The 144,179-nt window shown below is 41.1% G+C and overlaps 2 protein-coding genes and 1 long non-coding RNA gene across 5 annotated transcripts; 1 reads left to right on the forward strand and 2 right to left on the reverse strand.

Annotated features, from left to right (window-relative positions):
* Window positions 1-26,081: 26,081 nt before the first annotated feature.
* On the reverse strand, window positions 26,082-91,086 carry EFHC2 (EF-hand domain containing 2). Its single transcript, XM_020783855.3, has 15 exons — window positions 90,884-91,086; window positions 83,891-84,079; window positions 79,368-79,518; window positions 69,677-69,900; window positions 62,705-62,956; window positions 58,652-58,762; window positions 57,103-57,241; window positions 47,425-47,590; window positions 45,447-45,589; window positions 41,336-41,532; window positions 39,155-39,288; window positions 34,816-35,013; window positions 33,916-34,008; window positions 28,370-28,475; window positions 26,082-26,413 (listed from the first exon to the last, which is right to left on the reverse strand). Exons 1-15 carry the CDS (start codon window positions 90,923-90,925, stop codon window positions 26,318-26,320), a joined length of 2,241 nt encoding a protein of 746 aa, XP_020639514.3. The 5' UTR covers window positions 90,926-91,086; the 3' UTR covers window positions 26,082-26,317.
* On the forward strand, window positions 90,944-121,531 carry LOC140705685 (uncharacterized). Its single transcript, XR_012085150.2, has 3 exons — window positions 90,944-91,078; window positions 121,270-121,346; window positions 121,473-121,531. It is a non-coding gene; the product is annotated as an uncharacterized LOC140705685 (long non-coding RNA).
* Window positions 121,532-132,389: 10,858 nt separating this feature from the next.
* On the reverse strand, window positions 132,390-144,057 carry FUNDC1 (FUN14 domain containing 1). Of its 3 annotated transcripts, none has more exons than XM_020783953.3 (5): window positions 143,818-144,057; window positions 141,645-141,801; window positions 140,267-140,342; window positions 134,658-134,786; window positions 132,390-133,006 (listed from the first exon to the last, which is right to left on the reverse strand). In XM_020783953.3, the coding sequence occupies exons 1-5, from the start codon at window positions 143,846-143,848 to the stop codon at window positions 132,929-132,931; spliced, it is 471 nt and encodes a 156-aa protein (XP_020639612.1). In that variant the 5' UTR covers window positions 143,849-144,057; the 3' UTR covers window positions 132,390-132,928. The 3 variants fall into 3 exon arrangements, with proteins under 3 accessions (XP_020639612.1, XP_078246629.1, XP_072850302.1); XM_078390503.1 differs by having other exon boundaries at window positions 134,652-134,786; XM_072994201.2 differs by lacking the exon at window positions 143,818-144,057 and adding an exon at window positions 142,943-143,175.
* Window positions 144,058-144,179: the final 122 nt, after the last annotated feature.

Below are 144,179 nucleotides of genomic sequence, written 5' to 3' on the forward strand. Positions count from 1 at the left end.
AGAAACAATTTCATAGGACATAACAACAAATTGACTTACATTTTTCATAATAGCTATTACACAATCATAATCCAGCCTCTGTTTTCCAGATTACTCTGCAAACCGGTGCAATTGATTGCAGCAGTTTAGACCCTGGGCCACATTCTAACTCAATATTAAGGACAATTAGTCACAGAGTATGCCAACTATTATGCTACTTGTTATGACTTTTTATCTATAATCACCAATCTGAGTAAGTTGTTATGATGAGCCAAATTGAGAAAGTCCAGTAGGACCCGCTGCTTCAGTTATCTGTGGTTTACTACAGCCCTATATACAATATACAAGGGTGTGGGCCTTGTTACCTTTGTCCTGCCTCCTTGTATGTTATAAATGGGGTTTGCTACTATCCACGGTTTCAGTCATTCATAGCAGATCATGGAAAAGATATTCTGTGAATAGAGGGGGTTCTACTATACTCCTTTGTCCATTCATTGCTCTATGTTTGTCCCTGTCTTATCCAAAGTGTGGGATCACCATTATAGGATGGAAAAATTTCCACAAGCTAGGCTTTCAAGGAGATATTGCAGTGGGGGTATAATGCTTCAGATGAACCCCACAACATGCCAAAGTCTGAGAAATGTGGATTGGGTCTTTAATCTTTGTATCCATTTGTATTTACTGTCTCCTACTAGTACCAAATGAAAATTACTAGGACAAAAATAATTGTAGAAGATTCTCCAGTTTGATTGCATTTTCAAGACACATCAATTAGAAAGAAGAAAGGACACCACCAGGCAACAACGGTATCATCTCCCTTCTAACATCTCGGGATTTTATAATGTCTACGAATAGGATCTATTCTGATTTACGACTTCTAACCTTTCTGTGTAGTACAACTGTTTACCACCGTTTAATGTGTATAACAGGAATTACTCCTATATGCCTACAAGGTTTCTGCAGGTGTTGGGTTTTTTTAAGTTCATATGTCAGGGGTTTATCATCTCCAGTTATTTATCAGGAAAGCAATATTTTTCTAAGGTGGGTGGGTAGTTTTCATTCTCTGCTTTCAATTAGCTGGGAATTTATTAAGTTCAGCCAAATATCCATTCATCAAATTCCCAATTCTTGGCAATCTGGACAAATTCTCCATTTACATTTTTATGGTTAAAACAAACAAGGATACTAATGTCTCATGCTAAATCACAGTTGAAGCCTGAAACTCCTGGATGCTAGTGAGATGTGATTACTGGTGCTCTTTATGTGTATTTAATGGATATTGAAGGAAACTCCTCTTTCTCTTCAGGAGATAAATTCACCTGCTTGCACGAGGGTGGCATTCTTATTTAGAACATAAGCACACGAGAATAGCACTGCTAGATCAAACCAAACACCCATTTTGTCAGGGCTGGCACTAGATACTCTACTGTTTCAGGAAAAGGACAAGATGGCATTCCACTCCACCAATAGAGGTAAACTAGTTTAGGAGGTCCAGCACAGGTTGTGATACATACACAGCTCTCTCCTCCCAAGGAAGGGGAACAGAGAGGTCATAATGAACAGTCCTAAGGCTGCTAATGCTACCCATCAGCATGTGAGCATGGTATGGTCTAATGAGAAAGGTGATCTTGCCTTGAGTTCAACATCTTGTTTGTCACAGAGGCCATCAAGATAGGTTTGGGAAGTTCAGAAGCTATGACGAAGGCTATAGTCATACTGTTTTGCTGCCCCCAAGTAGCAATTATGGCTCAGAAAATGAAACAGCTATCTTTGGCTGTAACTGCTTATTATAATGCTGTCCTCCATTAATTTTCTCTTCTCCTTTAAATTCTTATAAGTCAATGGTCATTATTATATATTAGGCGTCCTTCGGTCTCGAGAGACTATGGTAACATGCTCTGTATGGCGGTCATGTTGTGGCAATTAATACCAGGTACTAACAATGGACTGTGTGCAGCAATGCTTTCTCATGTCTGTGATGATTCTGAATGTACTGTCAGGTTCATTTGGTGACCCAATGTTCTAATGATAATAGAAAATGATGGGAAACATATATTTTTCTGTTCTACTTTCATCATGCCATTTGTGATTTTATAAATCTCTATCATGTCGTCATTCATCAATGTTTGTCTTTCCTTTCATCAATACAAATACATTAGCTTTCCCTCATGAGGTGTTCAAGTCCCTCATACCTTTGTTTGCAATTTTCACCACCTTTCTTGATTGGTATTATTAGCTTTCTTTCAGATGGCATAATTAGCAGTGTACAAATATTCCAGGAAGATCACAAGAGGTTGTCAGTTGTAGTGATGTGTTTTTCAGTCTAAAACCAGACTAGTACAGCAGTAGACAGAAAGAAGATTGGTATCCTGCCTGCCTTCTCCTTTGAGCTCTGCTTCCCCAATTTCTGAGTCTTCTCAAAGCTGCCTTCTTCAAACATTTCCATCCACTTCTGCAAAGTGTTTTTTAAGTACCCTGAAGTCCAACAGTGCAGGATCATGCTGATCTTGGAAGAGTATCCCTTATTCCTTCATATTATCCCATCCCCAGCTGGAATAATAATCCTTATTATTACATGTTGTTATTCCTTGAGGTTGCTCTCTCAGGTCTTTCCCAGTGCAGAAAATATATAGCCCTAAAAGCCAACCCACAGCCCATGAATCTGTCCAGGTTTCCACACTATCACCAAACCATGCAGAAAGTTCTTCTGTAGCTCCATTTGACAATCAGCCAGGAATCTCTCCTACACAAGCTGAGACTTTTTGAATCTCCCCCATCCCCACTTCCAACTTCCACTGCCTGGTTTCCTCCCTCTCCATTGTGTCCTATGAGATGATACTGAACCACATCTTTGATTTAAGCCATAGCTACCACAAAATTATTTCTTGTCAGCACAAAAGCCTATAACTTCAGTAAAAGAGTCCAGTAATGGATCTCCTCAATATCATGTTACGCAGTTTTTCTTCACAAGCCTAAGTGTTTTCTAAGCCAAATAGAAAAATGAGTTCATGTTTTATATTTCTTATTCTAATTGCTGGTTTATTTCTTAGTGAATAGTGTTGACACATCGAAATAATTCATTTTCAAGCATCAGGGTAATGTAATATTGCTATGCTATCTTTGCTCTTTCTTATGTCCTTCTCTTGAACAAGAAAGAGGTCTTTTTCATTGTGGTGGTTATTTTTGTTGTTGTTGCTAATGATGATCTGTTACTACTTTATATCTGACAATAATAAACTGGATTTTGGAGCAGGAAGCCCGGCCCCTCCCTGTGGATCAGGAAGGAACAGCAGTGGTTAGTAGGGTTGCCAGTATTTTTTACCATTTTTCTTTTACGTGACTCTGCTAGGAAAGCAAGTGTGAAGTAGTGGACAGAGTGTTGAACTAGGAGTCAGAAGACCTGGGTTCAAATGCTTGCTTGACCATGGAAACTCATAGAGGGGTGACAATGGCAAAATCACTCCTTCAACATCTCTGATACCACAAAAGCCCTGTTGGGGTCAGAACCAACGTGACCTCATGGAACACACATACATGCTGTTAAAACCTTCACTGGCTGAGTTCTGAGAAGACCAAGCCATTTCCCCGACTCCATCTCACACCTTGCTGGTGAGTTATCAAGCGTAGAAACTTAGCTGTCAGTGTGACTGCTTTTTGAAGCCAGTTTGTATCAAGAGTTTGGGTTTTGTGTGACTCCTGTAAGGTAAGGAGTTTTGAGTAGATACCTGTAGGAACAAGTGTTGCGAAGTGGCTAAAAACAAGCAAAGCATCCAAGGGCTGTGCCTAAACCAGATCCCCTGATCCCTAGAACCCCTGGCCGCTCTATGGAAAGATGCTCCATATCACATTTGTGTTTGTTTTAATCACAACAATAATGCTAATGTGGTTTTTATTAATTTTGTCTTTTGCAGTTACTGCAGCAATACAATTTGTATTCAAACATATTCTAAAATTTTCAACTAATAATGGAATTATTATTTTTCTTTCTTTCTGTTTCGTCGTCGTTTAGTTGTTTAGTCATGTCCGACTCTTTGTGACCCCATGGACCAGAGCACGCCAGGCCCTCCTGTCTTCCACTGTCCTGGAGTCTGGTCAAATTCATGTTGGTTGCTTTGATGACACTGTCCAACCCTTCTTGTCCTCTGTTGTCTCCTTCTCCTCTTGCCTTCACACGTTCCCAACATCAAGGTCTTTTCCAAGGAGTCTTCTCTTCTCATGAGATGGCCAAAGTATTGGAACCTCAACTTCAGGATCTGTCCTTCCAGTGAGCACTCAGGGTTGATTTCCTTTAGAATTGATAGGTTTGTTCTCCTTGCAGTCCAGGGGATTCTCAAGAGCCTCCTCCAGCACCACAATTCAAAGGCATCAATTCTTCGGCTGTCTGCTTTCTTTATGGTCCAGCTCTCACTTCCATACGTCACGACAGGAAAAACCATAGCTTTGACTATTCGGACTTTTGTTGGCAAGGTGATGTCTCTGCTTTTTAAGATGCTGTCTAGGTTTTATCATCGCTTTCCTCCCAAGAAGCAGTTGTCTTTTAATTTTATAGCTGCTGTCACCATCTGCAGTGATCATGGAGCCCAAGAAAGTATAATATGTCACTGCCTCCATATCTTCTCCTTCTATTTGCCAGGAGGTGATGGGACCAGTGGCCATGATCTTAGTTTTTTTGATGTTGAGTTTCAGACCGTTTTTTGCACTCTCCTCTTTCACCTTCATTAAGAGGTTCTTTAATTCCTCCTTACTTTCTGCTATCAGAGTGGTATCATCTGCATATCGGAGGTTGCTGATATTTCTTCCGGCAATCTTAATTCCGTCTTGGGATTCCTCCAGTCCAGCCTTCCGCATGATGTATTCTGCATATAAGTTGAATAAGCTGGGGGACAATATACAGCCTTGTTGTACTCCTTTCCCAATTTTAAACCAATCAGTTGTTTCATATCCAGCTCTAACTGTTGCTTTCTGTCCCATGTATAGGTTTCTCGGGAGATAGATAAGGTGGTCAGGCACTACCATTTCTTTAAGAACTTGCCATAGTTTGCTGTGGTCCACACAGTCAAAGGCTTTTGCGTAGTCAATGAAGCAGAAGTAGATGTTTTTCTGGAACTCTCTGGCTTTCTCCATAATCCAGCAGAAGTTAGCAATTTGATCTCTAGTTCCTCTGCCCCTTCAGAGTCCAGATTGTACTTCTGGGAGTTCTGGGAGTTCTGGGTCCACATACTGCTGAAGCCTACCTTGGAGGATTTTGAGCATAACCTTGCTAGCGTGTGAAATGAGTGCAATTGTCCGGTAGTTGGAGCATTCTTTGGCACTGCCTTTCTTTGGGATTGGGATGTAGACTGATCTTTTCCAATCCTCTGGCCACTGCTGAGTTTTCCAAACTTGCTGGCATATTGAATGTAGCACCTTAACAGCATCATCTTTCAAGATTTTAAATAATTCAACTGGAATGCCATCACCTCCACTGGCCTTGTTGTTAGCCAGGCTTTCTAAGGGCCACTTGACTTCACTGTCCAGGATGTCTGGCTCAAGGTCAGCAACACGTTATCTGGGTTGTCTGGGATAACCAAATCTTTCTGGTATAATTCCTCTCTGTAATCTTGCCACCTCTTCTTGATGTGTTCTGCTTCTGTTAGGTCTTTACCATTTTTGTCCTTACTATATTCATATTTGCACAAAATGTTCCTCTAATATCTCCAATTTTCCTGAACGGATCTCTGGTTTTTCCTTTTCTCTTATTTTCCTCTATTTCTTTGCATTGTTCATTTAAGAAGGCCCTCTTGTCTCTCATTGCTATTCTTTGGAAGTCTGCATTCAATTTTCTGTAACTTTCCCTATCTCCCTTGCATTTTGTTTCCCTTCTCTTCTCTGCTATTTCTAAGGCCTTGTTGGACAGCCACTTTGCTTTCTTGCATTTCCTTTTCTTTGGGATGGTTTTTGTTACTGCCTCCTGTACAATGTTACGAGCCTCTGTCCAAAGTTCTTCAGGCACTCTGTCCACCAAATCGAGTTCCTTAAATCTGTTCTTCACTTCCATTGTGTATTCATAAGGGATTTGGTTTAGATTATACCTGACTAGCCCAGTGGTTTTTCCTACTCTCTTCAGTTTAAGCTTGAATATTGCTATGAGAAGCTGATGATCAGAGCCACAGTCAGCTCCAGGTCTTGTTTTTGCTGACGGTATAGAGCTTCTCCATCTTTGGCTGCAGAGAATATAATCAATCTGATTTCGATATTGCCCATCTGGTGATTTCCATGTATAGAGTCTCCTCTTGTGTTGTTGGAAAAGAGTGTTTGTTATGACCAGCTTGTTCTCTTGACAAAACTCTATTAGCCTTAGCCCTGCTTCCTTTTGAACTCCAAGGCCAAACTGACCTCTTGTTCCTTTTATCTCTTGACTCCCTACTTTAGCATTCTAATCCCCTAGAATGAGAAGAACATCTTTCTTTGGTGTCAGTTCTAGAAGGTGTTGTAAATCTTCATAAAATTGTTCAGTTTCAGTCTCCTCAGCATTGGTGGTTGGTGCATAAACTTGGATGACTGTGATGTTGAAAGGTCTGCCTTGGATTCGTATTGACATCATTCTATCATTTTTGAGATTATATCCCATTACAGATTTTCCCACTCTTTTGTTGACTATGAGGGCTACTCCATTCCTTCTATGGGATTCTTGCCCACAATAGTAAATATGATAATCATCTGAGTTGAATTTGCCCATTCCTGTCCATTTTAGTTCACTAATGCCCAGGATGTCAATGTTTATTCTTGCCTTCTTCTGTTTGACCAACTCCAGCTTCCCAAGGTTCATAGATCTTACATTCCAGGTTCCTATGTAGTATTTTTCTTTGCAGCATTGGACTTTCCTTTTCTTTCTGTTTACATCCACAGATTTGACTATTATGTTTGTGTTCTTAACTCTTAGCCGAATGATAAATGCAGTAACAGACTACACATAAACTTATAAATATCCTTATTGAAAAAATAAGATTTTTGTTTCTATCATGGTATTGCCTAGGTTCATTGACAGACTAATTGGTGGAATGTAAGATGCAGAGGTGAAAACTCTGTTGCATAGCTACATGTGCATAACAGAAACCTATAGAAGCAGCAGGGGGGAAATGTGGCAGGGTGGAAGTAATAGACACGAAGAATTTTTGCAGGCATGTTACACAACCATTCTGATGTAAACCACAGAACCAGGTCATGAACTGGATTATCAAGATCTGCACAATGACATCTACAACCTCCACATGAACAGTGCAACCATGACATCAATTGTGCAATGCTGAGTGCCTAGGCATAAGGCCTGGCACACTTCTGCACGCATAACTTAACTTTATTCCAGCTTGGACAGGGTTTCAGCCCATAGGGTGACAAGGGCCGGATTAAGACCTTTAGTGGCCTAAGAAATGAAATCCACATGGTGCCTCCTATGGATATAACATGTGGCAGGTCCCTCAACTTGAAAAAAATATATAATGCACCAAAAAACCATGGGTAGTGGAGGCTAACTTTGGTTCCCTTTTTAGTGCAATGAACCACATTTCTTTATGCTAGGGAAAAGTTGAAACCCTAGCCCCCAATCCAGGTTAAACAATTGATCACTCTTGTTTCCAGATCTGTAATGTTTCATGAATGCTGCCAAACCCAAGACTTCATACAACTGTCCCAAAGCACCACCTCCATTTTGCATAAGCAGGGTGGATGGTGCCTGTTCCTTCCTCTACACGACTGAAGCTTTTTTTTTTTTTACATTGGAGCTTTCTTTAGCATCTGTCTAATGTTCTACAAGCTGAACAATTGTGAACTGGTGTTTATTTTACTGGTAGAATACACCTGCAACCTAAATATTGTATGATAAGCAGATGTTCCTGTCTATAAATTGAACCAAGCACAATGATTTATAGACCCATGAGATTCAGAATTTGCAAGTGAGAGCCAAGGTCACTGTTGGGCTTTTCATATTTAATAAATCTTGACATTGTTTGGGAGATGGGTGGGGGAAAATAAAGTTATTACAACATGTAACAGTTTGAGAGAGATTCCAGTGACGATCTGTGAAGCAAATGTAAGACAGGTTGATGTTGATGCATGAAGTTGACCTTGTAGAGTAGATTAAACAAATGAAACATTGGATTTAGAATTACTTGTGAGATGGAGAGTGAATCATAACTGAGAACAGTAAGAAGCCACTGTGTGGCTATGTTTCACTATGATGTATACTTGGCCCTTTTGAACTCAACAAGACATACTTATCTCACTAAACCTGCACAGGCAAAGTGGGTGCCACTTAGAAAAGGAAATGTAATTTGGAACTGGCATGGGTTTTTGATATACATTGCATTTCAGGATTTGCATGGCCTGATCCTATGCATGTTTAATTAGAAGTCAGACTCACTTTGTTCCATCAAACATTTTCTTTGATTAGTGTTTCTACAATGAACTAAATGCCAGAAATAATTCTGGTGCCATTTCTAGATTCTGCAGCAAATCTATCTAGTTTTGGAAGAGCCAGCAGTTGCCATTTTGATTCCCATCCCTACTATAAAGAGTGTTCAGAATTTGGAAGTAGTTACAGCAATATAGTTTCTAGTAACTATATTCTTTTTACTTCCCAAGACTGGATGTCCACCTCGACTCGTTAACATCATCAGGTCCTTTCATGAGAAAATGAAGGGCACTGTAGTTTTTGACAGCTCAACATCAGATCCCTTTGACATCCGAAGTGGAGTAAAACAGGGCTGTGTCCTAGCGCCAACCCTGTTTGGGATCTTTTTTGCTGTCATGCTGAAGCACGCCTTTGGAACTACAACAGAAGGTGTCTATCTCTGGACTAGATCAGATGGAAAGCTCTTTAATCTCTCTAAATTGAGAGTGAAAACCAAAGTCCAGCTGAAATGCATGCGGGACTTCCTCTTTGCCGATGATGCAGCAGTTGTTGCCCACTCTGCTGAAGACCTCCAACAACTCATTAATCGCTTTAGCAAAGCCTGCCAAGACTTTGGATTGATAATAAGCCTGAAGAAAACACAAATCATGGGCCAGGGCATGGACTCACTTCCTTCTATTACCATCTCCACACAAGAATTCAAGGTTGTTCATGACTTTGTGTACCTTGTGGCTCAACAATCTCTGATACTCTCTCTCTAGATGTTGAGCTGGATAAACACACTGGCAAAGCAGCTACCATGTTCTCTAGACTCACAAAGAGAGTATGGCTCAATGAGAAGCTGATGACATATACCAAGATCCAGGTCTATAGAGCCTGCGTCCTGAGCACACTCCTGTACTGCAGTGAGTCCTGGACCCTTTGTGCACAGCTGGAGAGGAGGCTGAACACGTTCCATATGCATTGTCTCCAACACATTTTTGGTATCACCTGACAGGACAAAGTTCCAAATAGAGTAGTCCTAGAATGAGCTGGAATTGTTAGCATGTATACATTACTGAAACAGCAATGTCTACATTGGCTCAGGCATGTTGTGAGAATGGCTGATCGTCGGATTACAAAAGATCTCCTGTATGGAGAAATAATGCAAGGAAATCTCCCCAAAGGGAGACCACAGCTGCGATACAAGGATATCTGCAAGCGGGATCTGAAGGCCTTAGGAATGGACCTCAACAGATGGGAAACCTTGACATCTGAGCATTCAGCCTGGAGGCAGGCAGTACAGCATGGCCTCTCCCAAATTGAACAGACACTTGTCCAGCAGGCCGAGGCAAAGAGGCAGTCCCAAAAGCAGCAAAAAAAGAGCAGCTGGACAGGGGACAGATTATATTTGTCTCCAGTGTGGAAGGGATTGTCACTGTCGAATTGGCCTTCTCAGCTACACTAGACGCTGTTCCAAGTCCTCCATGCAGAGCATGTTACCATAGTCTCTCGAGACTGAAGGATGCCTAATCTAATACTTTTTGTGTAACAAGCAATGTAACTACTGTACTTGTAATTATGATAATAGCAGCAGCACCAACAAAAATAAAACAAAAACTAATGTATTGAGGCACTTTTAAGAGGCATTTTTAAAACCAAAAAAGCCATTTCCTTGTGAGCTTTCTTGGATTTCAAACAACTTCTTCATACATGTCATGTGTGTCTGAAAAAAATGGATTGGAACATATTTATTTATTTATTTATTCATTCATTCATTCATTCATTCATTCATTCATTCATTCTGTTTTATTTACATTATATGCCACCCATCTGGCATCAAAACACTAACATGTTTTATTAGCTGCAAAGGTGCCACAATAGTTTTCTTTCACCTGGGAATGAAATGTTATGTAAGTGGAAAATATCACTCCACTGACCCCCAACCCCTGGCTTCTGGAGGCACGATTTGTCATGGGGGGATTTGAAGGCCATGTGGCCTGAGGTGTGAACTCTGCACACATCTTTCAGGTAATTTTGTCCAACACACAGACATACACCAATAAGAAAGCTGATGAGCTTACAAAAATGTATCCAGGAACTCTCTGAAATACTGTTTAAACACAGTTTCTTTATTTTTATATCCTTTTCTGCCCTACTGTTGCCTCTGCTCAAACACATTTCACAGGTTTTCGAGATACTGTAATATAAAAGCCTGCAAATCTTCTTTACTGGAGGAGCAGCAGAATGAGCGTACATACCATCCTAGCAGCCCTTCTTTCGTATTGTTAAACCTCTAATCTGTATGTAACCTTAGGGCCAAATCACTTGTTCAAAGAAATTTGTTGCTAGAAGAAGTGCTCCCTCAAGTGATGAAAAAACTGTAACTGTAAAAACATTAAAAGATAAGACGAAAGTATGTCATTAAATATTATCTTCAGAATGGAAAATATTGCTTCCTCCTGCATGTAAAATTCTGAGGGCAAAATATAACAAGGCATCTTACATTGCTAGGGAGAAGATGTAAGATCAGGAAAGACACTTTTGTATTCGTGAAGACTTTCATGGCCGGGATCTAATGGTTGTTGTGGGTTTTTCAGGCTCTTTGGCCGTGTTCTGAAGGTTGTTCTTCCTGACGTTTCGCCAGTCTCTGTGGCCGGCATCTTCAGAGGACTGGAGAAGGAACTATGTCCAGATGCCGGCCACAGAGATTGGTGAAACGTCAGGAAGAACAACCTTCAGAACACAGTCAAAGAGCCTGAAAAACCCACAACAACCAAAAGACACTTTTCTCTGGGAATTTTTTTTGGCACTTAAATTGCTTTGTTATGGATACCCTTTTCACTTTGATTTGTATTACATATTGAATGATCACGCAGTGTTGAGAACAGCAACATCCCCATTGTCTCTTCCCTCAGTGTTCTATGAGCACACTGAAACCAATGAACACAGGGTAGTCAGAGGGCAGATGGCATGATCCTGCTCATCCATAATGGGTTTTACTTCTGAGTCAATAAGCATGAGATTGCATTGTTCTTCTACCAGGGATGTGAACCGTGAACAGGTTAAATGTGACGGAGAAGCCACCAACGCTGACAGTGAAAAAATAATGTTGGATAAATCATTATCTCTGCCTTTTGCCATCCCATGTGAATATGTAAATTAGTGAGTGTGTGTTTAGTGTTTCCTGATCATGACAAGCTGATCGCTCGTCCAATTTCTCATTGCTGAAATAAGGCATTAGGAATCAAAAGGGTGGTTTGCTCCATGGGAGGCAGTATCTGACAGCTGTTTCCTTCAAAGGCTTTAGCCCTTCTTCCCCCTCCCCTCCACGGCCTCCTTGAGAAGTCTGGGGGGGTGCACTGCTGTGTAGGTTGCTGACTGTGAACAATTCATCATGGTCCTGCTCTCCAAGGAGTCATCTACCTTGAATCATTTATCATATGGCAGTGTGTGTGTTGCTACAGAAATAAATCAGTAATGGGGAACACCAGATGCATCACATAGTTTCGCATTAATTTATTAAACGGTGCTAGGAATTTAGTAGTGGGAGAGATTTGGTGTACATGAAACTGCATGATTGAACTGTGACTAAATGTTTTAAAATAATGGGATAAAAAGTTGTTCTAGGCATTCTGTTGTTCAACAACGTCCCCTTTGATTCCTAGAAAAGTACAGGAGGAGTAGAGACTGCATTGAAGACTGAAATCCCATATTCCAGAATTAGGCCATTTGCATCCTTCTAGTTATTACTAGATTCCAACTATCATCATCCTTCATCACTAGCTGTGCTAACTAAGGTTGCAGGGAATTGGAGTCTAGCAACACTAGATCGCTTCATACCACCCATCCTTGCTAAACATACTTCCTTGGGAGTAAAAGAAATACAATTCTTTGAACACAATGGATCTTCTATCTGAATAAACATATATAGGACTGTATTCCTAGAAGGGGGAAAAGCTAACCATGTGTGTGCTTAATGATGAATAGACCAAGAGGGACACAATCCTTATATCTTTTTTTTTAACCCACTGTATATCTTAATTAAAGCAAGAAGCAAGATTTCCCAGAAAATTCAATTATACCAGATGCATACTTTTGTGAGTTTGGAGCTTGGATACTAATTTTCAGAAATGTCCATATGATTCTTTTACAGTCCCCAGAAATCAAGTTTTCCTTTCTTATTAAGGTAAGGTTACATATTATATCATTTTTAAAGCCTGCCAAACAAATAAGCTGCCAACACAAAAAAACTGTTAGCAGCAAAGTGTGCTGCTAATATACCACCCCATAGTACTTAAAGCACTCTTTGGACAGTTTACAATTTAATTATGCAGGCTACACATTGCCCCCACCAGCAAGTTGGGTTCTCAGTTTATCAACTTCAGAAGGATGGAAGGCTGAGTGAACCTCAAGCTGGCTACCTGGGATTGAACCTGTGTCTGGAGCAGTGTTTAGGCTATAGTGCAGCAGCTTTACCACTGCTCCACAAAGCACACAACTGCTTCATTCAACTGAAATTTATTCAGTTTGAACTCACAGAACCTCTGCTGACTTTGTATGATTGCTCTTCAAGTGGCCACTAAATTATAAGGAAGCAGTGGAACACAGGTAGGTTTGATTTTCTGTGCAAGTGGCAGCTTTAAAGCACAGACATCCATTTCCACCTACTTCCAGCAAGCACCTGGGCTCATTGGCTCAGTGTGAAGGTGCTTTTCTTTGTGTTGTGCTTGTGTAACATTAGCCACCCAAAAAGCAAAACATGAAGGGAGGGAACTCAGGAAAAATCCAGTGGGTTCAAATGCTTTCTGGCATCTGGAGCAAAACAGAGATGGGAGTGTAAGGCTCCTTGTTATCTAAACTCTGATACCAGCAGTGCAGGGCCGTGTGTGTGTGTGTGGTCTCCTTGGGTTGGGTGGTGGTGGCAAGCCTTCCAGAAGCCTCAGCAGCACTACAAGGCCTTAAAAATAATTCCCGAAGTATCATGAGCTCCCTAGGCAAGGCTATAAGGATGTGAAACCCTATGGGAATGACAGAAACAAACACATCTGATTACTTTCCAATGAACCCTCACCCAAATCCAGGTTGCCATTTCACCTGAATGCCTGGGTTTCACCACAATGTTGAGCCCATTTGCTAGGATTTCTCTTGTACTCATTTCCACAATAAGCTGGTCCAGAAGCAGTTCCCTTCTAGCTCTCCTCCAATCTTACAGAAATCTCAGGGAATAAATGGAATGACACAGACCTTTCCAGAATGAGAAAGAACACCTGTTCCCTCCAATCAGTTCCTTCTACAGCCAGCTGAGTTCTTTTTGCTGTGTAAAGCAAAGGACAAGATGGTGTCCCCTCCATTCTATGTTTAGAAGCTCACTGGCCTGGCAACTAAAGCTGCTTATGCCCTGTAGAACTGTCATTCTGTCTTTGGCCCTCCATCAGTGCTACAGTTTAGCTCCTTGAAACTCCAAGTCACGCACGGCCAATGGCATGAGGTAAATAGAGACTTAACTCCAAACATCTGGGCAAAGGCTGACATTTGCCAGTGAAGTAGAATACACAGCTTTGTCCTCCAAGAAGAAAGAATGTCAAGAAGGATCAGACAGTTTGCTACCACAGCTACCCACCCACCCCACTTCTTCCACCTGAGGAACCTGGCTTATTATGTCTAACAGCAAGACCTTTTCCCACTGTCGCCTTTGAGGGTAGCAGAGCCTAGACCCACATGATACCAACAATAGCACCTAGTGTTCCAAACCTGTTACTATGAGGGCGAATGGAGCAAGATCATCTGCCTGTAAATCCAATCTGATGATTGTGAACCACTTTGAGAAGCTTTAGGGCTGAAAAGTAGTGGCTGAAATCCACTAGTAAGTTACAACAAAAATCAGTGGGGATTTGGTTAAGTCAGCTTCTCCCCAAACCCAGTGTGTCAATGGGCCTGTGCTAGCTGCAGCTTACTTTTCTGGATTTCAGCCAGTATATGCAAATAAGATGGAATCAATCACTGTATCACTTTGCAGCTCAAATGCTGCAGTGTTCTAAATATATCGGCACAATCTACTAATGTAAAGTGTAAGTTACTTTACTCTTTGTAAATGCTGGCAAAAAATTGAATATATATATAAATTATATTATATTTATTATACATATATATGAAATAAAAAAATTGAATATATATATTCAAGGGGTATCTCTTCTCAGAGTAGCAATATTTTCTGGATGTGGGTCTTCTGGTGGTCATGGCCTAACATGTCTGGAGGGCACAAGGGTAACTATTCCTGATTGAGATCAGAAGATAGGGTTTAAGGAATTGTGGAATGCACTTCCTTCCAAGTTGAGAACAGTTCCCTCTCTTATTGTTTTTAAGAGGGTTGTGGAGAGACATCTTTTTAAACTGGCTTATGAGAGGGATGATTGTGAATTATGTTAATAAATGTATTGATTTAATTGTTGTTATGGTTCAATCTGCCTTTCCTATTGTTTCTATTATGTTTTATGATTGTGAGCTACCTTGGACCCTACTTTGTAGTAGTGGAAAGGCAGGGCACACATGTGATAACATATGCTACAGATACCTTGTGATCTGAAGACAGAATTCCTTAAATGCTGAGAATATCTGATTGTCACAGCATCGTCATAATTTTCAAACTGACTTGCTTTGTTTTGTGATAGGTCTTTAGATGTAATCATGGGCTTTTGTTTGCAAATATGATTGCTCGGTCACTGCCATCTCCACGACACCGATGAATTTCCAAATCCAAGTAACAGACTGCTTGTAACTTATAATTTGGCCATCTATAATGGCATACTGAGTACATATCCTGCAAGATGCTGTAAAAATTTCACTGGCTGAAGCATCCTCACAAAGAACTCAACACCTCTCACTACCATGTTTGAAATGAAAGCTACGATTCTTATACACACTTTCTTTGGAAGAAGTCCTCCCAGAAATCTGTAGCACATCCTTCTGAGTTAACATGCTTAGAATTGAGCTGCATGGATATTAGGAAAGCCTGCCTGGTCATGGAGGAGGTTTGTTTATTCTTCTCATCGGACCCAGCTTCCAGTAGAGCGCCGACTATTCTCTCCTGAGAGGCAAGCAAATAGTTGAGAAATGCCATAAATTGCAAGAATTCAACTTAAGAGCACAAGAAAACATGATCTGCATTATAACTACCTTGCTGTCATGCACGGCTTTCTTTGAGGAAAGTTCTCAGTGGGAGCTCAATCTTTTATCTCTGACTAAAGAAAACGTATGGGGGGGAAAGGCTTGAATAAAGCAATTTCAGCTGGTTTTAATTTGCCCAGAAGGGGAAAGTATATATTTCCCCAGTATAAACATGAATTGTTAAGAAAAGGTTGAAAAATAACATGTTATTTGGAGTTTTATTTAGAATTATGTTTTACACATTGGTACAGGAGGGTTTCTCCTACCCAACCCCCCTAAATATTTTTCTCCAGGCTAAGAAGGAATATGCTTCCAATGGAAACTTGGTAAACCTAGTTTGCGGGGGAGGGAGACCAATTAGAATTAGCTGCTTCTATGCCTGTCCCTCAAACCTTTTGCCAACATACCCCTTTTTCCATTTTGTAGGGCCCTCCTAAGCAGAATATTTTAGGTTTGTCTCTAGAAAGTCAATGTTGTTATCAAACCCAATCTCTCTCTTTTTAACAAACAGATGAAGTTTGAGCACAGCAGAAATTATGCCTCATATTAAAGCTGCTATTTAGCATCTGACCATTCTTATCCTTTAGTTTCTAACTGACCAAAACATCATGCTTAGCCCTTCTTGCACCCTTGATAACTGATTTACCAGCAGAAAAACTTTCAGCAGTATTGCCTATTTATAATCAGCTGCTGTTAAAAACACAGAAGGAACAGTAACTACAAAGTTCAGAATTTGGTGTAATTCTTGTTTTTCCCATTTTCCCCTTCATCTAGTGGAGCTAGTTGCCGGTGAATAAAAATCAAGATATAGATATAGATAAATCAAAGTTTTAAAACTTTAAGTCAACTTTTTCATTTAAATCACATTTTTATTGTTCTTGTTAAAATGCCTTTTGATTTTGTAATTTTAAAATATTCTACAGTTTCAACTTAAGGTTTGGGAACTCACTTTACAGGGTCCCATTAGCTTTTGTATAGATTATTTAATATTTTTATCTCCCCAAGAACTCAGTCTATGAAATACCATGGGGGAATTAGCTCTTAAATTGGACTTTTGTTACTGGACTGCTCCACAAGTGGTCCAAAATGTGATCTATTGCGCCCTTACAATGGGGGAAAAATGGAATTTTGTCACAGATTCAATTGATTTGTATCAGCCAAAAATACTTCAAATTCCACACAGGACATTTCATATATGGATATACATTAGGACTATACCAAAGAGTGCATTTTTGAGAGGGGTGTGATCGGGTCTGTAACTAGCCATAGTTGCACATCTGACAATTGGCAGTCTTTTCAACCCACTCAGTTGGGAGACATGGGTGTGAGCCCACCCCAATACAAAAGAAGAAGAGTGTGGTGTTCCCTGAAAAAGTTTATACTTCCTCAAAAATGAGCAGGATTCGGAGATATCGTGGTTTTTTCAACCCCATTTTAACTGCTCGTTTATGTGCTGGCATGGCCCAGGGCCACTTCATACCACAGCCCTGTTCTCAGTGATTTAAAAAAAAAAACTGAAATTTCCAGCAAGCCTAGCCACTATCCTGTCGGTTAAATATTCCGTCATATAAACTTTGGGAAGGCGCATAATCTCAACTAGGTGCCTATGTGTGCTTTTGTGTGTTTATGATATACATAATCTTATATATAATGTATAGCCTCAAACCTTTCATCCTAACAGCAGAGAAACAAGATAGATTCCAAATGCCTCAGTCTGTTGCCTGAGGTAACTGCCTCATTCTGCCTAACAGTAGGGCAGTTAAGCATAGTCCCCATTTTGGCATTTTCCCCTGTACGATGTGTACTGCAGACACAGAACAGCAATATATATGCACGTACTTCTGTGGTACTGATTTATTTTAAAAGCCAGAATGACTTTTGCTGTGTATGACATTTCACCAAAACAAAACAAGCCTCAATACGCTTTTTAGAGCAAACTGTTGCCTTGCAGCCTTGCTACATAATAGCAGTGTCATTTCATGTTCACTTTTATACAGTATCTAATGAAGGAGCCTTTCTTTAGAATGTGTTTCTGAAATAAAAGTTAATGCCCCCCTACCCCATACTGTTATTTTATATGTAAAAGCCTTGAATTTAGAAAATATTAGAATTTTATAATGAAGCAATCTGATATATGAACAAATTTGGTGTCTTTGAACTTACAGTCAAAAGTTTAAAGGAGCATTTTAGTGTGACATTTCTACCTGTTAAAGGTAGTCCATGGGTGCTTGTATACTATGCTGTCAGTGCAAACATCTGTGTTCCCTTCATCAAAGGAGAGCAACTTTCCCGAGAAGGCTAACCTAATACCTATTTAACTGTGTTTCCTTTTGGGGAGGCAGAAAGTTGGCAACGAAATGGCCAAAGCATCACTTCATCTCCTAGCTTTCGGAGTGGGTGGGTTTTAGTACTATAAAACTGATGAAAAAAATTATTGCTTGGCTTAAACCCAACTACTAGTCCCACATAGAGCAGACCCACTGAAACAAACAGATTGCTTTAGTGTTGAGTTACTAGGAAGCCACTAGGTAATAATGCTTGGAGGAGGCAGCAAGGTGTAGGAGGAAAGAGATGAGTGTTACTCAACTGGTCCTGAGCTCCCCAAGCTAGTCTATTACTTTCAGGCGCAGTGGAAGATATTGTGTAATCAGGGTTGGACCACCCTGGATTGAGCAGTTGATTCAAAGACTCTATTCCAGTTGGGAGTGACAACTGGATTTTGGGCTATAGTCTTTTTTCTATTTTTCATGCTGCCCATATCAAGATATCCCTCCTCCACACCCAAAATAGAGTGATGAGAGAGGAAACATTTTCCCTTTTGTTGGGCAAGCTTCTCCTAGTTCTTGAATGTATCATAAAAATGGAATCTGATTTAGCTTGACAATGTCCATAACAATAGATTTTTATCAGTTTGTAGGAAGACGTCTGTTGGCATCCAAAGAGAATTCACACTGGATAATGTTGTGCCTATATTAGCTTGGTTTAATTAAATAGATGTTAAATTTAAGCAACAATCATTAGAAGAAATTCTCTGCATGCCTCAAGATAAAACTTGAATCCATAAAGTCTAGTTTTTAGAGGCAAATGCTTTATCTGCTAGTGTAGTCTCAAGTCTTGTAATTTCTAAGCATTGGCCATGCTGGCTGGGGCTCTTGGGAGCTGAATCCAAATGTTGGGAACCATTGAGTTAGGTTACTAAAAACGGCAGCAAATTAGGAAAAAGACTGACTGGATCCCAAGTAGGTTTCCAAAATTGGAAGGAAATTCCAATATGACACTAAGGTCCAAACGTTCATCCTCTTGCAGGAAGTGGGGGAGACAATTGTTATGAACTGCCCTATCTTTGCAGCTTCTCCACCATCACTCTTCCAAATGTCCCACAGATCTCCAGAGGGGTTTTGGGTGACTCAATGGCAGGGTGACCTGCAGGAAGGAAGAGGGATAGTGAAAAGTGTGTCTTCCCCAGCTCCCTGGATGCTGTGGGACCAAATTCCGGATTCATATCAATACTTGCCACAGTCTGCGAAAAATGTGCATTCTTATACTTTGGTTGATATTTTTAGAGATATTTCAGCCCTCTTGAAAACAATGTGAAAGAAATGAAATGAGCAAACATTCAGTACAACCTTCCTGGGATGATGGCAATGATCACAAAACTGACAATAACGACAGTGGTAGCAGTGGTGGTGATTCAATAGTAACCAGACTGGTAGATTTGGCAGACACTTGGTTAAATATTTCTCAACTTATTAAACTCATTATTAGATGGTCTTTAGAAGTCACTGTCTCTTAAGAACTCTTTTTACAACTCTGGACATTAATCCTAGTTAATATCCAGTCATATGCCCATCAAGTGGCACAAATGGCAGCTTTGGGAGGGCATTATACACATTGCAAAAATGGGGCTAAGAGTTGTTTGCTAAGCATGTAATTTTGTAGGTTGCTACAACTTCTTAACCAAATAATGTCTTCAGCTGGAAATCTGCAGAACTTCATTTGTTTCTTCTAATTTCCACAGGTTTGCACAGTTGTGGACTATAGACCTTACCTGTGAGATCAAAAGGCAAGAGATGTATAAAACACTCTGTTCTTCAAAAATTCAAGAAATTACAACGATAGAAAGCACCTGTCTGAAGTCTGTGTCTATGCCTGCCTGTGGTACCTCACTTCTACAAGAATTAGAAGAACATTGGATAGTGTGACAATTCTCAAGTGCTAAGAAGAGTGAGAGAGGATATTGTCAATGCAACTCACATTGGACATCTCTGAGACTTGGCTGCTTGCTCAGTTTTGCACGAGCAGGTCAATTACTAATTCCATCCACATAGAAGGAGGATGAATGAGGCTGACTTCAGGGTCAGCCATAAAAAGGACTTTGCAACCTTAGCTCCCTTTTCAAGGGCATTTTCTTCGGGGTCAAGGAGGAACAACGTGTCAATAGCTCTTGCCACCATTTCACCCTCTGCTACCCAGACAACCTCTCACAGTTCAGAGCCTCTTTATAGTAAAATAACAAACTGCTCAGCTGGCTTCAAAGGTCACCATAATATTAATACAAGGGCTATCAACCTTCTGAAGCACCGGGGCTGTCTGTGAAGCACAGCTGGTGGTATTTATACCATGAGGAACATAAACTAGAGAATAGCTTTTGTTCTTTTCTTCATTCATTTTCACTGGAATTGTCTCTATGGTCCTTCTCCATCACCTGAAGAAATATCTCCCATTGCTCTATGCATTCCCTAGAGATATATTTAGCCAATGTCAACAATTCCTTGAAGAACATTTGCATGAGGCCAATTCCCACATTGACAGAGCTGGTACACCAGAAGCATTAACAGACCAGATTTATGAGTTCCACATGAAAACTCTGCGCACAAAGACAGATGCACTCCATCCCATCAACTGCTGGTGTTGTAGACAACTCCCGGACAGGCAGGTGAAAGACTCCATCTTCTGGCAGGGTTGTTCAGTAAGCAGTGGGAAAAAATGTTTGTTATTAGTTTGTTTTTGCTAAGACAAAGTACAGAGAGAGGTCCATATCGTTTTAGAAGAGACTTGAACTCTCTGCAGGCAGAACCCATCCATTTTGCAAATGTTTCGGCAGACAACGGGGGGGGGGTTCTAGAAGAAGCCTCTGGAGCTGCATGATTTCCATCCTTGACTTAGAACCTTCTTTGTGTAATAGTCAGTTTTATTGCCTGTTTTTCATTGAAAAGATAGGGTTTAACCATATTTTATTAGGTAAGCTGCAAGTTGCTCAACTTTTGCAGACTCAAGCCTGTGGCCTCCTTTAGGGAGTCAATTCATCACATATTCAGCCTTCCTCTTTTCCTGCTGCCTTCTAACTTTCCCAGCATTCTTGCCTTTTCCAGGAAATCTTTCTTTCTCATGATGTGCTCAAAATAGGACAGCTCCAGTTTATTATTTTGCCTCTAAAGATATTTGAGCCTTAATTTGATCTAGAAGCTCTCTTCCAGCACTATGTTTAAAATGAATCAATTTTTTTTTTCTGTCGGCTTTCTTTACTGTCCAGCTTTAACACCCGTAGATATTAATCGGGAATACAGTAGTGTGGGTAAGCTTGGTCCTGATGTTCTATAAGACATCCTTAAACTTAATGATCTTTCCTTATTCCTTCATTGCTGTCCTTCTTGATTTCTTGACTGCAGTCTCCATTTAGATCAGGCTTGTCCAACCTGCGGCCTGAGGGCCGCATGCGGCCCAGGTCAGCTCATAATGCGGCCCAGTGCAATTTTATATTTTAAAAGAAATTCCAAAGTTTCAAGTTACACTGCCGGTGCTTGCGGCTGGAATATGGCTGGGGCACGTCACAACAGTAGAGGGGGAGAGAGGGAAGGAAGGAGTGGGAGGGAAGGGGACAGGGGGGCTGTGTGATTGCATTGTGCCATCCCTGTCAATAGGTGGACCCCCTCCCGGCCCCATAAAGCCACCGGAGTCAAAGCTGGCAGCCTCTGCTGTCTGAGATCACAGCTGCCGGTAAGCGCGCTTGGAGTGGGGCTGCGGAGGACGGCTAGGGCTGCCCCCCCATGTGGCCAAAACCAAATGTATGTGCGGCCCAAACGAACTTTTCATCGTCTAATGGGGCCCAGGGAAGGTGAAAGGTTGGACACCCCTGATTTAGACTGATGATTGAACCAACGTATACAAAATCTCTATTTCAGTTTCTGAATTTTGATTTCACTGAAGCAGTGAATGCTCTTAAATCACACTTCCATCTACTGGTGATGAGCAAGGGCCATGAAAAATTGATAGTCCTGGGTGGCTTGAAGGAGTTAATCCTTTGGCTGCTAGGCGAGTAATCTCCATGATAAAAGTAATACTCTAAAGGCCATGAAGCCCCCAGAGGTCAAAAACAATTTCTTAGAAACAAGTTTAGCCCAAACAGCAAAACTAATGAGAAAGAGTGTTGTTAAATAACACACAGTATTTGTAGGTGAAGAAGACTGAGGGAGGGGAAAGTATGTTGATAAAGCCTTTTTAATGCAAATTAAGTTAAGACAATTGGTAAAGTTCTCAGCTATTGAGAAGAGTAGAAAATCAAGCATAGCAATGTTATGAATGAATTTCTGCAAGATAATTTTGGTACCATTACTGATTAACTGTTTGCTTGAAAAAATAAAGTCATGGTGCATGATTATACATTATGCTTTGACATCTGGATTATTATGGCTCATTTTTTAAAAAAGATCTATCAGAAAAATATTATCTTCTCACTTATTTTCATTGATTGCCTTTCCTGCCCCAAACAAAAAGGAGTTTTGTCTTTCCTACAAAAGATTCATCCGCAAAGGTTTTCTAGATGTCAAAGATGGTGATACTTTAACCATGGGTGTTCATTGCTCCGTGAAAAGGGGTGGGGGACTGGAAGGAAAAAATTAAATAATTAAAAAAGACTGGTCATTTCATTTCAGTTGTTTAAAAGCAATAATCTAATTATGTTGTGTATTGGCAACGAAAAGGAATTTGATGCTCTAGATCTGTCACTCTCAAGGGGGGCATATGGCCCCTTGGGGGCCCTGGCCCATTTGAAGGGGACCACAGATTCATCTATTTGTGTTATATCCTTTTTTGCATACAGCCAAAGGCTTTCCATGTCTGAGAGGGGGCCTGGAACTTGAGGACAGCCCTAAAAGGACCATAGCAAAAACAAAAAGCAACAACAAAAAATTGAGAATTGCTGCTCTAGATTACCAATGGGAGAAGAATAGGTGACTATGTCACCCACACATGGCATAAAGAATGATGGTTTTTCCAGGGGAAGGTTTGGGGGGGGGGTTGCATCAGATTTTTATGTGTATATGTCTATACTGTAAACAGTCAAAATCAGAACATTTCACTGTTATGAGACCACCTTGGTTATAGGCCAGATAGGAAATCTCTCAGCTGGTCTGAATAATTCATTGTTATTTATATAGCCCATCTTTCTGATATTTTGAAGGAGATAACATTTATCCTTAGTAAACTGAGACCACCAGCAAAAGGAGGAGGGACTGAAATCTTGCTGTTTTAATAGGGTTGGTGTTTATAGCTCTGGCATTTTTTAACTTGTGGGAGCTGTTTATTGAGTCATAAAGTCTACTAATGGGAGATACTGTCTCTAAATTATGTACTTCCTATACCATTGGGTTTAGTGGGGTAATTACAGTTTATCACCATTACCAGTCTAAATCTTCTAATGGGAATTTAATTGCTAATTTGTTTGTTCATTCTGTGAATAAACCAGGGTAATAATGTACATTATGTTGCACCTGCACATATTCTATATATTATATCCATTCGCATCCCTGAATATATATTTTTGTATGCTGAGGTAATTAAAGTCAACATGGATCTTAATAATGCAAGAAAACCTGAATCCATGGAAGTTAATCCATTATTTCAGGGCACTATAAAATGTAAGCAGATGTTTTCCGTAGTTGCAGTGTATGGGCTATACTGGCCAAATTCAAAGACCTCTAGAGAAAATTATAGCTTATATTCCCCACCCACCCCCCAAGAAAGTTTTGGAACGATATGTAGTAAAAATCTAACTGTTGTGTAATAAGAATTAAGAATGAAAAGAAATATGGCAAGTTCACACTGTCCTAAAAAAATTTCAATTTCACACCTCACAAGACTGGCAGTAGAATGACATTCAGTTTTCCTTGGAAATTTGTACATTTCTGACAATTATACTGCATTTCAACAAAGAAGAAATGAACACATAGCCATGCATACCATTGAAAACATGTTACTGAAAACATTGTATTTGAAAATGTACAGAAAACTGTATGAGTCACTTGGAACAATGCATTAAAATGTGTACATTAGGAAAAATGCATATCAAAATATGCACATATCTCTGTGTGAGAATTTTAAATTTCTTGCAACTCAATATGTATCTGGAACTGGAGGAATGCAATAGATTTTCGTTTCTACAAAAGGGATATAATTTACTCAATCCCACAAAAAATGCAGAACTAGAATTGGGATATTGTGCCTTCAAGACTGTCCACATAATCTGGATTTGTGCATACTGTGGCAGACCATCAGGGTCAGGAATTCCATCTCTAAGCATTCAGCCAACAACCCAGTTGTTCCTGAAGTGGATGAGGCCAGGAGTGTCAAATGGGGTCATGGCTAGGGAACGTGCCTCGTCCTGGTAACTCCCAACATTCCACTCTATCCTTCAATTGAGTAGTACCTTCAGGGAGTTCCAAAAATCCACAAGGTGAAGTACTTAACACTGTTATGCCAACCCTGCAGGGTAGAAAGGCTACCACACCTGCAAAATACCAAACACTCCCGATAACTGGTCAAGGCAAGGACCAGTTTTTAAGTACTACAGACCCTTTCAGTGAAAAATCTAGACAACTAGATGGAGAATGTTTATTTTATTAAAGACAGTGAAAAGGATAAAAAGTTGAAAGCTTCAAAAGACATCAGCATTTGGAGCAAACAAAGACTAAAATTGAAAGAATACAGAAAAAGACGCAGGAAAATAAAAAAGCTATCTAAGCCACCTAATACTCTCACACTAACGTAGAATCATCATTGTCTTAGAGCATGCACAGAGTGCATCCCTCCCAGCATGGCATAACGGGACAGCAACTGAGCATAGTATCTCCCAAGAGATAGGCTAAGTCAGCTAAATTCCTTTATATATTTTAAGCTTCGCATTCTGAACCCTTCAAGATGGCCTATTGATCAGGCTTCAAGTTCCCCTGAATGTTCAAAAAGACAAGAGTAATTTTTGTCCCCCTCCCTTCACATAGCTGAATTCATTCTCTAAATAGCATAGTACCATGGAACAAGCCAACTTGGCCTTAGAGTCTTTGCTGAGAGAAGATAAGCTGCTGGTGTTACTCCTTTTCTTTTCTTTTCTTTTCTTTTTTCTTTTCTTTTCTTTTTCTTTCTTTCTTTCCTTTTCTTTCTTTTTTCTTGTTTGTTTTTGGTTATTGGCAAAGACTGCCCTTCTCTTCTCCTAGCCTGAGATTCCCAGGCATGGAGAGAAAAGCCTGAATTTTCTAGATGTGCCCATAACTCATGCTTCCCTAATTTCTCAGTTTCTTCACACATACATGCATCCCTACATCCCTACATATATCCCTACATCCGTCCCTACATCCATACCTTAGCCACCTCAAAACTCTCTCTCTCTCTCTCTCTCTCTCTCTCACACACACACACACACACACACACACACAGAGAGAGAGACAGACAGACAGACAGACAGACACAGACATAGACACACACACACATCCCTCCCTCTTTCCCCACACCAATACACCTGCTCTCTCCAGCACTTTTATAAACTAAATCTGTTACAATCAACAGTCAGAAGTGTATCAATATATCTATTTGGTGGGATGCTGTTTGAAAACTTCCAGAGTCTGGGTGATGCTATACAAAAAGGAAGTTTTCCTCTGTCTGATTGTGCACAAGTTATAGCATCCACCAGGCTTAAAGATTTAGGATCGTGATGGCCAAGCCGTTCTTCCCAACAAACAGGTACAGCAGATTTATCTTGTAAACTACTTAATCCTGCAAAGGTTACAGAGTAGTATAGATGGTAGAATTCCCACAGGTGTATCTTTTCTCAGCGAAAGACTACTGTGATGGGAGAAGTTGGTCAAATTTTCCTTAATGTGCAACTTTTAAAGTAAAGCAAAACAAAGCATGCTGCTTATACACCACCCCATAGCGCTTCAAGTACTCTCTGGGGGGTTTACAAGTTAATTATGCAGGCTACACACTGCCCCTCAATGACCTGGGTACTCATTTTACCAACTTTGAAAGGATGGAAGGCTGAGTGAGCCTTGAGTTAGCTAACTGGGTCATGACCACAGCTTGGCTTCAGTACAGCAATTTAACCATTGCGCCATGAGGCTCTTTAAGGGCACAAACGTTGTCACTAAAGACTACAATGGTCCTAAGCTATAGAAAACAGAAGGGCAATTACAGCAAAATGGCCAGCGGTGGAGTTGCCAGTAGAGTTCTAAGCTAAAACAGTTGGAGCCTTCCAAGAAACAGTGTTCATTCTTCATAAAATAACTGAGAATAAAGGTGTATTTAAATTATTTTAATTGTGATATTAAATATACAGTACAATTTGTTAGAATCTGAAACAATTACAAAAGTATATGAATCATATTTCTACAGTAAAGTAAAAAAAATACAACTTACATTCCCCCAAAAAATCTATGACTATGATTATTTTATTTTGTTTAAATAAAAATGTACAGTTACATTTCTAGAGAAAGTTGCAACGTTTATCCGTAACAGGTTGAGTGGATGGGCTATCTAATCTTTGATGCCAAATACATCCTCTATTAGTGGTAAGTACTTGATTTTTTTCACTGGAAGGGTTGGTGGCTGCCCGCTCCATTCATCTTCATACTGGAAACAATGAATAAGAGGTGAAAGCAAGTTTAGAACTATACATAGAAATAGAAAGTGGCCAGAAATGGCATTCAACAGAATGAAGGGGTGAGCATTTCTGTTAGTAAATTGTCCTGCAAGTGCAACTATGATAGGACAGAAAATGGACAATAACCCATTTTGGTTAAAAGGCAGATCAACATTTCTCCAAATTGTTTTTCTAAAACAAAGGTGGAATTATGAATTGCAGGAAGGCTTGCGCTCAACTCCTCATGGCCTATTGTATCATGAACACTGAACATCTCTGATGCTGAATTTACTACCTGTAACTAGGTGGGGGTTTTCTTCCTAGACTCTTGCAAATGAAATACTACATTATTCTTAATTTGCTATTGGTAGTAAGCATGACCAGTGTCATTTTCATATGTCATCATCACCTTTATGTTTGATTTCATCTTGTTTTTGAATTAGCCCACCCAGATTTTTTCTAAAAGCGAGAAAAGAATGCATTCAAATATGCAGTTCATCTCACAAGACATGCTGTATTTTTATTAGAAACTTGGGCAAGTTATTTATTTGGACTACAGTTCTCAGAAACTCCTGGCCAAATGTGGACTGTAAAATGCATGTTATTCTTTTTGAAGCAAGAATTGAATTAGAACGTTTTGGTAGCCAAGAAGAAAAGAAAGTCAGATAACCAAGTTCTGATGCATGCAATGGTGTGGCAGATGTGTATCTGGTCATTTCATTGGAATCCACAAAGATCAAATTCCTACAGCATCCCTAATGGGGACCACAGGCAGGGTTTGTGATCCCATTGGTGGGCCCAAAACCAGCAGCTGGGGATCAGTGCTATAAAGACAAAATGAGCTGTTTTAATGTAGATTATACTATAATCCTGTCCAGACTTGTATCAATTTGGAAGCTGTTTGGGATGGAAAAAAACCCTTCATATTTAAGACTGGCCTTTGGAATTTAGGGACATTAATTGCTTAGTTTTTTGCTACAGATTAATTCAGCTTGGGAAAAGTGATCTCGGACACAGAGTTATTGGATACAATATTAAGGGAATAAACTGCATCTACCAAGTCACAGACTGAATGTGAGAATATTTATTTTCAAGCATTTATTAGCTTAGAAACTGGCAGAAGGATTAAACAAAACTCAGTGGATTCAGTCATAAACGAGAATGCAGATTGAAATTTCTGTGTGTCAAATATAATCATCAAACACTCCAAAAATACTCTCATTTTAAATCGCCACTGAGATGATCTAACTGATATTATTCAAAGAACCAATAGGGGATTTAAATCCCATTCCTTCTTTAACATCATCATATCACTTATTTTCCCTCAGCCCCCTTTTTTCATTAAAATGTACTCACAGAGATGATCTTCAGCAGTTGAAACAATTAAAGTAAGTGATTCATAGACTAAAGCTTTTGTGCAAACGGAATACTTTTTAAAAAAGAATAATCCAAAAATCATGCAGCAGGAAGTATGTTATAGATGCACTTAGCAGTCTAACCTGGGGTCACTTGTTTGATATATGTTGTAATAAGGGCTCATAACATGTAGTTTGCATAGAATATGAGTAACAAGCTTATACTTAAACCTCCTTTCACAATAAAACAAACAGGGTAAACACAGAAATGTCCTGGATGCCTCCAACAGCAGGTAAAGCAGTTCTTATTCTTTAAGCATAGTTTATCCATAGTGCTCCATGGAGTACTGGGGGGCTCCAGGGGGGGCACAGAGTTGCCCTTTGCCCACATTTCAGCTTCAACAATGATTTTCCCTCCCTCTGAGAACTTGAGAAGCCTGCTTTGTGCTTATATGACACAAAAATTAACTCCTGCATTGTCACAGCACTTTACAACAGCCAGCATAAATTGCTTTTAAAACTATTAAATAAAAATTAAGTTTTGGGAGATTCTGTTTAAGTACTTTAATCAGTTTTTTTGTATTTGTTTACCTGTAGAGGAATCAAGATGGTCTGGAAAGCTGGAATTGGATGCTCTCTCCAGTCCAGCCCGTCAACCAGCTTTTTGTAATTTACTTGTTCTTTGCAGTCTTCACACCTATGCACAGATTGGGCATGCATATATTCAGTATATGGCTTATTATTATTTTGCTCAACAGAGTAATGGCTCTCCTTTATATCTGAACCATTTTGAAAGCTAAGCATGAATTCACAGGTGAATACGGTTTCTTCTTCTTTAATACACAGCTGATGATGTAAAATTCTTGTTGTGGTAATGAACTATTTACACAGTTAAATAGACGTCTGTGCTTTAACCTCCAACAGCAATGATTTACAGCTTTTCTATATTAAAAGTTCAGATGGGATGGAACAAGCTTGCAGCTGACACCTTACAGGTGCAGATTTAGCAGAATCTTTCTCAGCAAAGAACAACCAGATATTGTTGCTAATGGAGCAAGGTCCTCCCTTTATTCAAAGGAAGGAAAAATAGCATACACTCTATTTATAAGATAGGATACTGAAAAGCCAACACAATTAAGCAGAAGTAAAGTATGCTTTTGGCCTCTGAGCCAAATCAGCACTACACTAGCAATGTTCCTGCTTTTGCTTGCTGATGGGGAAGCTGGAGAGTTGCCACAAATGTGCTTTGAATTATTACATGTATTATTCGGGTTTGGGATACGCAATCACTTATCACAGAAAAATACTGAACCAGTAAATTGCCAAAAATTTTGGAGATTAAATCAAAATCCTAGATAATAATTATTCCCAGTCCTTTATATTTAAATAGCAAGCAAAGCCAATAAATGTCAATGAATATTAAACCTGATTGCACATGGGTCTTAGGATAAAGCAGTGGTTCCCAACCTTTGTTACTCAGATGTTTTCGAACTGCAGCTCCCAGAAACCCCAGCCAGCACAGCTGGTGGTGAAGGCTTCTGGGAGTTGCAGTCCAAAACTCCTGAGTAACCCAAGGTTAAGAACCAGTGGGATAAAGCACTGGTTCTCAACCTTGGCTTACTCAGGAGTTGTGGACTGCAACTCCCAGAAGCCTTCACCACCAACTGTGCTGGCTGGGGTTTCTGGGAGTTGCAGTTCAAAAACATCCAAGTAACAAAGGTTGGGAACCTAGGGGATAAAGTGTGCTCCTTCATTAAACTCTGTAGGTCTTTTTTGTGTATGTATATATGCACAAAAAGCTCAAAAGCTCTCTTCGTAGACACCATTTCAGAAGACAGTGACACCAGGATATGCATCTCCAGTGAAGAGTGTTTGGAAACCATTTGGCAGCCAAATGAGGTTGTTTCTGCACTGGTACGGTGTATGCCTTCAAAACAATCTGGCTCTTTTTATTATGAATTGCAGTTTTTAATCACTGTTCAAAGTTAGCCTATGTATGACAAACTACAGTGGCCTAGGCTCTCTCTGTTGTTGCAAGTGACATACTGGTCTTAGCTGCTGGCATGTGCTTGTGCACCATGGCAAATCAACTGGCCCTTCCAGTGATGGTTCAAACACCACCTCTAAACTATGAGCCTAGTCCTTCTGGGGGAGCACTGCCTCACCCAGAATAAGTTGGAACGTATGTCTACCTATCTTTTCATTGTTCCTTTTCAAGGTTTTTTTTTTTCCAGGTTCACATTCTGTTAATGTGTTCAGGGCATATTTATTTCATCCTATATAACTCTGGAAATAATTGGGAACATATTCCAATTTTCAGAACTGTTGGATGAACAGATGTTTTTAAAGAATATTCCAAAAATGTGGAACAGTATTATGGGAGCCTGGTCTGGCCCTTAGTCTCAATTCTTGTCAAATAACCATGGCAAATTCAATTATTACCTATATTTTAGAGAGGCAATGCATTCCTTCTGCTGTCCTAGAATTTCTTTTCCAATCAATGCTCTGATTCTAAACATACTAGTTATCATTCAGAAAAGACAGGACTATGGCTTAACTTTTGTATAACTAGTGAAATTCAGACAGAGGCAAACTCCCACTTCATCAAATAAAATTTAAGATTAGGGTATATGTCTCCAGTTTCATGTTCCCCCATGGTTTATAGAAAGAAAGGGACTTTTTAAATACTTGATACATTTATCACTGAGGAATACTATATCATTCTCTTATCTATCTGCATTTATTTTATTACTGTTTAACAGAAGCAGGGAGAAAAAGTCTTCATTCTCTTTCTGGATTCTCGCAGTCCCAAAACACCCCTTGGCACTTCAAGTTAGTGGGAGTTCTAAAAATGAATTATTTTACTCCTTTTAATCAATGCTCATGACCAGGTGTTGAAAATGATGAATGTGCAGCAAATTTCAAAAGCCATCCATCTGACTTACCACAGAGAACTCCCTAAAATACTTCTTTTTTTTAATGTAGGGATGAGATTTTTTGAGTAACAGTATCTTATTCTCATTAGGCATTTCAAATAAAGACTAGATCGTCTACCACTGCCTTAGGGGGAGGGAGCTCAAATGACTGAAAAATGGGCGAAGGTGGCCTTCTGGTTCTAAGATGCCTCACTTCAAGTCCTGCATTCTGTCATTTTCTGATATAATAGCAAAGGATCGACTTGAAGGGATCTATTTTGGCAGGAAGAAGTGATCTAAGGGAGATGTCCTGTGGCTCCTAGGAGCCCAAGAAAGGGGCTTGTCAGTTAATCTTACCAAGGCCATGAGCCAAATGTTGCCTTCCTATACCCCACTGAATTCATGTCATAAATCTGCAGTCATATGACACATGGCCATTAGCAAATCATTTGCCCAGTGAGCATGCTAACTGCGGATCATTTCTTGCTCGGCTAGTGGCTTTTAATTTTTGTTGTTGAAGGCCTTTTAAAAAAAACTTGCATTACTACATGTCTGAATGATCTTATCACAACTTTTTTGACCTACTGCCACTGTGCATGTCCTTTTAATATGTCTTTTCCCCCACGGCATTTGTATCAATGAATTGGTTCACTTCTGTCAAACCGTCTCAACAAGAAGGCCTAAGCACTTATTGAATTGGAAGAAAATGACTCGGTAACCCAAAACCACATGGCAATGCACATCGTAGAATAAATACATGATCACAAAGCACGACAGGAACACTATTAAAAGTCATGTAACCACAGGAGGACATTTTGCTGGCATGACTGTGGCCCAAGACTCATGGGGACAGCAGCGGGGGGGGGGGGGAGAGACTGCCACTTCCCTGCCAATGAATTGTTTTGGCCCATTCTGCCAAGCCCTTTACACATGTGTGTAAAGAATCCCAAGGCTAAAACACAGCAAAGCTGGAGGCTTCTTGGTTTTTACCAAGCCATTATCCTACACCAGAACTATAACACTTGCTATATTTCTAAAGGAGCACAATGTCTCACTTAGTAAGAGACAAGAAACAATTTAGTACTGCAGTATTGCAACAGCAGATATGCAGCAGAGCCCTAAGACCTGCACCACGTTGTTTCAACCAAAAGAGGTGCCAAAGCAGTTCCAATGATGCCCCTTTTCCTTGAGATTTGTCACATTCAGACCCTCCCTGACTGAATCTTTTCAGATGCCACATTTAATTTTTAATGAGGCAGTTCTGAAACAGATGTCTGAACAGCATGTTTTCTAAATAATATTCTTGTCTATTTCAACATCTCTAATAAATTAAATCAGAGTGTAATGTACATGTGTACAGCTCTGTCCACGTAATTCATCTGATTCATAAGAACAGTATGCAATGAAGACAAGCATAAACATGAGAAATATGGAAAGAGATCAACATTGGTATATACCGAATTATGCAAGCTGTAGAATTGCTTGCACTCTGACTTGTTTTTCATAGAATTGAAAGTGGTTTGGAAGACAGTTTGCTGCTCTGAGTGTGTTTGCTTATGCCACTTTCATCTACAGTTACCTGGCTTTCTATTGTCTCAAAAGAAACAACACAACAACAACCTACTGGCAGGATGGGAATAAATCAAAGTTCACTTTATATTCCCCCAAAGCCTTGGCCACATCATATATGTTCTACATTTTCAAGGGCCAAAGGAACACACCCACCCACACGCCCGCTCACACAGGCTGAAATGAACAGACCTGAACATGCCTAAGCCTGCTACATTCGCCGGGTTGAATAAAAAGGCAAGGCAGGCCAGATGTGACCCACGGGCCGTAGTTTGGAGATCCCTGGTCTACAGCAATGACTGGTTAAACCCTCACATCTGCTATTTCAGTCCTCCCCTTCGAAAGAGATCAGCAAGCTTTCTGGGTACATAAAGACTCCTTAGCCTCTCTCAAGGCCTCACTTGTCTGGGGCCTTGCAAGCAAAGAATTGGATGATTCATCTTCTCACTCATAAGCACTGCATGAATTCTTCTACCTTCTCAGTTCTGTCCTTGTGTTTATGAGTATGATATTCTTTAGCAAAATATGCACAGAACTGTATGTTTTGCTCCTTAGGTTAAAGAAGTTTAAACAATGTTAAGCTTGGACAGGCTGTTTGCCTCTTTCTTACTAACAGACCAGTAGAAAAGCTTGCAAAACCAGTGCTTGTTAAAAAAAAAAAAAAAAAAGCAAAGTGCGCTGCTTATATACAGCCCCATAGTGCTTCAAGCACTCTCTGGGCAGTTTACAAGTTAATTATGCAGGCTACACATTGCCCCCCCCCAGCCAGCTGGGTACTCATTTTACCGACCTCGGAAGAATAGAATGCTGAGTCAACCTTGAGCCGGCTACCTGGGATTGAACCCCGCCGGGTCATGAGCACAGTTTTGCCTGCAGTACAGCAGTTTAACCACTGTGCCACGAGGCTCTTATGTGTGTATGTTCTGCTTTTCAAAGGAAAAAGACACTCATTTCGTGAATAACTCGAAAAAGAGAGATCATAATGGGAGACGGCATCTCTTTGTTTCAGTCTTGGCAGAAGCTAAGGCATCTTGCAGGGCTTCCAAACTCCTTCTCAATATGTCTGTTGAGGCAAGTCAGCCATAGGAATCAATGTCTCTTTCAATCTTTTTTCAAATTTTCTTTAAAAATTATATTTAGGTTCAAACTAAAATATATGCTAAGTATGCCGTAAGAAATATTGTTTCCTCGAGTGATGAAATATGCCTGATTGTCATAACACATGCTTTTCGTGGACAATGTATCTAGCATTTAGCATGTTTTGTCTTGTGACATTAGATGGTGAATTTGGGCTTCATTTACAAGTCTCATAGATCAGGGTTGTACCTTTGAAGAAAGACCATCTTTGGAAGGAGAAGAGTTAAATGCACAGGATATACAATTCCTCTAATATCTAGTGCACCCTTAGTCTCCATTGTAACTGCCTTTTTATCACATCTCATATAAAAATATAAAAATTTACATCAGTCAAAAGAGTCAAGAAGGAGATTGGTCCATCCAGTTTTGAGTACACTCATAGCCACTGCTGGCTTTGTCTCTTCCTACTGCTCGCATGTGACCCCTGACAGATTACTCTGACAGAATAGGCTCTTAATGGATAAAAGGGTCACTATCCATGGTGTACATCTATTATCATCTTGAAATAAAACTTACGCAGCCAGCAGTGCTCGCAGAAAATCATCTTCCAGTGGTATCCTGAAAGCTTTGAAAATAGTCCTGCACTTGTCACTGGGCAACAGTCCACATCTATATGAAGAGAAGAAATGTTTTTCCATATTCATTGTTTTTAAATGTGATTTTAAATAACAAAAGACACCATATATGATTAAGTGATTACATTAGTGTTTTAAAAACTGTAACTTGACAAACAACAAAAACACTTATGAAAAGGAAAACTCTTAAAATGTTGCCTAGTTAATGCTCCTTCCTGTTAAGACAATCTTCTGAGGAGAATGCTGATTTCAAGGAAGGTGACCAACACTCACATGCACCTATGTCATTTTTAAAGTTTCTGGCCAGTTCCTCCATCTCCAGCCTCTTGTGAGAATCACAACCCTTCCCCAGCAGCACTTGAGAATGTATTAGGGAAGAAAGGAAATGGGCCCTACATTTCCTCTGCAGAACTGTGGGACAGGGGAAGGAATAAAGAAAAGAAAGAAATTTGTAGTCCCAAGTCTATTTTGCCCATCTTTCCTTGAACAAATGGTGGGACTCAGGAGCCCCCATAACTTACTCCATCTTCCTGCTTGCCAACGAACTGTGCCTCCAGGATTATAACACATATTTACTATTAGTGACAGAGAGATCTTTTGCTGAAAACCTGCAGCTTTGTTTCGGTCTACAACTTGTTAGCACATTTCATTGACTTTATCAAGTAATTTTTGCAGACCACCGAAATTATGAATTAGAAATATGGCATCATTTGCCTATTAGCTGTTACTGTTTTCCATTGATTCCTTTTGATTCAACGAGTTCTTTGTCTCCCATTTTCTTACAGAGGAGTTAGTGGTGAAGAAAGTCATGCAAATTTCTAACAGAAAATGGATTCCTTACTTGTCTCGGTCACTGTATGCCAAGTGGGCCAGAAGTTGGCCAAAATTCTCGAAGTTACTTTTTTTGAGTCGTTCCTGTGACACTGCTAGAAGGTACGTGGCATCCATCTCATTTTCATGTCGTACACTGTAATATCGTCCAAGGGTCATAATTTCATGTTCTGTTAATTGTCCGTCAGAGATATTCAACATCATATTTCTGAGGAAAAAAAAATTTAAATTTTAGAAGTTAGCATACAGGTCCAAGGACTTCTCTGGGGTATTATAATTCAGGCATTTCTTGCATACGTTCAGTATTATTATACATAATACTGCCAGTTTTGCACATTAATTTTACTCTGCTGTCAGTTATGTTTTAAAATATATTTAGTTCTAGCTATGCCATGTTTCAAAAACAGACAACTGGGAATATCCATGCTGTTCACATCACAATGGAACTTTAAGTGAGCTGGTAAAGGTGTACGTTCAATTCTGATATGTTTCAAAGCAGCCTCATACAGGAAGAATCTTTAAGGGTCAAATTTCTATATAATATTAATACCGTAATTTCCATGTATAAGACTATACTTTTGTCTAAAATATTTAGACTAAAAATTGTGGGTTATCTTATACATGGAAGTAAGCTGAAGAGAGAATACAAACAAGTGGAGGGGAAAGCAGGGATCAAAGTGATCCTGCAGGGTTTTGATCCCTGCTTTCCCTTTCACTTGCTAAGCCTTAGCAAAAGGACAGCAGGGATCAAAGCGCTGCAGGATCACTTTCATCTCTGCTTTCCCCTCTGCTTGCTAAGTCCCATGGGGCTTAGCAAAAGGAGGGGGCAAAGGATCAAAGCAATCCCTTGGATGTATAAGGGGGAAAGGGATCAAAACGATCGTGCAGTTGTGGGATTGCTTTCATCCCTTTCCCCTTCCTTTTGCTAAGGCCTGCGGGGGTTAGCACGAAGGGAGAAAGCAGGGATCAAAGCAATCCTGCAGTACGTTGATCCCCTTTCCCCCTACACTTGCTAAGCCCCACTTAGATTTCTTAATTTTCAATTAAAATGGTGGGGGCGTCTTATACATGAAGGGCATCTTATACACGGAAAATATGGTAATTGTATGCTGTGGTGACCCTTTTCAGAGTTTTCTATCTAGAAAGTACTTCTGAAGGAGTTTATCATTCCCATCTTGTCCTGGGATTGTATAATTTCCCCACATATGTTAGCTCTTCTCTTGGGAGTCACAGTAGCGGACTGAACTCCCAACCTTTGGCTACACTGCTAGGTATCTAGCTAACTAAGTTATCCAGCCAGCGAAAATTTTGTACCATGATGAATTATTTTTAACCTCCCCATCCAACACGATATCAACCCAAATTGCCCTCTTAATTTACTCACTAAAGGAAACAGAAGATGCAGAGGAGCAAAGGTACAAAGGCCACCCACTTGCTCCTGTTAGGTTCCTGATCCAGATTGTCCCTTGAACCTTCTGTTTATTTTATCAAAGACATTTATTGTAACAGCTAATTGTGCAGATAGCATTTTGTCTAGTTGGGCCCTAAGAGACAATTTAAATCAAGCATAACTAGATTTATGTAGGTCTCTATCCTTGTTATGAAAAAGAAGAGTGCCAAACAGTGGTACAAGATATCTGCTTTCTACCTCTAAAATATATAATTTGAGGTGAATGGGTAGGAAAAAATAATGCTTATTGTTGAGAATAAACAAAACTTTTAACAATAAAAAAGCCATCACTGCACCAGATTGATCTCACTAGACCAAAGAATTAGCAACTGCAATTTCCCAGAAGATTGGCTAATTTCCCTTGAAAAGATGTATGAATGTTTCAGCTACCACCTTAAATAAGAGCTACAAAGCATCCATTTTGAATCAACTGAGAACTGAATAAACAAACTTTTTCAATAATTTGATTTTCTTTGCATAGCTTAGAATGATAACTTATAATATGTGCCAGTCATTTTTAACCTAAGTGTAGGATTATAATGTCTTTAAAATTTGCATGAACAGTTGGATTAGACTACGGTAATCTACCACACAGAAATGAAAAGTGCCCTCTGGGTTTATCCACTCAAAGTTCACAAGTTTCATATTACATTATACAGCAACAGATGAAATTTTAAAAAGGTATAAATATGGTATATTAATCGGTCTTCTTTTGGTGCAATTAACCATACTGTTCATTTTTAATCACCAGATCTTCTAGTTGAGCTCCACAACACAATGAAATGGAAAAACATCATCATGCCAGCATGTCCATTACTGTTCTTGTTTTATTTATTAATCAAGCATGAACTACTTTCTAGGACATTTGATAAGATCTCTGTAAAAAAACGATTATTTCTTATAACTTGGAAACAAGGATATTAGCTCATAAAGCAAAGCTTGAGCTTGTGCAACACAGCTAAATTTAAATTTAGAATCTTAGGCACACACGATTTTCTGATTTTGAGATTATGCATGCTTTTAAAAAATGTTCCGAATAGATTTTGGTTAACAGTAACAAGAGCTATAGGTATCTCCAGAACTCTGCTTTACCAATTTTCAAGGGAGAAAGGGCCTCAAGCCAATTCCATATTTTCTATAAAATATACGTTGAGTTGAATCAGTGTGATGTACAGAGAAAGAGTGTGCTGTCCTCAGCACAGAAAAGACAGGAGGAGACATCCAGATGTGTAGAGGGAGAACTCATAAGGATAGAAGAAGATGAGGTGAAGGGTGAGAAGGCGACAGAGATATGTCTGGCGGAGGATAAGGAGGGGGACAAGGGGGAGCAGCAAGATCTGATACTGTGGGAGGAGGTTATAAAAGGGGAAGAAGTAGTGCGGGAATTTAAAGTGGAAGTAGACATGAAAGAAAGAAGCAGGAGAAACAGCGTGGTACAAACAGATAGTGTGGACGAGCAGGCTAATAAGGTTTGTGACTTACTGAAAAAATTTCCAGACCTTAAAACAGGAGGAGGGTTACTTCCTGACCCCTCCTCTCCTAGGGGTGAAAGGAAGGCAGTAAATCCCTTAGAATGGATGGTCATGGTCTACCCCCGCAACCAAGGTGGAGGGAGGAAGGTAATCCGCCCCGGTTCCGTCTGCAACACACCACCCCGCAGGGGGATTGGGCGGGACATCTGTGTTGTGGAACGGTGTGTGCCGCGAGGAGTACCCCAATGCGGCTGATGACCGACCGCAGACACTTTGGTCCAGCATCAATGTGAGAGATGGACTATGTACCCCAGGATCAAAGATGCTGAGTTATGGAATAATTCCAGTGTTAAGCAGTTTTGACCCATTTGATATTGATAGTAAGGAAGTGGAAGAGAATAAAGTTGAAGATGTTGAACAGTTCAAATAGTCTCTGTCTCTTATTCCCGCCAAAATGAAGGAGCCACCACCAATTCAAGAAGAACCCAATCACAATCAGTAAAATCCTATGGGTATTTACTCAAAGGCTAGTCTCACTGTGTTCAGTGGGATTTACCCCCACATAAAGGTGCACAGGATTACAGGCTCAAGGATTTACCCTGTAAAAGTGTTAAGCCTCTTTGTGTTCTGTGTGATGCAGAACACCAGGCTATCTATCTACAGTAGTGGTCAGGGAACAGGGGTAATTACCCCAAATGGAATAAAAATGAAAATCCTGGGGCTAATGAGAACGTGACCCTAACCCCCTTCCCTCCTCCTCTGCCCAGAAGGGGGTCCTCAGCAGCCCAATCGCCCCCTTCCCACCCCCTTCTCTGGCCCAGCTGCAACCGTCCCCAGAGGAGCCCATTAGGCGTCAGCAGTGCTCGCCCGGCTGCACGGCTTCCTTCGGCGGTGCTTCGAAACTGGCCGGCCAGGCCTGGAGAAACCTCTTGCCCTCCATGCAGCAGCTGTCATGGCGCTTCGACGGTGAGGCCCGTGGCCACCCTGGTGAGCAGCTGCCAGAGCAGGAGGTGGCATTGGATGCCCCCGGAGGGCGAGCCACCTGCTGGTCTTAAATGGCTGCCCAGGAGCTGCCTGCCAGCAGAGAAAGGGAGCCATCCCCACGGGGCCAAGGACTGAGAATGGCCCTGCCAGGCAGTGGCAAAGGAGGAGGCAGAGGTGGCCCGGGTGGCGAGGCTTTGGTGGTGGCGCTCGACTGGCCATGTGTGACCAAGATCCTTCCTTTCAAATCAAGGGGGTAATGTCGGCATATATAAAATTTTTAGGGGGTTAAAGGTTAAAAAGTTCCCTGACCCCTGATCTACAGCCCTGGATATTTTCATTGTTTTCTTGATGATTTTGGTTGGGCACAGCTCACAGAAAGGATTCTATGGGGTAGAGTAATTTAGTAATGCTGAATTGAGTAGTCTGTCATTTCAAAGTCTCACCTGAATTCATCATAATCAATAATGGTGGTATGTTGAGGATCAGCAGCTGCGAAAATCTGCTTAATCTCTCTTGACTGAGGTTCTCCTTTCATTTTCAGTTTGTTTAAGATTATGTTTATATCAGCCATAGCAAACTGCAGGGGAAATGGTGGTAAAGGGGGAAAAAACAGCATAAAATGAATCTGCATAAAGTACTGTTTAACTAATGTAGACAAATGTGAAGATTTAGACCTTCTTGCTTATGATAAATACTTCTTCGTTACATCATATTATATCATGTTATCATCTAAAGTCAATACTAAATCCAAAAACAGATTCCATAAACATTTTCTAGAGATATAGTATGTTTCATTTGAGAGTAGCATCTGTCGTTATGCAATCAGAATGTTTTGCACCCATTCTTCCAAGCCTAGAAAAGGAATGTTCCCCTAAGCATCCTTACTTTAACAAAGAAGCAATTTCAGTCTGTGGATTTCTCTCTGACCCTGTGCCACACCACCAACATTTGGCACAGGAACGGTATTGGTGAGGAGAGTACTGTGTTGACTTTCAGTTCCCAAAAAGAAAGATAAACTGGAACCATGAATGCATATGGATTTAATAACATAATATTTCTTGTTGAAAAAAAAAACTGTTGTGAATGCAGTGAATTGTGCATTCGACATGGCACATCTTTGTTCACTGAAGGGTTCAGCTTAGAGGTACCATAGATGCACGGGGAACCTCTGAGAGCTGTAGTCCAAAAACACAAATCTGAACACGTTTAGCTCAGTTTCTTCTCATGATCTGGTCTAGTAGAGCCAAGAGTGGATATTGTGTCCACCCTGGAATTTACAGCTTGGGGAAATATTTAGACTTCTCCGTTGTAGTTCAGGGATGTGAACCAGAGCTCACTATCAGAGAGCTGAAAGTACCTCATTCTTGTCGTTTAGTCATTTAGTCGTGTCCGACTCTTTGTGACCCTATGGACCAGAGCACGCCAGGCCCTCCTATCTTCCACTGCCTCCCGGAGTTGTGTCAAATTCATGTTGGTTCCTTCGATGACACTGTCCAACCATCTCATCCTCTGTTGTCCCCTTCTCCTCTTTCCTTCCCTCTTGCCCAAAATCAGGGTCTTTTCCAGGGAGTCTTCTCGTCTCATGAGATGGCCAAAGTATTGGAGCCTCAGCTTCTGGATCTGTCCTTCCAGTGAGCACTAAGGTTTGAGTGAGAAAGTACCTCACCAAATCTCAAATCTCAAGATTATAGATGAATTCCCTATGATGAAGAAACTGTGAAATGACTTTATCAAGTCCTCTGTTCACTCAAAGACACACAGGAGGCTTCAGCCAAGAGGGCTGAAGTCACCACATGATTGTTTTGCCTCTTATCAAGTTTGCATTCACAACCCTTGTGACAGAGGGTTGTGTGAATCAGCTGCCAAACTGTTCATAATCAGCACGTCTTTCAGTGTAGTTGAACTGGATCTTTCTTGCATAACCTCTTATTTCCAGATAAACATTCGCAAAATTTAATTTCAGTCTCTTTTTTTATCTCTAGAGAATGCAAGTCACTAAATATAAACATATTTAAATAAGGCTATTTCAATAGACTATATTATGGAGTTACAGATAACATATGAAATTTACAAAACTACAATAGCCTCCCAACCCAGTTTTCAGCATCGTATTTTTATCTTCTCCCTGTTTGGTAGTTCTTTATCCCAGGGGCACAGACAACTGCTATGGGAAGAAGCAACCATAACAACTATCAGATGTTCTTATGGATTCTGTTTGGTTAGCTTTAGTTCCTTTATCTTTTGCCTGGGAAAATTAACTGGTACAGCAGAGACTGTATCAGCAGTTTTTCTTTTTCTTTTGCTGATTTTATTCCTCAGAAACAAAGAGTGGATTAGGACATTATGAAAGTCAATTGAATTGGTGAGCCTGAATCATCATCACACACAAAGTACAGTCCCTGACATTTATTAAACACATTATTCTGTGTGTGTTGCGCATACAACAGGTTCAGGACATACAACCAATCTTTTCCCCACTACATTGTTTTCAAATCAAACAACAGTGGGTCTGTGCTGATCTTGGGGTGAATAAACAAAGGTTTTCAGAATCACCATTGTTTAAGCAAGATAATAAGACTGCATATGCCTCAAAGGCCAAATAACTATTGGAAAGCACAGCTTGCCTCATTTGCATGCTTCTCCATGTAGTTGAAAGCATATTCATCAGCATCCACCAAAACAAAGACGTGGCCATGGAAACACACTTTGGCGCCGACATATAGATCCTCAGCTTTGTAGTACTCAGGAAGCTCACTTTTATACAGCTCTTGCCCGGGCTTTTTAATACGGCTTCTTTCCAGGAACCTCCCACCAATTACGCCTGTAAAGAGAGAACAATAAACAACAAGTGGTATCCTTCGTAAAGAAACTAACTAAAATTTAGAATCCACTCTCAAATCCCCCATCATCCACACTGAACTGTCCATAACAGTTCCTGCACAACAATTCTTTCCATCAGGGCTCTCCATACGCCAATTTCCTTTCTTAGTGTTCATTTTATTGCCAAACAAATATATTTCTTCTTGTTTTTTTGTGACAGTGGGGGAAAAAAATCATATATTTTAGTAGTTTCCATAATCCAGATACTAATACTGAGAACTGTACCTTCAGTTGAGAAAAACTAAACGGATCAAAATGGCCTGAATCCAGAGGACGTTAGTTAGGTTTTAGAACTCCACTAGATGATGTGCTGATTCTGTATCAAGAAGCAATGTGCCCTTAAGAGGAGCGAGTATTCTATCTATTCTACCATTGGCTTGCCATAATCTGCAATTGAGAATGAACTTGCTGTTGTTTTTTAATTTGTCAACTGGGAGATAGCATGGCTTTCTTTAAATGTCTGAAGTCTCAATGCACAGCATTTATATGCCTTGGGGGATAATATTTCAAGAGGAAGAAATGCACATTTGCCTTTATGTGTGATCTCACCTTTCGTCTCCTTAACTAGTCCCTAAAAGAAATTAGTTTAGGAACATTAATGGAAAGAAAACTGACCATCTTCTTTTACACCTCCAAGTTCCTATGCTCCTCGAAATACCGCAATAGCAGAGACCCTTCTCAGCAACATGACAGGGGAGTAGGAGTTGTTGAAGAGCACAGGCCAGCTTGTCTTACTACTGTACTTGAATCCTATCATCACTTGAATTCACAGAGGAGGAGGAGATGGGAAGCTTCCCTGCCATGAATGTCCTTAATTGGTCTTGCAGTCATTCTCTCATCTTCTGATTTTGGGTGACTCCTCCCCACGTTGTTTTGGAAGGTTCCCAGTCTTAAAAGTGATGTTAATGGTCATGATGGTCACCCACTGTCATGAGACTAAAGCGTGACTACATTCTACTGGATCCAACTCAAAGATCTTGAGTTGGGAAATCTTTATTAAACTCTGGATAACCAGTGTACTGAATTTTAATGATAGTTATTACCACACAATAACAGATAAACAATATATTTCTTTCAATATAACTTTTATATGGATGTGGGTTTTATCTTCCTTTTTTACTTTGTATCACATGTGCTTTTGTGGGCAAGTGAGCTTGCATAAAACGAATTTATATCTGATTCAGAAAAGTTATTGCAAAAAATTAAAAGGAACAACATATAAAAGAGGAAATGTTTGTCTTCTTTAAAGTGATACGTCATCGTCGTTTAGTCGTTTAGTCGTGTCCGACTCTTCGTGACCCCATGGACCAGAGCATGCCAGGCCCTCCTATCTTCTACTGCCTCCCAGAGTTGTGTCAAATTCATGTTGGTTGCTTCACAGACACTGTCCAGCCATCTCATCCTCGGTCGTCCCCTTCTCCTCTTGCCATCACACTTTCCCAACATCAGGGTCTTTTCCAGGGAGTCTTCTCTTCTCATTAGATGGCCAAAGTACTGGAGCCTCAGCTTCAGGATCTGTCCTTCCAGTGAGCACTCAGGGTTGATTTCTTTTAGAATTGATAGGTTTGTTCTCCTTGCAGTCCAGGGGATTCTCAAGAGTCTCCTCCAGCACCACAATTCAAAGGCATCAATTCTTCGGCGGTCAGCTTTCTTTATGGTCCAGCTCTCACTTCCATACATCACGACAGGAAAAACCATAGCTTTGACTATTCGGACTTTTGTTGGCAAGGTAATGTCTCTGCTTTTTAAGATGCTGTCAAGATTTGTCATCGCTTTCCTCCCAAGAAGCAGGCGTCTTTTAATTTCATGGCTGCTGTCTCCATCTGCAGTGATCATGGAGCCCCGGAAAATAAAATCTGTCACAAAGCCATATTGTAACATGCAGGAAGCTGACATCACATTCTTCACCTTCTAGAAAATAGATGTGAACGGTAATTTATATACCATCTTTTATACTCCATATCATGAATCTTAAGGGCTCTCTCATCCCGGCAGTGACCTCCCCTGTGTGCCTGTTTTGCTTCAGCTACATGCAGTGTAGTGGATAGGGTGTCGGATGAGAACTTTGAAGGACTGGATTTAAATTCCTGCTTGACTATGGGAACTCCCTGGGGGAAAAGTGGCAAGGGTAAAACTACTCCTTAGATACCTTGCATAGCTTGAAAATAGGGTAGCCAGAAGCAACTTCATGACATATAACAACAGTAACAAGGTGACCACATCATATGTCCTTAGACCATGGTCTGAGGCATATAATGTTTTGTTCTAAATGGAAAGTACATTCCATCTGGCATACTGTATCTGTGGTTCATTTCCTGTATATAGCTGCACTCCCAAACAAAAGCCCAAAAGCAATGCATTAGATGCCATACAATAATTTGTATGTTTTATTTGGTGATGTAAATGTGAAATACTTGATAGCACAATAAAATAGTATTTGGAGTCAAAACTATAAGTAAATACAAAACCCACAATACTTATACCACCAGAGCTTGTGCCAGAAATCTTCCTTGCATAATAAAAGTTAAAAGGTGAAAAATGCATTAAGATCAATAGTCAGAGTTCTGACTTAAGCCAATAAAAGCATTAACAGGCAAAACAAAGTATAGAAGCCAGGTTGCAGCAACTTCCTCCCCTTCTGTCCAACCAAAATTGCACACAGGCCTTTGCAGAATATACAATATAAAACCAACACAGTACAATACAATATAACAAATATTAAATTCATAAGTCATACATTTAAAAACCAGTTTGAGGAGGTGACTGAATTACCTAGTAAAAAAGATTTTTTAATATACTCATTAGTTTGGGTTTTAATCCCCAGGGTCATTTTCTTTGTGCTGACAATATGAAAAGCATTTCTGCAAGCAGGATATTCATACAGAGAAACATACAGAAGTAAGACATTTTCTCTAACAGTGAGGTACAAGGAGGTAGGAGAAGGTATTTCTTTCCCCAAAGGAATACAATATTTAATTGTGTGTTTACCTGAAACGAAATGGCACTAGGGAAACAATTTCTCCCTATAATTTCCTCTTATAGCAATTCTTGATGATGCTGACTACCCTGTTTCCCCAAAAATAAGACCTAACCTGAAAATAAGCCCTAGTATGATTTTTCAGGATGCTCGTAATATAAGCACTACCCCCAAAATAAGCCCTGGTTAAGTGAAACCCTACCCTCCACCATTGTGCCGCAACCAGAAGAAGATGATAGAATTGTATTTGAATAAATATAGATGGAAAAAATAAAACACCCCCTGAAAATAAGCCCTAATGCATTTTTGGAGCAGAAATTAATATAAGACCCTGTCTTATTTTCGGGGAAACACGGTACTCCATAGCAAAATCTCTATGACTGGGGGTGATGTATAAAGCTGTCACTGTTCCTCTTTCCCCTAAAAGCAGAAAGAAGAAGCTACATCTGGAAGGACAGAAAAGGAAAGAGGGGAATGGGGAGAGCAACAGCCCATTTTGACATCACAAGGCATGTACAATATGAAGCACAGTGATGAGCTGCATTTTCAATTTACTACACTGAACTCTGCAACAAGCCCCAAGGCAAGTATAAAATGTGCCTAATACTACTGCCGACCCTCTTGCTGATATTAGCTCAGTTCCTGTTTAAATCTTTGACATTAAAAAGGCTTAAAATATCTCATACACAATAATTCTGTTAAAAGTGAAACCTTCCCAAGCTTCCTGCTATCTACAAAACAACTTTCCGTGCAGCAACCTTCAGTCCTGCTAAATGATGTCCCTCTCCCCACATTCATTCTTGCACATACACAGAACTGACGATTTTTGTGGTCTTTCCTTTGGAAAAAAAAAAAACTCTGCCAGAATTGTGCCTCACCTGTATTTCGTTGGGGAGGTTCAAACACTGAAATGGTGTCATCACTTAGAAAATAAGAAATAATGAATTTCCGGTCCTTGTCAATGGGATCAGTAGTAATAAGTTGTGCGAGAAACCGCAGTATATTACTTTCAAGGCCTTGCCTGTAAAAGCAGAAGATATACAGAATTAAGGGTCTCATTTTCTTTGCGCTAAAACCACTCCTTATTCTTATATAAAATCAATAAAATGTAACACATTAATCAGCCTTTATATTAATAAAAGCTCTTATACATATATGTTAGGGAGATCATCATCATCATTATAAGAACATAAGAAGAGCCCTGCTGGATCAGGCCAAAGGCCCATCTAGTCCAGCTTCCTGTATCTCACAGTGGCCCCCCAGACAACTAGATACATACCTGTCTCCTGATACCCCTCCCCTGTCTCTGGCATTTTGAGGTACCTTCCTTTTAAGCCTGGAGATTATACATTCCCATCATGGCTTTTAAACCTGGAGATTATACATCCCCATCTAGTTTCAATATGTCTTTTTTGAGGTGCAGCTACTAGAACTGTATGCAATACTTCAGGTGCGTCCTTACCAGCATTTTATACAATGGCATTATAATGTTGGCTGTTTTATTTTCCATCCCCCTTTTTAATGATAGAATGGGATTGGCCTTCTTCACTGCTGCTGCACACTGACACTTTCATCAAGTTGTCCACCAGCACACCAAGATCTCTTTCCTGATCCGTCACGGACAACTCAGAACCAGTAGGTGAGAAATAAAGTTTTGATTTTTTGCCCCAATGTGCATTACTTTATGTTTTCTTATATTGAAACACATTTGCCATTTTGCCACCCATTTTCCCAGTTTGAAGAGATCCTTCTGGAGCTCTTCACAATCTCTTCTGATCCTCACCACCTGGAAATGTTTTGTGTCATCTGCAAACTTGGCCACCTCACTGCTTATCCCTGTCTCCAATTCATTTATGAATAGGTTGAAAAGCACTGGTTCCAGGACAGATCCCTGGGGCGTACCGCTCTTCACCTCTTTCATCATTTCATTGTCATCATCATTTCAGAACTCCAGAGCTGGAAAGGACCCTATGGATCATCAAGTCGAGTCCAGCCCCTGTCAAGGAGACACAGTTGGGAATCAAGCTCCCAACTTCTGGTTCCACAGCTAGATATCTAAACCACTGAGCTATGCAACTCTTCATCCCAGTTTTTCTCTTAATTAGTTTGCTTGTCTTTCCAAACCTATTTATTATGGGAGAAGTTCAGACTTACTGTAGTAAATTGTAAAAGCTGCACTAGGTTGAATTAAAAAAAAACCCTTAGAACATTATTCCACTGCTATTGAGTCTTTGAATTAATAGATAAAAAGCAGCCTAATGACTTATGAATAAATACAATAAATAATAAACAAAGCCCCAGTATCAATTCTGTTGTGGCTCAAACAATAGACATACAATTTAAAGGTCTCAATTGAGTTGGCAGGTCTCTGCCATACAAAACACTACATAATTTGACTCTGTATCTATCCATTGTTTCCCATGTAATCCATAGTAACACAGATGTACTGATATGAAAAAAAAAAACAATTTAACATATCCAAGAATTCCTTGGAGAACAAACAAATCATCATTAGGCAGCACAACACGTAAGCACTGCGACAAAGGAAGCAAGAAAAGTAAATGGGAAATGAAGGGAAAGATAAGGTAGCCTTGCTGAAGTGACACAAATAAACTACTTCATTTTGGAGCTAAATCTTTGAGGTTAATGAAAACCTAGACATTTGCGTTAAGAGATCAGAACTTACATTTTGAAAATAAATTAATTTCCTAATTCGGAGGAATAAGTAATGCAATAGTGTTAATTTGTAACAGTTGTTCTTGACATATAAACATGTGACAATACCTTCCCTGTGTTCATATTTCATTTTGAAAATGGGAGGGGATAGTGGTCTGAATATTGTTTTTACTCTAATACCTGTCTTTTTCCATGAATTTCTTGAAGTCTTTTTGGGGAGGTTTGGGAAGCAAGCCCATGCAGGAGCAAAGAGAGTCCTCTTCAGAACCAAATCCATTGTATGGTGGAAATGTCCGTTCTATTTTTGGAGGAAGTGGTGTCTTGTATGGAATTGGAGTAAAGTCCTCTGTAAAACAAAGCTAGTGGTCAACCATTTATTGCCAAGTTCCTAAACACATGAAGAAAGGTCCTGCATTTCAATAGATGCCATCTCAACCTAAAGAAACAAAATGGTTCTCCCCTTTTGGCAGAAGTCAGTAGATGATAAGTATACATTTTAGAAAAACAAATATTTTTTTCTAATTATGAAAAGCCAATTTTGAAAACATATTTCAATTTTCTTCCCTCTGGGAAAATACTGCTATTGATATTTTCCTCTGTTTTCTGTCAACATCTCTCTAAGGACGGGGAAATTCAAAAGTTTCCATGAACTTCAATAGATTGCCAAGAAACAAATGAACTCGCTATTCTAGCATTGGGCTTGGTTTTTTCAAACCTGCATATCTCATTTTATCTTCCTCCCCACCCACCCCTTTTAAATACTGGCCTAAGAATGGTGAACTAATTTGCATTCATCTCATCAACATGATTTATTTATCAACATTATTACTCCAGTCAACAGCGTGTACGTTGCATGTGACCATCCTGCCCTCTGAATGCTGACAGATGGGTTAAATAAAGCTATTTGGGGTTAAGCCAATTTATTTTCATTTTACTCAGCTGGTTTATGTCTACACATTTTTCTGCACTCATGTGCATGCATGCACACACAGAGTTTGTCTCTCTCCCTGTAAATGCACACACACTATATATACACTGAAATCTACACATAATAAACTTGTGAAGAGTCATATCAGAGAAAAATTTTTAAACTAAATTAGCTTCCATATTGGTGTATCCAAGTTTTAGGACTTGTATAACACATGTGAGACACTGATAAAGATCTTTCCTGCATTCTAATAGTGCCACCTAGTGCAACTCTAGAGGGGCTAAACAAAATTTGCAAAGTTATATGATGTCTCTTATAATGTAAAAGCCAGTGTTAGAGGGAAATCCAGCTCTTCTACTACCTTCCTTCCTTCCTGATTATTTCAGACCATACCATTAGTGTGGGATCAGCAGTAATACATTATGTTAGTGGCTCTGAGAAAAAACTGGTGTCTTCCTCCTGCAGAAAATTTTCCACAACTTCTCTTGTTTCAGAGTTGAACAGAGACAAAAATATTCTTCAGAGTTTGAAAACATTAGCATTAGTTTCTACTTCAAACAAACAAGCTCAATATACTTTTAAAATAAATAAATAAATAAATAAATATACCTTAGTGTGTTAACATCACGTAATTTTTAATCCTGCCAATAAACCCTTCAAAAAACAAAGACAACAGGCACCAAATAATCAAAATCGCTGCAAAATGACTCCTCCTCCAATAGCAAGTAAATGTTAGCTGAAATTCTATGGTGCTACACAAAAGGTGTAACTTTTAGCAATAAATTGGCATTGTCTATTGCTCCTCATGAGCTAGTTCAGCTCTTTCTTATATAGAGCAGTGGTTCTTAACCTTTTTGAAAGAAATGCCCCCTTGAGCCATTGAGGAAGTTATCATCGCCCCCCTCCCTGAGGTGATATCTTACCTACCTACCTACCTACCTACCTACCTACCTACCTACCTACCTACCTACCTACCTAGTCTCCCTCCCCAACTGGGTGCGAGGCAGTGCTTCACGGGGCGAGGATGAGGACCCAAAAGACCCTTTCCTTCCACCCGATCCACCCTCAGTGTTCCCCTAAAGGAGAAAGGCGAGACGTGGCAGGTAGAAAGAGCTGGATCATCTGGCGGCAGCAGCAGCACCGGATCTACTGCCAGCACTGCGGCTGCAGTCGCCTTCACAGGTTTGGCTCGCTCCAGCGCCCCCCTACCGCCCCCTTCTGTTCTTTTACCCTGACACCGCCACTTTTCTTTCTACTGCCCCCCTTGAAAAATGAAATCGCCCCCTGGGGAGCATTATTGCCCACATTGAGAACCACTGATATAGAGGACAACATCATCTTGAACTAGCAAGAGCTCACGGAATTGTTACAGGGCAGTTCCAAGGGGTGCCAGCAATTCATCTAGACAACTCTGAAGATTTCCAGACTTTGGACATATCTGAGCAAGAAAATTAGGTTTTCTTTCAACCCCACAGTGATCTGAGAAAGCAGGAGATATTCCATGCCAGGGTGCATTGGGAAAGGTGACTGAGATGAAGGATTTCAAGGGGACGGAGCTGAAATCCCACTTCAAGACTCCAGTGCTTTGAACTTGCCATTCCTCTTTGGGAAGAAGAAAAAAGCCCGAAAATTCTGAAGACTTTGGCAGTAGAATCCATCTACGGTAATGAGAATGTCTGAAGTTGTGCCCAAAGGCTGGCTGATATATATCCCTAAGATCCTTCCTTTCATTGCAAATGGCAGTCAGGTGGGCAAGATAGCACCAATGCAGGCAGTTTTAGATAAAGTCAGTCCTGCCTCTCAGGAAATCCGATATTTTTTCCAAGTATGGAGACAAAGCACAACTCATATGCCAGGAGGTCCCATTTACCCCATACATTTCCTTTTGAGGGCAAGGGTAAATCTAAAATCCCATTTTTGTGTGGATGACCATCATGCAACCATGCCAGCAACTCCAGAAAGGGAAACATGCAGGGCATCTGGGTACTATCAAACTGCTGATTGTGGATTAGAGACACAAGAACGTTGGGTTGGGCAATGCCAAGAGTACAAAGATCAGAACCCAAAGAAGTCCTGTCTGCACACTATGTTGAAAGGGAAGGAATATAGCAATTCCTCATCTTCCCCCCCCAACCCCCCCCCTCAAAAAACCACTACCAAAGTCAGGGTCATTATATGTGGTCAGAGGATTTAAACCATTCCAAATTAACCCCACTGAGACTTTAAAAAAGCAACTCACCTGATGCCAATGGGCTTATCTCACTCTTTGTTTTAAGCTCCTGCGTGTGTTGTTGGGGGAAGAGCTAGTGGGGGGAGAGGGACCAGCTGCAGGACACCTCTACCTGCACACAATCCAAATCTGCCACCTGCACACTTACCTCAGATTACAAAAGAAAGTAAAATTTCACTGCATGCTACACATTGAATGCAGCAGAGTTTACAGGTAGAAAATTTCATTCAGATCTGACACTCAATCTGCAGAATTTTAAACAGAGGGTGAATCTGAGGATTATGGATTTACTATCACTTCTTAAATTTCAGTTTCCCTCCTTTAATTTTCACTTCAGACTGCAACAGCCCTGCTCTGTTGTCTTCCTCTTTTCTTCCTGCATAGTGTACATTCACTAAATGCAACAAGCAAGGTAACAGCAGGACAAGTCAGTTCTCTTCATGACAGCCACACATTAGGGACACACACGGGAACATTTGGGGGTTTCGTTCATTTAGAGGTTTTTTGGGGGGGCTCATAAATTTTCAGGTCATTGAGGTATCAGCCCTTTTTGTAAACCTGGAAGTGCCTGACTTTTTGGGATTCTTTCAACTAAGGATCCCCACTTCGAGATTCTGGCACTAATCCAAAAAGTCCATAGATATGGCAAGGCAAGAAGAGGGAAAGGAAAGAGGAGGGGAAGGCCCATGAGCTATGGGGGCCAGCAGTGGCAGTGGCAGCAGCTGGGAGGCATGGAGGGGGGAGACTGGCGCTGGCAGGGCCGGGGTGCATGGCTGGCAGGGCCAAGAAGTGGGTGGTGGTGCAAAGCAAGAACGAGAGAGGGAGGGGAAAGAGCAAGGCCGGCAGAATGGCCCCAAGGTCAAAACAAAAGGCGTAGGCGAGGAAGGCACAGGGCTGGCAGGGTCACGAGATGTGGGGCGGCAGTGGTGGCAAAACAAGGACAGGAGAAGGAGAGGAAAAAGGGGAGCAGGGGCACTATTGTTGGAAAATCAATCTGAAGTGATTTTATATAAAACAAATAAAGTAACCCAACAGAGGAAATCCCATAAAAATCAGATATTTGGGGGATTTTTTCTTTCAGAAAACCCAAAAGAATTGGATTTCAGAGTCTTTTCATTAGAACCTACCAAAAGATTCTGATGATAAAGAAAGACACACATCTCGTGTGTGTGTGTGTGGGGGGGTACTTTTAACATACAGCAACCTAATATAAAGTAAACTTGAATATATTTACTTCCTGGGGACTGCAAAAAAGATCTTGAGATTTCTAGAAAACTGCCTCAGGTGTACACATAAATGGACTGAGAAACAGAATAAAAGAAACTGAGTTAGAATTCAACGCCTGTAGCAGAACACCCACTATCTAAAGCATCACAGACTGATGCTTTTCTAACCTTTCCCTGGGGACCTCCAACTAATTAGATTTTATATCCTGCCAAGAAACCTATGTCAATCCTACTTTGATTGACAAAGAAGTATTTCCTAATTGTAACTTCAAGCAATTTTTAAAATCAAAACTTACTGTGCCTTGCATTACACTCAATGGACAGGGTGAGCAAAGTATTCCCTGCTTTCCCTTATATATTTATAAATTTGTGCAATATTTTAAAGTCATTCCCCCCCCCCCCGATTAATTCATGTAAAAGCAATAGCAGAGGATTAAGGGGAATTTTCCAAACCACCAGCACCCAGACATAATTTGCTAGAGTTTCACAGAAATACAATCCAGGAAAGTTTTAAAAATTAAGCACATTACCAGATAGTATAATTTGTAAATGATTCAACAGCTGCCGCAATTATTTTGTCTTTAAAACCTTCCATAGCTTGGAATGAAACATATTTAATACAAACAAATCTGATATTCTTTTTTTTCTGTGAAATTTTGAAATAAACACTGGGCTGCCCTTTATAGATAACTTGACCTTTATGGATAGGGCTATTCTGTAAACCTCGAAGCAATTAATATTTCTTAAAGAAAAACTGCATTTTACGTACAGAATCTAAATACATTTACTTGGAAGTAAGTTCCGTTGATTGCAACATGGCTTACGTTCAAGGAATTATGCTATAGTTCCAATCAGCAATGTATTCATGAACAAATTATGGATGAAGATGTCACAGAAATAACTGTTCCTTAGTTGACTTGTAAAGTTAGCCTGGCATTTGCTAATGTAATGTTCATACTGGCCCAAACAACAACAAAAATAGCAGTAGTTTCAGTGCAATCTCTGATAATCAGGATTTGAAAATAGTAAAATCAGCTTGTCATTTTCTCTAAGCAGCAAAGTTTTCAAAAGCATTTGACAGAGAAATACAACTTTAAAAGATACATTCATGCAGAGCACATCTGTTATGTTCAGGTGAGCAAAAAAATTTTTTTTGCATTGGAGCATGTCATTTCTTGTTAAATACATAAAAGTTATGTATACCATTTTGCTAAACACAAGACCCACCCAAATTTCTTATTTAGTGAATGTACACTTCCACCAAATTCAAGAATATACACATTGCGTTTAAAGGTTGCTCTCGTTTATCGTGTCTTTGAATGAATGCTCGGCAGTTTTTTCCCCAAATGGAAGTCACATCAAACTAGGTGAAAATGTTTGAGGGAGGGGAAATCTAACCTAATCTATCTGGGTGTCCCATTGTCACATTATCACACTGAGCCTCACTGAAAGTCTCTTAAGTATTGTGGTGAACAGGAAGCTGCCTTATATCAGGTCAGACTCTTTTATTTCTCTAACCAATTTTAAATACCCCTACTGGCCAAATCCTGCTATGGTTTTAAGCAGAGCTTTCACATGACCTCTTATTTGACTGTAAAGCAATTAAAGGGTCACACAGCAGATAATTTCAGAGATATAATCTGATACTTTCTAGATGCAAAATTTCCGCACTGTCTCTGGGCTATAGTTCTTCTCTATACAGTACCTCTGTGGCAAATCAATGATACTGTACTTATATAACATACAGTAGGACCCCCATATCCGCAGGATCAGTATCTGTAATTTCACTTATCCACGGTCTGAAAATATAAAAAATATTAAAAGGGGAAAAAAGCCACAAAAGCCTATTTTCATATATATTACCAGAACCAGCCACTAAAGAGAGAAAGAGACCATACTATGAATACTTGTTAGTGAAGAATACATAACATGGTATTTAGTGGCCAGTTCTGGTCATGCATGTGAAAATACCTTTTTTCTGGGGGGTTTTCCCTTTTACCATGCTCTCTCTCTCTCTCTCTCTCTCTCTCTCTCTCTCTCTCTCTCACTCACTCACTCACTCACTCACTCTGTTCAGTATTATCCTCAGTTTTCATTCATTATCTGTGGTGGGGCTTGGAATCAATCCCCAGCAAATATCGGAGTTCTACTGTATCATGTAATCTAATGTTTGTATTATGTTTAGTGGCATACATATTATTGTAAGCCGCCCAGAGACCTTTGGGTAGAGTGGGCGGCATATAAGATATAAGTTAAATGAATGAATGAATGAATGAATGAATGAATGAATGAATGAATGAATGAATGAATGAATGAATGAATGAATGAATGAAATGCTCCATGCTTCAGACAGCCCACAGAATCCACAGCACAATAATTCCTCCTGCTCCCCACAAGCCCTCAGTACAGACAGGAGAGGTTCTATCCTTACAGCCAAGGCTACAGGAAGAGTAGAGGTCACAGATTGCCCTGCATGTTGCATGGAAACGGATGCCTGCCTCCAGAAACTTTAATTCAGGAAAAAAAATCATAAGAAGATGAATTCCTTCAGATTATTCACAAACAAATGGCAAGAAGAGAAGGTGAAGGTAGCAATCAGACCTCTTAGAAGAGATGTGAACACATACAGAGTAAATGAGAGCAACAACAAAAAAAGGTCATTTGGGAGAGTGGTTACACTAATAAAAAAACACAAGTTTTCAACTGGGTTCAGTGTGTTTTAAATCAATGTTTTGAAGGTGACTACACTATACACATGGAAGTATGGATATTTTTACCAAGGAATCATGTTTTTTTCTATCAGAAGTGAGCTACTTTACTCTTCTGTCAGAGGGTTATTTTAACTTGGATGCCAAGTTGATTTATTTTCAATTGTTTTGCTGTATGTGCACACTTAAGTCACTGTCAATTATGTCTGTTGCCTTGAGCTAGCTGCTTCTCACAGCCACTAGCTACTGCTGCTGTGGGTTATTTTTAATCTATTTAAATGTTTAATGGCTTGCTATGTGAAATAGTGATACTTGGACATGACTGATAGGAAAAAAAATAAAAAAACTGAACTGCAGGCTGGGTGGGGGAAAGTGCTCTTGCAGCAGTTGGCAGACAAAGTCCAATCTTTTAAAATGTTGTTGGTTGTTGTAAGTTTTGGGGCTGTTTGGCCATGTTCTTAAGGTCTTTCTTAATGTTGCAAAGGACAAAAGGAACCCCCTCACCACTGCAGGAGTATACCGGATACCTTGCAGTTGTGGCCAGGTATATATTGGAACCACAAAACGCAGCAGCCACACCAGAATCAAAGAACATGAGAGACACTGCAGACTAAAACAACAAGAAAAATCAGCAGTAGCTGAACATCCCCTGAAACAAGCTGGACATGCAATTCTATTCCGAAAAGCAGAAGTACTGAACAACACCAGCAATCATTATGTTAGACTACACGGGGAAGTCACTGAAATACACAAACACCAGCAGAGCTTCAACAAAAAAGAAGAAAGTCTAAAACTCAACAAAGCCTGGCTCCCAGCACTGAAAAACACAGCCTGCAAAAGGTCAACGAACTCTACCCAGCCACAAGGACCGGTGATTACTGCACACAAAAGACCAGCTAACAACACTGATCAATCGCAGTGAGAGATCATCTCTCCCCTTTATCACAACAACACACCCACAACAAAAACATGCTGATCACCATAATCACCCAATCTCCTGAAAAGGACAAAAAGCTGATCCCACAGCTATAAATACCCAACTATCCCACAAGCTGCACCAGAACACATATAGAGTTCTGACTCCTGTCCTCTGAAGATGCCAGCCACTTAGACTGGTGAAACATTAGGAAGAAAAACCTTAAAAATAAGGCCAAACAGCCTGAAAAACCTACAACAACCATTGAGAATGAAAGCCTTCGAGAATACAGTGGTGCACCGCATTACGACAACCCCGCTTGATGATGAAATCGCTTGACAATGCCTTTTTTGCGATTGCTATAGCGATCACAAAACAATGGTTCCAAAGGGGCTTTTCGTTTGACAATGATTTGGTCCCTGTTTCACGAACCGATTGTTCGCATTACGGCGATTTAAAACAGCTGAGCGGCGGTTCACAAAATGGCTCCCCACTGTTTTCTGGACCTATTTCCGCAAGACAAAGACCGCAAAATGGCCGCCCTATGGAGGATCTTTGCTGTATGAGCAGGTATTTCCCCCATTGGAATGCAAAGACAGGTTTTCAATGCATTCCAATGGTTTTTTTTACTTGATGACGATTTCGCTGTACAGCGATTTTGCTAGAACGGATTATTGTCGTCAAGCAGGGCACCACTGTACTGTAAAAATGCTTTTCTGTCATTTAATATGAGAGAAAGGAGAGATGGGTAGGAGGAAGGCTCTTTGTCTGCCAGCCGCTGCAAGGGAGAGACAGGCAGGCAGAGGAGAGACCAACACACCTGCACAGAGAGGGGAGCTTCTAGGTTTGGGAAGGAGGGAATGTTTTCCTTTACTCAGCCTGCAGTCCAGTCTTCTTTACTTTTTACTATCAGTCATGTCAATGCATTGGTATTTCAGACAGCAAGTAATAATATTTTTTAAGGTTAAAAATAATCCCGCAGCAGCAGCAACGAGTGGCTGTGAGGCAGCCAATGCAAGGGCAGACAGGAAGGCGCAGGACAAAGCCTCAAATGCACAAAATCTAAAAGCCTGTGTAGGCCCTTCCACCAATACATAGCACAGTTTAAAAATGGATCTAAATTTTTCCCAAGAGGACACACAAAAACCACATGACTGTCACATAACTTTAAACCAATTTCAAAAACAACGATCCATCTCCTGACTTATTTCATCAGTGTAACTGCACCCTGATACTGATCACCACTTCAAGAGGCTGGCCAATTCTTGTGGGATCAAGAAAATATCTCTTTTAAGCATCTCTTCTTTCTTCTTTCTTACATGCTCACCTAATTAAAGCACTCAAGTAAGCTGTTAAAAACTGCTAAGGGTCATAATGTATGAAGGAAACCAAAGCTATGATCCTTAGGGAACTCATTGTTCTTAAATCCATGCAATATTTAACTTTCTTGTTTCAGCTTCACTCTTTTATTATGAAGCGTGAACAGAGACAAATTCCAATGAAGTAAAGACAATCCCTCATTGAATTTGATAGCTTTGACATGACCCTTAGCCACTATCCAAGTCTATTTCAGTTACTTAAATGGAGGACATATTCTCTGCACAAATTGAGCTGTCCCATTCACTGAAATTGACTGAATACGCTGGAGAATGCAGTCTTTATTCCCTCCTACCATTCTAAATCAAGGCATTAATCTGCAATTTTACTGAAACTTGCCCAACCATGTTGTTTTTATAGATTCTTAAATGAATAGATCCCACAGAGAGAAATTTTCTCAACAAGCCACTCTGCAGAAGTTCACAGTTTACTGTACAAAGCTGACTGTACAAAGATGTCAATATGTTACTTACGGATTCCATACTTCGTCCTATAATATTCTTTGGTGAATTCATCACAATCACAGAGAAGTATCTTTCTTCCCCAAACATTGATTGCTGACCCTATCCTCAGGTCACAGTCCTTATAAAACTCCTGATGCACAGCTCCTGTCTAATCAGCGTGGAAAAGATACAAAAGACAGAAATGCATGTCTGTCGTGTAAAGATGAAATGTTTAGAAGTGGCGTTACACACAAGAAAAGATTATTTTAACAAATTCCCTTACTTCCCCTCAAACCACATTCCAGTTCAAGATATTTACACACTAAAAAAAATTACGTTATATATTAAAGTTACCTAAAGGACCGCCTTTTTCCATATAAGCCTACCCGTCCTCTAAGATCACGCCAGGAGGCCCTCCTGAAAGTGGTGAAGGGAATGGCATGCCGAAATAGGGCCTTCTCGGCTGTTGCCCCCCCCTCCAACTTTGGAACACCCTCCCTATAGAGATCCACCTAGCTCCAACACTTTTGGCTTTTCGGCGCCAGGCAAAGACCTTTCTGTATAGCCAGCATTTTAATTAAATAGTGTTCTTTAGCTGGCCATATGAGCAGCAGGATTTATTAATATTTATGTTTTAATGACCATTTTTAATATGGGGTATTATTATAATATTACCTACTTTTAATGGTTTTAATGTTTTTAAAGTTTTAATATTGTTGTACACCACTCAGAGACCACTGGTAATGGCACAGCTAAAAAAATCTTGTAAATAAATAAATAAATAAATAAAGGCCTGTGCTTCATGTAACAAAGGAGTATTGCAACAGATATTTTCATTAAAAAAATATGGATCACAGAATTTAAAGACCACAACTGTCACCGGCCTAAGTCAGATACATCAGAGATGGGGGATTATGAGAACTGCTGTCTAACATCTGGAGGACTACGCAGCTCTAACAGAAACATGAAGCTCCTCGAGGTATGTTCTTTCGCAGTTTGGACCCCAACTCTCAGAAGTCCCCAAGAATTCCCCAAGCAGAATTCTGGGAGTATCAGTTCACAAACACACCTTTTGCTCACTTGGAGCTGGGCCTATCCTCCTTTCTCCAGCCTTGCCTCCTGTTGTTAATGTAAACATTTAAAAAAGGAAGCTGCCACAGTGCTTCCTGGAAGACGTAGCTTGCTGCCCATTAGACGTTACACAGAGCAGTCTCCACCACGCCTTATTGTTTTTACACTAACAACAGGAAGGCTGAAGAAAACCACACAGCCTCCAAATTAGGCTCTGTTCCAGGTGGGAGAAAAATAGATATCCTCAGGTGTGTACTTGTGGATAGAAACTCCCTGAATTCTGCCAGGGGAATTCTGGGAATTACAATCCAAAAACAAAACACAAAAATGCGCACCCCTAAGAGCTGTTTTCTGTAAAGCAGATGACTTGCTCATCTGAATGCCGGTGGCTCCCAACTCCCTTTGGAAGCAGCCAGAATGGCAAATAATTAGGGATGGTGTGAGTTGTCATCTAAGGGCTTCAGATATCTCACCCATTTACAGATTATAGTTACCTAAAGATCCTTACCTTACGATTATCCAGAATGTAACGACCTTTATTCCCTACCAGACCTCCAAAAACATTCAATACTGTGCGATCTGTGATTATGCCAGGCTGGTACAATCCAACTGGAGCATACTGCAGGGTGGGAGAGGGAGAAGATATCTATAACTATTAAAGCAAGATGAGATAATTAGATTGTCTGACAATGAGATTTTATTGAACAATAGGTGGCTATTTTATAGTAGAACAGCAGACGATTCACCCACCCAATTCAATCCTGGGGCTCCCCGGGATTTGAATCAAGATGCCCTTCACATCACCTGCCACCTAAACCTTTCAATTGTTGGATACAGGGGATTCAGCTTGGAACCCTTCTGTTATGTATTCTTCCATGGAAGCTGTATGTTTTCTTATTTCATACGGTAAGCCAGTGGTCCTTAACCTTAGGTTACTCAGGTGTTTTTGGACTGCAACTCCCAGAGGCCTTCACCACCAACTGTGCTGGCTGGGATTTCTGGGAGTTGCAGTTCAAAAACACCTGAGTGACCCAAGGTTAAGAACCACTGCGGTAAGTGAACCAGAGCTTGGGAAAGTTGCTTCTTTGGATGACAACTGTCACAGCTCTCCAGCCAACTTGGCCATTTTCCAGGCTGGCTGAGAAAGTTCCCTAAGCTGTTCTAAACTTTGAACAGAACATAATGATACATGTGAACTTTTGAATCCATTAAAAACTACAGTGTGATACCACTGGTATCCTTAGAAGCCAAGCATGATACAGGAATGGGTTGGCTGCCCTTCATGGCTGTTGTTAAGTGGGAAATGGAAATACTTGTTTCTAGGTGGGTTTTTTACATGCCACCTAGAAACCAGGTGGACTAGAAATCAGGAGACCTCGGTTCAGATTCCCCCCTGGCAAAGGAAACTCACTGCAGGGTGGCACTGGTAAAATCACTCCTTAAATATCTCACCTGTCTTGAAAGTTCTATCGGGGTCATGGCACATGACATAACTAAGAAACTGAGAGCCTTCTCAGTGGTTAGCCCAGGTTTTGGAATGCACTGCCTTGTGAGGCTAAGTTGGCCCACTCCCTCTTGTCCTTTCCTTGTCAGGCAAAGACTTAGCTTTTCAGGCAGGATTTTAAGCGATCAGTGGAGAACTCAGGAATGCTATATTTATTGAATTGAGAGATTTTTAAATGCTTTTTAAAAATTTTAAAAGTTGTTTTTAATCTCAGTTTTAATATTGGCAGATATTTAATCATTTTTACAGATATCTGGAAGCTGAGTCATGGCAACTAGACTTCTTTTTTATTAGGTTGAAACATTTAGCTACTCATCAAAGTAGCTTCTTCAGCCTAAGGAGAGTTGGTAGGAGACCCCTGATATATCCCTCCAGGTTGGTTTCACTTCCCCCTGGTCTGAATAGGCTCCTTAGATGGACAAAGGATTGGAGATGAGTGAAAATCCCGCCTCTGCAGTCAGTTGTCATGGGTTGTTAACAGTTGTTAACAGTGGTCTTTCTAGTGATCTTGCTGGGGAGGGATAAAAGGGGAAGCATGATTTTGTACAATTAAGTACTCTGGTGCTCCAAAAAAATCACATACATTTGCTACAGAAAAATAAATCCTAACAATGTAGCAATTTTAAAAATAGGCTGAAATCCTGTGGGGCTCAGATGCAATATAACTGTGCAACAGGAATGACATGATTATTAATGTCAGATTGTTACTAATTAAAGGTCCCTGTGATGATCGGCCACATCACTCATGCCATTCATATTCATGAGAGGACTGGAGAGGTGAAGTCAGCAGCTACATGAGGTTTGGCGGGAGAAGGAATCGTCAGATAGGGCTGGTTAGTCAGAGAGAGAAGGAACAGATACTGAGAGAGATAGAACTGGTTAAGAAATTAGGTAGAGAAGGTGGTAATGATATAGCAAGAGAAAGGAAGTACAGTGGTGCCCCGCATAGCGACGATAATCTATTCCGGATAAATCATCGCTATCCGGATTCGTCGCTATACGGGTCAAAAAACCCCATAGGAATGCATTAAACCCTGTTTAATGCATTCCTATGGGGGGAAACTCACCATTATGCGAAGATCCTCCATAGGGGTGGCCATTTTCGGTGCCTCTAAAGCGAGACAACACAGCAGGCGGCCATTTTGGTACCGCCAATCAGCTGTGCGAAAATGGGGCCTTTGGGAGGACCGCGGGGAAGTCATCACTATGCGGATTCGTCGTTAAACAGGGCGCCCGTTAAGCAAGGCCCCACTGAATGTACTGAAAGAACTGTTGATGATTTGCTTATGTATAATGTTTATTTGAGAAACCTCTGTTATTATTCAATCTGCTTCACTTCAATAAATAAGTTCTGTTTCTGTTCACAAGTCAAGTGTTCAAACAAATGTCATTTAAATTGTGGATTGAGGTAATCCACTGGTGGCAGCAAGAGGAAAATTCGACGTGAGACTTTGTGACACAAGGACAAGCAGGGGCCACAAGGGTGAACACCACAGTCCCCTTTTTCAGTTTTAGGGAAGACATGACTTTATTTTATTTCCTGCAAACTGTAGGCAAAACTTTAAAAGGAAGCCTTTAATTAACACCAATCTACCACTGATTAAGTCACCATTCCAACTGTATAGGCTAAGCTATACAATAGGATTTTGTTGAGTATCAAATTATTTTGTATTGGCTAATACAGTCTGAATTCATATGGAACACATATTTTGACCACCTTTCCTAAGCTTTCTAACAGTGTCAAATTGAGAAGATCACCTCTCAGTCCCAAATCCTTGGAGATGACAAACACACGCCTCCACCAAAATCCAAAACAAAACTGCTCTTTTCTCAAAATTAGTTTGTAAGATATGGAAAACATTCCAAATATTTTTGATGCACTGGCATAAAATATATGTGCAGAGGCTTTTGCCAACAATGATTCAGCTTATCTTTAATATATGATAAGAATTATACTCTGGAGAGATCTCCCCTGACTAATCTTGTAATTTAAGAGTGACACAAAGTACAGTCCTCTAGATATTGGACTACACCTCTCATCAGTCTTACCAAAACAGACACTGGTAAAGAATGCTGAGAATTGTAGTCAACTTCTGGAGGGCTAATCTTTTTTCCATCTCTGATCTAATTACTTCCACCACCCCAGCTGGTAATGAAGCAACATCTTTCTCACAGCCAGCCCTTTTCTCGGGAGGCAGAAAGGAAGATCCCTATTTTTTTATTCTCTATTCCTTGGAATTCTACTAGCAGTATTCAAGACATGTGGGGAGACAGAATTCCCTTCCTGCTACTGTGGAAGAAGCCAGTAAGTGCTACCAAGAAAAGTGTTTGAAGAAGGATTCACAGCAGTAATCAATTTAGAACTTCTAGGAGAAGAATTCTCCATAGATGTGTGGGGTTCAACATCTTTGGCTTGTGGGTTTCTCCAAGGCATTTGAAATTCTATCTATCTATCTATCTATCTATCTATCTATCTATCTATCTATCTATCTATCTATCTATCTATCTATCTATCTATCTATCTATCTACCTACCTACCTACCTACCTACCTACCTACCTACCTACCTACCTACCTACCTACCTACCTACCTACCTACCTACCTACCTACCTACCTACCTACCTACCTACCTATCTTCATTCATTCATTCATTCATTCATTCATTCATGATATTTCCACGCCTTTCTCCTTGAAAAGGACCCAATGAAAGACAATATTTAAAGTTGAAAACAATAAGTATACAATGGCGGTTAACACAATGAGTGTAGCAAAGTGCTGGACAAGATGGACGTTGGGTCTGATTCAGCAGGGCTTTTCTTATATACCTGCCCCACTTAGATGAACAGGAGACAGGCCAGGGCAGGTTGGGGAACTGGTTGTCTTTCAGACATTGTTAGACTTCAGTAACCAACAACCCTTTTAAATTTGAATAGTGATGTACATAAATTCCTCATCCTGGATTAGAGAATCAAAGGTTTGGTGTATTATATCTACTATCTAAATAACTAAAAATTAACAAATCAATTAAATGCCACCCATGGCCCATGTTATATTTACCTTTGGTAACTTTTGTCTGTTGAGGAACAGGGGTACAGCATCCCGACCTGAATTCATTGGAATCACTTCTTTTATTTCAATGGTGTCATCAGACAAAAAGTAATGTAACACAATTTCTCGTACATCCCCAAACATTGTCTCAGTATCATCCCAAATGCCGTAGAAGCGTAAAACATGCCCATCGTGCTCAAGAAACTGTCGAAGGGTGTCAAAGCGCTCGTATGGACGCAAAGGTGTCATGCTGTCTACCACCTGCAAGTCAAGAGGGAAAGGAAAAATAGGAGGGCAGGATGTTAAACTTGTTCCAGAACTGACTTGAGGGCACATAATTAATTGATTATAAAACATTTAAGAGCATCAAACCTAGTTTTTATGACAAACTTTGAAAGACAGCTGTCAATTTTAAAAATAGATTCCTTCACACAGTAGCAGGAGTCACCTGAGCTAGACCCAGGACTATTGAGCCGGTGGTCACTCCCTCAAGGTTGTTTTTCCCAGGATTCTAGGACACATCTGAAATTAGTTACAGCAGAGGAAACACATGCTTAACTGAAGCAAGGATCCATACAGTGCATAAACCTTCAACACTGATTCTAGATGGTAATTTTTAAAAAATCTACTACAGTGGTGCCTTGCTTGATGATGTTAATTTGTTCTAGCGAAATCATTGTACAGTGAAAACATCGTAAAGCGAAATCAAAAAGCCCAATGCATTCCAATGGGCTGAAACCTCACTGTCCAGCGAAGATCCTCCATAGGGGCGGCCATTTTTGGGTGCCTGTATAGCGAAAAATGGCTCCTAAAAACAGCGGGGAGCCATTTTGTACACCCGGTGGCTATTTTGAAACCTGACAATCAGCTGTTTTTAGATTGTTGTAATGCGAAAATTGGTTCCCAAGGCAGGGAACCGATCATTGTGAAGCGGATTTTTCCCATTTAAACCATTGTTTTGTGATCACTTTTGTAATCGCAAAAACCTAATCGTCAAGTGATTTCCTCATTAAGTGAGGCAATCGGTAAGCGAGGCACCACTGTATTTTTAATCAAAGATTTTTTCCATTTGAAAAAAAAAACTCTCTATAACAACACATTCTATACCTGTATGTATAGTAAGGTCCACAATTTCATTTGTGTATATGCAACAGCTGTCAAACCTACAGTTCAATGCATTCCAATGGGGGAGAAAAAAATTCACCAAAAATTAACGAAGACTCAGAACAAAGCCAAATTAAGTTTGCACAGGTTTTGCAAGGAGCACTAACGATCCCAAGCATTTAAAACCATTTTGAACATTTTAAGACACACTTAAAATTGCAAAAACGGACATCGTTAAGCGAAACAGGGGGACCTAAACTGTCATCGCTAAGCAAGGCAAGGTCCCAAACATCGCTATGCGAAATTTCCCCATAGGAAACATCGCTAAACAGAGAGTAAAATCGCTCAAAAAACCCATCGCTAAGCGAATACATCATTAAACGAGGCAATCGCTAAGTGAGGCACCACTGTAGTTATAAAAAGGGGTTGTTTGTACCTATGTAGCCCCTCTACATGAGTCAACCCACCTGTTCAAACTGGGACTTTGGCTAACACAAAGAGGATATCTATATATAACAGCATCCACCTCTTTGAGGTGATTCCATGATTATATGCATGACAGAGTGGAGAAGTGTTAACATGCTCGCTTGAACATGTGTGGGCTCCACAGGATTAAAGGCATTGCTAATTAGGACTCGACTGTTCAAGACCACAGCTAGGCAATACTGTAATAAGAGAGAGGCTATAGTACGGCATATGTGGACACCTTAGACCTGATCCAAGTGGAATTTAATTTATCTTCAGAAGTCTAAAATCTGACCTATAGATTACATCTGGGTGAATGGATGGCAAGGAAGGAAGGAAAGCATGAAGTAAAGCAAATTCTATCTTGTGCTTTCTGTTCAGAGCTTGTTTCAGACTTTGTGCTATCACAGAAGCAGCATGAGGAAGAAGGGAAGGAGAAGGCAGGAAATGGAGGAGGAAGAAAAGATATACCATGACAATAGCGGAACAGAAATGACATAGAGCTGAAAGAAGAGGAAAAAATGGCCAAAAAGAGAAAGTGGTTGAACATGTATTTTGCACAGGCCTCAACTGTTCCTTGAGCTACTTGAGACTGAAGCTCCAGAAGTTTACATTCACCAAACACTAAAAATCAACTCAACTGCTCTGAGGGAAGAGATTATTCAGTTAATCTGGGAAGGATACTACACAAAGCACATTCAGGGATTAGTAATACAGTAAAGTGGTGCCCCCAACTCCCAACCCAGACAGCCTATCCAGGACACTATGGGAAACTTCTGCTTGAAGGCTATAGCTGCATTCTGTTCCAATGACGTGCAGGAAGCGGCGGCTGCCAGCAGGCGGGGTAACACTTTAGAGCAGGCTTGTCCAACCTGCGGCCTGAGGGCTGCATGTGGCCCAAGTCAGCTCGTAATGCGGCCCAGTGCAATTTTTTATTTTTAAGGAAATTCCAAATTTTCAAGTTACACTGCCGGCGCTTGCGGCCGGAATGTGGCCGGGGCATGTCACAACAGTAGAGGGGGAGAGAGGGAAGGAAGGAAGGAGTGGGAGGGGAGGGGACAGGGGGGCTGCGTGACTGCATTGTGCCATCCCCATCAATAGGTGGACCCCCTCCCGGCCCCATAAGGCCGCTGGAGTCGAAGCTGGCAGCCTCTGCTGTCTGAGATCACAGCTGCCGGTAAGCACGCTTGGAGCGGGGCTGCAGAGGATGGCTAGGGCTGCCCCCACATGCGGCCCAAACCAAATGTATGTGCGGCCCAAACGAACTTTTCATCTTCTAATGTGGCCCAGGGAAGGTGAAAGGTTGGACACCCCTGCTTTAGAGCATAAGATCAAAGGGTTATTTCAGCCAATCCTGGTTACAACTAGGTAACTAGTATCCTATCTGTCTCTCTCACAACATAATATGTAGATCACGCTAAGTAAATAAAAGAGCTCTCAGGGCATTGCCTGTAGGCTCCACTGGCTCGGACATCCATTGTCGACTCCTTTGTTCTTTCTCTAAGGCAATTAGCCTTCCTTTGTTCTGTGATCACCCACAAGACACCATGGTCGATGGTGTTGAAAGCCGTTGAGAGGTCAAGGAGTATCAACAGGATCACACTCCCCGTCTCTCTCCTGGCAAAGGTACAGGGCGATGAACGCAGTCTCCATACCAAAGCCCAGCCTGAAACCAAACTGAAATGGATCCAGAAAATCCATTTCATCCAGCAGCACCTGGAGTTGTGCGGCCACAACCTGCTCCAACCTTGCCCAAATAAGGGAGGTTCGCCACTGCTCGGTAATTAACCACCAGTTTATGGAGATGTTGACTCACCAAATGCCCACTGATTCAGTGGGGTTACTCTAGCATGACATATTGTGCTACACAACAGAATTTCAATTGTTATGTTACAAAACAAGAGCAGTAATAACAAAGAGGACAATAACCTAAATTGGTACTAAATGAAGCTGTAAGACTATGATGTAGCTATGCTTAACCCACAAGGATCTCAGTAAAAATGGTTTTTTAAAAGGTTATAGTGGTACTGCACTCATTCCAAGATATATTACAGAAAGGAATGATAAAAAAAATCTGCACACTCATTCTAATGATTTAGACCATGTCTAGGTTTTTGACAAATTACACCAAGGATCTTCAGTAAAATATAGAAGTCGGGTTAAGTTAGCCCAGGAAGTGTCAGCTGAAAAATTTATTTTATCTAACCTCTCTCTAGGGAAAATATTTATCACAGTGCTTTTCTTTGAGGCTTTAGAATAAATTTGCTATGAATATATTGTAACATTCAGGAGAACAAACTGACTACCAAAACATTAAATGGAAATGTTTAGAATAAGCTGTAAATAGAAATATACTGAAAGGAAACATATAGTGGGATTTTTGGGTAAGATTCAAATATTGGTGGTTTTATTTTACTGTTTTCTATTCTACTTTTTTCAAGAGAATGATTCAAATGGGCTTTTCCCTGTGTGGTTAACTGTAATGTGTTCTTATAAAGATGGGGGCATGCCTCTAGGTGGTGTTTTGGTGACATAGGCAGTTGGGGTATTATGTTCAGGCCTGGGAGGGCATGCAAAAGCAAAGCACCATGATTTTAAAGGGGGAGATTGGGTGCTAGTCCTGAATCCTGTCAAATACAGTACGCTTCAGATTGAGTGGAAAGGCCCATTTGTTGCGAAGCAAAAGTTTAGTGCTGGTATTTACTTAATTGAACAAGTCTGAAAGTGGACTTTAAAAGTTTATCATGCCAATACCTTAAAACCATATGTGACCAGAGATTAGGTAATTCTTGCATGCATTACTTGAAAGTAAGGGAAAGGAGTAATGGAGGGAAGGGGGATGATCTCAGTTATGGAGATCATTCTGAGATGTGAATTATCTGTTTTGCAAAATTATTGCTCAACCTTTTGATGGACTGTACTCTTAGACTGTTAAGTACCTTTCCATTTTATTTTTCTGTAATCTGAAGCTTTAAATGAGAAATCACATTATAAATGGATCAGCAGAGGTGGGACTAGAGGAACAAAAGATCGGCAGAGGCAGGGGCAGGGAGAGAGGGTGAAAAGAGGCTGTGGGCTGGAATGCGACGTGCATCACATCCAGTATGAAGGATGAATTCCCACGTCAATCTACAGTCCTTGTGTGAGCACTGATTGAGCTTTCAAATGTAGTACAGGCTGTGATTCAAATCACAGCAAAATCAAATTGTTCCAATTCAGATTTCCAGTATAGTCACACCCCAAGTCTTGGTCATAATGGCAGAATGTTTATTTAGAACAGGAGGAGGGGACACAGGTTCCCCCTCCCTCCACTATTGTCCTGCCCATGCAAAAATGACAGGTCTGAAGATGAGAGACTCATCTGTTCACCAAGGAACCAAAACATGGGAAAATCAAGTATAATGACTTCTGTGGATATGGTGTTTATATGAACACAAGGTGGATGCTTATTTATCAATCACTCACATTTATTATTGAATTAACAGAGATTTTCATCTCCAAAAACCACCAACATAAGCAGTTCTGCAAAGGGTCTGGGAGCTGCAAAAGCTTCTATGATAAATCAGCTGAAAGACCTCAAAGAAAGGCAGAAATAGTATATAGATGAATAATATGAACCTTTGAGCAAAGCAATAAAAACAAATGCACCTACAATTATAACATATCACCTATTTTCATGAAAGTTTAATAATGAGTTTTTCATGTGTGATACATGCCACTTTGGATATCTTATTCACAGTGAAGTACGTGATACACACTAGGGCTGAACACCGGATTCAGAGAAATCTCGAATGACAAAATGAATTGGCCTGATTCACCCAAATTGTGTGAGGTCCAGATCAGAGTGGGACAGTCAGATTTTGCTCCAGAAAAAAAATAAAGCAAGTTTATCAATCAATTTGTATCCAGAGCACAAATTGAATCATTTATTATTTATTATTTATTTATTTATTTATTTGATTTGTACCCTGCCCATCTGGCCTAATATACCCCGCCCATCATATACACAGAACACAAAACTTGTTTCACTGATTTCTTTTCCTGTTCGTGAAAAGTAAGCTTTAAAGGTGCCTAGTATTTTAAAAAAGTTTGCTGCCTAAAATGTATCTAGTCTACTTCCCTATCCAGGGTCTATTATGTCTTCAGATTTCATGTACATCAGTGTAAAAATTAAGGAATTGAGTCTTTCCAATGTAAGTTTTGTTTTTCAACTGCAGCTCAATGGGAAGCTTACAAATAGACTTGGATCTGGGGGCACACAGAGAACTGGCTGGGGCAAAAACTAGGCGAAATTTCAGTACATCCCTAATCTATGAATCAAACACCAATTCAGACTGGAGCTTTAATATGCCCATGTTGTGAATAAATACATGGGGGGTGTTATTTCATATTAGTAGCCCAACCCTGTGCATCATATACTCCCAGAAATATGTCCTACTATGTATAGTGGAGCATGCCCACAGGTTGATATGTACAGGATTACGATGAGAAAATGTACCTATAACATTTGTTTACATCAATAGTTTGGGATCTCACTATCTTACTACTCAATGTTTATTTGCACACAAGAGTATTGTACCATGCAATGTGCTGGATTATCACATAATAGCTGAAATCCAGTAATTAAAGTTACACTGTGTAAGTCATGTGACATCAACAGCTGTGGTTGCATTTTGTTAATAAAGGTTCCTAGGCTCCCTTTGATACTAGGGAAGCCTCTGGGGCCAGTGGGATGGGGGGGGGTTGTACATGACCAAAAATTGCCTCTATCATTCCCAACATTGTCACTGCAAACGGAGGCAGTGATTGCTGGAATTAAAACTGTCTGCCATCCCACTATCCTCAAATACTTCTCTTGTGTATAATCTAGATTCTAAGGGACATCCTAAGGGAGTCTAGGACCCTTAAAAGGGTGGGGGAGAGATGATAGAAACTTTTTATTTAGAAAATATGGCCGCAGCTGATTATATCATGATGTTCATATGGCATTACATTACTGGATTGTCCACTGACTGCTATCTGGCAAGTAGAGCATAAAAACAAGTTAAATGTACATTGTCACATTCACCAAAAGCATCAGAACTTACACTGGTGGCAACTAGAAGACTACTGAGATACAAACTGCAAAATTTATTTCTGTGTTCTTATGCTATTTGTTATGAAGAAAGAAGAATTTATTTAGAAAATACACAAAACAGATTTACTGTAATCTGTGTAATATGTTGACACTGCAGTTACCTCTTGCCTGACAGCCATTTGCTGATTTGTTTTCCTTCAGAAATAGAGTATATTCACAAACACAATATTTGCATTTAACACTTACAGTCTGAGGTGTTTAAAAAGCATATTTTATGGACCAGACAAACATACATTTTGATCAGTTTCCCATTGTAACTTATAGTTACAGCTAACCTTTTGACGTTCTTTGGTATATGGATCATCCGGACGATTTTGTGGAGGCTTTAATCTCACTCCCATTTTCCTCAAAAAGTTTTTCGTGAATTGATCACAATCTATAATCTTAAATCTTCGTCCATAAAATACAATATCTGTGTTGAGGTTGAAATACTCTATGTTATAGAACTGATCTTCATCAGGTGGTGGAAGTGGGATCCGATGACGCCGAATAAGTGTTCCTTTGTTGGGAAAAAATGCAATCAATTTTTTTTCCAAACACAAACTTTACATTAATGTATTGTTATGAAAAATACCATTCTCAAGCAGAATATTCAAGATCCCTGAAGCTGAAACCAGTCACAGGGTAGCTCAGTGCCTAGACCACCATTTATACAATATATTTGATAGAAACAATTATTTGAAGCTGTTTCTGAAAAGGACCACTTCAAATTGACATATGTGAATGGCATTTAAATACCTCTCATTTTGAAATTAAATCCCACCATGTTAGCAATTATTTAATCTAGTCTTCCTCAAATGCTATTTTTCCCCATACATCATTTATTTATTTACTTGTTAATATACGTTGACGTTTTCTCTGGCTTCCTCTGTAGGTACACCCAGTCTGTAAAACTTTCTGCCTCGTGAAACTTAGGTTGTTTGGTCACAAGTGAAGGCATATTTTGATGAGCATTTGCCTTGTGTTTTGTTTGGAAATGGCTAATCTCTCTGACATATTGTGCTGCTGTTTTGTTTATTTAGTTTAACTTCTATTATTGATTTTCTGAGTCTAAGTACATTTTTCATACAGTCCTATACATGTCCACAAAAATATCCCTGTTGACTTCAAGAAGACTTATTTCCATGTGTGATAAAAATCCAATATGCACATATATTCATGCAACTTGAAGTCCCTCAGTTTTATAGTTTGATGGATGGATATCAGGATAATGACAAATCCTGTATATCTGCCCTGTCTATGCAATATAAGTATAATTTAGGTGGGGAGCCCTGTGGTGAGACTGTATGCGTAAGCAGCAGACTGAAGGAAGAAGGACAGGAACAAAGGATTATTTCTTATAAATAATTGTAACGTCTCTCCATATTTCTCAAATAGTCAAACAAACAAAACTTGCTTTTTTTTACAAAGTAAACAAGAGGACTCAAAATTACTATAAAATACCCACAGCATTTTAAAAAAAACCTGAAACCATTTTAATCATGTTGACAAGGTAAAAAGTGAATATGACTTGCAAAGGAAGCAATGCAAACAAAACAAAAACAAAAACAAATGCAGCTTACATACCACCCCATAGCGCTTCAAGCACTCTCTAGGTGGTTTACAAATTAATTATGCAGGCTACACATTCCCCCACCCCCCAAGCTGGCTATTCATTTTACCAACCTTGGAAGGCTAGAAGGCTAAGTCAATCTTGAGCCAACTATCTGGGATTGAACCCCGGATTGTGAGCACAGTTTTGGCTGCAGTACAGCAGTTTAACCACTACTTGCAGGTACAACTGTTTAAGGAGCTCAGATTTCTGGTTCATATGCTGCATAACATTTTATGCTAATAATTCCAAATTTAGACCTCTATACTATATTCTGCCATATTTCCAGTAAGGCAAATCTTATCTACTTATGTCCACTCTTAATCATTGCCCATCACCCCTTGTATTTGCATCACCATTTATATAAAGGGGTATACAAACTTTATAAAAAGCAGATACGGAGCAAACACATAAGAATTTCTGATTTTCTATTTTAACTCATTGAATGTGTCTGTTTTTATATGAAAAAACATCGTTTGTCCTTGAAGCAAATTAAAGAGAAAAATAAAACCAAAAACAGGTGCATCTCGGCAGAAGTATGTTTATTTATTTTTTCACAAAATAAGAGCAGGACTGTGAATGATCAGAAAAATTAGTGCCACAACAGTAGTTACTGGTATTTATTTCATTTACATCACACCTAATCAGATGCAATTAGAACACTCAGTAAATTGAGATACTAAAATGCATTTAAACATACAATAATATTATAAAGACCACTAATTGAAAACAATTTAAAATACTTTAGGAAAAAAAATATCAGAAAAGAGTCATAAGAGAAATATTATCCCATTAGTTAGAGCAATTTATAATTCTGAAAATGGTTTCCAACGTTTAGGTACCAATTTCATGATCTCATAACTTTTACTATATTTATTTAGAACATTATAACCTTCCTGTTCAGATAACATAGCCTTATTTTCTTTACAATCTTGTGTATAATCTGGATGCAGCCAAGGGATATTTTTTAGATTTGCTGCAGCCTGGTGGGCTAAACGGGAGGAGTTAGGTTTGGACACAGAGACTGATTTGCATAGTTGTGTTGTTGTTGTTGTTGTTGTTGTTGTTTTATTGTTGTTTTATTTTATTGGGAAAGGTATGCTGCAATACAATTCATTTGGTCAACTGAAAAATGGCTTTAACTAAAATAATGTCTTTTTCTTTTTAAAAAGCTTGCACCTTTGGGAGAATATGGATTGCCTTGGGGCTCTAAGGGGCCATTTTAAACACAGCAAAATTGTCCCTCACATCTAGAGGCCACAAAGGTAGGGTTGCCAGATGTCAGGCAAAAGGAGGACTTGACCTCCTTTTTAGCCTAATGTCCTCCCGTCAGGCAGGCAAAGATAAAAACCTTTAAAATGTCAGGCTTTTGTAGATTTTATGTTATAATTTGGATGGGAGGGGGAGAGGAGGAAGGACTCCCCTCCCCCTGTCCTTCCCGGCCCCAATCCGCCCATCCACCCCCCCATTACCTGCTGCTGGTGCTGGAGCGCAGCCCTCACCCCCTCCTGCCGCGATGGCGGCTGCTCAGTGAACCGCCATGCCTGTCCAGCCCACATAGAGCCCAGAAAGGCAGCGTGAGCGGAGCACCGCCCGCCGAACCAGGCAGGAGCAAGCAGTGCCCGAGCGCATTGATGAGAAGGTGAGCACCCAGACTGTGTGTGTTCAAAGTCCCTTTCAGGGACTCCAACTCCCACCCTCCCCAGACTTGAACTTATGACTGTCAGGGGCGGCTGCCTCATCCAGTTTTGCCCAGCGCTGCTTTCCCCCTGCCTGCGCTGGAGCCTTGTTTGGGCATCTAGATTAGCAAGGTTGCCTCTGAGCCTGTGCACAGTGTGAGCAGCCGGGGGATCCCGGAGCCGGGCCAGGGTGGGTTCGGCTGCAATTGGCTGTTTAAATAATGTTTTTTAGTATTTTGAAAAAAAAAGCCTCCATTGAATTTATTTTCATTTTTTAACATGACTGTTTCTTGGTCGGTTCACTAAGAGACATTTATTGGCAGCTATTGTGATAAAATTGTATTGACTGCGGGTTTAATCCGGAACGATTCAAATGAAAGATTCAATACGTCCTCCTCTGTCCTCTTTTTTGTCTTTGTGTCCTCCTTTTGGTACCCATGTATCTGGCAACTCTACACAAAGGGAACTAACTGCTCAGCAATTTTTCAGTCTCTCTCTTTTAAAAAAAAAAACTTGTGGGGTTGCAACGCTTGAAGGCCCCAAGAATAGTGGGAAAACCTCCCTGGACAACAGCCCACAACTGGCCCACTTCTGTTATACACAAAAGTAGCTTTATTGGCCACAACATTGGTCTCAGAATCTGAAGTTACAAGTTGCAAGTTTATTGTATTGGCTAAATCCTGTCACTATGGATTGAAATATGATCAAGTAAAATCATGATAAAATCACAGACATGGTAAAATAATAAGAGGCCTATCCACAAGAGGAAAGATTAAAGGGGAGGAGAAAATCAGGCAACATGTTTGGGTTATATCTAGGAGTCCCCCACACAATTGATCACGATAGCTCTCAGGAAATTAGCGCGGATGTTTTTGGCTGCTTTTGCAAACAGTGCTGTTCTGTATGAAACATATAGGCCACAGTCCAAAAGTAACCTGCCCACCTTTATCTGAGGACTTTTCTCCTGTAGGGCAGCCAAAATGTTTCCCAGGAACTTTTCTCTGGGGTTTTAATAGAGTTGACAGTTGAGTAAATGGTGAACAACATCCTCTATCTCACTTGCTCCACAAATACACAGCCTTAGATGCTTGGAGACATTCATGTACCTGCCGTTTAAGACAGCAGTTGGCATGGTTTGAAAATTGAATTCTGTGAATGCGGTTCTCAAGGAGGCAAAAGTAAATATATGCAAGTATTGCACCCTTGAGTGGTTTGTTTTAAGCAGATGGTACCAGTGAGAGAAATTTGAAGAGTCTATTAAGGCTAAGTCCTGGTCATTATCCAGTTTATAGATCCAGTCCCTCAACATTATTTTAACCCCAGAAAAAACAAAAATGTCTATGGAGAGGGATTTAGATTTTAGTAAGGTTTGACCTAAAGTTGCCCAGCCACACTGTTCCATTGCTCTACCATACAGCATTTAGGTAGGCGGTGATCGGACAAATCCATCACCCTCTTATAGTAGGCAAATATAGCTAGAGCTGCCCTGGCTTTAATGGACACCATGCCTGTCTCTGTTCTAAGAAAAGCTGCTGGAGTCCCCCAAGGTGCTGCAAGGATGTGCCTCAGAAACTTGTTCTGTCCTACTTCAAGATGGTGCAGGTTATTCTGATTCACACCCCAAATCTCAATTCCATATAGCATTTGAGGGATCATCCTCCCTAAAGCTGGGGTTCCTAGGTTACCACCTTTAGAATGGAAAAATTTGGCCAGAGCATGGCTAGATTTCTGAACCGTCATTTTGGTACTCTGTATCTGGGATTTCCAGCAGTTTTTCTCATCAAAATGCACTCCTAGGTACTTAATGGTCTCAACTTGTTTTATTTTATATTTGCCTATAGTCCAGCTGAAATTGGGGGAATGCTTTCCAAAAATAATCACTTTATATTTTGTGTAATTTATTTTTAGTTGCTCTAGGTGGCTGAACTCTTGGAGCTTATTTAAGCTTCTCTTCAGTCCTTTTTTGTTCATAGAGAGTAATACAACGTCATCAGCATATATAAGGCTTGCAATCTTATAATTCCTGATTGAGCGGGGGGGGAATGGTCTGGATGGTTTAAAGTTGTTACAATATTATTAATATAAAAGTTAAAGAGTAGGGGTGCAAGTAAACAACCTTGTTTTACCCCTTTGTTAGTATGAATTTCCTCTGTCAGCCTTCCATCTGTGCTAATCCTTACCTTCAACGTTGTGTTGGAGTATAGTTCCTGTATTAGGGTTAGCAGTCTCTTATCGATGTTAGTCTCTGCGAGCTTATCCCACAGGCGATTTCTGGTAATTGTGTCAAATGCAGAGGGAAAATCAATAAAAGCTGTGAACAGCCATTTGAATGGCCTGGTGGTATATTTGCATACAAGATGATGTAGCATGTAGATTTCATCTACTGTGCTATGGTCCTTCCTAAAACCTGCTTGTTCCTGGTGAAGGATGTTATTTTCCTCCATCCATTTAGCCAGCTTCTGGAAAAGAAGGCAGGTATAGAGCTTGGAACTGATATCCAGTAAGCTGATTGGGCGATAGTTCTGGGGGATGGGTTTATCACCTTTTTTATAAATTGGGAAAATTATGCTCTGCCTCCACCCCTCGGGGAAAATTCCTGTACCGTTAATGAGAGAGAAGAGTTGTGCTAGAACTAGGGCCCACCATTCCAGGTGGTTCTTATACACCTCTGGTGGGATCATGTCCTCACCAGGTGCTTTGTCTGTTGCTAGAGCATCAATAAGTTTGCACACTTCCTGTTCTGATACTGGGGGTCATTCGGGTATGGAAATTAGTAAGGTCTGGGGGTTCTCCCCTTTTTTGGCCCAATTATCTGCATTGCTATTGAAAATAGTTTGAAAGTGGTGGCACCAGGCATTTGCTGTGATGCAGGCATTTGTTGCAGGATTGGAACCTCTATCTGCAGCTGAGACCATACCCCAGAATTTTCTTGCTTTCCTTTCCAGTACAGCCTGCTCTAGTTCCTCCCACTGAGCTGACATAAATGCACATTTCTTTTGTTTTAAAAGTTCCTTACATTTTGAGCGGTATCAAGCCAGCGCCTCCAAATTAGAATTTGAATGCATCTTCCTTGTTAGATGAGCTAGATGCTTTTTAGCTAATCTATATTCTTGGTCATACCATCCCCCTCTATGAGGGGCCAAGGGAGGTTCCTGTGGCTTTTTATAAATAGCAATCTTAAGTTAGAATTGATGTAGTTGGTACCCTCTATTGGATTCCTATGTCCAATTACAATATCCCTATGTGCACTCAGCAGATGTGGGTTGTTTAGCTGTTCCCAAAGTGTTTGGTTGACAAGGGGGGAACATTTTAAGCATTTCCCTATAACCATAGTTCTCTCTGCCCAATCAGCCGGTAGCAGGGCCCACTGTGTTGTCAAAGGAATGGAGAGACAGATGGGTAGGTGGTTGCTATCGGGTCAATCTAATATATTTTGTCTCCTGGGATACCAACCCAAGGGAACAAAAGATATAATCGATGACACTCCCTGTCCAACTATTAAGGAAGGTGAAATATCCCTTTGAAATATCCCTTCTCATCCCGAGAACTGCCATGAAGGCAAATTAATTGTAGGCTGGACATTGTCTCGGCTAGCTTCCTACCTTGTTTATTGAGGACTTTATCAAAAGAAAAACGGTCAGATAAGAAGGGTTCATTGTACTCTAGGTCTGGATCAATTACCATCTCAGTTAAGCCAGAGCCAACTCTGGCATTAAAGTCACCACACAAGCTGCTTTTGGGTGCAGGAACTCACAACGGTTTATGGCCTCTTCCAATTCATTCCAGAAGGAGGTAAGATTTTCTGTTTTGTCAGGTAGACAGTAGGCACTGATGCATATTAGTACCTCTATCCCATTTCCCCATGTTCCCATTACCAATAGTGACAGAATAAAATTGCTTTCAGACTGGTATACGACTTCTAGCTCCACGTCCAATTTGACAGAGACTAAAATAGCTAAGCCTCCTCTTGCTTTCCCTTTCCTAAATGGTTTAAGAGCGGGAAGCAGAAATGGGGTATACCCATGTAACATGAGGGGAGTGGTATTAGTTAGCCAGGTTTCTTGCAAACAAAGGATATGAAACATTAAAAGAAATTTCCCAAACTCCTGGAAGAATCTGAAGTTGATTCACAAAGGACCAAACAAATATTGTACTCCATTGAAAATCCTGTTTGTTCCTTTACTTTAATATGACTGTCTGCTGACCAATCTATTGCAGTTTTTGAGTTTGCAAGGCAGTAGCCAGTAACATCTCCTTCAGCAACTTTGGAAACTGCCTAACAAAATGGACTGCTCAGCAAGCAAAAGGAACTGACAGGATTCTGATGGATACATGTGGGGAAGTGAGGTATAATTCTCAAAAGCTCCCACAAAATAAATCTGTGAGTCTTTCAAAATGCTTTTGTTTTGTTTTTGTTTTTGTTTCCATTACACTGGGAAAAATTCCATATTCACTTACTAGTGCCCTAAGATTCTCCCATATGTCCCAAAAGTAACCTTTTCTTAACTTATTTCATTGAGTGATAAAGACTGCCGTAATGAAGCCTCTGGTTTGCACAGCAAATCTCCCTTCTTATGTCTGCCTAGGTTGATGATATGCAAGAAAAAAAATCACCATTGCTTAGATGACCAGATATTCAAAATCGGGTATCAGCTTAAAAGCAGCAAGCAAGTGAGCCGTTCTTGCACTGATATTCAGCTGCTAACATATGGTGGAGGTATGTGAATTGCATAAAGTTACATCAGAAATAAGATAGAGGTATAGACATAGATATAGATATAGAGATGTGCCATGACTGACAGGCAAGCACTGGCAGAGTAATCCTCTGCCCACAAACCTCTACCTCCATAAAAATATAAATAGGTACTGCACACTACGCAGGAGCAGAATAAATAGGGAAATGATGCAGTATAATAGGCAGCAGATGGGTCCAAATACTGTGTTCTACAAGTAATTTAATCCATAAGCAAATTCTGGAAAAGAATATTAACGTATGTTATACACATTTTGCATCACCCAATCTGCATTAGCACATGTATTGTTTCATTACATTTGTATCTCTTCCAGCAATTCTGCATTATCTCAGTTCCAAATTAGACAAACAATATAAAGTTTATAACCTCAGATACTTAACCCAGCAGGCTGTGAAAATTACTTTAGGTTACTTTAAGTACACCCTGAAATAATGTGTAGGGTCTTTTTTTTCAGATAACATCTAGCCCAATGTCAATGGAACTATATTCATACATGCAAATCCTCTGAGGGGAAAAGGTACTTCCTAGATAACTGTGACAGAAATCATTTTGAGCATATTCTGTCCAATAGCTCCTATGCTCTGTTGCTTTCTTCCAACCAGGATAATCCGACCATGAGGATTCACAGAACCAATTTTCTACAGCATTTGGGAACATAAGAAGTCTTTAGACAATTGGTGATTCATTGAAGCTGGAGAATGGGGATGCAGTCCTGTGCGCCTGACTGCACTTTCCAGCTGGCCTTGGGGAAGCCTGCCAGCAGCCAGCATCTTTCTCCTGTTAAAACTGGCTGACCTTGGGAAAGCTGGCCAGCCCTTTCTGGATTGTGGGAAATGGACTATAGCAGAAACAAAAATTAACCCTTATGGAACTGACATAACCAGTCTCGTATCCGAGAACACTGTTTTACCTGGATTCAGTTGTTACACGATATGTTGAAATCTCATCCTGTGGTCTACTCCAACATGTAAGGGGTTCCATCACAACTAGGTTGATAAATTTTGATTTTACTAAAAAGAGATTTTTATGTGTTGTCCGAGATCGTTCTCACCCTTTGTCCAATATCCATAACATTCTTATCTGATTCATGCAGACTTTGATCTAGTATTTTATTCTGCTCTGTGAGCTCACCCTGGTCAAGTCTGCATGTTTTAGCACAAACCAGTTTTGCTAGCTGACCTATGTTCCTCCTCATGCTTGTAAGGTTTCAATTTTTTTGCCCTTCAGAATCTTGCCTTATAACAATGAGGAAAGCTCTGAAGCATACATGCCACTCTCATTTGGAGTTGGTGAGAACACCTCAGAGGAACATACTAGGAAAAGAACTTTTCTTCACATTTTGCCAAACTTCTATTTCAGATTGAGCAATTTGCCTATGAAAGTTAATACAGTATGCTGAGTTTCAAACACCCTACGTGTGGTGACTTTCGTTGAAGCTGGTGTTTGGAATGACCCACAAATGATCACCATCAATAAAAATAAAGTGAGCTGAGTATTTGGGAAGGAAGGAGGATGTTGTCTGCTGTCATTAGCTACATGACAGAGAGAGAATGAGAAAGAGCTGTGCGGCGAAAAGGAAAGTAAGGCCTAATAGTATCAATGTGTGAATAAGGCAACAAAAGAGCAAAGCACAAGAAAAAGGAACCATAGCTGCCTGTCTCTTCATGTACTGCCCCCTGGTGGCACGATGTTACTTGTAGAAGCATCAATGCAAGCATCACTGCTCCGTCTCCCACTTCCAACAATATGCAATCTCATTCAACTTACTTGAGGAGACAATGGACTGTTTACTGATTTACAGTTGGCTCCAACCTAAATGACTGGAGCTTAAGCAGTGACTGAAGCTAAATTTGCACTGAGTATTTACAGCAAATTGTATCACGCAGGCAAATACTATGTTGTTTTTAAAAGAGAGCATTAGAATATTTGCAAGTAAAAATACCTTGCGGAATTCCACTGTTCTTCACTTGGGGTTCAACCACCTGAATTGTATCATCTTCCAGATAGAAATATATTTTGCAATGTCTTATTCTGTATGGTTCTTGATTTTTGTCAGGGACTTCTTCATCAAAATATGCATCAAAAGACAATACCTGTATCAAATAGCACACAAAAATCAACATTTCTTGCATCGCTAGAGAAGATGCAAATGAAATGAATCTGTGTCTGGAACTAAGTATAGTTATAAGGTTTGGATTTCAACACAGAATTTAGTGTCTTTGAGTTGTATTGTCTCACACTTGTTTCTGTTTACACAGGTCTACAGCAGGATTGTTCTTACACTGATGAGAATATACAATCAATTATTCTTTCAGCTCATCACATTAACACTATTTCTAAATAGGAGGGACAGCATAAGAATGTCCTTGGTCAACATAACATTGTCCTATTTGTATTTTTAAAATTTAAAAAAAGAAGGAAATTGGCCCAAAAATGAGCAGAGGTGAACACAATTGATTGGATGTATCAATGCTGAGGGGAACATGGGAGTCTGATCAGTCAAAATGCAGATCAGGGAATAGGAATGCAGCCTGTGCTGAATGGGGTTACACTCCCTTCTGAAAGCACAAGTGCATAGCCTCAGGGTACTCCTGGTTTCATCTCTGGCTCTGAATAGCCAGGTTTTGGCAGTGGCCAGGAGTGACTCTGCATGGTTAAAATGAGTGCACCAGCTGTGCCCACTCCTGCGGTGATCTGATCCGGCCATGGTGACGCTTTCTTAGTTACATTCCAGCTAGAGTACTGTGGGGAAAGTGTTTGGAAACATCAACAGGTCCAAAATGCCGCAGCCAGGTTGTTAAATGGGGCTGGTTACAGGGAACATATAACTCCCCTGTTACAGAAGCTCCACTGGTCGCCGATTCATTTCCAGGAGCAACTCAACGTGCTGGTTTTAACCTTTAAAACTCTAAACAGTTTGGCGCCAAGCCAATGTTCCCTGTAATTTACGTCCCCGCTAGGCAAGGCTCCAACCCCCTGAGCAGAGTTCTGTCACGACCGGAACCAAAGGGGCTGGAAATGATAGCTGTTTGTGAGGAGAGGAGGAGGAATGCTGCATGGAGGGGGCGCAGAGGCGCGCATGTGGAGCCATGCACCTCTGGAGGTAACCTTGGTGCAAGCTATCTCAAAGACCACATCTCCCTTTATGAGCCTGCCCAGGTATTAAGATCATCAGGAGAGGCCTTTCTCTCGGGCCCACCACCCTCACAGGTGCATCTGGTGAGGACACAGGAGAAAGCCTTCTCTGTTGCTGCTCCCAGACTTTGGAACTTCCTCCCACAGGAGGCCAGGCTGGTCCCATCTTTGCTGTCCTTCCACAAGTGGGACCTTTCTCTTCCGGCAGGCTTTTACTTAGTGACTGGTTGTCTGAGAGGGGTTTTTGAATGTATCGTTGTGCTCTGTTGCTTTTTAATGTGTTTTTAGTATTGATTTTGCAGTCATGTGGAAAAGAAAGTATACCCTCTTTTAATTCTATGGTTTTACTTATCAAGACAATAGAAATCATCTGGTCCTTGCCAAATTAGGTAAATGGAACTTCAGATGAACAACAACACATGACATATTACACTGTGCCATTATTTATTTAACAAAAAATGGAGAAATGTGGGAAAAACTAAGTACACCTTATGATTCAAGATTGTAGAACCACCTTTAGCAGCAATACCTTAAAGCAACTGTTTTCTGTATGACTTTATCAGTCTCTCACATTGCTCACTTTCCAGATTGATGGGCGGCAACAACTGCTTCTCTAATACCAGTGCTGATTTATTTCTTCCTTGGCATTGTGTTAACACACACCTGAATGATCCAGAACAGCAAACTGCTAAAACCTCTTTTATAGAGGTGATCACACTTGCTGATGATCAATTACTCAAGAGCATTAGGTTAGCAGCACCTGGCTGCTACTTAGTCTCTTAATTCTTATGGAAGCAGTAAAGATGTACTTAGTTTTTCACACATAGTTTCTCCATTTGGGTTTTATTTTTTAGAAATAAACAGTGACACAGTATAATATGTGTTGTTCATCTGAGACTGTTTTTACCTACTTTTCAGACCTGCTAAGGACCAGATGGTTTTTATTGTCCTGTTTATGATGTCCTGATATGAAAACCAAAAAATTCAAAGCGAGTGTACTTTCTCTTTCACATGACTTTATTTACCAGTTTTAATACAATAATTATTTTTTAATATTTGTATACTTGTTGTTTTTAGCTTTAAATATTGTCTTTTTACTGATGTAGGCTGATTTGGGTCCTTTTAAGGAGAAAGACAGGGTGAAAATATTTTAAATAAATAAATTAATTTTAAATTAATTTTAAATTAATAAATAAAATATTACTCTCACATTTACACTTGGTCAATTTGCTACTGCAGTGATATGTAGCTCTGGTCCTTTTCTGGCTATTTAAGCATACCCTGAAAAATGTATTGAATCTGTTCAGAAGCAAATCTCACCGAACATAATGGAGTTTATTTCTGGGTAAACATGCACAGGATCAGGATGCCATAGACTGCAGGAAGAATGAAATCATTTAGTATGTTTTAGAGAAAGGATGCTGAAGCAAGGTCTGCTCCCATGATAAAGTGATAGCAGCTGGGGGGGGGTAAGAGAAGTGATTAACACACAGTAAAGTCTCGTCTGAACTTGCCCTTAATGAGCAGATTTAATCTCCTAATTAGATAGACTGTGCACAGATAATTAAACACTGATTGTGCTGCTAACATTACCCATATCAAACGGGTAAAGTCATAAACCTCAGTGAGAAAAAGTTTCAAATTAGAAGGAAATAAACACTGCAGATTATATTTTTCAATCCAGATTCCAGAATTTTGGAGACTCTGCTGCTTCTTATAAGCGTATAACTTTGGTAACAAAAATATCACCAGCTGCCTGGTGTTTGGCATGTGTATGCATTATTGTTTATGCTTTCTCTTTCTATAAAATTAGCAGTTGTATATAAAAAAAATTAATGTGGAAGGGAAGAAGAGAGAGAAAATGGAGATTAGCCAAATCCTGTGGGGCACTTTGAAAACCACATTACGTTTAGCTTCCTTGGATAGTATAATTTGATGAACAAATTTTATGAGAAACATTTTCAAGCATGAATTGTCCTATAAGTGACTTAACTATTTAACATCCTAATCCTCAACCCAGTTAAGTAACTGTATATTTGGATTTATGTTGATTCTGCCCCGCTGATTTTCACAGCCTAGGAAGTGATTTACATGAAAGCACTTTGGCCGAACCTGACTTGTAGATTATGCCAGAAGCACTGCATTCTTTCAGATATGCATTACAAATGGGAAAAACAAAAGCATTATTTTACATATCACTGAAATGCAACATACTGTACAGACTTCCTTCCTTGTCTGCTCACCTTAATTCTATATTTTAAACTCCCAGAAAATGCAAATTAGGAGCAAAGGGATAACTATTTTTAAATGTCACAATTTTGTAAATAATACTTTTTGAAATGCTGGAATAAAAAGTCTAAAAATTGGACAGCTCATACAGAGTCACTGTATATTTGCTCAGGGGATCTGTTGAGTTCGCTGAGATATACTCACAGGGAAGTAGGTAGCACTGTAATCTCAGATGTCATGAGAATACATGCATGACACCTGTAATAATTAATCCAATAATATTTCTAAAAAGATAAATAATGATAACTTGCATACATTTAGCATTTTTGAGTGCTGTATAACCTTCAAAGGCACATTCTCCATTTTCCAAACTAAGGTCTGGTAGATCAGAAATAAGCTCTCAGCTCACATATTCTCTCCTTCCCTCCTCTGTTCCAAAGTTATCTCCAATCTGTTTTATCTCTAGTAATTTTTTTAGATCCTCCTAACCACAGAGGCAGCCAATGGTCTTCATTCAGCTTGTGGATGTTCCCCATCTTACCCCATGGAGGATGCAAGTGACACATGAATGACACAAAAGTAGACATAGTGATTTAGTAAACAACACAATGGAAATTTCTTTTTCTGCACATACAGAAATTTCTGCGCCACATTTACAATTTCCCCATGATACCTCTAAAGCAATGGAGAGCAAAATGAACCATGTAAGCTACAAGCAGCCCCCTTACCCTTGCCCTTTTTTTTGTCAGAAGTTACTTTGTGTCCTTTAAGGCAGTGGTCCCCAACCTTGGGCCTCCAGATGTTCTTGGACTACAACTCCCAGAAGCCTTCACCACCACTTCTGCTAGCCAGGATTTCTGGGAGTTGAAGTCCAAGAACATCTGGAGGCCCAAGGTTGGGGACCACTGCTTTAGGGGGTTGGGGGCCAAGCTAGCCATGTATTGGAGAGATATTTCTTCCTTTTTTGCCACTAGATGGTGCAAGTGACTATTTCAGTAAATAAATAATAAATATTTCAGAGGTGGAGACACAGGAGTCAATAGGAAAATGTTCATTGCAACACAACCACATGTGCACATGAATAGTTTGCTCTCAACATACCTGTTTATCAAATGCTACCCATGAAGGGGCATCACTTCCAAGTCCTCTAGGAAAAACACTGTACTTTGGTTTCAGCTTTTGCCCAGGCAAAGGTTCACCTCCTATTCCAGGTTTGTCTTCTCCCACCAACATAGAAACCTTATTGCAGTAACTCCAATGTTGAGACTTATGGAACTTTTCTTTCCCTAGCTGAAGTCAAGATGGGGAAAAAAATTAAGAAAGGTAAAAATAGCAGGACGTTTTAAAAAATCCAGAAACTACAAGAATATACTTTCAGCATTATTCAAGATCCACTAAACATACATAATCATGGGGAAATAATGATAAAAGATCTTTTCATCATTTTAATGTTCCTCTAAATTGGTCTCCTTCTAAATCCTCACATGATATTGCTCTGCAATGAATTACTCCCACTTGATAGGTTCCTTGGGCACATCTGCCAAACAACAACTCCACTGTTTTCTTTAGTGAAGAAACAGAGCCCTATGATATGATTGGTTAATGATTTTAACCTTTGGTAAAAACCGTGAACAAATCAATATACACATTACATGCTGTACACTAGGTCTATAACAGCACAAACATATTGACACTGTAGGCACTAAATTTTCTTCTGTTTCAGATCTATTAATGCACAGCACTCAGTGTTTGTATTCATGTCCATTATATTGCAAAAGGAGTAATCCTTTGGGGCTCCATCCTTATTAAAAACGCAAAAAAAAAAAAAAAACAACTGCCAGCTCTGCTATTAATGTTAGTCTCATATAATTTCAACTACAGTGGTGCCTCGCAAGACAAAAAACTTGCAAGACAAATGGTTTTGGCAATGGGGGTTGATGACTTGCAAGACAAATGTTCCTATGGCTATGCTTCGCAAGAAGAATGTTTTCCATTTTTTGTTCCTGCTTCATATTTGCTGATGTTTAAATGTTTTTTTCTATGATGTTTAAAAAGTTAAAGTTTTCTGATTGAAAAAATTTAAATCACCTGCATAATATGTATGGTTTAAAGAGCACTTAATAAGCCCTTTGTGAACCAAATTTGACTTTGTTCTGACTTTTTTTGCCCACAGAAACACATTAATTAGATTTCAATGCATTCCTATGGAAAAACGTGTTTCGCAAGATGAATCTTTTACAAGACAGCATTAACCGTGGAATGAAGTAAATTCGTCTTGCGAGGCACCACTGTATATATTACATGAAGGCAGTGAAGGACTGAGTTCTTTTAAGAACATGTTAGCCAGAATCCCATTGTCATATAAGTGTAACAGGATAAACTGCAGCAGTGAATTGCCAGTAGAGATGGGCACGAACCATGGTTCAGTTGCACAGATGTTCTGTAGGCATCCCGGCTTCCCTTGCCCTGCCTCATCTAGTAGGCACCAATTCAGAGACAGTGGCGCAGCTTCCCAGCCCTGCCTCCTCTGGGTACTGCCTTTGAGTGGGTGCCTGGCAGAGATAGGGCAAGGGCTGGAACAGCTGTGCAGCCAAACTGCCAAACCACATCAAACTGATGAACTAGTTCATGCCCATCTCTAATCACCAGTAATTACTTTCTGGTCAAACACAGTCACATGGTTGCCACAAGACTAGAGATGCAAGTGATAACTTGTTGTGGTTGTTGTGGGTTTTTCAGGCTCTTTGGCCGCGTTCCAAAGGTTATTCTTTCTAACTTTTGCCAGTCTCTGTGGCCAGCAACTTCAGAGGACAGAAGTCAGAACTCTGTGCTCTGGTGCAGTTTGTTTGGGAGCTGAGTATTTATAGCTGTGGGATCAGCTTTTGTCCTTTTCAAGAGATGGGTGATTATGGTGATCGGTGTGTTTTTGTTGTGGGTGTATTGTTGTGATAAGGAGGAGAGATGATCTGTCACTGTGATTGATGGGTCTCGTTACCTGGTCTTTTGTGTGTAGTGATCATCGGTCCTTGTGGCTGGGTAGAGTTTGTTGACCTTTCACAAGCTGTATTTTTCAGTGCTGGAAGCCAAGCTTTGTTGAGGTTGAAACTTTCTTCTTTTTTGTTGAAGCTCTGTTGATGTTTGTGGATTTCAATGGCTTCCCTGTGCAGTCTAACGTAATGATTGATGGTTTTGTCCAGTATTTTAGTATTTTGAAATAGAATTTCATGTCCAGCTTGCTTTAGGGCATGTTCAGCTACGGCCAATTTTTCCAGTTGTTTTAGTCTGCAGTGTCTCTCATGATCACCATAATCACCCATCTCTTGAAAAGGACAAATGCTGATCCCACAGCTATAAATACTCAACTCCCAAACAAACTGCACCAGAGCACAGATAGAGTTCTGACTTCTGTCCTCTGAAGATGCCGGTCATTGAGACTGCTGAAACGTTAGGAAGAAAAACCTTCAGAACACAGCCAAAGAGCCCGAAAAACCCACAACAACCATTAGATCCCAGCCATGAAAGCCTTCGCGAATACATACAACTTGTTAATTTGTGGCAAATCACCATCACAATGTTTACCATTTATGCAATTGCACATACACCAGTGTAAATCCACAACTGAATTCTGTCCATCAAAAGTGGGTAAACATCAATATATTTTATTTATTAAGATCACAAAAATCTGCAGTAAAAACTTGCTTAACTTAAGCTAATGCAAGAAGGAGTTCCTTGTCAATTTCTTCATCTCCATCCACACTTTCAGCAGGGGATCTTTCAGAGCATGTTTTTAGATGTGTTCTCGAAGGCTTTCACGGCCAGGATCCAATGGTTGTTGTGGGTTTTCTCCCCCTCCCATCACAACAAAACACCCATAACAAAAAAGACCCTGATCACTGGAAACACCCAATCTCCTGAAAAGAATAAAAACCCTGATCCTAGCTACAAACACTCAACAATCCTACACACTACACCAGACTACACTACAAAGACAGAATTCTAGCTCCTGTCATCTGAAGATGCCGGCCACAGAGACTGGTAAAACGTTAGGAAGAAAAAACTCCAGAAAACAGCCAAACAGTCCGAAAAACCCACAATAACCATGTTTTCAGACTTTACTTAACCAAAATTCTATCTAACAAGCAAAACCGACAAAGAGTATCTCCAGACATTGTTTGAGATAAACTTTGTTCAAAACACATGTTGAGTAAAGCATATTTTAAAAAAGAAACAAGCTAAGTGCAAACCAATTTTTCTTCCAGAAAAAGTAACAACATGGGGATCCAAATCAGAACCATCAGTTTATTTACCACCACAACAGTTTCAGAGGCAAACAACAACAGCATGAGCTGGTAGGGGTACAATTTTTCAGGAGGGGAATGTGTGAGGAAAGGCAATTCTCTCTGTACATCAGGGCTCCTTCCAGCTGCTGCATGAGAAGATTTAAAAATGAGCATTTAGCAACCCGTGCTTGGTTCTTTACTTTTAGCACCTCTGAAATACGTTCTTTGATGAGCAGCCTTCTCTTTGTTCTACAGTGTATGTTATCTAAAACTTTATGAAAAATGAGGAAAAGGGCAACAGCATAACTATTTCTATCCTCAACAATAGAGATGAGCACAAACTGCCAGTTCTGCCTGGTTCATTTACTGCTAACAAAGGTGTTGGACAGTTTGGTGCCCCACCCCCTTCTACAGGTGGCCACTCAAAAGCAGTATCCTGGCTTCCCTGCCCCACCTTCTATGGGCAGGGCTTCTAAGTGGGAGCTCACTGGAGGCAGTGGGACGCCAAACTGCCAAACACCTGTAGCTGTGGTAAACAAACTGGGATGAACCACAGAAGCGGCAGTTTGTGCCAATCTCTACTTGGCACCAAATTTTCCTTCCTGTCTACTACATATGAATAGGATTCTACTTTCAAACCAAGATTTGAGGAAATATTCCATAAGGCTAAAAAATAGCAGTGATCTTTGATGTCATAATCTATATACCTAAATTTAAGATTAAAATTAAATGGAACACAGGAGTGCCCAAAAGAAAAGCATTCACTTACACATAAAAACGGACTATTCATCATGAGGTCAGGTTTACTAATCAGGTTAGGATACAGACTGCACTAATTCAAAAAGGGTTTGTGCACAGCATTTGGGGAGTTGAAGACCAATATCATTTCAGTATGAAAGGCTGGAAACCACTTGCTCTTATGGAGTCAATAACAAAATTACCATTAAGGTCATGGCTTACCAAGTATAATACTGTAGTTTATCTTTGTTAAAGAATATGAGCTACCAGGAATGACACAATTGGCAAAGCTTCACTTAACAAGCTTCTTAGTAATCTGATTAAAAGAATATAAGGACAATATTTTTGATGGGACCTACTTTCTAAGCCCTCAAAAGCAAGGTGCGGAGCAGTGTCTCTCTCCCCCTTCCTGTGATTATCCTTTGCACATGATACCTGAAGGCTTTATTACTTCCATATACTGTATAGAAGTATATCTCAAAGTAACCAATGCTTGGCTCTTTACAGGACATATGAACAGCTTCCATTTGGTACCAAATAGTGGTGACTGGTTATCTAGTTAACAAAACATCACCAGGGTGGTTGTGGAGATACATGCAAACATGCTGCTATGCAAATAAGATATCATAATAACCAAGACACTCTTTTATGACTTTGTCTTATAGCCTTCTTCCAAGAAACTTAAGAAAATGAATGACAGAAGCTACTCAGAACAATTACCACCTAAAACTGAAGAGGAAGAAGAAGAAGAGGATGATGATGAAGAAGAAAATTGATAAGTGATTTAAATCCAACCTTTATCTACCAGATACATGTTCTAGCCTAAGAAATATTTCTGCTGAGCCTTTATTTCACCAGAGCTACTCCTTAACATACCAGCTAACAAATGTCTGTCCTGTCCTTGCAAGTTTAAAGTGCTGCCCCTCCTATCAATAAAAAGGCTAATCCATTTGTTAACTTTTTCTTCTTTGAAATAGACGGCATAACAAAACATATTCATAAATGACTATGATTTCAAGACCAGTGAACTTATTGATGGTATTCTAAGTATATCTACCCTGTTTCCCCAAAAATAAGACCTAAGCTGAAAATAAGACCTAGTATGATTTTTCAGGATGTTTGTAATATAAGCCCTACCCCCCCCCAAAATAAGCCCTAGTTAAGTGAAACCCCACCCTCCACCATTGTGCAGCCACCAGAAGATGGCATGAGTGTATTTGAATAAATGTAGATTGATGTACATGAAAAAAAAAAACATCCCCTGAAAATAAGCCCTACTGCATTTTTTGGAGCAAAACTTAATATAAGACCCTGTCTTATTTTCGGGAAAACATGGTAGGATCATTGTAAGCATAAATAATATTTCTTCCAAGAAACAAAATTACTTAATTTTGCATCTTAAATGTTTTATTATGGTATGTACCTCAGTGCAGAGAGGGAATGGAGGGTGTGGAAACTTAGAGATAGTTTTAACTGCACAATTAATCTGGTACCTCCCAGTTATTTTGGACTACACTTATCATCCTTCTCACTGTTGGCTGGGGCTGATGAGGGATTATAGCTCAAAATACAGAGGTACCTTCAGGTTGCATAATCGACTACCTATGATTACATAAAGGATCTCAAGTGTGCAATGGCTAAGAAAGAACAGAACTGTGCAACAGTGTCTGCAGGAATGTTTCCAGGGAAGAGATCTGCTGTTTAGCGGCATGGTAGCATAAATTGTGGACATGCTCTGTGTGACTACAATGCAGGATGTCTGTCTCTGTGCTTTAAGAAAATGTAAATTCAGTATTTGTGGGCAACTGCCCCTCTTCCTCTCTCAATGGACATCCCTGGAGCTCTGTATGTTAGTCTCATATAATTTCAACTACATATTACATGAAGGCAATGAAGACTGAGTTATTTTAAGAACATGATCCACCGAGCTAGACTCATGCTGTTTGTTTATACACCCAGCATGTATGAACAAACAGCATGAGTCTAGATCAGTGATTCCCAAATTAGGGTCCCCAGATGTTTTTTGAAATACAACTCCCAGAAACCCTGATCAGCACAGCTACCAGTGAAGACTTTTGATATCCAGTGTTGGGAACCATTGGTCTAGAAGACAAACAATAGAAGAGTCAACCAGAGTCTAAAGCTAAAACATTTGACTGGGACTTCGGAGGTCCAAGTTCTAGTCCTCACCGTGGCATGAAACTCACTGGGTGAACTTGGGGAAGTCACACTGACTTTGACCCTGAACTCAGTAAAAAAAAATGGAATAAAGATGTAAATAATAAATAAATACCATTGCTTATTGTTTACTTACTAGTCATATTGCTATTATGCCTTTCTTCCAGTGAGCTCAAGGCAGTAAGAATGGCCCTCCTCACTCTCACATTATATCCACACACTCCTCTGTAAGGTGAACAGTGACTTTCAAGGTCATCTGGCAAGTGTAACTCATGACCAAGCAGAATTTCGAATACAGTTTGCTTAGAAGACATCAGAAGGGATGCCATGAGTTACACGGGTGGACTTGCACACAGAGAAAGGCTGGAAGGAATAAATAGGTGATGCCTCCCTCTTGGTCTTTTTACCTTGCATGTGTACACCTACTATGGGCCATCTGAGGCCACCATGTTTTTCTGGAACAACAGGTGGAAGCTATAACCCCCAAGCCAGCTTTGGGAGTCTCTTTGTTCATTGACTTCAGGTCCACCTTCCTGACAGGAGAAGGGCGATGACGGTAAAGAAGGGGTTGCACCACGTAGGGCAGTTTAGGACTTAAGAGTGGGGCGGAAGGAGGACAGAAAAGGGTCTTCGTATATTTCTGGTTTTGTGATGTGAATCAACTCTTTGAGGATGGCAGTTCGGACTCGTTTTATGCTTAGACTTAACACACACACACACACACACCACACACACACACACACACACAGAGAGAGAGAGAGAGAGAGAGAGAGAGAGAGAGAGAGAGAGAGAGGTATTCTCACAGAAGGCTGTGCATCTTCGGGGTGGGTGGGCGAAGACATAAAACGTAGCGGGTTATCCGGACAGCTGTCGAGGAAATCAACCCGATGCTACTTACATTCCTGTTGAAGGAGTTTCCGGGCAGGAGCGGTAGCGCCATGATTGTCCCGATCCTTTCCGCCCGCCCCCCCTGGGGCTGGTGTTGCTGCCCGAACCTCCACGCTCCCCAGCCGAGAGGAAGTGCCGGCGCGCTGTTTGGAGTCCCGTTGCCAGGAGACCCCCGTCTGACGTCACAGAGGACCGCGAGGAAAGGGTGAGTTCTTTCCACCCTTGCTTTTTGCTGCCCCCTGCAGTCGCCTGGTCCTTGGAACACGCACGCGCCGCTGGCAGAACGTGCCCTAGGTGTGCAGGCGTGCTGAGAATCGGTGGGGTTACTGGGTCTCCGCCTTTGGATGTGGACTCCTTCTGGGAGCGAGAGCGTCAAATGCAATTTTAGAACCTATCTGGGCTTCACTTATAATTGATTTCTTTAAGATCCAGTAAGCTGGCATTACCATTTTAAGCGGGCGATTACGAAGCTCGCCCCGACTGGGTTGAAGTTAGAACTCAACTTCAATTTTTTGTTACGCAACCTTAACCTTTAAAAATTACTTTTATAATTACGAGGATGTGATCTGACTAAATGGCGGTGGTCGCCGTTATGTAGGTTTAGACTGCTTCCAACTTCCCGTTAATTAGTGTTTAAATAGTAATAGCAGTATATTATATGGTACTAGCACCAGCTTATTATATATCTACGTTTCATCTGCCAGTGGCTTCTGGCATCTAATCTACAAAACAGTTTACTATAATATTTTTTTTCCAGAGGCGACAAAACTAGTCCAAGAAAGACTTTCATGTGCCTTAGTAAAAAAGCTTCATGACTGGACAGGGTATCGAACTTTGAATATTAAAAAAAAAAACAAAACACCTCTGGACCTTTATTATCATCAGGTATTTCTCAAGTCTCCTCAGTTATAAAGCAGTGTAGATCTAGTTTGCACACACAATGATTATTGCAGTAACAGCCATCATTTGGTAGCTGTAGAATTTCAAGTTGCAGGAGGAAAAAACACCTTTTTCATTGTTAAAAAAAAGTTTCCTCCCAAAAATTAAAAAGCAGTATGCCAAGAGAAATAAACCACTGTACGGTATGTCAACAGAAATAAATAATACATGCTTTTGTCAGTATCTAATTAAGAAAACTGCAAGTGAGATGATAAAAGCCACAATTGTGATAATTAGCATTCTGAGAAACCATGCTACTTGCTGAGGCTCTTATGCTTTCCCCCTCCTGCAGTATCAGTAAAAGGGACTGCAGAACTCCAAAGGCTGTCCATCCCATTTCATCTCCCAACATTGTGACCCTGCAGACTTACTAGAAAAGCAAGTTATTATGACACAACATATTGCTTATGATGTGGAGCATGACTCAGCAGTTTTGTTGTATGTAATTTCTAGGTTGCTGGAGCTAACCTCAAATTCCCAGTCCTGGTACTAAATAGAGGTGAAAAGGATGGTCTGTTTTATCCATGACCTGAAAGTATTCCCTTTGCTCTTTTTGATGCTCTCAACTTCTATTTATGAGCCAAAGAGTGCAGCTGATAACCATGATTTTTATACATACACTCTTGCAGGCACTTATTATTATTTAAAATATTTTATTTATTTATTTATTTATTTATTTATTTATTTATTTATTTATTTATTTATTTATTTATTTAATTTATTTATTTATTTATTTATTTATTTATTTATTTATTTATTTATTTATTTATTTATTTATTTATTTATTTATTTATACCCAGCCCCTCTAGACCATGTCTACTCGGGGCGGCTTACAACATAAAATAAATCAATATAAAAATATATAATCATAAAAATACAATTGCAATATTAATTAAGACAATTAATTTAAGAAAGGAGCACCAAGATGGGATCGAATAAGAGAGAGAGAGAGAGAGAGACTTAGCTGACTGGAGGGAAGGCCTGCTTAAATAGCCAAGTTTTAAACTGGATTTTAAAAGCACCCAACGAGGGTGCCAGCCAAATTTCTGTTGGAAGGGCATTCCATAGCCAAGAGGCCACCACTGAGAAGGCCCGGTTTCTAGTTTTTTCCTTCTGAGCCTCTCTCGGCGTCAGACCCCTCAGCCGTCCCTGCTGGCAATGACGGGTGATTTGGGTAGATCTGGGTGGAAGAAGATGATCTGCCAAATATTGAGGTCCCAAACCGTTTAGTGATCATTAGCACTTTGAAGTCGATGTGGAAATGGATGGGCAGCCAGTGCAGAGCAGCCAGAGTGGGGGAGATGTGTTGGTGTTTTCTCACCCCACTAAGGAGCCTGGCTGCCGCATTCTGGACCATCTGAAGTTTCCGTGTCAGCTTCGAAGGCAGCCCCACGTAGAGTGCATTACAATGGTCTAATCTTGAGATTACGAGCGCATGCACTAGAGTAGTGAGGGCCCCCCCCCGATCAAGATACGGACGCAGCTGGGCAATCCGCCATAGATGAAAATAGGCGGAGCGGACCACGGACGCCACCTGGGTTTCCATGGTAAGCGCCGGGTCCAGATGTACCCCCAAGCTGCGAACCTCATTCTTTGCGGCAAGGGTCGTTCCCCTGAAAGAGAGGGAGTTACCTATACCGCTGACGGAAGGACCACCCACCCTCAAGACCTCCATCTTGTCCGGGTTCAGCCTCAACCCATTCGACTGCATCCATTCCAGTACAGTCTCCAGGCAGCGCTGAAGGGACAGAACGGCATCCACTGAGGTAGATGAAAAGGAGATGAAGAGCTGTGTGTCATCAGTATACTGGTGCCTTTCTCCTTTAAAAGGAGTTTAAATCATTGAAAGATATGATCCCATTGCCCTCAAGGAGACACTCATTAGGCCGGTCACCAGTGTAGCCTTCTTTAGCAAAGAGCCTTTGAATATGTGGAGCACAACAAACTATGGCAAGTTCTTAAAGAAATGGGAGTACCTGACCATCTTATCTACCTCTTGAGAAATCTGTATGTGGGACAGGAAGCAACAGTTAGAACTGGATATGGAACAACTGATTGGTTCAAAATCGGAAAAGGAGTATGACAAGGCTGTATATTGTCCCCTGCTTATTTAACTTGTATGCAGAATACATCATGCGAAAGGCAGGACTGGAGGAATCCCAAGCCGGAATTAAGATTGCTGGAAGAAATATCAACAACCTCAGATATGCAGATGATACCATTCTGATGGCAGAAAGTGAGGAGGAATTAAAGAACTCTTAATGAGGGTGAAAGAGGAGAGCGTGAAGAATGGTCTGAAGCTCAACATCAAAAAAACAGATTATGGCCACTGGTCCCATCACCTCCTGGGAAATAGATGGGGAAGATATGGAGGCAGTGACAGAATTTACTTTTTTGGCCTCCATAATCACTGCAGATGGTGACAGCAACCCCGAAATTAAAAGATGCTTGCTTCTTGGGAGGAAAGCGATGACAAACCTAGACAGCATCTTAAAAAGCAGAGACATCATCTTGCCGGCAAAGGTCCGCATAGTCAAAGCTATAGTTTTTCCAGTGGTGATGTATGGCAGTGAGAGCTGGACCATAAAGAAGGCTGGCCGCTGAAGAATTGATGCTTTTGAATTGTGGTGCTGGAGGAGACTCTTGAGAGTCCCCTGGAGTGCAAGGAGAACGAACGTATCCATTCTGAAGGAAATCACCCCTGAGTGCTCCCTGGAACGACAGATCCAGAAGCTGAGGCTCCAATACTTTGGCCATCTCATGAGAAGAGAAATCTCCCTGGAAAAACCCCTGATGCTGAGAGAGGTTGAAGGCAAGCGGAGAAGGGGATGGCAGATGATGAGATGGTTGGACAGTTGACCCAACTCTGGGAGGCAGTGGAAGACAGGAGGGCCTGGCATGCTCTGATCCATGGGGTCATGAAGAGTCTGACACAACTTTAAAAATAAACTACAAAAAGAGAGAGTGGTGGTTGACCAGCTTCAGGCCATTTTGGATGAAACCAGCGCCCTGGATCCGTTCCAGTTGGGCTTCAGACCACACCACAGCACTGAAACGGCATTGGTCACCCTGTTTGAAGACCTGTTGAGGGCGGCAGATGCGGCAAAATGTCTCTATTGGTCCTCGTCGATATCTCAACTGCCTTTGATACTGTTGACCATGGTATCCTCCTGGAGAGGCTCTTCGAGTTGGGAACTGGTGATCTGGCACTTGCCTGCCTCCGATCCTTCTTGGAGGACTGTCCTCAGTGAGTACAACTTGAGGAAAGTATATCGGCTCCATGGAGTTTCAATTGCGGGGTTCCGCAGGGCTCGATTATCTCCCCAATGCTGTTTAATGTCTACATGAGGCCGCTATTTCAGGTCATCAGGGAGTGTGGGGCTTCATGTCATCAGTATGCTCTACATCTCCTTTTTTCCAACAACAGTGAATGCCTTTTCATCCCTTCAGTGCATCCTGGAGGCCGTACTGCAATGGATGCAGGCAAATGGACTGATGCTGAACCCAGACAAGATGGAGGTCCTGAGGGGTGGCCCCACCATCAGTGGTTTGGAAAACTCCCTCTCTTTGGGGGGGTTGACTCTCACCACAAAGAGTGAGGTTCGCAGCTTGGGGGTCCATCTCGATCCAGTGCTCACCATGGAAACCCGGGTAGCGTCAGTGGTTCACTCCACTGTGGCGTCCATCCTAAGTTATGCATTCATAAGTTGTCTGTTAATGTGATTGTGAGGTGGGGCAAAGGGGGGTGCTGAGGAGGCAGAGCCGGGGAGAGAGGAATTCAGTCAAAGACAGAGAAGAGAGAAGGAGTTTGGGGGTTTTGAGAGAGAGTGTGTGTTGAAGGAGTAATTGGTCAGAGTGTGACCTGTATTAAGATAGAAGAGATTAAAGTAAAATATTGAAGCTCTGTAACTTTAAGAATGTGCTTAAGAATTATTCCTGAAACCACGTGTAATCAATAAACCTGTTTCTGTTAAAAAGTCAGTACTGGATGGACCTTAGCCTTTCATAAGAACTATAAGTTGATAAAGAGATCAACTGATGACAGCCTGTCAAGGGGCACGTTGGGATACCTTTGTGACCTCTGTGTTTGGTGAAACAAGCAGGGGTCACAGGGTAAATGCCACAATTGGTTTCCAGCGGCAGGATACGAAATAATCCAATAAAGCCAATGTTTAAAAGTGAATTTTCTGGAGTCATGGGTACCTTTTAGTCAGAGGTTTGTGGTAAAGAAGCAGGTGACCTGCTAGAGCTTTTGTGGAAAACTTAGTGGCAGGGCTTCTGAACCCAGATCTGGGGGGAAACTAAAGATAGGGAACTGACTCTAAAGGAAAAACTATTTTTTTGTTTACCTCAGGATTTGAAAGACCCAGTGGGCTAGCTTGAAATCCAAGGCTCTGAGAGATAAGGGAACACTGGTGGATAAAAAGTGGAAGCCAGGGTCAGAGCAGATCTGAGGTGATGGGAAAATAAAACAGAAGCTTGAAAATAAAATTATTTTGGTGTCTGAGAACAAGAATATCTCAGACATACACAGTAACTAAAAGGCTGTGAGCTAGAGAACTGCTGAGTGAAGCGCAACAACATAGTTACTGGAATTAACAGCAGAAAGATTGGTCTTTTTTAAAAGAAGTACAGATGTTAAAGACTAATACGCTCAGACTTAAACATTCCACCCAAATGTAGCCAAAAAGGGAGTAAGGAGGCAGAAAGTTTACCTCAGGAAGTGGAGGGAAATGGAGACCCTCTAGCTCCAGTGGAACAGGGGGAAAGTGATGAAAATGCCTCAGAAAGGCCCAGTGTTCCAAGCTCCCAAGATTTTGAAAAAATGGAAGTTGTAACAGGAATTCAGGCTTAGAGAAAAGGAACTGGAAATTAGAGAAAAAGCCAGAGCTGAAGAGAAAGCTAAGGAGCTAGAGCTCATGGAACTAGAGACTAGAGCCAAAGTGGATCAAGAGAAATCCAAGGCTGACAAGGAGTTGAGGGAGAAAGAGATGCAGTCTCAAATCGAGATGAAGAAATTGGAACTTGCAGCCCTTGCAAATCAAAACAACAATAACAGTTCAAATCACCAGACCCCATTTAGGGTAGATCTCAAAAAGTTCCCAGAATTTAAAGAAAAGGATGACCCTGAAGCATATCTTATTTCTTTTGAGAGAGCTTGCAGAGATTTTGGGGTAAAAGATTAGGAAAAAATGTTAATTTTGAGATCAAGAATTAGTGGCCCTTTGGCAGAACTGTATTTGCAAATGACTGATGACCAGTCCAAAGATTTTGAGGCATATAGAAAAATGGTATATTCTAGATTTGGCATAAATGCAGAACACCTTAGAAGAAAATTTCATTCCCTTACCAAAAAGCCTGAAGAATCTTATGCCCAATTGGGAGCTAAATTGATTCAATGTTTGGACAAATGGATGGAACGTGAAAATGTCACTTCTCTAGACCAAATGAAAAATGTGGTTGGTTTAGAACAATTTTATTCAGTGTTGCCAGGGGAACTGCGTTATTTAGTCAAAGACAAAAATCCTAAAAATGTATTACAGACATCTGAATATGCTGATTCCATTAGTGAGATTAGAGATCCTAAGTTTTCTGAGGCAAAACTTTACCGGCAGAACTGGGACAAGAATAAGAAACCCTTCAGTAGAAATTACAACAGTAAAATGTCAGGGAAAGATAGCCAGCTTAGTACTTCACCTAAGTTGCCAGGGCCTAGTCTGCAGAAGTGAATGAACCCTGAGGAAAAGTTTGACAGATTTCCTCAGTATGATCAAAAGACTTATAGACAGTGTTATAACTATGGAATGTTTGGGCATATTCAATCAAATTGTATGAAGAACAATCAAAATAAAAATGGAAAAGATGATAGTCAGATCAAAAAGGGTTACTGCATAAAATCAGTGAAAGCCACTGAAAGAGGCTGTAACAATGGTTCTGTCTCTGGCAGATTGCCCAGCTTTGTCCCTATCTTGATGTTGGGGCGCTCACCACTATCGTCCATGTGCTTGTATTCTCAATATTATACTACTATAATGCGCTCTACGTGGGCTACCTCTGAGATTGATGTGGAAGTTTCAAATGGTGCAGAATGCAGTGGCCAGCCTTCTCACTGGGGTGAGAAAACATCAGCATATCTCCCCCACTCTGGCTGCCCATTCGTTTCCGCATTGATTTCAAAGTGTTAATGATGACATATGAAGCCCTAAATGGTTTAGGGCCTCAATATCTAGTGGAACGCCTTCTGCCACTTAGATCTAACCGAATCACTTGTTCTAGCCAGGATGGACAGCTGAGGGGCCTAACACTGAGGAAGGCCCAGAGAGAAAGAACAAGAAACAGGGTCTTCTCAGCAGTGGCCCCTTGCAACAGTCTACCCTCAGAGATCTGCCTAGCTCCCTTGCTGGGTGTTTTAAGAGCAAACTTAAGACCTGTCTCTTTAGGCAGGCTTTCCCTCCTGTCATCACCAAATTATTCTTTGCCATCTAGAATTATATTATTACTGTTTTGTTTTTTATTTTATACTGCTTTTGTTTTTATGTCTTACTGTTAGCAGCCCAGAGTAGAGTTCGGTCTAGATGGGCAGGGCATGAATGAATGAATGAATGAATGAATGAATGAATGAATGAATGAATGAATGAATGAATGAATGAATGAATGAATGAATGAATGAATGAATGGGGATGAGTGGCATCCTGCCCTGTGACTTCCTATAGGTAAAGGTTCCCCTTGACATTTAGTCCAGTCGTGTCCAACTCTAGGGCGTGGTGCTTATCCCCGTCTCCAAGCCGTAGAGCCAGCTTTTGTTTGCATACAGTTTCCGTGGTCACGTGGCCAGCACAACTAGACACGGAATGCCATTACCTTCCCACCGTGGTGGTACCTATTTATCTACTCGCATTTACATGCTTTCGAACTGTTAGGTTGGCAGGAGCTGGGACAAGCGACGGGAGCTCACTTTGTTGCGTAGATTCCCTCTTACGACTGCTGGTCTTCTGACTTTGCAGCACAGAGGCTTCTGCGGTTTAACCTGCAGCAGCACCACGTCCCTATAATGGGACAGAAGACAGTAGCTGATCTTTGCATAATTTCCTCTTTCCCTGCCTCAGATCGTTAAAAGAGGTACAGAGCACAGCAACAAGTTCATCCTGCTTTGCAGGTTACTTGGTTTCCTTGCCCATTGACTGTTCCTGAATAACTGGCATCTCCGGTAAGGACACCACTGAAAATGCTGTGTATAATGTGAGAGGAAATGAAAGGTTCGCCACTGATGTAGTTCCAGTCCCAACTGTGATATACAAGTAATTGTGTGCATGTGTGTATATGAAACTAGAATAACTCTCAGAATGATCAATGAATTTTAGAAAAAATGTACTCTTTAATTTTTTGCCACTCCAAAAGCACTTGGATTGTTTTGTTTGGTTCCTAACACTATGAAGATGAACCAGTGGGAACATTCTGGGCCGCTGTTTTCTATGGTTAGGGAAGAAACTGTAGCACTTGAAATATTTTAAGATAAAAGCCAAAATGGGAGTGGGGGAGTGTCCAAGATACCATCAAAACAAGGATATGCACCATCAAAAAAAGAGAGCACAAAACAGTATGCTGTTTGGCATAACATTGCTCTAATAGGGCTTTCAAGATAAGTGAGGTATTTAAGGATTGGTTTTGTCTGATCTACTCTCCCAGTGAGCTTCCATGGCCAAGTGGAGACTTGAACTCAGGCCTCCCGAGTCCTAGGCTGTCCCCCCAGTGCACCACATTGGGTATCTAATTTATATGTACAGATACAAAATTACACATTATTTTACATTTCATCTTGCCTGAGTGGGGAAGTCTTTGCCTTTCCACAACACAGAGACCATCAGAAATGCCAAACACACACATAGATAATGATGGTGATGATGGTGATGATGATATAAAATTATGTAGGTGGCTTAGAGTCCATAGTCAATTTTGGAAAATGGTACTTCTGGTGTTACATGATGCAAGAAGTCAGTGCAACCTGTTTAAAAAATGAAATACTACTCTTGGGGAGCTTCCAAAAGCAGCAGGTAAACCTTTTTGCCCAGAGTGGAGGGGAGGGATAGTCTAAGGCAGTGGTCCCCAACCTTGGGCCTCCAGATGTTCTTGGACTTCAACTTCCAGAAATCCTGGCCAGCAGAGGTGGTGGAGAAGGCTTCTGGGAGGTGTAGTCCAAGAACATCTGGAGGCCCAAGGTTGGGGACCACTGGTCTAAGGCACTGGTTCTTAACCTTTGTTACTCAGATGCTTTTGGACTGCAGCTCCCAGAAGCCTTCACCATCAGCTCTGCTGGCTGAGGTTTCTGGGAGTTGCAGTTCAAAAACACCTGAGTAACAAAGGTTAAGAACCACTGGTCTAAGGGAAGACTGGAGGCTGCCGGCCAATGTACTGTCGTGCTTTGTTCGCTCTTGCTCTTCAGGGTTGGAGGCTTAATGTCTGAATGAAATGCATTGAATACAAAGTGACACTAGGTAAGGATATGAACGTTTAATTGTTGGAGTCTGTGATTAAGGATTGCCTTTCTACCTTTCATCATCACTGGATGATGCTGCAGTAAGAAATATGATTATGCAAACTGAGAATTGCTGGATAGCTCAGTGGTTCCAGCATCTGGTTGTGGTTAGAGATGGGGGTATTCGTATTCGACCTGGCTAAGAGGCTTCTCATCCCGCCTCCTGCCAGGAGTGGCTAATCTATTGCAGACAACGACACGATAGGAAGGCTCCATTGAGTTCACTTCAGTGGCAGAATGGTGAGTGGACAGTCCAACCCCATGAGGCCAGACGCTCTGTGGGGGGATATTCATATTCGTATACGAATACGCCCATCTCTAGTTGTGGTGTCAGAGGTTGGGAGTTTGATTCCCCACTTCCAGCTCTTCAGTTCTAATATTGTTGTTGTTGATTTACAACTTGATTGTTAGCACTGGTATTTCACAAAGCCTAAGAATCTGAACATTATATAGACAAGTGCACAACACCATGGAAAATAAATCAATATGTAGCTAGCTAGGTTTGTGAATAGCTGCATTCTTCCCTGTGCCTTGTCTACACCATAATATCCTAAGACACCAATTCCTATTCAGTAACAATGAAGTTAACTGTCCTTTTTGACCACATTGAGCATTTATCTCTATTTTTCACAACTCCTCCTCACTCATTACCTTTTTGGCACAGCTCGACTTATTTCATGCCCAGCCTTTACAGTCGGGGAAGCGTTATATCTTTCTCAACATCTTCACACAATTTCTATGTGAGAACACAATCCTCAGATCATTTTCAATCTTGAGTTCAACCATCATTTCCTTTCAAACAAAATCCAACTAAAATAAGGCTGTTTCCCCAGCACAGTCATGGTCTATTTTCTGGGGGCTTGTGTTTGATTTGTCTCACTCTTTATAGCCAGTTGATGACAGAAAGAACATAAATTCCAGCTTGTAAATGTGGATGCTGAAAAAGATAAGAAGATCTCCCTGCCCTAATTGTGTTGCATGAATAGATTTATACACAGCACAGACTGGGAGATGATAACAACACTTCACATGAGTTCTGGTGCAGTTTTGTATTGAAACAGCTCAGTAAACACCATCACATGAAACTGCAGCTGCTTCTCATTTATACTTATGAGAGCTCCCTGAAGGTCAAAGTATCTCCCCCCCACCCCCAATGTATCTTGATACTCTTCAGTCCTATCAGTCCTATGCACTCGGAATGTTGCAAGTTGTTCTGCAAACTTGTGGAAGACGTGGGGACAATCAGCTTTCCCCATGTTGTTCCTCCAAGCCCACTCTCCACAGGGTTAGAATCAGCCTCTGGAAATGAAGGCAGAAAATTGGTGCAGAGGGCAAAATGTGCATAAATCTATAGGCTGTGCTATACTTTGTGGCAAATGTATGTATATGTGTGTATCTATCTTTGGCTTGCCTCGGTTCTTTGAGTTTTGAGAACCTCTCTCCTCCAAAAGAAAAAGAAGCAAGTAGTATAGCATTATGGATCATGCATATTCTGTCTATTGATCTGAGACAAAACGTTCCTTTAAATATGTGGTGGAGAATGCAACATTATCCTCATACTCTCCTGCCAATAGCTCCAAGCTGGAAACATTTTTGGCTTAAGAATGGTCAGTTACTCCCCAGTGTTGGAAGTGACTGGGAGTAGGTGCAACTCAGCTGATGCTCAAGAAGATACATGTCTTTTTAGAGGGAAGAATGGGGAGCAAGGGCTTCCTCGGGCTTCCTAGACTATCCTTTGCCTGCTCAGACCTACCTGCAACCTCAGATTGCTATCATTAGTGTTGTTGCTGTTGCTACATTTTTTTCTCACACTCTCTCTTGTGTCCTCAAGGAGGCAATGTATTTTGTACTGTTGCATGTTTACTCTCCAACACCCAGAAGCCAGTGGGGAAACTATTGACCATTTAAAGGCTACTTCAACCCCTGCTTGGCCTGTTTTCAACCTGAAACAACACCAGTTGAAGCAAGACTAGTATTTTTAGGTTTGAAATATGATCGACTCTAGTCGCTGACAGACCCTGCGTATGCTGTATATCACTGAGTTGATGGGGTTCCCATGAAACCATGATTCAAAATATGTGAAGGATGTCACAATCCTTTCAAAAATGAATGAAGGAGAAAAATGTTCCTTCAAGTCTAGGTTCTGAGAGGAAGGCAAATCCCACCCCCTGGACCTTGGGCAGCTGCCTATTCCTGCTTCGAAACCATTTCTGTGCATATTAATTGGAAGTGCCATTTGCTGCTTTGTCCAAGATATCATAAGTGTGTTAGATCAGTCCTGCTCAAAATAACTTCTTTTTCTGACCCACTGTGAGGAGTGTCTCTCATTTAAAAGTAGCAGGAAAAACCTTCTCTTCAAGCAGGTTTTTACTTAGCGACTGGCTGTCTGAGAGGGGGGTTTGAATCAGTTGTGCTCTATTGCTTTTAAATATGTTTTAGTATTGATTTTAATTACCAGTTTTAATATAATACTTGTTTTATTCTTTTAAAATATTTTTGCATACTCACCTTTCTGGCATTTAAATATTGCTTTTTAAATATTGGTTGCCACCTTGGGTCCTTTTAAGGAGAAATGTGGGGTAAACAAGTGGTCTTCTCAGGGTACATATATGAGCCTGAAGTGTTGGCAAGAACAAATAGAGATTTGGCCAGGCAAATACAGATGTTGGTTCTCAGTGAAAGCACTTCTGAAGCTTGCCTAGAACTATGTTCTAGATTATCTTCTATTTGATTTAATAAATGCCTTAAGTATTTGTATAGTCAGGTGCCCCTCCATCTGGTGCCTCCTGGGATGTTGGTCCCTAGCTCCCATCAGCCTCCAGTTGGTATGACTGAGAAGGGGAGTTATAGCCCGACATACCTGGAAGACATCTAAAGAAGGGTGAAACCCAGAAAGACCTATTCTGTGAACTCTGCTAAAATGGCACTCTTTCTCACCTGCTGCTTTCTGCCTTTAAAAAAATCCCCAGGTGTGATTATCAAGTTCCTCCAAAGCTGAATTAAAGAATGATTTATTCACTTTCTCCTTCCCTTCTTCATTTTAAAACTTAATCTTTATGATAAAGGAGGAAGGAGGAGATCCTTCCCAGTTTTAACATTCAGAAGGCTGTGCTAAAGCTTTCTTTGCCAGTCAGGCTTACAATCTAATATTGATCAAGATTTCTTTAAAGAGCTGCCAGTACTCTCTGCTTGTAATACTGTTGTGCTGTGTCCTAGATTCAGCACCTATTTCAATTTTTAAAATAAATAAATAAATAAATAGAAGGGAACCATTCTTTAAAAAAAAGGAGCTACCCTTTGCAGGCCTGTTTGAGGATCTATTGATCAAAGCTTCTTTGAGAAATCATCATTTCTGCCTTTGAGGCTGATAGCCTACCGTTCTTGAAATACACTGATGTATTGTAAGATATTCAATGAGTGGGTATAGTCTCTGTTTTGAAGTAGCAGAAAGAGACTCTAAAAGCTCTTTTATCACTGAATTTGTTGAGTCCAGATATAAATAAAATGTGTTTGTTTTGTTCCTTTGTTCTTTATCTTTTCCACCACCACCATTCCTTCAACCTCTATATACCTTCCCGATACTAATAAATAATTAGGTGATTGCATACTTTGAAGTCCAAATATACTTGTCTGTATTCCTCTAGGAGGAGGATGCTGATGCCCAGTCAGGCTGATTCTATGCTACCAGTGTCATGGCTCTGTAAGAAGGTGAAATGGGAGCTGTGGATAATCCCAAATAATTACCCTTAGGGTGCACCAGACTGTGATTTAACCCTGATTTGAGTTCCTTCTCAGAGTTCAGAATGATGAAGCCGCAGGACCAGTAGCAGTAATTTTCAGATACTGAAGTTTTCTGTCCCCCTTCCTCAGGATCCCAAAGGCTTTCCCTAGTTGAAGGATATCACTAGAGAACCTCAGAACCTGAGGGGAAGGAGGAGATAGGAAACTTTAAATCAAAGATGAATATCCATGGCTGATGACACCATCACCACTTACGACTGCAGAGCTGCACAATAGGATTTCAGCAGGGATGTTGGCAAGTTTTGAGTCTGAGTCTTTGGTACCAAGTCCAAGGTACCAAATCCTGAATCTGAGTCCCTATGAAAATTAAAAGATGATAAAACTGTTCCTCTGGAGTCTTCCTGGTTATCATGTCTGCACAGTCAACATGAGGAGGAAGCTCGGAGTTTAATTCCTGATGAACAATCACTGATAATCAGATTTGCCAAACTGTGGAACGACTCTAGAGCAGTGGTCTCCAACCTTTTCTGAGTCTCAGACCGGATGGGGGGGGGTTCAGACCATCCACACACTTGTGGATGGTCAGACCACACTCACATGCACGTGTCAAGGGGCGGGGGTGCTTGCAGAGGGGAAGGGTGCGCTCACATGTGGGTGGGGCACCCGTGCATTCACATGGCGGGCCATGTGTGGAGGTGTGGGGAGTGTGTGCAAGGGGGCAGCAGGTCTGTCTCCATGACCCAGTCCTGCCACGGCCATGGACCGGAACCAGGCCACAGAGCGGGGGTTGGGGACCCTTGCTCTAGAGCAGTGGTTCTTAACCTTTGTTACTCAGATGCTTTTGAACTGCAACTCCCAGAAACCCCAGTCAGCACAGCTGGTGGTGAAGGCTTCTGGGAGTTGCAGTCCAAAACTCCTGAGTAACCCAAGGTTAAGAACCAGTGCTCTAGAGCAATGGTCCCCAACCTTTTTCAGACCGGGGACCAGTTGGGGCATGTGGGCTCTGTGCGTGGACCGGTTGGGGGGGCAAGGGCACCCCCGCCCTCACGGGTGGGCGTGTCATGCTCCCAGATGGGCGTGTTGTGCTTGCAGAGGGGTATGTCAAGATTGCAAGCAAGCATGACACGCCCCTCGTGCACGTGCATGACACGCCTACCTCTTGGGCGAGCCCAGCCCTGAGCGGAGGGGAGGCAGCTTTGCCATGGCAGCCCACACAATCCTGGAGGACCTCGAGCTGACAGGCAGTGCACCTGAGCCAGGCCTTCCAGGACAAGGACTTCCGCACCCTTTTCGCCAAGTACGCCGCCAAGGTGGTGGCCCTGGAGCGCCAGTGGATTCAGACTTCTGGTGACCCCCTCCTCAAGAAGTAATTTTAGGAGGTTTACCAGCCTTTCTATCTTGGGGGGGCACTGGGACCCTTCCTCCTTCTGCCCCTTGCCCTGGCTGCTCAGGCGGGCCCTTCTCCTGGAAGGCACTGCTGGGAAGGCAAAGCCAGAGCCACCCACCCAGCTCAGGGGAGAAAGGCGGAGCCTCAAACATAGGCGTGGAGGCAGCCAGGAGTGATGGTTCACTCCCAGCCGGCGTCGGGGGGAGGGTTTTTTTTTGTCATTTCCTGCTTGTCCTAAGGGAGTGGGAGTGGGCAGGAACCGATGTCTTCCACCTAGCAGGGGGTCTACCAATACCTTCGTCAGATGCCTCCATTGGAGGGGCTTTGCTCCAGGTAGCCCTCTTCCCATTGCCTCATGGGCCAGCCCGCTTGAGAAGAGGTGGGCGATGGAGCGTGCAGCTGCTGCTGTCTCTTTGCAGGAAGCTCCCTCCACTGCCTCCTCGGGCGCGCCAAGAGTCCCCGCCTGCCCTCTGCCCACATCAGGCAAGCCCACTCCCCTCCTCACGGCTGCTGCTAGCGCAGCACAGTGAAATCATGCGGATGACTTGGATGGGTGCCCCCGCCATCCTCCTTCGGGGGCCAGAGGTGCCTCCTGGGCCCAGCCCCCCACTTTGCCTTGCCAAATCAGCACACAGCAGCAGCACCAAGAGCAGCAGTGGGGGCAGGAGACCAGGAACCCAGGGAGGCGGACTGACAAGCCAGCTGGAGCAGCTCCCGGAGTTAAGAGCTAGAAGCAGTGCCCCAGCAGGAAGCAGCGGCTTCTGCTCCAACTGCCTCTCTTCCCCAAAGCCTGGACAGACCCTCAGCAGCAGTCACGAGCCCGGACTCCTTGCCTTCCCTGCAACGGGCGGCAGCTCAGCTCCTTGCAGCGGGGGGCCAGGCAGTGTGGCAGGGAACAGCGGCTGCCACCAGGCGCACTCGGGCCACCCCACCTGCTGGTAGGCGCAGAGGCTGAGCTACCGCCGGTTGCAGGGAAGGCGAGGAGTCCAGGCTCGTGACTGCCGCTGCCTGCTCCGGATCTCGACTTGCCCCTCTGCAAGCACGACACACACCCCTGGATGGGCGAGCGGGGCGACGGACACCCGTGGCCGTGGCCCAGTTCTGGCTAGCCCAGGGACCGGCACAGGGCCGTGGACCGGGGTTTGATGACCCCTGCTGTAGAGGATAATCAGATATTCTTTATGAGGCAGCACAAGAATGCTGGAGGATAATCAGATGGACTCCACTTCTCAAGTAAGCCCCATTCCTAATTACAAAATTGTCTTCTCACCTGTTTCTTCATGTTGTTGAAAGCCTGCATGGGTGAAAAGGTCATTGGACAACATCAGTTACCTGGGGCAGATCCTCTTTTAGGGGCAGATAACCCAGGCAGTGTCCTAATCCACTGGATGAGTGGGAGTGATCAGACTCTGGTTACATCTGTCACTGTCCACATTACTATCCATTCCTCATGTGAAACAAATAAAACAAACAGCTCTCCTGTATTGATGAAGGTAGCAGTGCTCATCTCTATTGATAAGGGAGTGGGCGTCTGTGTCTTTATCTTGTCTTCAGCAGAGTAAAGCGCAGATAAACGAACACAACAGCTTCTTCTTTCAAGCAGTGTATTTACAAAATATATACAGAATATACATACATACAGCACTTCAATGGCTCAGTATTCAAACCAGCAGCATGACATGCAGACATCAGTATACAGGAGAAGAGAGAGACTGTACAGTGTTCATTTCTTATATACAATCCTGGTATCAGTCTGGTCCAGTCCCGTCTGAGGTGATCTCATTCACACAGGTGTGGCAGTCCTCATATTGCAGTGGATTGCATCAGCCAGGGATGAAGGAATGATGTCATCTTATTCTTGTTCTGCACACACACATATTATGTTCAGGCTATATAAAAATTATATACCTTAACACTCCTCCTAATTTTTAAATTGCCTGAACCCATTACACATTCCCAATACATCTATACACATTTCATGCTTTTGAGCACACAACGGTTTAGTCAATATATCTGCAATATTTTCTTCAGTTTTGCAATATTCTAATTCAATTAGTTTTCATTTTACAGCTTCCCTTACGTTATGATATTTAATATCAACATGTTTGCTCCTGTTTTTTACTCTATCTGTTTTGGCCATTTGTATACAAGCGGAATTATCTTCCATTACTTTTATTGCATTATCTGTTTTACACTTTAAGTCTTTTGTTAATTGTTTGTACCAAATTAATTCAGAACATAAATCTGACAATGCAGCAAACTCTGCTTCAGAAGTTGAGATTGCTACAGAATTTTGCTTTCGTGATTTCCAACCAACTATATTACTTCCAAATTTTATGACAAATCCAGTCATAGATTTTCTGTCTTTTTCATCGTTGGCCCAGTCACTATCCACATAAGCTGACAGTTTTAAATTTTTTGATGGTTGCAAAGTTAGATGATAATTATATGTTCCCTTTAGGTATCTAAAAATCCTTTTTAATCCTTGCCAGTGTCTTTCACTAGGTTTTTCTATATATCTACTGAGTATGTTTACTGATGCCGCTATATCCGGGCGCGTCCAGTTCGCTAGGTACATTAGACTCCCTATTGTTGAGTGATATAATTCTTTGTTTTCAAAATCTTTACTTATTTCATCTTCCTTTTGAAAATCCACTGTCATGGGAGTACTCACATTCTTGCACTCTCCCATACAATATTTTTCTAACATTTGTTTTATTTTGTGTTCTTGACTTAATTCAAGTCCATGTTCTGTTTTCTTTATTTGTACACCCAGATAATTTTGTATTGGTCCTAGATTTTTAAATTTGAATTCCTTTTTTAATTGTTTTTCAAACAACTCTACTTGGCTCTGATCTTTTGCTATAAAACATAGGTCATCAACATACGCCAGAAGTATATTTAAATCATTCCCAACTTTCTTGGTATATAAACAAGGGTCTGCTAGACCGTTCTTGTATCCTAGTTTCATCAAAACTTGGTGTAAACAATCATTCCAATTTTTAGCAGATTGTTTCAAACCATAAATTGCCTTGTTTAGCCTGTACACTAGTTCTGGTTTAGTACCCTCAAAACCCGGTGCTTTTGCCATATATAACTCTTCCTTTAAGTCTGCGTTTAAGTATGCAGTTGTTATATCGTAGTGGTAAATTACATAATTTTTACTGACAGCAAAGGCAAGCGTTGTTCTCAATGTCTCGGACCTGACTGTCGGAGAAAATACCTTATCATAATGTATAAACTTTTTCTGTGTAAAACCTTGTGCAACCAATCTCGCTTTATATCTGTAGTTTCCATCATTTTGCAATTTTCTTTTGAACACCCACTTACTACTTATTACCTTATGCTCTGCTGGTAGTTTGGTTTCAGTGAACACTTGATGTTCCTCCATGAACTTCATCTCCTCCTCCATGGCCTCTAACCACTTATTCTTCTCATAATCAGGAAGCTTCAAAACATCTTTATAGTTTCTGGGCTCAATATAAACATTACACACTGTAATACCACCCACTCCATATCTATTGGGTGGCACACCTTTATTTGCCCTCTGGGACCTTCTGGGACCATGTGTATTTGTGTGTGTTTCTATCTGACTACTTGTGTGTGCTTCCTCCTCTTCGTGTTCTTCCTCATCACTATCTTCTTTTTGTTTTACTTTTCTTTCATCTTCTTCTTCTTCATCATCATCTGTAGTAGCTCCTCCTTCTTCATCACCAGCACAGGACTCCACGCCTTGCTTATGTGTTCCTGTCTGTCTTAATTGACTTTTTCTTTCGTGTAGAGGGATGTATAACTGTGAGTTTGCGTGTACTTGGTCCCAGTTTTCCCCTTCATTAAAACTGGCTGACCTAGAGATTATCACACTTCTATCCCCATCAAAAAACCGGTATGCCTTTGAATTGGGTTCATACCCCACAAATGTCATTTTTCTTGTTTTATTTTTACCTTTTCTTCTGAGTTGTTTCGGGATATGCACCCATGCCGTGCATCCAAACACCCTCAAATATTTTAAACATGGTTTCTTACCGTATAACATGAAATATGGTGTGTCATCTATCGAGGAAGAATAAATTCTGTTAATCAAAAAATTAGAAGTTAGAATCGTTTCACTCCACAGACCCTGACGCAACCCAGAGTCTGCCAACAATGCATTTTTCATCTCTTGTAACACTCTGTTCCGTCTCTCAGCAACACCATTCTGAAATGGGCTATATGGGCTCGTTTTTCTATGTCTAATTCCCAGACTTTCTAACCATCTTTGAAACCTAGTGTTTGTAAACTCCGTACCTCGATCCGTTTGCAACTGCACCACCTTGTGGCCAAATCTCCTCTGTACTGAAAACAACCATTTTCTAAATGTTTCAAACACTTCTGTTTTAGATTTTAGTGTATAACAATAAGAAAACCTTGTAAAATCATCCACTAGAACCATTGCATATTTCGCTCCTCCTAATGATGGAGGAAATGGTCCCATTAAATCTGCATGAACTAATTCAAATGGCCTGGTTGTGACTCTGTCACTTTTCCTCCCTTTTGGGGCCACATTCGTTTTGCTTCTTTTACAGACATCACAGTCCAAGTAATTTTTGCATTCCTTTATGTTTATATCCCTGGCAAAATGTTCCATTTTCTGTAATGATCTAAAATTTACATGACCCAGCCTCCTATGCAATAAATGTATACAGTTATCATGTTGTGGTTTGTTTGTATGTATCATATGTGCACTTTCATGTGTCTGGCTCTTTAACATGTACAGATTGTTTTCTTGCTTCACTTTTGCAACTATTTTACCATTTTTCTTAATTATACACTCCTGTTTCTCAAAAGTGACAGTGAACCCTTGCTCAGCCAACACTGATACACTTATTATATTAAACGACAATTCAGGAGCGTAAAATACCCCACTTATCTCAGTTTTCAACGAAGGAATGTAAACAGTTCCTTGTCCTTCGACGGCCGTCTCTTGTGAATTTGCCATCATCACACTTCTGAGGCTGGTTTCATCTAAAAGACAAAACAAATCTCTATTATTAGTCAAATGCCCTACAGCGCCAGAGTCGATCAGCCACTCCACTGCTTTTGTCTTGCCGGGAACCTTGTCTCTCGTTCCTCTGGTAACCAAGGAGACCGGCCTCTTGTCGTCTCTTTGTTGAAACCGTTTGGAGACTTTCTTTCTGTAGTCTCTGTTGCTTGGAAGACTTCCGCTTTTGTCACAGTTCCGTTGCAGGTGATTGGTGGATCCGCAGAGGAAACAGGCTTTCGTCATCATCACTCTTCCTCTTTGTTCTCCGTCCATCCGCCTCCTGGGCACGCTGCCATCAGAGTATCTCTGTCTCTTGTGGTCAGCACGCACGTGGCTTGCTTTTTTGTTCAGCATTCTTTGTTTTAAATGCTGTTCCTCCTGCAGAATTCGATTCGTCACGTACTCCTCTGAAAGCTCCGTGTCTGGCATGCTTTCCAAACTTGTTACCAGCATGGAGTAATCATCATTCAGAGAACTTAGCAAAATATACACGCGCTGTTCCTGAGGGAAGACAACATTCATTAATTGCAGTTGATTAAACATGTCCTTCATATTCTTTAAGTGTTCCGAAGCACACTCATCCAGTTTCATCCTGCATTGGAACAACCTCCTGGTAAGAGAAATCTTTGTGCCTGTCGTCTCCCTCTGATAAATGCCTTTTAGTTTATCCCAAACTGCTTTTGCTGTTGTCAGTCCTTGAATGTGGGTCAGAAGCGAATCTTCAATGGCCAAAATGATCGTGGCTAAAGCTCTCTCATGCTCTGTCTCTTCCTCCTCACTGGGCTGCGCTGGGGGGTCTCTAACATAACGCCACAGTGATTCCTTCCGTAACGACATCTCGGCTTTGACTGCCCACGTTCTATAATTATTTTCATTCAGTCTATTTATGGCCAGGCCACCTATATTTCCTCCCGTGCTGTATGCCATCCTTGCAGCTCTCTGTATCCTTCCCTTCCCCGGGTTTACAGACGAACTGGTTTCTGACTCACTATCACTGCTGCTTAGGCTCTCCTCCTCTTTCATTTACTCACCACCTCCTGTTTTCAGCACAGCGGAAGCGTGCTGGGCCCATAACCTCTGATAAGGGAGTGGGCATCTGTGTCTTTATCTTGTCTTCAGCAGAGTAAAGCGCAGATAAACGAACACAACAGCTTCTTCTTTCAAGCAGTGTATTTACAAAATATATACAGAATATACATACATACAGCACTTCAATGGCTCAGTATTCAAACCAGCAGCATGACATGCAGACATCAGTATGCAGGAGAAGAGAGAGACTGTACAGTGTTCATTTCTTATATACAATCCTGGTATCAGTCTGGTCCAATCCCGTCTGAGGTGATCTCATTCACACAGGTGTGGCAGTCCTCATATTGCAGTGGATTGCATCAGCCAGGGATGAAGGGATAATGTCATCTTATTCTTGTTCTGCACACACACACATTATGTTCAGGCTATATAAAAATTATATACCTTAACATCTATTGTTAGCGATTTGGCCATTTTTAGAATAAGGAAAATGTACGATTTCAAGGCTGTTCCACTAACAGTCTGTGTGATCACATCTATGCATGAAAACATAATTTTCCACAACAAAGAAAAATCATGCATGGAAACTGTGCATCAAAATAGTAAAGATGTTTGCAAATACAATTTACAAACAAGGTATTCAAAAGCTGTGCAAAGACAGAGCTGCCTTGCCTTGGGGGTCATTTAGATGGGGGAAGCAGTGGAAAGGTTGTGGCTGGGTTTCCAGTGCCATCATACATCATCATTGGCTACACTGACTGAGGATGATAGGAATCCAACAACTTCTCTAGGGTGACAGGTGTCAAAGTCCAAGACATCACAGGCAGCCTCTCACTCTGGACAAGGGGACCAGGACCCAGTCTGCCATGCAGGGTGTCAAGTCCAAAGCCATATACTGCACACCTGGCCATGACAAAGCAGAGGCAGGAGTATCAGGTTGGGAACCAGGTCGCAGGACCAGGAGCACAGATCTGGAACAAGGCACTGAGATGCAGGAGACTAGCAGAAGCAAGCAGAGGCAGAAACAGGAACAGGATCACTGTTTTGGTTCATTTTCAGCACATGTAATAACGACTTCAAATTTCCCAATATACATTAGGTAGCATAATATTGGGAAAAATAAACTGTTCCTCCGTAGAGGGAGGAATCAAAAGTGAGTTGTTTTCAAAAAGTCTATTAAGACAGTATTGATGTGCCTTACTCCTTAGAGGGAGGAGGAGGAGAGAGGAGGTGGCAGGGAGGGTTTTTGTTTTTGTTTCCTTAAAAGAGGTGGGCCAAATAGGGTCACTTGTGGTTACATATGCCATTTGGATGCAAGGATCACATCAAATTGCATTCTGGACTTTCACCAAACTTTTAGAGACCATATATTTTGGCCCAATCCAACTGAGCTGTGATGACAAGCCCTTTGGTTGTTTGACACGTTATAGTCACCAGGCAGAGACTACTTTTTAGGGATCCATACAGTGGCAGTTCCACAAATGGAACATTCCATCTTCTCCAGACAGGTTTTTAAAAAGTGCTTGATTAAAATATCTCCTTTATTTATTTATTTATTTATTTATTTATTTATTTATTTATTTATTTATTTATTTATTTATTTATTTATTTATTTATTTATTTATTTATTTATTTATTTATATCCCACCCATCTGGTATATTCTACCACTCTGGGCGGCTTCCAACATTTTAAGCCATTTTAAAGGGTGATTCCACACCCTTTACCTATTTTATTACACTTGTGTTTTCATACATTAGGACTGGTGGGCCACTGTAGAAAGCTGAGACCATCTCCAGCAATTAAGCCAAACAGATTAGTTAAAGGAGAAATAATTACAGTGGTGCCTCGCTTAACGGTGATAATCCGTTCCAGGAAAATTGCCTTTAAGCAAAAACATCGTAAAGCCAAAATAAAAAGCCAGTGGCCATTTTGAAACCGCCGATCAGCTGTTGAAAAATCATCATTTTGCGAAGAATCGGTTCCCAAAGCAGGGAACCGATCATCACAAAGCGAAATTTCCCCATTTAGACCATCGTTTCGCAATCGCAATTGCGATCGCAAAAAGATCATCGTAAAGCAGATTCATCATAATGCGGAGCAATCGTAAAGCTATTGTTTTTGTCAGCCTTGGAGTGAAATCCCTTTATTGTCCCAGCTATAGTATACCCATTAAATGGGACTTGTTAATTCAATGCTTATATTAGACGCTCTTGATTCAATAGATCTAGACTACCTTGGGCTTGAAGTTGGATTTAGCCCAACATTAATCCTGACATGGGCAGTCTGTCCAAAAGGTGGCCCTTATGATGCAGGGGCTGACATGGGCAGTTTGTCCAAATGGTGGCCCTTATGATGCAGGAGCTGACATGGGCAGTCTATCCAAAAGGTGGCCCTTATGATGCAGGATCTGAGATGGGCAGTCTGTCCTAAAGGTGGCCCTTATGATGCAGGAGCTGACATGGGCATCTGTCAGAAAGGTGGCCCTTATGATACAGGAGCTGACATGGGCATCTGTCATAAAGGTGGCCCTTATGATACAGGAGCTGACATGGGCAGTCTGTCCTAAAGGTGGCCCTTATGATGCAGGAGCTGACATGGGCATCTGTCAGAAAGGTGGCCCTTATGATACAGGAGCTGACATGGGCATCTGTCCACCCTCGTGCCCCTTTGCTTGACCTTCAAGCCTCAGAGCACATGAAGGCAAGCACTCTCTTCTTTTACACTTGCTGCCACCAGGTGATCTCTAAATCACCTGTACTTCAGAAAGATTCAGGTCCACACATCAATAAAAATAAAACTTTGGTTTATTGATTACAGAGTTTGATTCATTGATATCTTCAATAGCTAATCACTCCTCAGAATTTCCCAAACTACACACTCTCTTACTCTCTCTCTTACTCTCTACACACTTAATCTGCCCCTCTGACTCTCAGACTCCGCCTCTTATAGCATCTCTCTTGACTCCGCCTCTCAGCAACATGAATACAGTACAGTATTCATAAACCATTACATAATAGAACACGAACCATAGATCTAATAAATGGAGAACGCTACAGACCTCCCCCCTTAAATATATTTGTTTGGGAGGGGAAAAACCATTTCCCTCCAGTTGCATAACTTACATATCATTTAACAGTTCAATAGGTAATGTCATTCAGTATAACAATTTCCATTCTTATTGCTATAAACATTTTAAACAACTATCATTCCTTATACTCTAAACATTTTACTAATTTCAACAATATACTTTACCTTATCATTTACACTTTATTATTATTTTTCATTAACATTACCAACCTTACAGTAATCACCATCAGGAAACATACAAAAATAATCAAACTGAGAATCAAAGTCCATTTTAGTTTTTAATAAAAGTCCTGGTATCATTCTTCATGTTGTAGTCCATCAATTCAATTTTAATCTCATTTACAAATGTCCCTTCCTCCTCCATCAGTCATTTGGCTTCCGAGGCACGATCAGAGTCTCTTTGGCAAAGTCCAAGACAGGCTCACTACTGCAGTCATCTGCAAGGCACCACACCTCTCCAAGTCCATATCTCGCAGCATCCGAAGGGAAGGTGGACTCACGGTGGTAACCACGTGCGCTGAAGACTGGTCTGGATGTTACAGCTTCTTTCAGCTGGACATACGACTGCTGGCACTCAAGAGTTCCTCTGTCGTCCACAGGCTCCTTCCTCTGCAACCTCTTCCATCATCTGGCGGTCATCGGCCACTCGGTTGTCCACAGGATGTCATCTGCTGGTTGTTTTATAACGAAGTCTGCTCTCTTTCTGGCTCGGGGCTTCACTATCTCATTTGGGGAAAGGATAGGCAGTTTTCTCTCCTCCTTCCGACCCTCTCTGGATGCGTCCCTCTTTAAGACATCAGAGCAGATGCCTTTCTCCTCGATCACATATTGTCCCATAGGTACTTTCACTGAAATATTTTCCTTATGTGGGGGATCAGTATCATGGGTCTCTTTAAGATTCTCATGTCTGTCAAGTGCAATCTTAAATGATAGGTTGCTTTTAAACGCACTGCACTGGTCATCTGATTCTGGTTCTTTATTCAGGGACATGCCAGGTAGGGGTTTGCTTTGCAAAGTTTTATGATCTAATTGTTCTGCCTCTGCCAAAAGCAATTTTCTCCCCTCTATAGTTCTCAGTTCTACTACTTCTCTTTCCTGGGCCTCGAACAAGCTTTTTCCTTTTCCAGGAGCATTTCCCAAGCTTGGCTCTGTCATCTCTAAGGACTTTTCTTTGTATAAAAGCTTCTTATCCAGGCAAGACCTTGCAGGGTATTCAGTGGACAACGAAGTGTCAGCTTCAAATCAATCTACCACAATAATCTGCTCCTGAGCCAAACTGTTTTTATTTGAGGTTTTCAGAAGCATGAGATCAGCTACAGCAACACTCTTCAGCTGGGTAACCACGGAAACATCTCTCTCCAGGCTCCTATCTGATACTGTAACAATTTCAGCTGCAGAGGGTGATTCCTCGCCTCCTGGTGAGAGTGTAAGTGCATAAGCACTCTTAACATGCTCTATTGACTGCAACCCATCTCCATATTTCTGGTCTTTGTCAGTCACAGATTTCTCTGGGCGTTCAGTGGTTAGTGTTGTACCATCTTTCAAAGTACTATCCTCCCTCTGTTCCTCACTACAGGAAGGAACATTAAGGGTTTTCACAATACTTTCATCAGCCATTTTGGTTACCTCATGGTCCTTTTCTGAACTGGAGCATCCCTGCATAGATTCAGAGGTTAGGGAATCAACTTTCTTCTCTTACTTCCAGTCACTAAAATATTTCTACTTCAAGCAAAGGCTTTCTCCTTTCTTCCCTCAGATCTGCTCTGACCCTTGGCTTCTGCTTTTTCACAAGCGCTCTCTACCCCTAGACCCTTGAGCCTTAAGCTAGCTTTCTGGTCCTCAGATCCTGAGGTAAAATACAAGAGTTTCCTTTCAGAGTCATTCCTTAACTCTGGGTTCAGAAGCTCCCACTACTAAGTTTTTCCCAAAAGCTCTAGTGAGGAACCAAACTTCTTTGCCACAGACCTCTGCCTAAAAAGGTACCCTTGACTCAAGGAAAATTCTTTTTAAACTCAGGCTTGACTGGAATTCTTTGAGTTCAACTCAGGCTTCACTGGATTTCTTCGAATCCTACCGCTGCCACCAAATGTGGCATCCACCCTTGTGCCCCTTTGCTTGAACTTCAAGCATCAGACCACATGAAGGCAAACACTCTCTTCTTTTACACTTGCTGCCAACAGGTGATCTCTAAATCACCAGTACTTCAGAAAGATTCAGGTCCACACATCAATAAAAATAAAACTTTGGTTTATTGATTACAGAGTTTGATTCATTGATATCTTCAATAGCTAATCACTCCTCAGAATTTCCCAAACTACACACTCTATTACTCTCTCTCTCTTACTCTCTACACACTTAATCTGCCCATCTGACTCTCAGACTCCACCTCTTATAGCATCTCTCTTGACTCTGCCTCTCAGCAACACGAATATTCATAAATCATTACATAATAGAACACAAACCATAGATCTAATAAATGGAGAATGCTACAGTGGCCTTTATGATACAGGAGCTGATATGGGCAGTCTGTCCTAAAGGTGGCCTTTATGATGCAGGAGCTGACATGCACAGTCTGTCCTAAAGGTGGCCCTTATGATACAGGAGCTGACATACACACTGTCCTAAAGATGGCCCTTATGATGCAGGAGCTGACATGCACAGTCTGTCCTAAAGGTGGCCCTTATGATGCAGGAGCTGACATGCACAGTCTGTCCTAAAGGTGGCCCTTATGATGCAGGAGCTGACATGCACAGTCTGTCCTAAAGGTGGCCCTTATGATGCAGGAGCTGACATGCACAGTCTGTCCTAAAGGTGGCCCTTATGATGCAGGAGCTTACATGCACAGTCTGTCCTAAAGGTGGCCCTTATGATGCAGCAGCTGACATGCACAGTCTGTCCTAAAGGTGGCCCTTATGATGCAGGAGCTGACATGCACAGTCTGTCCTAAAGGTGGCCTTTATGATGCAGGAGCTGACATGCACAGTCTGTCCTAAAGGTGGCCCTTATGATACAGGAGCTGACATGCACACTGTCCTAAAGATGGCCCTTATGATGCAGGAGCTGACATTTTATTTATTTATTTATTTATTTATTTATTTATTTATTTATTTATTTATTTATTTAATTTATATGCCGCCCACTGTACCCAGAGGTCTCTGGGCGGCTTACAATAATTAAAATTCAATACAATAAAATGATTAAAATACAATTAAAATTGCCATCATCAGGACCCACAGTTGTTATTTCAATTAAAAGCCTTCTGGAACAGGAAAGTTTTGACCTGGCGCCGAAATGTCATCAACGTCGGCGCCAGATGAATTTCAGTTGGGAGGGCGTTCCATAGTCTAGGGGCAGCTGCCGAGAAGGCCCTTTGTCTACAAGCCATCCCTCTTACCTCTCTGAGGGATGGCTCTTTCAAAAGGGCCCCCTGGCTAGATCTTAACTGCCGGGTAGGCTCATATGGAAGGAGGCAGTCCTTCAAGTATCCAGGGCCCAAGCCGTTTAGGGCTTTATATGTCAAAACAAGCACTTTGAATTGGGCTCGGGCAGCAACTGGTAACCAATGTAAATTGAACAGAATCGGCTTGATGTGATCTCTAGCGGCTCCACCACTCACCAGCCGCGCAGCTCGATTCTGGACCAGTTGCAGTCGCCGGACCGTCTTCAAAGGCAGCCCCACATAGAGCGCATTGCAATAATCTATACGAGATGTTACCAGTGCGTGTGTAACTGTCATGAGACTCCGCTCGTCCAAGTAGGGCCGCAGCTGGTACAGTGGGGTCTCTACTTAAGAACTTAATCCGTATTGGAAGGTGGTTCTCAAGTTGAAACGTTCTTATGTTGAATCTGCATTTCCCATAGGAATGCATTGAAATCCGTATCTGCTCTTTTCCGTCCATAGAAACTACAGTGGAACCTCTACTTAAGAACTTAATCCATTTTGGAATGGTGTTCTTAAGTTGAAACGTTCTTAAGTTGAAGCAAAATTTCCCATAGGAATGGACTGAAAACCAATTAATCCGTTCTGGCTGGTTTTTTTTGTTATGTAGAGGTGGGTTTGTACATTGAAGCATTAGTTCCCATAGGAACTAATGCAAAGCTGGTTAATACATACTCTACCACTAGGGGGAGAATTTTTTTTTTAACCTAAGATGACCTTAAAAAAAGAGCAGGAAAGGTTTTTTTCCTGTTCTTATCTTGGATTTCTGTTCTCAAGTAGAAGAAAAATTTAGCAAATGGAGCTGTTCTTAAGTTGGATTCTTCTTAAGTAGAGACGTTCTTAAGTAGAGACCCCACTGTATAATTTCCGCAGCTGAAGGAAGGCGCCTCTGGCCACCGAGTCCACCTGGGCTTCCAAAGTTAGACTGGGGTCCAGGAGCACCCCCAGGCTGCGGACCCTGTCCCTTAGGGGGAGTGTAACCCCATTCAGGGCAGGGAAATGGCCCTCCAACCTGTCCGGCGAAGCACCCACTAACAGCACTTCCGTCTTGTCTGGATTGAGTTTCAATTTATTAACCCTCATCCAGTCCATTATCAGGTCCAGACACGAGTTCAGCACAGAAACTGCCTCACCTGGATTGGTGGAAAACGAGAGGTAGAGCTGAGTGTCATCAGCCTATTGTCGTCAGCATATTGCTGACTCCTCAGCCCAAACCTCCTGATGACCTCTCCCAGCGGTTTCATGCACAGTCTGTCCTAAAGGTGGCCCTTATGATGCAGGAGCTGACATGCACAGTCTGTCCTAAAGGTGGCCCTTATGATACAGGAGCTGACATGCACAGTCTGTCCTAAAGGTGGCCCTTATGATGCAGGAGCTGACATGCACAGTCTGTCCTAAAGGTGGCCCTTGGCAGTTTGTGTTGTCCTGCCAACTCCTGCGACATTGCTGGAACCAGTTGTATTGGCTCTTGCCTTTCCATTGGACCATTTCAGCAACGTGGAGAGGGGGGATCTGGCTGCTTGGGTAACAGCCTATCCTCCATCTTACTGTACCCAGGCTTCATGCTCTGGAGAGGACTCGATTCAGAGCATGTTACCATAGTCTCTCGAGACTGAAGGATGCCTGTGCTATGCTATGAATCTTCATTTCATTAGATCCATTGGAATGAACAGGACTGAAGTTACTTGTGATTAGTAGGTCTTAGTCATTTCAATGGTCTGCTCCAGGTAGGACTAATAGTAGATTTATCCCCTGATCAATCAATACATGCTGTGCTGTTATATCTGAAGTTTTATTTTCTGTATCCTATACTTGGCAGTATGTCTACTTCCCCATTTACAGTGCTGATTTGGTTGATTCCAGCTAGACGACACAAGATGTATATCATTACTTGAGCTGTAATTTCAACGTTTTCATGCTTGAAATGGTTTCTTGCCTTTAGGGTATGCTTTTTAAATGACAGTTTGTTCCAATGATGTAAAGCCATATTAGAGCTTTCATTAACTAGGACTTCTTGTTTGGAACTGCTGTACCAAGCTTTCTGAGGTGGAGTTCTGGGGGGAAATGGGTCATACTCTTCTTTTTCCATGTTATAAATTTGCTTCAAATTCAAGCCTACCTCCATCCTGTTAGTGTAAAAATGCCGTATTGTTTTCTGTACAAGATTGGAGATTTACATTTTTATGTTAATTGCTTCAGCTCTGATACATTTAAAGGGTATTATACCCTGAGGGCCAATTCTACTTAAATTAAATAAGTTAATGTACATTAAAGCCTTAGGAGGCTTGACAGTGATTCTTCAAATTGTGTTTGTTAAATAAAAGAGTCAATATGTTAAGGGTTGCACATATATTACTAACAAATGATTGCACAGATATTTGGCTCATAACTGTGGACTAAATGGCATGACATTTTCATGGGGAAATTAATTGCTTCAACATGTGTTATATAAAATTACTGGATCATTGGAGATTGTACTTGGATGCTGTAAAATTGTTCAGTCACCAAGTCATGAATCCTAAATGCACGCATGCACTCATGCACATGCATGCACGCACACTTAATGAATAATGATGCAATTTAGGCTCCAAGATAAGCTGGCTGTGGTAGGTTTGAAATGGGCAGAGGTTCCTTCTGCCAGCACAACTGCCCTTATGCCAGCACAACTACACTTATGCTGGCCTAGCCCTCTGTGGTGGCTGAACCTAGATCTCCCAGCACAACACTGCGCCAGCATAAAATCGGCCAGCACAAAGAGCCGAGAACAGTGGAGAAGGGGAGGGGCAGAGCTGAATTATGCCAGATCCAAAACCCACTTGGCTCACACCCAAAACCTTTTCTGCCGGCACAAGTTAGGCCAGGATCATCCTAAGTAATTTCCAGCACATGGAATCCAAAGGGAGCTTTCAAAATAATTGAGGTCCAAATCCTCCTACCTCTCAGCTGACTTCAGGATACAGCACGACTACCAACCAATCAGTATATACCACCAGTATATAAACCCCATCCAAGGAAGCCTTAACTCAGATAGCCAAATGTGTGGCATGGGACCCTGTCTCCACCGCATGCAAGGAGACCCCTGGGTGTTGACGGTGGCTCCCTATGGGAAATTCCACTTTGCACCGCAGAACACTCCACCAGGAGACTTAGCACAAAAAAAACCACCCCAAAACAGATAAGTTTCTTTCTGACATCTCTCTGCCTAGTGTCCTAAAAGGTGGACCCCTCCAACAACGCAGCTGGCAACAACAAAGAAACATCCAGAAACCTTCCAGTCCCCAACAGAATACCTGGGTAGGTGAAACACAGACAGCCACAAAACTGTGGTGTTGTTAGTCCTTGACACATTTCCCTGAGCAATTAATTCACTGATGTCTGTGAAAGGGCTGTGGACTGTACTTTGAAACTTTTCACCCCCAGCAGATGGACACACACATACGCCTAGGGAACTGGGACAAGAAAAGCAGCCACCTTCCAGGTAAGTAAATGGAATGAGGAATAGACTCCCACTGGGCAGAGTGCCTGGGGTAAGACTAGAGATGGGGGTATTCATATTCATATATGAATATCCCCGCACAGGTGGCGTTAATGAGGGTCCATTCCCATGGGGCCGGACGGTCCACTCACCAATCCGCCGCAGACACAGACGGTGTGATTCTACCAATGGCTCCGCAGTGCGCGATCCACTTGGCACTCCTGGCAGGAGGCAGGAGGACTAGCCTCGCTGCAAGGTTGAAGAGTGACAAGCAGATCACATGCTGCAGAGCAATTGGTAGAATCACTATGTCCGTGTCCATGGCAGATCAGTGAGTGGACCGTCCGACCCCGTGGGGCTGGACCATCATTAACACCACCTGTGCGGGGATATTCGAATATGAATACCTCAATCTCTGGTTAAGACACATCTCCCTTCGCCTTTCTCATGAGAGTACTTCTCACTCTGGTTTCTCACTAGCAACAAAGAAGGCTTCAGTTTCCCTCTCAGCCCTGTCCTTGACTCACAAGTTGAATGCAAACAGCTGCACTAGGAGACAAAGACCCCTTTTGCCACCTGTGACTTCCAGGACTGGAGTGAATTTGTTGTGAGAAAACTAAAACCGGCATCTGCACAAGAGACTTTAGGAAAACTGCAAAGCCCTTGAGCCAGGTCAGGCCACATCTCCCCGGCACTCCCTCCAGCTCCCTCCCCACAGCAGCACCATTTGCAGTGCAAAAGAAGCAAAGGCCTCCCATCCTCTCCCTTCCATGCTGTGCCAGGGCTTTGAGTATTGTCCCTCTCTCATCTTTCCACAGGCAGCTGTGCAATAGGTGCAGCTCCCAAACAACTCAGCTGTGTGTGACCATAGCCACAGAACAGCAGTGAGAGCTCCTGGCTGAGCCTTGCATCTGCACCCTAGCAGTGGTCTGTCAGACAACTATGGCTCAGTTGTAGCACAGCTACACAAAGACACTTTGCACATGTCTCTTTGCTGTCTGTCTGCTCATTGTCTAAGATATAAAGTTGCTGCCGAGAGGAGATAACAATGCTCAGGCACACTATTATCTAAGATCCTTCCCTCTGAACCTGCTCAATAAAATACCATGTACGACAACTATGAGTCATGTTTGTTTATTCTTGCTATTACACAAGGAAACTTAGGGACATTATTATAGGAAAGGATGTTGCAGGAAAAAGGGAGGGACACAAACCCCATTTTCATTCATAGTGTCAGGAGAAGGGTGGGAGGAACATGGCAGAAGAAACCCATGGGTTGCTTTCAGTTGGGGGTTATCCAATCCGGACTCACAAGACTGAGAGGGGCGGGATATTAGTGGAAAGGACCCACACTGGCCCCTCAATCATGAGCCAGGAGAGTGAGATGAAAGTGGAAGGGATTCAAGCTGTCACACACACACACACACACACACACACACACACACACACACACACACACACACACACACACACACACACACACACACACACACACACACACACACACACACAGGTCATCCAGTAGGCTGGGGCTGGGTGGACTGGATTCAAGCTGTCTCACACACACACACACACACACACACACACACACACACACACAGGTCATCCAGTAGGCTGGGGCTGGGTGGACTGGATTCAAGCTGGCTCCCCAATCACGATCCAGACATCTAAGGGGGGGGCAGGGGGGACCCAAGCTAGCTGCCCAATCTTAGGCAAGCAAGGAAGGAAGAGCCCAAGCGCAACCTCTGAACAGAACTGCTGGATAGCTCCATGAGTTAAGCATCTGGCTCAGAGCCAGAGGTTGGGAGTTCCATTTCCCACTGTGCCTCCTTGACAGGGGGCTGGACTCAGTGATCCCTCGGGTCCCTTTCGGCTGTGACGTTCTAAGATTACCCAAGCAGGAAAGAGGGAGGAAGATGGAGAGTGGAAGGGCCGGACCTTGAGCTGTGCAGGGTTATGTTGGATGGATTGCAATGTCTATGGTTCTCTGGAAATCACAGCCTCAGAATTGTTCCCTAGGGACAGCTCTGCACTACATTAGTCACTATTCTTGCCACTGATTATGAGCTAGAAGATTGGGAAGAAGGAGTAACATGGGGGTCAATCCCACAAAAGAGGGTGCCATTGTATGCAGGGAGGTGGCAAGGAGCAATCAGGTGGGCTTGGGTGGGGAGTCGTATGCAAATGTTTTGGTCTGTGGATGACAGCTCTTTAGCTACAGGAAAGTGGGGATTGGGCAGGGCTCACCGTGGTCGGGCGACACCTTGGAGTCCCTCATGACCCAAAGTCTGCAAGGGCCACATAGTCCTGCAGCTGTTACCCTTGTGGATCTTGACTCTGGGATACTCCACACAAACATGCACATTCAATTGTACATTAGGGGCCATTGCTGATAACAGTTCTCACCTCCAAGGGGATCTTGTGCTCCAGTGGCAAAATATGTAGCATGGCACACACTAGCAACAAGTTTGCTTTGCTGGAGACCTGACCTGCTGGCCATGGCTGATTGCTGGGTAAAGTTTGGTGTGTAATGAATAGGAAGGAAACTTACAGATGCTGATGGTCATGTTTCCTCCTCTCAAGGCATTCGGGACTATCCTATGTGGCCCTTCCTGTGGACAATGTGCCTTGAGGACTGGATGGGTTAGCCGGTATAATGAAGAACTCCAGAAGACCAGGATGATAAAAAAAACTGTTCTTGAGCCACCTCAAGGAGCAGCAGACAGAGCAATGGAAAATCACCAGCAGACACCCTATGGCCACCCTCTCAGTGAGAATGTCAGTGGAGGGGAACCACCTGCCCTGGATCTGCCACCAACTTGAGAGACACCTGGCAGATCTCTTGCGCATTGTCAGCTATGCCCAGCAGAGGCTGCAGTTTCCCAGGGAGCACCAATGCTTGCCGTTCACATCAGTGTGGATCATGGGTACGGATCCACCTTGTAGACGTGAAGGTGGACTGCTAGGGACAGAGGCACCATCTCTCTTACACTTAAGGTGGGGGACAAACATTCCTTGCTTTTCCCTCCAGAATGAGTCTCCAGCCATCATGGAACAGTAGGGGGGGCTCCCCACAGAGGATATACGATGTTCATTGGGGATCTTGCCAGACACCCATTGCACTAGCCAGTCTTCTCCTCATGAGATATCCCCCAGTGTGGACTTTTCCACCTGATGGAAGCCCTTGCGGTGCATCAAAGGAAGCGTATGAGAGACCTCCATGATGATCCCTCCCCCTTCACCACTGTCTGTATGTTTTAATCTCTGGTTTCAAGCAGCCTGATCGCCTAAGTGAGTCATGGGTATATTGAATGCCAAAATCCTTTAGAATTATGCAGCCATTACTTAAGGATCTGAAGAAACTTTTTTCAGAAGGGGAGAAAGAGGTACGGAACAGAACCTTTCTGCTCAGAAACTCTGTCAAGTCATAACTGAAAGGAACAGATTCAGACACAAATGCTAGGGATTATTCACATTTGCTCTTCAGCAGTTCAAAAGGGGGGAAATGCAGATTATCTCTGAAATGCTACTGACAAGCCTCTCCTCCTTCCCATTACATAATTTTACTCAAACAGGCCGCTTTGCTTGTCAATTGAAAATTAAATTGGTGAATACGTCACTTAATGCATGACACTGTTCACTGTTGGTACAAACATGGCTCACAGCAATTTGCATAGAAGAGTAGCTGAGGCTTGAATTCAGCTGTGACACACATGACTTGTTTTAGTCTGAACATCCATAACATCCAGGCTCCATGAAAAAGATCATCTACAACAGTGGTCAGGGAACAGGGATAAATTACCCCAAATGGGGTAAAAATGAAAATCCTGGGGGTAATGAGGATGGTTGCAGCAGGCATTTTACCCCCAGGCATTTTATTTCTGACAATGCTGTGAGGTAGGCGGTTGTTCCATCATGGGGAAAGCGAGCCCTGGCGAGGAACTGCACAGGGCACCCGCCTGCCCTTCTTGCCTCCAAACTGGGGGGGGGGGGGGGGGAGAAAGCAGCATACCAGGCCAGCTGGACTCTTTGCCTGGCAGAGCCCTGGCTGGGGCTCTCCTTCCTGCCCGCGCCCACATACCTGGTGCGTTGGCGAGGAGGCCCCTTTCCCATCCTGCCTCACCTGACCTTATGGCCAGTGGACCTCCTGGCCCTGTGGCACCCACCTCCCCTCGCCAAGGACGCGCTTTCCCAGCGGTGTGGCGGCTCCAGACTGGCTTCCCGGGTGGTGGCCACAGGTCCCGGGCGAACACAGAGGCCGGTGGGTTGGCCGCGGACAGCGAGAGCCAAGGGGGGGTAATATCGACATATATAAATGGGGGGGAGGTAAAAAAGTTCCCTGACCCCTGATCTACAACATACATGTCACCATCTGTAGAGAAAAAGGGGAACCCTTTGGGTAGTGGTGGAGGTTTTACTAAGGAGTAAGTGAAGCTTTCTATCTCATCACAAAGACGGTGCCAAGGGAAAAACTGCTGGAAGTATCATCCAGCAGAAGTACAAAGGAACAACTTCATCTGTATATAAACAAATAAGAGAAATTATATTTAATATGATGCACTTGGCTAAAATGAGTAATGTATCACATTTGAAGTGGCATATCTCCAAAGATCAGTTCCTGCTAAACAAACTACAATAGAGATAGGTCCATGTCTTCACTCTCTGCTTGCAGATTTACTAAAAGCATTTAGCTGATTTACAGCAAAATGGACCATAGACTGATCCAGCAGTGGTCTTCCTAGGATCTTATGTGTCGTGTGATATAGTAACTGTCCATAAATAATTTCAGAGAATATCTTTCTTGGTGACAGGTCAGTTAGTCATTAACAAGATTAATGTTTGCCAAGGAATATTGCAATTCCATTAGTACCTTCTTTGACCCTTATGCCATTCTCATTTTGGTTATTCTGTAAATCAGGAATGCAAACACACAAACAAGGTTGTAGTGCAATGTCTGTTCATTTCACACCACAATAGTTGCAAGCAGCGTACAAACTGAAGAGAAACTCTTCTACATCTAAGGTGGACTAACTAGAGTTATAAAAGATTTATTTCATTACTATTCTCATCCTTCTGGAAGCACAACATTTTGTTCCCAAAGAATGCATGTACCAGATATTAATTTACACTACATTTTTCAGTGTCACTTATAATCCATGACTCATGCCCAGTGAACCAAAGATCTGCCCACTTTGCTATAATAAAAATCCTTGATTGAACTTGCAGTGGCTGATCTGTCTTGTTGCTTAACAAAGTAAGGGTTAAGTGCATCATGGCATACAATAGATTTTCTATATGCAGTCAGAATGAATGATTTCTACACTATCCACAGCTCAGTTAAATTAAAGTACGAGCTATTCCAGTTGATTCCCATTGACTTCAACTGAACTATATCAATTTAAATCCAAGTGCATCTTCTACATGTGTTCTGAACTGGGCTGTAAAGATGGTGCTATGCATGACGCAAGATTAGAAAATGAAAACATATACAGTACACATACACATCAGAAAATCATTACAGTAACCAGAGCTGCTTCACTCATTCACAGATTACTCTTTTGTCTCATTTCTTTTAAAGCTTCTTTCTGGAAACTAAGCTCATTGCAAGAAGCAGCCTATCCTCAGACTGTTTGTTCTAATGTGAGCTTGCCTCAATCCACATTCAGCAAATTACCTTCCTTTTGTTCTGTAATTGATCAACTGGGAGTTAGCTGGGCTGGAAGGATATAATGGCGTAAGAGGATGAAATAAGCATTTGCCTTCACCTGTGATCTGACTCTAAGTGCTCCTGGCTCCCATTTTCCAAAACCCAGACAGCTCTATTAAAAAGTAAAACCTTATTTGCTGAAACCAAACCTTTGAAATAGCATGGCATTGGTAAATGTAGAACATATTTTGGGGAAGAGCTTTTTGGTGGAAGAGGAGTGGCAGATTTGGCAGGAGAAATTCCAAAGAGCGTAGCACCACCTGCACACAGCAAATTTTACACTACTGCATAAAATACTCAGGTACCTGACAGATAAAAAAAAATAATAGGTATAAACAGTGTGTGTCACTGAATGATGCAGTAACCTAGGAACTAAGAAAGCAATAAGTATCATTGCTAGCCCCTGCTTTTCGAATAAAAATGATTTTATAATATTGAACATTTTTTCCTTCAAATATACACACCCTCCTTGATTTTCCCTTTCTGCGAGGCACACTCTTGGGGAGGTGGGGGGGTTGAGAACACAAGGACTGAAAACACTGGATAGATTTTTATTTTTAGGAAAATCCAGGCTGAAATCCCAGCTGAGGTAGGACACTCACAAGGTGGTCTTGCTGCCAAGATTTCATCCCACTGTTTCTTGGCTTGGGATGAGGTCCTTGAAGGACGATTAAAAAATAAAATAAAATAAAATTTAAAGGTGAATGAAAATCTTTCTGAACTCTCTGTTTGTAGCTCCAGGATAATAATGTTCACTTTAGTGCAAGTACATCATTAATTAGTAGTTCTAACAGCTTATTTATTCAGATTCATTTATAAAATCTCTACAAATCAATTCCTATCCTCCCAACATCTCCTACATCTTGGGATGCTTGCCATTTTTACAATTGCAAAGCTAAGGAAAGGACACTGGATGCTTAAAGCATTCGATGTCACTATGTTAATTGATTCCATTATGGGCCAGTTTCTTCAAGCCTTACCACCAGCACCCTGCACTTCCCCTTTGTTCTTTCTTCACCATTACAAGGCTGTACCTCCCGTTTCTTCCCCTCCCATTCTCTGCATTATTTATAACCCACCCATTCTTTCTGGTTCTCCAGTTCAGTCTCTATTCTGTCTCTCCATATTCTGGACTAACAGTAGCTTCTTGTCCACAATACAATTTACACATCAGGACAATCAAGTGCTGAGGCACACCCATTTCTTTCACGCTCTACGTGATAGTAGAGGAGAATTGAGGAGATAGGCTTTGTGCACACCAGTCCCTTGTATTTATCATACCCAATAGAGAAAGCCAGCATAGGCTTATCAATGAAACACCATATCTCCTTAGAAGACCTTTGGGTGTGTTGGGAGTGGGGGAAACAAAAATAAACTGCAATAGTTCTAAGAGGTCTTAGATGTTGTGTGAGCCTGATAGAAGATAAATGTGCGTGTAGTTTTATTCTTAATTTTTATTATATTTCCATTTTATTCCAGCCATGAAAACAGAAATCTAATACAGTACTGATACACTGTATATTACTGCTCATAAAGTTCCTTGTTGGAATAGCAAACTAGATGCATTGCAAAACTGTTTCAAAGTAACTTTTGACTATTATCTGGGATAATTTGTTTCATGAGTAGGGAAAAAAAGTTCACCCAATAAACTCAAAGCACACGTCATAATCTGTTAGGCAACAATACGTACTGGAACAATGGAAATAAACAGAAGTAGTGGGGGAAAACCGTTTGTATGTGCTTGACATATCTTTTTCCAGGGCTGCACAAAGTGTGACCTTAAAGCCAAACCCAACCCACCACCTGTTTTTGTCTCTGCCGGGGGCAGTCAGAGGAAGAGGACTGTCAAGAATCTGGCAGCAAAAGTGTGACCTATTGCAATATTTGATGCTATATAAAGAGACATGATTAAGCTTGCATCTTACATGTACAGCAGCTTAGGAAATATACTGACTTAATTAGGAAAATTGGATAATGATGAGTGGGCAGCTGCAAAGGGACCAGGGGACTAAACCCATCCCTTTTTCATTTTTCAAAATAAGATGCAAAGCATATTTTCAGTACTAGTTTGACTGCAAACAACTGGACTTTCCAGCCACCAAATAAAAGCTTGTACCAACAGTTGATGGACTCTGGGATAGACTTAACAATGACATTTGCAATAATCTTAGAACTACGAAGCTGGAAGGGACCATATGGATCATCAAGTCAAGTCCCTGGCAAAGAGGCACAGTGAGAAATCAAACTCCCAACCTCTGGCTGTGCAAGATACCCAAAGCACTGAACTATCCAGCAATAGAGAGGGAAATGTTGAAAACTTAATTTACTATTCTTACTGAGTTGCCATTCTTATAAAGATTGAGCAAAACAAAACCATTTTGTAAATTTCATCTGTTTTTCTTAATAATTTTATTATACATATTAAGGAAGCAAAATCAAGACAAGTTGTTTGGAGATACTGACCTCTAGTTAAGTAATATCTCCATGTCTAGATACTATTGTAAGATTTACAATGCTTGTCCACATGTATAATCTTCAATAATTTCAGTTTCTTCATTGTCAACATTGAAATTATATAATTCTTCTCTAGCCATTATTTTTGTCTTCCTAATGTTCGTTCAGCTGCAGTTCTGCTTTGGAACTTTCACTTTCATAAGGAGTCATTTCTAGTCACTGCTGGTTTCTGCCAGTAATATGGGGTTGTATCTTAAACTATTGATATTTCTTCCACTTATTTTCACACTTCATTCTTTTTTCATCCAGCTTTTCACGTTATATATTCTGCACACAAATTGAACAGGCAGGGAGATAAAATACACCCTTTTCTGACCATTTTGCCTATATGAAACCATTCTGTTTCTCTTTATTTTGTCCTAACTGTAGCTTCTTGTAGGTTATGCATTAAGACAATCAAGTACTGTACTGATTCACATGTTCTCATGATCCACACAGTAGGCTTTGCTGTAGCCTATAAAACACAGAATATACTTTTTTGAACACTTTGTATGCTCCAATAGCCAACATATATTTGCAATATGATTTCTAGTGCCTCTTCCTTTTCAGAATCTAGCTTGAACATCTGGCACTTCTCACTCCATATAGGGTAAATGTATTTCTTGCAAATGCAGTAGATACCAATTACTTAAAGTTAGGAAACTAACAATATTTGGCCCGCAGTGGCCTTATTTGGCAATGAGTTCCAAGAGAAATTACTGGACCGCTACTGCCATCACTATATTTCAATTTCTATTTGGAACCATGGCAGTGGCACGGGAAGTCAGAAGGGTCAGGATACACAATTGATGATTAGCACACTCTCTGAAATAGCCTTCCTCATGCTGCTGCTGTCCACATGTTGAACTGCAACTCAAATTATTTTGGGTTTTTGTTTTTTTGTTTGTTTTTATAAAAGGAGAATCACATCCCACAGGGTCACAATTCTCCTCTAAAACAAGGTGTGGGCTCATTGTATACTTTATTTTAGCAAATGAATTAATGAATGTGATATTTTTTTAAAAAAAACAGTAGTGTCTGGTCATTTCTGGATTTATTTGGAGTGCTCACTTCTTCAAAGATATCCCCCAGAACTTTGCCAGCTTTGAGCAGAGCTATCAACAATATAACTCTTATTAATGACTAGAAGATAGCTTCTCAGAACTCAAGAACTTGTTGGGAAAAACATGGCCTATAAATAAAACAAACAAATAAATCAGTAAGAACTAGCAATCAGGGATTAAAAAAGAACATACTCTTTAATAGGCACACATGTGGTGCTTGCTCTTCAGCAGTTGGAGAACGGCTCCTCATAGATACAGTACAACAGGAAGACCCTACTGACACCCTCCCTATTGATGCTGCTGTTCAAATCAATCAAATGTGGATCCTTCTTTGTTTGGAACAAGGGCACATCCAGACCCAACTTGGACACCCCTCCCCCCAATATAGATAGAAAAACTGTAAAAACTCAGGGTTTCATTTGATTGCTGTTCAGTTATTATTATTTTTTGCAGCTAACATTCTCAAAATCACTGTACAGATCTTACCAAAGACCTTTCCGCTTGCTGAAATTACTTGTGTAATTTTGCTGAAACTACTCATTGAAATCACTTTATCACTGCACTCAGGGTCTAGCCAGTGTGAGCCTTGTTAGCATTTTCTACAGTCACCAGTTCTCAGCTGCTTGAGCACTTGCTTAAGCCAAAGCAAAGGTTTACCCTTTTCCAAGGCTCCTCATTTCTCACTGTAGCCACAGGAGTTCCTCCACAAAGCCCAGCTTCCTCTTCCACAAAGACTTAAACAAGACAGGATTTTTACATACAAAGAATCCACAACAACAAATTTTGTTTTGCAGGTGATTTATGATCCTGTCTTGTTTGAGTGCAATAAATTATAATCTTAGATTATCATCAATCTATTTTCATGATAATCTATTTACATTATTGACTGAAATAAAAGTAGAGTTAATACCGCTTGTTCACATAGTAGTTTAATAAGTCAAGATTCCTGGCTTAAAGATATTTGCAATTGTGTTCATTGTTTTTGTAAATCCTTACAACATGGAAGGTCAATATTGTTATGCCTACATTGTGGCTGGAGACCTGAGTGTAAGCAAAGGAACCAATTACTTAGGAAGGTAGTGAGTGCTCCAACGCTGGAGGCATTCAAAAGAAAACTAGACAACCATCTGTCAGACCTGCTTTGATTTGCATTCCTGCATTGAGCAGAGGGTTGGACTTGATGGTCTTATATGCCCCTTCTAACTCAAGTGTTCAGTAATTATCCAGTAAACTAATTAAAACATAGCTCTGCTACTATGCCATGTTGACATCTAGTATTTTAAAATAGTACACCACTATACAATACCATAAGCATCAAAAGAATACCAAGTATACTTTGTAGGCCAGACCTGACAAAATATTTCATATTCCCGGGACTGCTCCAGGAGCAATTCTATACATGGGATACCACAAAAAAAATCTTTCTTTAGAACGGGACATTTGACATGAATTGCTCATAAATGATTCATTGAGTTGAGGCTGGATAACTGTAACAGGCACTTGTCCCAAGTATTTATTTATACATGACTATTGCTCGTTGATGCTAGAAACCCAAGGAGTTGGTGCAAAGCATTAAAGTGCAGAAAATTAACGATTAGTCAGTTATCAATACTCATTCTTTAATAGGTGCACATTTGCTTATTTCATCTTTGCAAAAAAGATATTACAGACATAAAAATGTTATTGCAGTGATTTCTACAGATGATGGCTAGCTCTGAGCCTAAAGTACAATATTCTACACATTCAGTTATAAATACAACTGGCTACAGCATAAGATAGCTTTAAATAATAAAATATATATTCCTAAAACTGGAAAAATGATGTAGACCCATAAGATAGCAAATATGTTGAATTTAGAATAAAGATACAATAACAAAAAACATGACAAACATTAGCCAGATTGTTAGTTTGTTTCCTTCAGCAATGCTACTGAATACATTGCTGAATTTTCAGTAGACCTGTTTAAGTAAGTTTAAGGAGGCAAAGCCTAAAAAGCAAAATACTCTGATTTGTCTCGCAAATCCATCCATCTTGCTCCAAAGTGATGAGTGAACGACTCAGATTGCCTCGCTTATAGACTGTCCTATTATTCCTCTTTACTATAGTTCAAGCCAGCAAGAAAATGCAAGTCATGTCCTTAAGATGCAAGGCCCAACAAGAAGCCTCCAACAAATCCACCAGATACCACTATGTTCTGTTTCAGAAACTCTGTGGACTGAAAAGGAAAACAGTGTTTAATATAGGCATTATGTTAATATATTAGGATTTATGCAGTGACAGGCTAATAGAAAAAGCACAACAGAACTGCTGTTCCATGAGTGACTAACTATATGTTCTGCTTAAGGGTATACAAGCAGCAATACAACATTTAGAATAAGAAATTCTTAACATAAGGAATTGTTAAAGGCTTTTAAATGTGTTTATCCAATGGCTTATGGAAGTGGAATCAAAATGATAACATTTGTGTCAAAATGAGAATGGGGTTCCTGCAGGTTTGCACTAGTAGAATGACAGTTTCAGATGCAACCCACAAAATTTACTGCAACAATACCTAGATAATTGTTTTTTAATTTTTCAAACAGGTCGTTTTCTAAAAAAATTGTTATATAGTATCAATGTTACAATGCTGTATAGACTATACAACTCATGTATTTCAATATGGCTTACACAGAAGGTTTCTGTGAATTGTACCCACTCTGTGGCATTACTAGTGTTCATTTTAAAAATAATAATAAATTCAATTTAAAAAAAAGGAATTCCAGAGAGATAACTGTATTAGGCTGTTACAGCCAAATTAAGAATTCAGTGACACCTTTAACAACCAATAACTGTACTGTGACATATGCTTTAACAGGTTAGAACCCACACATTAAAAAAATCTATACTGCCCTTCACCCACAAAAGTAGGTTCTGGACCAGTGTAGAAATAAGAGAATATAACACAGTAAAACATCAATCTACATAAATTAAAAATGATAAAAACAATTTGTTCATTAGCTAAAACCACACTGTACTCAAATGCCCATTAAAGTGTCCAAGGAAATACAAATATTTCAGTTCAGCAACTAAATAAATTCAAGGATGGTGCCAGACAAATGCATTAATAAAGTGGGCTCTGACACACAAAACTCTACACCACAATATATGCATTAGTCTCTTAAGGTGCAATTGGTCTATGTGCTGTGGCCAGAAAGTATTTTATCTCAGGAAAGTATTTTATCGTTTTAACAGGCATGGACACCTGACTCAGTAAAGGAGGTGGAAGATAGTAATCGACACTCAAATTGGCCAAAATTGACTTTTGAATTTTTTTACATCAATGTAATACTACTGTCATAAATTTCATGAATCTCACTGGCAAATTGTTGCAAGTTTAGAATTTAGTATAGGCAGTTGCTATTGCGCACTAAGTTGCATGATTCAGTATGCAAAAGCAAATTCCTATACCAACTTCTTAACTTGCCGCAGTTCACCAGTGACATTTAAGTCAATTGACTTATGCCAGCTGGCATAACTAATAAGATTTTGCTTTGCTGAATGAATAAAATAAGCCAAGATCACAGGACAAGTCAAAAAGCCTTCTAACACAGTCAAATTTCAAGTCAGGAAGTTGGCTCAAGTAAAGTCCTTGCAAACTGGGCTGGGATGTGGTGTGATACTGCGCTATTGCCAACATACAAATTAACTATGAAGCCATCTCAAAACCAATGCTTGGACAAGCCAAAGCTCTACTCACTATCCCTTTTCTTGGATTAAGAGTTTCACCCACTAACAAACCTATTTGCCAGATATGTTACACCAAGAAAGTACCTCCCTGCCTCCCAGCCAACAGTATATATTAAATAAAAAGCAATACATGCCTTTACCTCTTCGATCAATGTGTTGATTTCAGGAGCTGCCTTGTTTGCTCGCTTTTTGAGCTGCTTCTTCGCTTTATTTACATCTTTTTCAACCCTTTTCCAGTCAACCTGTACATAGCCGCTGTGACTCGCTATCTAAGAAAAGTAGAAGACATGTCTAAAATGGAAGCATAAAATATCAGCATGCATTAAGGAAAAACAATTGATTTAGAAAATTAAAATAAAAAGTAATCTACTAAGGAAGGAAATCTGCATATGGTATTAGTAAGGGAGCAGTGCTACTTCCACTAGCAAGCTAGCTAAAAACCATGAGGAGATGGAGCCTGCCTGGTTTTGCCAGTGGAAACAGAAGCATGGAAGGACAGTTGCATGACCAGATGACCTCCAACCAATTCACAGAAAACTCCACTAGCATGGTGGAACAAGGGAAATGGTTCATGCTAGAGATGAGCGCTAAGGATAGGGCTTATATATTTTAGTGAAAGGAAAAAAGAACACAAAATCTATTTTTTAAACATTTTTCATTTATCAGTTCCCAAAAGAGAGCCTCTAAAACATGTCTGAGTCATATCAATGAAATGTTACCCTCTTCCATATAAATGTTCTTCCACATTGTATACCAAATATTTCTTTCACCTTTTAAACTTTGTTTCACCTTATGTATGTTAAACAGTCTCAGAAATTTTTCATCCAAAGTATAGCAAGGGCTACTGTGAATACACAGTGGCATGACAGTGGTGAGGACTGTCAGCAATCAATCAGAATGCCCGAGAGGGAAGAGGGACTGCTGAATCTGAAGAAGGGCCTGGAACGCAGTGAGAAGCTTTGTTTGTTTTTGCTTCATAAGCTGCACATGCTTTTATTGCAATTTGTCTTGAATGTGGGGCATTTTCACCCTTTTAAAAAATATTTTTACTGCTGGGAGGCAATGTACTTGTGTCAGTATGTCTCCTTGGAATTACTATTTTGGGGATTTTCCCTTCTTTTTGATTTTATTTTCTTTGGATGGATGTCTCCTTCCTTTCTTTCTTGGATTACAGTAGGACCCCCATATTCGCTGGGGATTGGTTCCAAGCCCTACTGCAGATACTGAAAACTGACAAGAACTAACTCTGTGTGTGTGTGTGTGTGTGTGTGTGTGTGTGTGTGTGTGTGTGTGTGTGTGTGTGTGTGTGTGTGTGTGTGTGTGTGTGCAGAGGAGGGAAGGGGGGAGAGAGAGCATGATAAAAAGGGAAAAAAATTTAAAAATTTAACGTGCATTACCACAATTGGCAATAGAGGGAGCCAGATACAACGCTATGTATTCTTAACTAGCAGGTATTCATAGCATGTTCTCTAGTTCCCTTTACTGGTCGGTTTCGGTAATACATGTGAAAATATATAGGGTTTTAGAATTTAAAAAATATTTTCTGGATAAAGAAAACCACAGATAAAGTGGTGCCTCACTTTACGATTGCCCCGCATTACGATGAATCCGCTTTACGACAATCTTTGCAATCGCAATTGCGCGAGAGAGTAATAGAGTGTGTAGTTTGGGAAATTCTGAGGAGTGATTAGCTGTTGAAGATATCAATGAATCAAACTCTGTAATCAATGAACCAAAGTTTTACAGTGGTGCCTCGCTTAACAGGCGCTCCGTTTAGCGATGAAATCGCTTAGCGACGACTTTTTCGGAGCATTTTTGCGCTTCATTTACTGATGGTCCCTATGGGCGATTTTCGCTTAGCAATGGTTGGGACCATGCTTCGCATAGCGATTAAATTTTGGGTCCCGTTTCGCTTAACGGTGGTTTAAACAGCCTCATATTTGCTGTTTTTTAAATGTTTTTCTGTTGTTTATAATGTTAAAGTTTACTGTTTAAAATGTTTGAAATCATAAAGTGCACTTAATAAACCCTTTGTTAACCAAATTTGACTTTGTTCTCTTTTTTAATTTGTTGCTGTATTTTTTCCCCCATTGAGGTGCATTGAATAGGTTTCAATGCATTTCAGTTGGGGAACCGCGTTTCGCTTAGCAATGTTTCCTATGGAGATTTTCGCTTAAGCACGGCAATTCATTCCTATTGGAACGGATTATATGGTTTTCAGTGCATTTCAATGGGAAACCACGGTTCGCTTAGCAATGAAATCGCTTAGCAGTGATTTTTTTCGGAACAAATTAACATTGCTAAGCGAGGCACCACTGTATTTTAAAGAAATTGATGTATGGACCTGAATCTTTCTGAAGTAATGGTGGCAGCAAATGTAAAAGAAGAGAGTGTTTGCCTTCGTGTGCTCTGAGGCTTGAAGGTCAAGCAAAGGGGCACGCGCGTGGACGCCACAGCCACCTTTTGCACAGACTGCCCATGTCAGGTCCTGTATAATAAGGGCCACCTTTAGGACAGACTGTGCATGTCAGGTCCTGCATTACTTTTCTTTGCTATTCCATCTTGGTAATCCTCTCTTTAAATTAATTGTTTTAAATTGTAATTGTAATTTTATGATTTTATATACAGTGGTGCCCCACATAGCGACGTTAATCCGTTCCAGGATTAACATCGCTATCCGGAAACATCGCTGTACGGAACAAAAAAGCCCATAAGAATGCATTAAACCCTGTTTAATGCGTTCTTATTGGGCAAAAACTTACCGTTCAGCGAGGATCCTCCATAGGGGCGGCCATTTTCGCCGCCTCGGTAAGGGAGGAATCCCTCCAGAAAAGAACTGGAGCCCTCTTCCCGGCTCCAGCCCCTCCCCCTCCCCGCCTTACAGCTGACGGGCGGGAAGCTGCGGCTGCTCTTAGAAGCTTGCCTAGCAGCACCCCCACCCCAGCTAAGCCCCGCTTTCAGAGGCTTCGGCAGTGCTTTTACACTGCCTATTTAGCTGCTAGGCAAGCTTCTAAGAGCAGCCGCAGCTTCCCGCCCGTCAGCTGTAAGGCGGGGAGGGGGAGGGGCTGGAGCCGGGAAGAGGGCTCCAGTTCTTTTCTGGGATGAGGGATTTCCCCCCTCATCGCAAGCTCTGCAAAAACGGAGCATTTGCGATGATGGGGGGGGAGCCATCATCGTAATGCGATTTTTTCCTATAGGAAAAATCGCAATACGATGCAAAAAGCGATGGAAAAATCTTCATCGCTATGTGGATTCTTCGCTAAACGGGGCGCCCGTTAAGCGAGGCACCACTGTATTTTTATACTGTTCTGTTTTATGTTGTAAGCTGCCCTGAGTAGACATGGTCTAGAGGAGCAGGGTAAAAATCAAATAAATAAATAAATAAATAAATAAGGGCTACCTTTAGGACAGACTGCCCATGTCAGCTCCTGTATCATAAGGGCCACCTTTAGGACAGACTGCATGTCAGCTCCTGTATCATAAGGGCCACCTTTAGGACAGACTGCCCATGTCAGCTCCTGTATCATAAGGGCCACCTTTTGGACAGACTGCCCATGTCAGCTCCTGCATCATAAGGGCCACCTTTTGGACAGACTACCCATGTCAGCTCCTGCATCATAAGGGCCATCTTTGGACAGACTGCCAATGTCAGGATTAATGTTGGCTAAATCCAACTGCAAGCCCAAGGCAGTCTAGATCTATTGAATCAAGAGCCTCTAATATAAGCATTGAATTAACAAGTCCCATTCATTTAATGGGTATACTATAGCTGGGACAATAAAGGGATTTCACTCCAAGGCTGACAAAAACAGTACAGTGGTGCCTCGCTTTACGATTGCCCTGTATTACGACGAATCCACTTCATGATGATCTTTTTGGGATCGCAAAACGATAGTCTAAATGGAGAAATTTTGCTTTGCGATGATCGGTTCCCTGCTTCGGGAACCGATTCTTCGCAAAACGATGATTTTTCAACAGCTGATCGGTGGTTTCAAAATGGCCTCTGGGTAAATAAAATGGCTCCCCGCTGTCTTTAAGGATGGATTCCTCACTGTACAGGCAGTGATAATAGCCGCCGTATGGAGGATCTTCGCTGGACGGTGAGTTTTAAGCCTATTGGAACGCTTTGAAAGGTTTTCAATGCGTTTCAATGGGCTTGTTATTTTCGCTTTACGATGTTTTCACTTAACGGCAATTTTCCTGGAATGGATTATCACCATTAAGTGAAGCACCACTGTAGTGATATTGTGGATATGAGGGTCCTATTGTATTTTTGCTGCTGCCTGGGCCTGGCCTGCTGTAGTCAAAGAAGAGATCAGAGAAGACACCAAGTGGCAAGATGAGAGAAATTTCCCCATATACTAGTAGGGTTTTTTTTCAGGGAAGCTTTGTACTGCTTTGCCTTTAATTGTCTGGTAGCTTTCTTGGGTTTATTGTGAAAGTGGGCTACGTATATTTTTAAATGTTTACATTTTTTTCACCCATTATGTTTTTGGGTGCTTTCCCTATTTAAGTGATTTTAAAACATAGTTATTTGGATAATTTACTGTGCAATTATTCTGTTCAAGATGTACATTTTGCTGGGAGGGGGCTTGATTTTTTTTCCTTATGTACTGTACTGCCTTTGGAGTAGATTGATTCTCTGTTGCCTTATTATTGCTTGTTTGGTTTTTTAGAGTAGTTTTGAAAGGTTTTAAAGAGTTATTTAGGGCTTTTAGAGTGTATGAAAAAAGAATCAAAGAAACTCAGAGAAGGCTTTTCCTTTCATGTAAAATGAAAGGACTGGTGAATGAAGAATACGAAAACAAAAGACACACTCCCCAAAACAAAACAAACATGGAAATTTTCACAATGCACATCTCTAATGAGCAAAAAGATACTAAGGTGTTTGGGTTTTTTTTTTTCAGATGAACACACCCTAGACTTTACATTAATTCTGAGTTACTCACATTTTTATACAATCTATTAGTGTATTGAATTCCTTTCTTTTTTGCCAACAAAAACTAAACATGTTTTGTTTACTAATTCTGTACTAATTCTGTTTATATTCCTAACCATTTTTACACTTCAAATATTTCATGTATAAGTATATATCACAAACATGTAATTTCATCTCTAATAAAGTCAGGAATCTTAATATTAAAAGTTAGTTTTCATACTATGTTCACAATGTGTAACTGTAAATACAAGTTCAGTTTAAAGGGTGGTGCTTCATGATATCTGTCCACCAATAGGACAGATAACACCAACAGATGACTTCTTCCTCACTTGTAGCAGTCTCTCTTTGCCCCCCAGATCTGCTCTGGATGGTCAGGGGAGTAACCACAGCAACTCTTAAGAGGAGTAGAAAGGGTGCAACCCCTTTTCAGGATTTTCCAGGTAAGAATATTCAGAAATGGTTTACTATTCTCTTCTTCTGGGGGCATCCTGGGATTATGCAGCTTCCCTAAGGCCACACAGGCTGGCTCTTCTGGGATGCACAGCAGGAAATTGAACCCAGAATTTCTGGCTCTACAGTCAGACACCTACCTAACTCATTGAGTTAGACAGTCAGCTGCTCCAACTTTATTACAAAATTGTTTCTAGCAGAGCATCAATAGTAAAGAATTTATAAGCTGTCTTTGAGATCCCAATTTCCCACTTTAAAAGTTTTTTTCATAAATTTTTACCGGTGCCACTTCATTTTCTACATCCTGACAAATTAATTCACATATTGAAATTCATTTTCTCTAAATTAATTTGTACATACTTGTAGCAAAAGAAAACCACCGCCTACTGCAGTTGCTGCAAGTTTCCCAACCTTCTGGAACAAAAATCCCGCACACCTAAGGAAAAAAAACCGGAAATGTAGCTACCATACTTAAATGTAAACATTAATAGGAGAAAAGGCAAAGAGAACAACATGATTTGTTATATTCCAGAATTCTTATTCCATGCCTCAACATGTATGTAACCAGTGTTAAAAAGTTGCAAAATCTCATGGCATAGGAAATATGCAAGAACAGAGTCCACACATCACCTGTTATTTTAGAGCAAGGTGAGATGAACAGCAAAATTAAGAACAAACAATGCATTGAGTTTTTCTTTGAAGTGAATGGTATTTAATTCCAAGTGAAAAAAGACTACATGACATTTTGTCATTAATTGCAATCAGGCAGTAATTTACATGATAACCTCTATAGGCAGATTCCTACTAAACAAAACAAAGCAATACTGTGAGGTGTGAATTATACTGTCATTGGTAAAAACAGTATCACTATTTTCAATATTTTTTCAAATCTGAACTATTGTATGTTTTCTTTCTACCATAACACTGAAACTCTTAATCCTTAACTCTAGGCTATTTTGCTGAACAGCAAAATAAAAAAAAACTCTCAGATTTTTATTTTAAAAAATTGTTTAGTGATGCATAAGAGCTGGTACACTATTTAACAAAGTGCTACAAGTTATGATAGTTCTTTTATAATACTTCTTTTACTTTATTTGCATGTATATAAAATGAAAACACTTAAAAAGTTGGGAAATCAGCATTTTTTTCTTTAAAGGAAATAATTTTGGCTACATTTCAAAACATAGGCACAATTTCATTCAGTAACATCATGTAGTTATGGCTTTTGTTGGAGATTCCTTGAGGTGGGGTGGGGGGAAGAAGTAAGTTACTGAACACTTAGATCAGGCAAGAATGTTCTCAATAGGTCTCAGTGGCTGGGACTACCTGTATGCAAGGACAGATTGGGGTATCTGCTCAAACACTCACTGGAAAAAACCCATCTCTATCCAGTTTCTTCAGCTTTATGACATTAAGACATAGGAAGCTTAGGTATACATTTTTGATAGTTAATAAAGCAATGCTTTTTCACTCTCTTAGCAAACATAATCCTCCCCCCTTTGAAAAATTTTATAGCAGTAATGACATTTCCTCTCCAAGACTTTTCAAAACTTAGTTGCAAGACTTTTATTCGTTACTTTTATAAAAACTATTTTCTGCTACTTGACATCTCTTTTCTACACTACTAAATCTGTTCTCTGGAATTTAAAGATACTTTATTTTGCTTTAAAACCATGAAAATTGATTAACTATGTAAAACAAAACCACACTAAAACATTTTAAAGTAATCTGTTCTCACCAGCCGGTTACTCCACCAATTACAATCTGAGTAGCTACAGAATATTTTTCTACAATAGGTCCAGAATTTCGGCCAAATAATCGGTTCCACCAATGATGACGCCTTGCATATTCTGTTAAATCCAGTACTTCATATGAGTCATCATCACTTTCATGTTCTTTAAAAGAAAAAGTGAAAGTTAGTCTCTCATTACTTTTCAAGATACAAAATGCACGTTTTAGCAGCTAACAATGCTATTTTCATAAACATACTTTCATGTTCCTTAAAAGAAAAGTGAAAGTTAATCTCCCATTACTTTTCAAGATACAAAATGCACTTCTTAGCTTGACAGCTAACAATGCTATTTTCATAAACTTATACATTATGAAACTGAATAAACAGAACACACTTTTAAATTTAGCTGTTTTCAAAAGCAAGCTGTAAAAATGATTGTTTTCTTGGTAAAACAGAGCTAAAGAGACAAAGACTAGGCACTCTGATGCTCCTGTCCAGATCTACAATTCTATGGTCTGAATGTCTCTATCCAAGGATGTTTTCTGAGGGATCCATATCTAATACAAACACATTAAATGCAGTATCAAATGTTATTTTTCATTTCATTCCCAGTATGAAATGTATAGTATTTTAGCAATATACAATCATTAGGCAAATCTTACAATTTAGATGGCCATTCTAAGAACTTCACTTGCAATTTCACCAAGTGCCTTCATGCAGCCAGTCCTTTTGAATATTAAACAAACATGCAGAGTCAGACATGCCCATATACATATTTCTGTAGTGTCAGGAAAATGGAGATAGTTGGCCAAAAAGGTGTACACATGAAGGACACAACAACTCTATTGCCTTGCTAGCCATATGTGAATATATCACATTCAAGTAAATGCTACTATATACAATTAAGACCGCAAGCCACTGGTGCTTGATTGTGCCCTAGACAGAACATAAAATAAAAGAGGACAGAAGATGTATATGCATGTGTACGCACACACAAGCAGGCCTGTACATAGTGAAGTGTGCCCTTTTCTACCCTTTTAGCATCCTAATTGCAAAAGACATGGCACAGATCTAAAGTGTGTTAAACAACTCTTTTAGAGTATATGTTACCATCTTCAGTCTACATAGGATAACTTATCCACTGCATACTCCAAGGGCCCTCTGATACACAGGGAACTTCAGCCCATTCAACTTCTCAGATGAAGAGAATGATACAATTCCATTTCTAAAATTATTAGTATTATCATCCTCATCTAAATTACTCACACCTTATTAGGTGCATTCATAAAAAACTATCTACATACCTAAAATTAGACATCTGGCATTGGGGGCATTAGAGAGAAAAGAGAATAACTTTTCCGCCTCTTCAAAGAAACAGATTCCCCTTAACTTCTTACATGAACAGAACATGTCACCGCAAAGGCCTTGAGATGCTGAGGAAGCCTCCCTGAATGTGTCTTGCCAACAGCTAGTCCTCACAGGGCCCACACGCTTCCTCTAGAATAAAGGCCTGGGTGCCTCTTTCATATTTAGCAAACCATTGCTACTGCCTTCCTGCCCTGCTTCGAAGTTCTCCCAGAGACCTTTGATGGCCACCGTGGGAAACAGGGTGCTTTGGTCGGATCCAGCAGGGCTTGCTTTCTTACACTCTAGAACAGGTTTCCTAGGGAAAGGATTCCAGCTGGTTACAAAGTGACTTGCTCTCCTTTGCTGGAAAAAAGCGGCTGGACCCCTGGAAGAAAGAGCGAGCGAGCCAGCCGGCCGGCCGACTCCCCCGCCCACCCAAGGGCCTGCTGCCTCCTCTCCCACTCGGCTCCGATGCTCCCCACCCCCTTCCCACCCGAAGGACTACTAAGGCCTTCCTCCCCAACCCCATAAAGGGGCCTCTAGAAAAGCGTCTGAGCGAGCTCCGCCCTCTCCGCAGCCAGCCAGGCCCCTTTAGCCCCTCCGACGAGCCTGGCAAGAACGGCGCCTGCTGGCTATGGAGCCCGGAGGCAGCTCAGCTCCAGAAAAAGGGAGAGTTTGATGTCGAAGTCGAGGCGGCTGGCCCGGCTCCTCCATTTGCGACTCGGGCCTTGGTGAATGAACAGTATACAGGCCAGCTGTACTCCGGGAGGCAGGAGCAGCACCATGGCAACCGAATAAGAGCTCACCGTGAGGAAATGGCGTTCTCACTGACCTGAGGCGAAGCGAGCCCTCCGAGGCGCCATGTCGCCAGTTGCGGGGTGGGGGGGAGGGGGGAAAGGATGACAGCTGCTCTGCTCCGCCCACCAACCGCTCTGTAAACCCCCCCCCCCGTGTCAGGTTAGGACGTTTAAGTGCTCCGAAAGCAGCGCATGCGTATAAAGAAGGAAGGATTCTGAACGCCCTTTACCAACTCGTGTAAAAGACTGCATTCTCCTGCCCTCGCCTCCGGCTGGCGTGCGGATGACGTCACGAGAGCCTACCCCGGGAAGTTATGGGGATTGTAGTTTGTTTTTCGCTTCCTTAACAACGAGTAGAAATAGTATATCGTGATTCGTAACAGTTTTGAGGGGGAAG

Source organism: Pogona vitticeps, chromosome 3 (assembly GCF_051106095.1).
Source record: "Pogona vitticeps strain Pit_001003342236 chromosome 3, PviZW2.1, whole genome shotgun sequence".
Classification (NCBI taxonomy): domain Eukaryota; kingdom Metazoa; phylum Chordata; class Lepidosauria; order Squamata; family Agamidae; genus Pogona; species Pogona vitticeps.

What these genes read in the sequence shown, in the direction of transcription:
- FUNDC1 (XM_072994201.2), bottom strand. Translation starts at nt 143,048, where the DNA reads ATGTTCTGTTCATGTAAGAAGTTAAGGGGAATCTGTTTCTTTGAAGAG. An exon ending in ATTGGTGGAGTAACCGGCTG is followed by an intron (nt 140,343 to 141,644) that starts GTGAGAACAGAT and finishes TTTTTTCCTTAG; the next exon opens with GTGTGCGGGATTTTTGTTCC. An exon ending in TCAACACATTGATCGAAGAG is followed by an intron (nt 133,007 to 134,657) that starts GTAAAGGCATGT and finishes TTTCCTTTTCAG; the next exon opens with TCCACAGAGTTTCTGAAACA.
- EFHC2 (XM_020783855.3), bottom strand. Translation starts at nt 90,925, where the DNA reads ATGGCGCTACCGCTCCTGCCCGGAAACTCCTTCAACAGGAAT. An exon ending in ACAGACAAAAGTTACCAAAG is followed by an intron (nt 58,763 to 62,704) that starts GTAAATATAACA and finishes CCCACCCTGCAG; the next exon opens with TATGCTCCAGTTGGATTGTA. An exon ending in TGGAGAAGCATGCAAATGAG is followed by an intron (nt 39,289 to 41,335) that starts GCAAGCTGTGCT and finishes TTTCCCCTGCAG; the next exon opens with TTTGCTATGGCTGATATAAA.